Raw genomic sequence first — 115,297 nt, 5'->3', positions numbered from 1 at the left:
AGAGGGCCGAGGTCTGGGCTGGGCTCGGACGGGATCTGCCGGGACAGGGTGGAAGGAAAGTGGAGTCTCTCTCTCCGGACGCATGTCTGATCAGTCTCCAGATATCGTGTGCTCGCCTTCCTGTTATGGCTGCACGGGGGGAACCGGGAAGACAGTGCAGATTACAGGGACCCTCCCAAGCATGGTCAAAGCTTTCCTCCTTCCCCATTCAGTCCAGTGGTTACTCTGCCTCCGGCAGGCTGCAGAAGGGCCATTCTGAGCTGGCTGCTGGAGCTGCAATCGGAAGAAGGCCTTTCTCAGACATCCCTGCCCAAAGAGCCATCAGATGAGCAGGAAACAGAAAAGCACGGGACCCCACAACCAGGGGGTCAGGATGCATAGGAGCCCAGCGGGGAGCGCTTGAAATGGAACCGCCCAGCTAACATCTTCAACCATGCCCCCCCCCATCTCAATAGACCCCAGGGAACTTTTCACAAGCCTGTGGTGTAACTAATCCCATTGTCCTGCCTGGCTTCACTCTTTGTGTGACTATTACTGCTGCTGAGCTGAGATTCCCCCTCCAGTTTCACCTGGAGGATTTCTTCTTTACTGCCCTGCCTGCAAATCGCAGTGCGTCAGTGCTGTGCGGCTCCACCCCAGAAGTGGCTGCAGTTCAGTGGCTCAGGCTGGGCGACATGATTCCTTGGCATGCTGACGGGGAGACCAGCCATTGCTCTGCCTTCTCCTTCTCGTCCTGGCAGATGGAGCCGGCATCAGTGGAGATCTGGGTGAAGGAAGGGCCTAGAGGCAGCAGGGTTTTACAATGTTCAATGCAATCAAGATTTCAAGGGAGTATCCTGAGAGCCCCTTAGCGCCAGTAGGTTTGTTATGGAGTCATCCGTCCCAGATCACGTCTTATAAACTCTGAGCACCTGTCAGACGGTTACGTCTTTAGGTCTCCATTCATAATAGCCCAGGGCAGCAGCTGACCCAGGGATCTGGAGCTGAAAGGATCCACATCCCATGATCAGTGACTGACTCACACTTCACGGCCACTGAATATAAATCGTTATGTGAAAGGCTTGCAAAGGGAAATGACACTTGCCTGTGTCAAGTTCTCTGGCCCTGTGGTGTGCAGGAGGTCAGACTGGAAGACGATCAGCAAGGTTCCTTTTGGTCTTAACATCAACGAGTTTGCAAGGTTACATTTTTTTCCTCTTGCCGTGTCATAAACCCAGACAACACAGCCTGTTAGAGCTTGGGCCCCACACAGAACATGAAATTGGCCATATTGGATCAGACCAAAGGTCCATCCAGCCCAGCGTCCTGTCCGCCCACAGTGGCCAATGCCAGGGGATTCAGAGAGAGTGAATAGAACCGAGAATCATTAAGTGATCCCTCCCTTTCATCCATTCCCAGCTTCTGACAAACAGAGGCTAGGGACACCCTCCCTGCCCATCCTGGTTAATAGCCATCGATGGCACCTGTCCTTCATGAATTTATCTAGTTCTTTCTTAAACCCAGTTATAGTCTTGAACTTCACAGCATCCTCTGGCAAGGAGTTCCACTGGTTGACCGTGTGCTGTGTGAAGAAAAACTTCCTTTTGTTTGTTTTAAACCTGGTGACCCTGAGCTCTTGTGTTAGGAGGAGGAGTACATAGCACTTCCTTATTGACTTTCTCCATCCTGGTCATGAGTGTATAGACCTCTGTCATATCCCCTCCCCCCTTAGCCATCTCTGTTCCAAACTGAGAAGGGAGCTGAGCTCCCAGGGAAGACCTGTGGGGAATTGCTTCCGCGCTCCGAGACTCAGTTTCCCCACTGGGCACACCAGGAGGAGCTGCGTTCTCACAGGTCTGTACGTGCCCTGAGTTCACCAGAGGGTGAAACTGGAAGTGAAACTGACCGTGCAGCCCCGGGCTTCCCCTTCCCAGCAGAGCCTCATGGCAGGAGTGAGTGAAAGGAAAGTGTGTGGGGTTGGCTGGCGGCTGGCCCTGGCGTAGTGTGGTACAGCAGCGCTTTGCACAGCGCACCAGGACTGGCAGCGTGGGCAGATCCGTGCTGCATGGCCTGCGAGCGCCCTCCCCACAAGAGCCAACTTCCTTAGGAAAGCGACTAGAGAAGCCCACCCCAAAGGGGCCCGGGTGTTTGCTGGCCCAGCCGGTTCCCCGGCTCTCGCTGCGTCTCTCCCTGGCGTTCCAGATGCTGGAAACACCCTTTGGAATGAAACGTGACTTGAGAAATGTCGCCATGGCAACAACGAACCCCCCCCTCCTGCCCCTCCCTCCACCCAGGGGCTTATGGGCCCCAGCTGCCTCCTCTCCCAGCCATGAGAAAGAACCGTTCCCAGGGGTGAGGCCAGCTTCCCCTCCCGCCCCAGGAGCCAGAAACCGCACCGTCAGCAGCCACATCTGCTGCACCAGCGGGACAGGGCGGGGACTCGCCTCTCCACACAAGGGCCAGATGCCGGGGGCACGGGGGAGCAACCCAGCTGAGCCCCCATCTGTTTACCCAAGAGCCAGGCACCCATGAGACAGGGCACACACTCCACCCTTCCACCCGGGAGCCAGACACCAACGGGGCAGAGGCAAGGGCTGTGGACCCGTAGGGCTTTGCCATGTCAACGCTGCCTCAAAAGGATAGGGGGGGGCATAGAGCAGAAGGGGAAGATGGGTCCCCTCTGCTGCTGCCTCCTGTGGGTGGCGTCCTCCTCAGAGCCCAGGTAAGCCAGCCAGCTGGCTGGGGAACCGGAACAGCCTTCACTGCCCTGGGGCATCAGAAGGGTGGAGAGGCCGGATCAGGCAGGAGACATGGAGAGGTCAGCAGGGGACGGCCATGCAGAGAAAGGACCATACTGAGCACCCAGCATGGACCTAAGAGCACCCCACTTGCCCATGGTCAAAAGGTAAGGCCATGCCTCAGAGGGGCCTGTCTCCTGTGACCCGCGTGGGCATTCCCTGGATGCCCTCCGGGGGCACGCAGCCATGCCACCTGGGCTGGGGGAAGCCTTCCTCTCCGCTAGATGGGAGATGTCCAAGGGAAACTCTCCTGGTCTATTATCCCTTAGGGCATGGCCTGTACTGGTGTCCTAGCCTGGGTTCCAGGAGCCTGGTTCTAGTCCTAGCCCTGCCACCAACTCCCTGTGACAGTCACCCAGCTCAGCTACGAGAAGCCAGGACCCTCACGGATGCGGCCCTTCTCCTGTCTACCCCTGCTGCCCTCTGCGAAAGGCCCCGGGGGAGGTACCACCCTGCGCATTGCTCGGATTCCAAGAGGGCGATGCCAACGTCTGGCTAGTGGGGTGGCAGGGGAGGGGGAAGGGCTGCCGCCACCTTTCAGAGATGCAGCATTGAGATGCCTCAGAGACTTAACCACCCCTGAGCTCCAGGTCACTGGACTCCTGCCCTGGCGGCTGCTTTCTGCAGAGCTGGCCTGCAAAGAGCCACCGGGCTGCCACCCTGGGGCAGGAAACAGAAACCCCTGGAGCCAAGTGCTGTCTGCTCAAAGCGGCTCCCGGCGTCTTTACCTAGAAGCCCAGCGACCCAGCTTGTAGCCACGAGGGCAAATCTCCCCCCCCCCCCCGGCCGTCATCTGGGAGAGAGCCAGGGGCTTAGATCCTCTGTGGGGCTGATGGCAAGCAAGTCACGCCCATGGGTGTTGCAGGGGGACTGGCTGCTCCAGGGGAGACTACAGGCCTAGCAGGGTGGCCACAGTAGCATCTCTGCGGCACGGGGCGCCCAGGTGGAGGCAGGGGCGGGGGAGGGGGGATAACGCCCATCCCACCGAGGCACTTTGCTAGGCCAGCCTGAGGGCAGGAGGTTGCACGTGGCCTGCCGCCCCAGGGAACCGCTGCCCCGGCTCCCCAGCGCCCCAGGTGCGAGCGAGCAGCCGCCGCTAGCGCGCAGGAGGAGCAGATGGAGCCAGCGCGCTGGAGTTCGCAGGCCCCACCCCTGAGCGCGCACCCCCCAGCTTCCTGCTCCTCCCCCGCCCCTCCCCCCGGGAGGGGAGCTCTGCTAACGACCCACACCTGGGGGGGAAGGTGCCCCTCCTTGCACCCCCCCCATAAGGGCCGAGTTCATTGTCCCCAGCCGAGTTCCGCGGAGAAAGGCTCTGGGCCCAGCAGTGGGTGTGGGGGGAGGGGCAGGGTGTAGCCGTGGGGAGCCCCCCCCCCCCATGTCACTGAAAGGGGGCGAGCGAGGAGGAGCCGCTGCCGGGGTGTCGCCCAGCCCTGCAGCCCGGCTTGTGCACGGGAGGTAGGTGGAGTCAGGGAGGGAGCAGCGGCAGCTCCCCCACCCTCCTGAGGAATCGCCCCCTGCCGAGGCGAGCGGGCGGGCTGGGGGGCTCCTTTCCCCCCGGCTCGGGAGGGGCTGCGGGGCGCGCTGGGCACTGGCCGGGGGGCGGCCCCAGCCGCCCCGAGGGGAGCCCCAAGTTGTGCATTGCAGCTTTAAAGGGGCCGGTGATTGACAGGGCATGTAGCAGTGGATGGGGTGGAGCCGCTGGGTGGGGTCAGGCAGCTGGTGAGAGCGAAAAGCGAGACAGAGGGGGGGACCCACATTGCCCCCCACCCCCAGCCCCGCCAGCAGCGCGCCCGCGGCCAGGAAGAGGAGCCGGGGGAAGCGGAGCGAGGCTGGGTAGGAGCAAGGGCCCTTCCCCGGAGCCGCCCCCACCCACCTACCCCACCCTCCCCGCCCTGCAGCCGCGCAGCCCGGCCCGGGGGAGGCGGCGGGAGGCCCCCGGAGCAGGCGGCGATGCACTCCGAAGCGCGCAAAGTAAGTGCCCTTCCTCTCCTCCGCGCCCCCCCTGCGGCGCCGGGCGGCGGGGGCGGATCCACCCCGGGCAGCAGCCTCCGGCTCGCCCAGGCGCGGGGGAGGGCGGCGCCCGCCCCGCTGGGCCCGGCAGCCGGCGCTGCCCGTCGGGGCGCTGCGAAGGGGGCTCGGCTGGCGATGCGGTGGCCGCGGCCAGGGCTCCATCTTGCCTGGCCTCTTAAAGCGGCAGCGCCGCGCCGGGGCGGGGAGAGGCAGAAGTGGGCAGCGCTGGCGGGGCGGGGCGGGGTGGGGAGCGGGCACCCCCCGAGGGGCGGGGACATCGCTGGGCCTACACAGCAGGGTCCCCCTCTCCCCTCGGGGTCAGGGTGCACGGGGCGGGGCGCCCTGCCCTGCCCACGCCGGAGCGCAGTTGGAGAGAGCTGAGCCCTGCGCCCTGCCTGGTGTCAGTATTTCCTGAGCGTGCAGCAGGGGCTGGCTGCCGGGCACCCGTGGGCCTGGCTCTGGTTTGCTTTCCAAGTGCCCTGCAGCACGGGGGGCACCTGGAGGCCTGTGTCGGCCTGGCTAGGGTGCCTGGGCGCCGAACTTTGGGAAGGCCGGGCAGTTGCCCTCTGCCCGCTTGGCGTATGTGGCGGCTGCATGAATGCTGGAGCGCGGGCGTGCAGGCCTGGCCATGGCTAAGCCAGGTGCCCTGGGCTTGGAGATGGCGCCTGGATGATCCTAGGGTGTATGGTGCATATGGAACAGGTGCAGGTCTGTGGTCTGCCTTTGGGAGAGCCAGCTGCCTTCCTGACCTGACCTGAGGCCTGGAGGTAGCAGTTTCTGCTGGAAGATGCACGGCCCGGGAAAAATAAAACTGCCCTGCGTATGGGAATAAATACAGGCGCTAGACACGCCCCTCCTTGGCTAAACACTGATGAGGGGGGAGACTCCCAAGGGTCATGGTAGAGAACATTGGATTTCTGGGTGCTGCCGGGAAATGCCTGCTCCATATTCCAAAGCGTTTAAGTCCAGATTTTCAAAAGAGATGAGTGGTTTTTGAGTGACCGTGAGGCCTCTTAGTCATGAGACTCTTGAGAGAAGCTGAGCCACCTGCCTTCTGAAAAGCAGCCCTCTTCCAGCAGGGCACCCAAAATCACTAGCCACTTTCGGAAGCCACGTTTTATGGTTTGATGGATTCACCATTGCAGGTGCCACATCCTGGAACGTGCTCAGAAAACGAGGGACTTGTGCAGGTGTGTGTGTGCGTGTCCGTACTTGCGATGTTGTATCGTTCTGCAATTGGTGTCAACGCAAGTTCAGACCTTCTTCGCTGGAAGATCTAGGGTTCTCAGTCCAGCCACCTCCTGGTTCTGTTTCCAGTTCTGCCACTGACTCGCTGTGTCTGGTATCTCCTCTGTATCCCAGTTTCTCCATCCGTAAAACAGGGACTGTCATTACTTCCCTGCCAGGAGGCTAATTGGGCAACTTAACTTAATTAGAGTGTTAGAGGATGAGGGTGTTTTGTGTAAGCACAAAGTGCTGAAACTTCAGTTTTAGGCTTAAATTCTTCCATCACCTGGGTGGGGAATGGGAGTTTGTACGCAGACTTGGCTGGGATCAGAGGTGGGACACCGCCCTCCTCCTCCCGGTCTCGACCCTAGGGCCCGAAGGTGAGCATCGTTGTTCCACTGTGGTTCTGACCAGGTGTGGAAAGCCACGTCTGTCTGGGACCCTGCTGCAGCCTCCGGGATCTCGCAGGTTTGTGTTGCTCGGCATTGGAGCTATTTCTCAGCCTGTGATGTTAGAAGTGTTGAGGGTCTCCTGCTGCATCTCGCATGGAGGCGTTGCTAAAGCTCCGTTTTGGCTGAGAAGCTGGCCGCGTTTACAGAGCAATTGCATCACAAAGCATTGTAGAAAGGCGGGCAGGTATCATCCCCCTCCATTTCACAGAAGAGTAGATAGAGGAAGGTTCATCTGGTTAGAGTCCTGCACTGGGATTCTCAGGCCCATCCCCACCTCTGCCACACACTCTCTGTGTGGCCTTGGGCAAGTCACTTAGTTGACACGTGCCTCCGATCCCTGTGCTGAGGGTCACCTGTTGGTACTACTTGTGTCTGGATGCCTCACCCCGCTGAGGGCTGTAGAAGTAGGTGCAGGCACAGAGGTTGTGATTTCCCTCAGGCGGCTCAAGGATTCCGACTTCTGCTCTCCTTTGCTTCGCAGTGCTTCAGCGGGGACAGGCGGAGCTAGAGTAATCCGAACCAGAGCAGTCCTAATCGCCAGAGAGCACAAAACTGGAATCTGGGCCGAGGAGCCTGCTTGCCGGCCTATCCGAGACTTGAGGGCGTCTTTTTGCGAGCATTATGAATGAGTATCCTTGTCCACACCTGCCATCCCACCCTTTGTAATTCACACGTGCACCTCTGAAAACATCTCTCGGTCTCATCCTGGGATCCGACTGAGGGCCTTGCTGTTGGGGTGTTACCGGAGTTGATTTCAGTGACCTGGATTCCCAGGTTTGACTGGAACAGGCACATTTCTGTGTGTAGTTGGCTTTTGGTGTTTAGCTCGGCATCTCTTTGGCTCATTCAAAGGAGACTTGTAAAAGCTTGGGACAAAAATCAAATATTGGGATTGTGGCTTTTCTGGGTGTGTTGCTTTCTGCTGGTAGAAGAGGTCAGCAAGCTGTATGCATTTTAACCCTGCTCATTTTACTTATACTCTCAGACCAGGGGTGGGGAACCTAAGGCTTGGGGGCCAGATGTGGCCCCCGGGTTGTCTGGATCTGGCCCCCGAGGTGCAGTGCTTCCCCCAGCATTGGGGAGCCTGCCTTGGTTCTTCAGCCGCTCCGCCACCTCCCTGCAGCCCCTGGTCCCCGACTGACTTCTGTGGGTCAGCGGACCCCGACCCAAAAAAGCCCCCCCCCCCACTGTAGACCTATAATGAATGTGAAGTCTGGGTTTGCTGGAGGACTTTCTGCGGGGGCTCTAGTCCACCGTCATTGAACAAATTGGGGATGTTTCCTCTTTCTCACAAACTTTTTTTCTCGATCATGTTAATTGGTCATAGATGCTTAATGGGAGTCCCTGGTAACTAGAGTTGTAGGCCCTCTACTGATCCCCTCTGCTCAGTGACTTGCCTTTCACACTCACGGGAGATTCCCTGCACTGGTGAGGAATCCGCTCTAGGCAGCGACAAGTGACGGCAGCAAGCAGGTAGCTGTGCTAGGATGGTCACAGACCAGCTGCTCTCCAGTGGTGTTCTCTTCTGGACGTTTCTCAGCGGCACGGTCTTGTGCTTTCTTTAAAGATCCATGTACTCGTCTGCGCTGGCAGCGGGAGAGACTCCGAGCCTCGTACGCATTGGGAAGTGTGGCCGCAAGAGGATGTGGCTTGCTAATGAAATCCCCTCCGTAGGAATTTGATTCTAATCCCCGGAACGCCACTGGCAACCATGGCAGGACCGAGGCTTTTAAATGAGTCGTAAAACAAGAGCTCTACCCTGGTGGGGGGGTATTCGGGCAGTGCATGAGAGCGCCACCTGGGTTTTAGTCCCTACTCTGCTACTGATGTGCCATGTGACCTTGGTCAAGTCATCTTCCCTCTCTGTGCTTTTGGGGCCAAGTTGTCTGTGCCTGTACAGCAGGTAGGGTAGCAGTTAGGGGCTGCTCCGATACAAATGATGGGGGCCTCATTTAACAGGGCTGCCCAGTCATTTATTTGCCCTGTGACCGAACCCACAGGAAACCCTCTCAACTAATAGAAATCGAGCCAATTCCAGCTCCCTTGGGGTATTTTTTTTCCCAGAGTTTTCTTTGTAAGATTGATTGGGCACCTCCGAGGAAGCCCCAAAAGGGACAGTGCCTGACAGGCTTTGTCTGACCTTGTGCTTATTGAAGGACCTGAAAGTTTTTCCTTGGAGTGCGGGATATGGAAGTCAGAGGTGATGTGTGATCGTGGGCCAGGGTTGCATGGCAGCTCGGGAGGGGGCGACTGGGATGGGACCTGGGAAGCAGTGAGCAATGGGCCGGAGAAGAATGGACTTTTGGACTAACCGGATCAAGGGGTTTGCCTGGGAATCTTGAAGGGGGGGGGGTGAGAGAGAGCGCCCCTTCCCCCGGCAAGCTGTACCCCGAGAAAAGGCCTTGCTGCCATGAATCTGAGGGCCAAAGGGAAGATTCACGAGGCAGCTAAACCCATTCTGAGCTCGGCACCGCAGGGCAAAGGCCGGGGTGGGGTCTGCAGGCGGCAGGGGGTGACGCACGTGGGTTCTCCTGCTCCTTTTCCTCGAATGCTTTTACCTTGGGAAGAAACGTGCTTGGCTAGGCAGAGCTGTGTGGTCCCTTCCGACCAAGGGCGGTGATGATGGGCCAGGAACCTAGAGGGGCTGCCCTGGAGGGCCCATGTCGAGGGGACACCTGCAAGTGCCTTGAACCGCTATAGGCGTGTTCCTAGTCTCGAGACTGTCAAATCTCGGTTTGCCGGCTTTTCTGCAGGACTCCTGGCGGGGGAAGGGTTGGATGTCTCTTGAGTCCAGAGGAGCCGGCTTCTTCCAAATGTGGCAGGCGTTGGAGTTGCACAGGTAGTAAAAAGCCCCAAACACACAGATTTAAACGTGGCTCCATCTCGTCCTCTTGGTTGCTCTCCGTTGGCATTGCAGACTCATAAGAACAGCCAGACGGGGTCAGACCTAAGGTCCATCTAGCCCAGTGTCCTGTCTGCCACAGTGGCCAATGCCAGGTGCCCCAGAGGGAGTGAACCGAACAAGGAATGATCAAGCGATCGCTCTCCTGCCATCCATCTCCACCCTCTGACAGAGGCTAGGGACCCCATTCCTTACCCACCCTGGCTAACAGCCATTAATGGACCTAACCCCCATGAATTTGTCTAGTTCTTTGAGAGTCTCTTTCTCCAGCCGCGTGTGATGGCGGCGTCCTTGTGTGTCTCCGTCACCGTGTGGACAAGCCCTGAATGTCTAGCCCAGCGGTTCCCGAACTTTAGTTTTCCCCTCAGGACTCAGTTGAAGAAAATTGATCCCAAAATAATTTGACCGGAGTGTGGGCTCCGGGGTGGGGTTGAGGATGGGAGCCTTGGGGTGCAGGAGGGGGCTCCAGCTTTGGGAGGGGAAGGGCAAGTCTGGGGCAGGAGGGGCTTCCCTTGAGTGGCTCCTAGTCAGCGGTGCAATGAGCAGGGGGGCGGTGGGTGGCTAAGGCAGCTTCCTGCAGCTCCTGGCCCTGCAGACCAGGCCGCACCTGGAAGCAGCCAGCAGAAGTATGGAGCTAGTGCTTGGGGTGGGGGCAGTGTGCGGAGCCCTGTGTGCTTCTCCCCCACATCTAGGAGCCGGGCCTGCTGTCGGCTGCTTCTGGGGTGCAGCGCAGTCAACGGAGCCAGGATGGGCAGGGAGCTGCCTTAGCCCCCCACTGCTCACCGGATCCCTTTGCAGCCACGATTCCTAGCACCCAACTTCTCCCCCCAGCGTGGGCCGTGCCCCGTTGTTTAAAAGCCCCCGGCTTATCCATTGGATAAGCGTCGCTAAAAGATGCAAAACAGCAATATGAGCCCGATAGCCCCGGGTCTCTGCCCTGGAGTCGCACGCCCCGGCGGCGCCGCGGTGCCACAAGCAATGGCCCCGTCTCCGTGCTGCCAGGGAGGCCCCCGTGTCAAGGCCACGTGCATCGAGCAGAGGAGCCCTGGTACTGCTGGGTTCATGCCTGGCGAGCGTGAGCGCACGCGGGCGCCCTCGTGGGCGTAGAGTGAGGAGACCGTCCCCAGTGGGGTCCCCTCTCCAGGCAGGGCTGCCTGAGCACTCGATTGCCGGAGGCCGCCTCGAGTTAGGCAGGAGGGGCACGTGGGGATGAGATCCTGGGGGGGCTGCTGGCTGCTCTTCCCGAGGCCGGTACCTCCCCTCCAGCCTGATCTGTGGCTGCATGAACCGGAGCTGAGGTGCTGCAGCAGCTGGGCGGTAATTCTGCCGCTGCGCTGGCTTCTGGGGCCCGGCCAGCCTCCGCGGGAACTGAGACCCGAGCGGGCCTTTGCTTAACCCCTTCTCGGCCCGGCTGTGGGCGTTGGGATTGCTGTCCGCCGGGCCGGGGCGCCGGGAACGTCGCCGCGTCCTCCCGAAGCTGGTCATGCACGTTCTGCCCGAGAATCGCTGCGTGCGTCCTTCTAGGCACCCACGTCGGGTGTCCCAGGCAGGGGCACCCGGGAAAGGTGTACGTCTCGTGGCGGCCTGGGGACGTGTGCGGCCGCAGGGCGGGGGAAGCGCTCCGACCCAGCTGCTGACCCCGGGTGGGTGGATTCGGGGCCTCCATAGCTTGTTGAGGTCTCTGTTCCCTGCGTGCAGGTCTCAGCAGGACTATGCTGGGCTGACCCGGTGGCTCCTGGGAGTCGCTCCGTGCCGCGGGTTCGCTGAGCTTGCGCCGGGCTGACCACGCTACGGGTCTTTGCACCAGCGTCGCTGCTGAGCCCCCGTGAAAACGCTGCATTGGGGGGGTGTGGGTCTCGCGCTGGCGCGGCGCGCACAGATTTCAAATGGGTGTCTGAGGGTCTCGCGCTGGCGCGGCGCGCACAGATTTCAAATGGGTGTCTGAGGGTCTCGCGCTGGCGCGGCGCGCGCCGATTTCAAATGGGTGTCTGAGGGTCTCGCGCTGGCGCGGCGCGCGCCGATTTCAAATGGGTGTCGGATGCCCCCGTGCAGGCCGCCGGGAAGAGTCTGGCTGGGGTCCCGGGGCACGGCCCAAGGGAACAACCAGGAAGCTCGTGTGATGCTGGGTCCTACGTGACCATCCCTGGCAGGCTGGGGATTGGCCAGCGCCAGAGACCAGGAGATGTCCAGCTGTTTCTTCGAAGCATGTGGCTTCTCCCCTCCCCTCCCCTCCCCTGGGGTTCCTGCGGCCGCCCCCATTCCCTTTGCAGAGCTTCTTTGCCGTGGTCCCTCGGCCCTGCCCTCTGGCTCCCGCGTGTCCTTGCCGGCCTGGGCTGGGGCTTGTGACCCTAGGATCCCTTGCTGGCAGGCTGGGTGACAGGGGACATGCCGTCCCGGGAAATCCGATCTCTGCGCTAAGCCTGCTGCCCGGCCTGCCCGGCCCTTCTTTTTTTTTTTTTTTTTTTTTTTTTAAGGGAGCTGAAAGGCATTAGCTTCAGCCCCTGGACAAAGGGCTGTTGTTGAGAGGTACCAGCGTGTGCCCCTAGGGCCGGCTGCGAGCCCCCTGGGGCTGTTGGCTGGGCTGGAGATCAGCACGGGGGAAGGGTGCTCTGGGGGTGGATTTTCCCCTCTGTGCTGCCCTGTCTCCTCTCTGGGATTCCCTGCCCCTCCCTATTGGGCACATGTGCCCCCTTTATTTGAAATGTCCAATGCAGCTGCGCTCCCCCTCCCTCCACATCACAGGCCCGGCGTCCTGGCTGTGAGCTTCCTGCAAGCCAGCCGTAGGTGCAGGTGCTCTTCTGCTGTTCACCCCAAAATGCCCTCCCCCCCAAAAAGCTTGCTCCGGTTTGGAGACAGCCTGGTGTGTAACTTCGCCAATCCAGGATGGTCTCGGGTAAATCTCTGGTCTCCAGTTCTTCACCAGTCCAGGGTGATTCCCAGCTCCCCATGTTCTGCGTGGGGTTGTCCCTGTCTCCTGCTCTGTCCTGTCGTCTCCCATCCCCTTCTGGATAACTTCCTCCTCCGATACTGTGCTCATGGCTGGCCTGGCTGAGCAGCGGGCCTGTTGGCAGTGAGGCAGGCCACTAGGTTTGTACAGCACCAAGCACAATGAGATGCTGACGGGGGGGTGGACTCTCCTGTTGATCTGGGTTTCCTGTAGTGCCTAGGGGGCCTGGACCCAGAGCAAACGACAGTCCCTTCCCCCAAAGAGCTCAGGCCAGTAGTGTCAGCGTTGTACTGCAGGATGCTTGGGCTGGAGAGATGCAAGTCCCATGTGCTGTGCTGCCGAGGTTCGGTCGCCGTAGAGGTGAGAAGAGGCCCTGGGGGTCCTGCAGGGCTTGGGGGCTGTGATGTTACTGCTGGCGTGGCCCCTCATTCTTTCCTAGCAGCGTTGGAGGGCTACTTCTGGGGCCCTGGAACAGCTCTCCAGCCAGGGTGAGTTTTTCACGTAGGCGTGCGGTGCAGGCTGGTCTCTCGGGGATGCCTTCATGAGCACGGCCAGACTAGGTCAGACCGAAGGTCATTCAGCCCAGTGTCCTGTCTGCCCACAGTGACCACTGCCAGGGGCCCGAGAGGGAGTGAACAGAATGAGAAATCCTCACGTGATCCCTCCCTTGACGCCCACCTCCAGAAAAACAGAGGCTAGGGTCACCATTCCTACCGTCCTGGCTATAGCCATTGATGGACCACACCTCCATGAATGTATCTAGCTCTTTCCTGTTAAAGTCCTGGTCTTCACAACATCCTCTGGCAAGGAGTTCCGCAGGTTGGCTGTGGGCTGTATGAAGAAACCCATCCTTTTGTTTTAAATCTGCTACCAGTTTATTTCATTGGGTGATCCTTTGTTTTCTGAATTTACTTGTTCCCATAACAGATGAACCTCTGACCTAGAAGGGATGGGGGGGGCTCGAAGCGCCGGCTAGGGGAAAAACCGGACCCTGGTTCTAAACTGAGCTGAGCCCGGCCTCTTTCCAGCGAGGCCCTGGCGGAAAGCCCTGTGGTGCTCGTACAGGTCTCCCTGGAAGATGGCCAAGAGCTCCCACTGTTGACAGCCTTGAGAGTCGCTGCACAGACCACCCGCGGCCGTGCCCCCGGACTCCTGCGGCGGATGCGGTACATGGGGGTGCAGTGCTATAGAGGGGCTCCTGCTGACTCTGGGCTAGCCTGGCTGCTCAGACCAGCTGGGTTGTGTGCAGTGAAGACCTTCCATGGGGGATCGGGACGGTCTTAGTGGCCACGTGTTAGTCAGGGGGTGAGCTGGAACATGCATGTGGCCAGGTGCACATGCGTGACGCCTCCCATGCCTCTGTCTAGCCAAGGCGCGGCCGGGCGGTCACCATGGCCAAGCTGTCGCGTTTCAGAGACGCTGGGTGAACTCGGCTCAGCCTGCGCCTGCCGCGTAGGCGGCAGAATGGCCCCTTGGCCCCCGTTGCAGCCACTCGGGCGTGCGCTCGTGGGAGGCTTTGAAGAGAGGTGAGCATTAACCCCTGGCCTGGCCTGGCAGGTATTTCTTCCCGCCGCCCACTGCAAGGCACTTGATTCGGTAGCTGTCTAGCGCGGCGTGACAGCCCCTGCCCTCTGGACTGAGGCCCTGGGCAAAGGCCACCTGGCTCCAGTGGCTTGCTGGGGGTCCAGAGAGCTCCGCCCCATTGCTTTGTGCCCAGACTGAGCCCAATTCAAACCGAAAGGGGGAGAAACAACACTCATGAACTTCAGCTACTCTGCTTTCCCCTCCTGCGTTCCAGGATCCTTCAGCACCTTCCAGCACAGGCCTATCCCCCTGTTACAGAGGGGGGGAAACTGAGGCACAGCACGGGGGCAAATCTTATCCCAGTGCCCGGCAGAACACGGTCTCCTAACGTCCAAACCCAGGAAGCTTCAGGGTTCCGTGGGGTTTGTTTCTGCTGCTTGGGGTCTGGCTGGGCGTGGAAACGCTTCTGCTCTCAAGACGGCAGCTGCTGCAGCCTCGTTGCAGGCAGGCAGCAATGGAAAGAACATGAAACGATTTGCTTGCCTCAGTAGCTACCCCCACCCCCGCCATCCCCATGAAGCAAGAGCTGGGACAAGCCCGTGGGTGGGGGACGTGGGTTCTAATCCCAGTTCCACCGGCTGGGGGCCTTTAGGCAAGTAGCGTCATTGCTCCGGGCCTCGGTTTCCCCTGCTGTGCCGTCAGTTCGAGGTGTGGACGTCTCCGCCCCAAGCGGGTGCCGGGTTCTGCAGCGTGGGGCCCTGATGGTAGCCGGGAGCTCCGAGGCGCATCTGCGACGCGAGTAAATAACGATGATTAATGTCCCAGCCCGTGACGCCTCCCTGAAACCAGGCCAACCTCTGTCCCCGGTCCCGAGCGTGCATGATCCCTGTGCAGCAGCCGTGCCTCTCGCTGGGCGTGGCTGCAGCCGGCTCCTCCGCAGCCTTTGCCAGCCGCGGCCTGCGTGACATTGAGAACTTGCAGAAGGCCCAGGGAGCTCTCCCATGCCCTTGGCGAAGGGGAGTCCCCGGCGGGATGCAGAGGGGGGAGCCCAGTGCTAACCAAGCCTTTCACGCTGGGGGAGCGGTTCCTGCCGGCCAGCAGGGGGTGCTAGAGCCCCCAGCACTATGCGGGCTGGGTGGGGGGTATAATCGTGCTGACGGGGGCCTGGCTCTGGGGCAGATCTGCCCTGTGGGGCGCGTGTGGGAGCCTGAGTCCAGGGGCGCAGAATCCAGTCCCGGGGGCGGGAGGCCTTGGCCCAGTGTAGTGGTCTCCGTTGGTTTGCACTGGGGAGCAAAGGGCCTGGGCTTTTGAAGGGGGGAGGGGGGTCACGTCCAGGCTGAGCCCACCTCGCTGCTGGGGCGGGGGAGCCTTTGGGGGCCTCAGCCCAGCGGGCCTGGTGTTTGACCCCTTGCTGGCCCACGGGGCCAAGGAGCCAGGTCTTGCCGGGGGCGTGGGCACTGCCAGCCATGCCGTAGCGCCAGGCGGCATCTCCCAGGCTCTGCCCTGGGCCCCCTCTTCCGCGGGCGCCAGCTTGGCCTCCTCCCACCCCCAGGCTTCAGGGCCCGTGCTGCCGGGTCAGGAAGGCTTTGGTCCGGGCGGGGTGGGGGCTGCCCCTTCCTCCCGCCGGGGCCAGGGGAGCAGTGGGGTCAGCAAGGCAGCTGCTCTGATCCAATCGGCCAAGGCGGCTTAGCCCCCTGCCCCGGAGAGAGCAAAGGGGGGGCGTCCCCCAAGTTGCTTCCCGCTTGGCCCCGGGCCTTGTGCTTGGGGGGGGGGGAAGCTCCTGTCTAGATCGGGGCTTGGGTCTGTCAGGCCGATGCCATATGAGCTGCTGCTTCTCCTGCCAGGCCTGGGGCCGTGCCCGCTGAGCCATCCTCCCCGCCCCCAGCTGCTCCCCGCTAGCTTTTGGGGGCTGATCCCTCACTTGGACCAAACATTTACAAATAATTTTTTCCTGCGGCTCTGGAGCCGAAAGAAACCGCCCCGAGGAGAGCACCTGCCTGCCCCCCGGCGCCCGCCCCCTCTCCCAGCTGGGGATTAGCAGGGCTGGGCTGCAGCCGGGGGCTCGGCGGCTGGGCAGGGTGTGGGAATCTAACCCCAGCCCGCCTTGCACAACTGCCCAGTGCAGGAGGCGGGGCCGGTGCCGGGGATTAGGTGGCACAAACACACAGTGTGGCCCCCACCCACCGGCCCCTGCAACCAGGCTACGGGCTCTGGGCACGGCCACTGGGCAGGTTCTTGGCAGTCTGAATTCTTCTCCTCTCCTCCCCTCCCCTCTGCCTGAACTTTAGGGCCATGGGGGCGCCTTGTCCTACCCCCAGCTTGTGCCAAGCTGGCCCTTCCTGGTGCCACCCCAGCTGAACTGGTGCCGCTCAGCCAGCTGGCTTGATTCATGCCCCGGGGGAGCTGTGAGCTCTGCTGGCCCCTCTGTGCCTCGGACCTTGCCAGCCGGGTCTCTGGTTCTGCCGCTTGCTCGCTGTGGGAGTCACTTTCCTGCCCAGTGCCTCAGTTTACCTACCAGTGAAATGGGGTGGTGATGTTGGCCTGGGATTGCCACATGCTGGACAAGAGAGACGTTCACCCCTGCTCTGCAGTAACTTACATTTCTTACCGATGCTGTCACATGGCGACCCCCCAGGGGGTAGGGGTGGGAGTGCAGGGGCGGATGGACTCAGAGCAGTGGGATGAGGGGGGTGCCTGTAAGAAACGTGTGTGATATGGAGTGTGGAGGAACTCTGGGCAGGGGGTAGGGATGTGGGGGGGTTGGGAGGGCTCGGGGCAGGGGGTAGGCGGGGCAGGAGGTCAGGGGCAGGGGGGCTACTAGAAAACCAAGAGTGGAAGAGGGAAGGGTGGTGGATGGCGAAACCCCTGGTCTGGCATGTGCAAGATCTAATTTCAGATTCCCTGTGCAACCCTGGACAAGTCACTCATCTGTGCCTCAGTTTACCCATCTGTCAAATGGGGATGATATTTCCTTTGGCTTGTCAGCCTAGCTTGCAAACTTTCTGGGGTGGGGACTCACTCTACAGCGGGGCCCTGATCCGAACTGGTGACTTTTGTGATGCGATAAACAACTGAATTTGGAACCTTGGCCTTTTTACCAGGGTAACAACATGCTGGGTCGAGACTAGATTTTGGTAGTTGTGACGTTAACAGGTGTTAAATTAGTCTAGCCAGGTTTTTGGGAAGGAAAGGGTCAATGAGTGTTCTGTAAGCTGTTCTTCAGAGCCCGGCATTAGCCGTATTGGGTGTAGTATAATCACACGCTCGATTACAGGAATATTGTCCAGGCCTCCGTAACCTGCCCCCAATCTTAACTCTGAGCTGCAGGTTTCCAGCTGCTCCCTCTGAGAATGCATTCCCTGATATCTCCCTTGGTTCCTTTTGCTCCACCGTGGCCTGCATTCCTTTCCTCTTCCTCCTTCTCCCCTTAACTCTGCCCCACATCAGCCCTCATCCAGCCTCTTCTGCACTCCCTTGTCCTTAATGCCCCCTCTGCTTAACTGATCCTGCTCTGAATGGCTGCTGCTGAGGTGCAGCCTCTTTCGAGTACAGATCCCGCTCCCTTTTGCACAAAACCCCCCCTCTTGCACAAGAACCGTTCTTTCTGGAAAAAATGAGGCTATTCCACTCCGTGCTTCATTTGCATAAGCTTTTCCGGAAGAAAGCTCCAGTGTAGCCGTAGAGTACACGGGAAAGCACGTTCCCAACAACTGCAAAATGGTGGGGTCTAAATTAGCTGTTACAATCGAAGAGACAGCTCTCGAGTTGCAGGTCGTTCTCTGAAAACAGCCGCTCGACGCGCAGCCGCAGTCAAAAGACCCACAATGTTGGGAATCGTTAGGAAAGGGACAATGAGATTGAAACCATCATCGTTGCCTGTGTATAAATCTATGGTACGCTCAGATGTGGTTGCCCCGTCTTGAAAACAGTGGGGAAGGTTCAGAGGACAGCAGAAATTCCTAGGAGCATGGAACAGCTTCCGTATGAGGTAAGAGTAAAAAGACTGGGGCTTTTCAGCTTGGGAAAGAGACGACTAAGGGGGGATGTGACAGAGGTTTATAAAATCAGGAGGAGGGTTGGGAAGGTAAAGAAGGAAGGGCGGGTTGTTTACTCCTTCCAGTAACACAAGCGCTAGGGGTCACCAAATAAAATTAATAGGCAGCAGGTTAAATCGAGCAAAAGGAAGTATTTCTTCACCCCGCACGCAATCTACCTGTGGAACTCCTCGCCGGAAGATGTCCGTAACAGGGTTCAAAAAAAAGCTAGATACATTAATGGAGGACAGGTCCATCAATGCTATTAGCCAGGGTGGATAGGAATGGTGTCCCTGGCCTCTGTTTGTTTGGAGCTGGATGCCAGGGGAGGGAATCACATGATAATTCCCTGTTCTGTTCATTCCCTCTGGGGCATCTGGTATTGGCCACTGTCAGCAGACATTCAACCCCAGCAGGCCCTGCCTCGTACGACTCACGCTGGTGCCACCAATGTTCCCTCTAATCTTTTCCACACGCAGATTTGTTCCCTCCATGTGCGGAATAATTGTATGTGCACCAAGGCACGTGCCAATGTGCACCACCAGTAGAAACAAAGCCCCTGGCTGTGGGCGCTTTGCTAATCCGCCGGGCAGCACTGGACTCGCTCTTCATTGGCCACAAAAGCGCCCAGGTTATGGGGCACGCTGGTGCCAGCCCTGCTGGGCACGCCCTGCATTTCACCTCTGATTTCTCCCAGTCAGTTACTTTCCCCCCAGCCTCAGACCCTGCTGTGCCTGGGGTTGGATCTCCTCTTCCAGGGCTCCAGTCTCCTTGGCAGTGCCTGGCCCTGGGTTAATTCACCGCCACCCTGAATCTGGAGCGGGGAGAGCGGTTCCCCAGCACAGCCCTGCCAGGAGAGATGGGCTGGTGTCTCCCAGCGCCAGAGAAGGAGGGACGATTGCCCCCCCCCCCATTGTAGGTATTCTTGAGCAGGCGTCCTAAGGCCCTGGAGAGCCCAGCGCCCCCCTCGGACCTGGAGGGGGCTTCTGATGCTCCGGCCTGGGCCGGGTGGTGAGGTTTCACTTCCTGCACTGTGGGGAGGGAGGGGGGGGGAGTTCCTGCCTGGGGCCTAGGACTTGGGGGGAGGGGGGAGGTGCCGGGGGTGAGAGACGGCAGCTTGCGGTTTGCAGGCATGTGCGGCCGTGTTAACACGTGTGTTTGGTGGGGGAGGGAGCTTTCTCTTTGAATACTCAGCTGCCTCCCTGCCCCACCCCCAGCCTCAGGGACACCTGCCCCGGGGCGGGGGTGGGGGCGTGGCCCGGCACTCCTCAGCCCTACCCACGCTTTGCTCAAGGAAACCGGCTACAGGAAAGGCAGTGTGGTGCAGTGGTTAGCGCAGGCATCCAGAGACTTGGGTTCTAATTAGGGACATAAAATCCCAGTTCACTAGACAACTGGTTAACTGCTCTGTCGGCCCCCTCCTCTCCACGTGGATAGGAGCCGGTAGCCCAGCGCAGTCCCGTGCATGGGGGGAGGCAGGAACTAGCAGAGTCCTGTGTGGGAGGGAAGCTTCTACTCCTCTCCCCCTCCCCTCCAACCAGCCCTCCTCCCTTGGCAGGCTGCTCCCAGGTACCAAGTATCAGCTAATAACCGGTGACCCGGTGAGCATCACCCTAACTAGTTACCCGCTCACATCCCTCGTTCTCCTCCCAAGTTTGCATGTGACTTGGCACAGTCATTTCCCCTCTGCCTCAGTTTCTTCACCTCCCAAAGGGCCAACCCTTAAGGCCGGTGTGTGGACCTGCCCAACACCCGTCAGGTGCTCGTCATCTCTCGATAGAGGGTTTCCACGTCTTCCCACTGAGCACGGAGACGAGCGGCCGTGTGGGTTTCTGACGGGGACTGCGATGAGTTTCCCCCACCGCTCACCTGGGCCCACTTTCCCCTAGTACAGGCACTTAATGGAGTGGTGGTCTTGGGTGCCCCCTCATCCCGTCTTTCTCCCCGGGACACCGGAGCAAGGAATCGGGGCTCTCCGCAGGCCAAGGAACTGAAAACACTGGTCACTGGAATGTAGGAATCGACTCTGCACGTGGCGCGTTCCCGGTTGCCTTGGGGACGTGCCCGTCGATCGCGTGGCTGCGTGTTAGCCGACAGAGGTGTGGAGACACTTGGAGGCCTTCAGATGCGAGTTTTAGGGCATCCGGTTTTACCCCAAGGGAGTCCGCCCTGACTTTTACTGTGGATTGGTGCAGTACAGCCATGCGTCGGGACCCCTGAGGGCTGGTTGTAGCCACCGAGCTGGGAACCGTTTTCTGCACTGGTGGGAAGAGCTGGAAATGCCACGCGTGGCTCCCAGGGTGGCTGTGAAGCAGCCAGCCTCCTCCTGAGGCTTTTGGACAGGCAGGTCCAGTGATGGAATCTGTGGTGGAGAAAAGGGATTGGATCCCAGCCGGCGCTCGGGGGGGGGGGGGGGAAGGATGCCTCGCAGCGGGGAGATGGCTCGGAGGTGGGCGAACGCGTTAGTGCAAACAGGATGCATTTCCGCTGGGGAAATTCCGACTGGGGCTTGAGGGTGTGAATTGGAGGGCAGGGTGGAGAGAGCTGGGCCCAGCTCGGGTAATGGCCTCCGTGTGACGCTCCGTGCCTCAGTTTCCCCATTTTACAAAGAGGCGATACCCGCACCGTGGAGGGTCTGTGAGGATTTGCGGGTGCCTGTTGTCACAGTGTCTGGAGTGCCTCGCAGCTGTGTGTGCTGGCTTCCCGGCAGGCTGTCAGGAATGGGGTGGACACCTGCATATTTTCTACAATGGGATTTCTCTGTGCCAGTAACAGGGGAGCGCTTGGATCGCCTGTTAGTCATGGAGTCCCAGGCAGTCCCCTCTTCAATCGCTCTGGCCGCCTAGGCAAACTGAACTTTGTGAGCATGGTCCCTGACACCGCAACCCCCTCCCTCCCCAGGAGCCCCCTCATGTCCCCGGATCAGCCGGTACCCTGCCTCACACCCAAAGCGACGCTGCCGCCAAGTCTGTAGTAAACCCACAAAAGACTCATCAGCTAAGGAAAGGGGGTGAGTTATTGAGCGAGTGAAGCAGGTAAAATGTTCCTGCAGTGGGGAACGCCACACGGGCAGTGATGTCATAAATGCCAGTCCCCCCCAAATCTTTTGGGGTCCCCAGGCTGGCTGGAGAGCCGTGCTTTGCCTCGGTACCGTTCCCCTCCAGACAGCCGGCGATAAAGGGTCCGTCTTTGAATCCGAGTGTCATTTCTTCATTCGCAAAGCAAGCAACCGGCGCTTCTGCGTACCGGGGCTTTCCCCGCACGGCGAGTGAGAAATGCGCTTGGTCTCCGAACCTCCAGCCACCCGCCGGAACAGAACCCTGCTTTGAAAGTGGCATTTGCTGGTACAGTCTGGAAACTCTGCCTTTGCGTTTCACCAGACTCTTTGACGGGCTGTTTAGTGGGACCCCAGACACCGGCCCTTCCCCCTCATGGTTCCTGGGATGCCCCCTTTGCTCCCTTACTCCCCCAAGAGGTGGGGGGACGCAGGTTACCCAGCCCTGCCTCGTGGGGGTCCAACCCCAGACCGGTTCTCGTCAGCGACCAGACCAGCTGCTCGGCGCACGGCCCTGCCTGGGGCGAAGTGTCATGTGTAGGTGCCCCTGTTCCGGACCCAGGGGAAGGATCCAAGCTGTGGTGCTGGCCAGGGGGTCTAGGCAGCTCGGGGGGCGCCGTGATGAGCCTGCTGGAAAAGCCCAAGGAGTGTTAAGTAGGGGTTGGGGGGGGCCTATGGCCCCTCCGCTGGTGCCTCCCCCAGATCAATCCGTTTGCACTGGAGCTTTGTAATGTGGCCTGGGAGGCCTCCCTGCCTTGAGGCAGTCGGGGGCCGAGGGGGCCGGTGGGCAGCAGCCCCATGGCCGTGTGCGGTGGGTCGCGTTCTGTGGGGTGATTTGGCTGGGGGGGACAGAGCTGCATTGCTTTCCATTTCTGAAGCGCGCACGTTGGATCCGTGGACCAGAGCCGGAGCTCTCACACTCCTGCCCCCCAAACCTCTGCCCCAGGCCTGAGCCCCCTCCCACGCTCAGAACCCCTTAGCCCCACCCCCACCACAGGAATTTTGCTAGGTGCACCAATAAGGTGCCGTGTCGCACGTCTGCTCCGTGTCGCACGTCTGCACCATGTTGGTGAGCATAACATTTGTTCTACCCCGGGGTGGGGGGGAACCCTGGTTGTGCCCACTTTACAGAGGAGGCAACTGAGTCACCCTGGGAGTAAGTGACTTGCCCGAGGCCAAAGGAGTCGGTTGCAGGGAGGGAATTGGATCTCAGGCGTTCTGGCTCCCATGGCTCTGCATGGTTTTCTGGCCTGCTCCCTGCCACGTACCCCGGCTGGAAAAAGGCACAGCCGGGGGGTTCCCGGGACCGAGAGCTGCCCAGCCTTTCCAAGGGGCCATTTCCCTCTTGCGTTGGCAGGAGAGGGGAGCTGGCGCGCAGCCTCCAGTGCCCGGCTCTGTGCTGGGAACAGAAAGCTGCCCTGTCTCACTCGGAGGCTGCCAGCTGCCTGCTCCCCTGCCGGAGGCAGGTTGTCCAGGGCGGTCCTAGCTCAGTCCAGGGGAGGGGAACCCACCTGCAGCCCTGGCCTCCAAGAAACCGTCTCTTGGCTTCACCCAGGCTGGCTCAGGGGCGAACGATCCCCCCTAGGCCCCTTGCTCTCCCTTGGCTTTGCCCGAGCTCCTGCCTGGGAGGGGCTGAGCCTTGTGGGTGACTAGGGAGCGAGCCTCCCTCCTGGGTCTCTGGGCACTGGCCCATGCTGGGTCCTGGCTGTGGCAGCGGGTCCTTCATGGGAGCCCCAGGCCGGCTCTGCAAATCGGGGCCTCTCTGAATCCCACCAGGCGCGAGGACACGGGGGAGAAACCATTCTCCTGCGGCCTCCCAGCGAGCCCCGCCTGGCTGGGTCCCCGCTCGGCGTCCCCTCCTGCTCGAAAGATTTGGCTGCTTGCAGCCCGGAACGGCCCCAGCCCGCAGCCAGCCTGGGCCCGCTCCTCTGGGAACGCCCCACGTCAGCCGCGCCGGCCGGGGGCTCTCTTCCACCCGGCCGCTGCAGAAATTCTTGCTGGAGCTGGAGTCTGGGCTGTGCCGGCCTGGCAAGCTCCTTCCAGCCTGCATGGGGCCGGTGGGCAACCAGGCTGAGCTCCTTCGCCCATCGCTCGGCGTCCTCCCGCTGCGGGGACCTGGCGTGGCTGGAGGTGCCCGGTGCCCCGGGCGCCTGCTGATGTGCCTCAGCCCTTCCCTGGGGGGCCCAGGCGTGGGAGGACACGGGGGGGGCTGTGTTTGTAGATGCCTGCCCACTAAGGGCCGAGGGCTGGCTTCGAAGGCCTGACGTGCTGGGGAAGAGCTCCGAGCCCTCTCATCTCTCCCCGCCCCAACCTGCCTCCTTTGTGTAGCCAGTCCCCGAGCCCCATGTTCCTGCTGCCATTGAGTCGGGCACAGGCCACTCGACCAGTCTTAGCTGTCCGGCGTAGGACCTGCCGTGCACGGCCGGCACCCATGTGCTAGGCGCTGTACAGACCCAGCGTGGGCCCGGATCGCACGTTCCCCAGCCGTTGCAGCACATCCCAGCAGGCCTGCCCTGCCCCCCCATCAGCCACCTCCCCCCTCCCCAGCTGGCTCCCCTGGGTTAAGGAACTGGGGCCCTGTGCCTTTAAGAATAGGGTTAGTTTCCCCGTGGAGCCGGAGGCGGGCTCTTGTGACACGCCTGGAAGGTCACAGCTGTGAGCTGGGTGGATGGGGGGACCGAGGGGGGATCCCGGCTGCAGCGTCGCTGGGCTCCCGCCTGAGCCGGCCAGCCCGTCCAGGGCAGGGCAGGGATGGCTCCTCCCCGGCAGATGCTCAGGGTGGGCACGAATCCAGCTCGTCCAGTGCCAGGCGCGGCAGTGGGAGGCCGGCTCGCAGGGGCTGAGCCGGCAGAGGCGGCGGTCGCTGCTGGCCCTTTAAAACCCGCCTGCCGCCCAGGCACAGCTCTGCCACTGGGAAGCCTCTGTCTGGGCAGGTCTGGGTGGGGTGGGCCGGGAGAGGGGGGCTCTGGGTGGCCGGGTGAGCCCAGTGAGCGGGGGAGCCCCAAGTGGGCATGCTGGTTCCCGAAGAGATGCTGCTAAGCCCGTTTGCACACAGATCACAGGCACGTCGCTGGCAGCCTCCAGCCCAACCACTGGCCCCCCTTCCAAATGCCGCCTTAAAAATGGAGCCCTACCTATTGGCTGGCCAGTCCCCCGCACAGGGGAAACCGAGGCACGGAGGCGCAGCATGACTTGCCCAAGGCCGCCCGGAGAGTCAGTGCCGGAGCTGGGAATCGAAGCCAGGAATCCTGGCCCCGGGAGGGGGGGGCGGTTCATAGGATGCCTGGGTTCGGTTCCTTGCTTGCAGGGCGCCCAAGGAAGGGCAGGAACCCGGAGTCTGCTCCCAGCTCTGCCACGGGATCATGCAAGTCAGAACTTTCGAAAGTGGCTAATTCTGGGGGGCCCCCTCCAAGCCCCCGGCAGCCTGACTCTTCCCCAGGGCTGAGCATCTGCTATGGGATGCTTTCAGGTCCTGAAAATTGGTCCCTGATGCCTTCCCCCGGGGAGCGGGGGACTCTGTGCCTCAGTTTCCCCTTCTCGGTTGTGACCACTCCGCCCAGGACTTAGTGTGGTAAGGCCGTGACGGAGGCTAGAAAGGGGTGGCGTGTTAGGTTAATTTGAAAGGCAGGTCGCCCCGGGAGGGTTTGGGTTTTGGTAAATTCCCTTTCTCTGCCTTAAAAGGGACGCCCGAGGTGCCTCCCGCCCGGCGGGCAGTGCCCATCAGCAGCGCTGCGCGATCGGCCGGGGGGGATCTGGTCATGACAAGCCGAGCTGTCTGGTCCCTGCGGGCTGGCGGCCAGCCATGTTCTGTGCTTGGCCAGGGCGGATCCCTTGCAGGAGGGTGGGGCGCTGTGTTTGCAGGGGGGGGTGCATGGCGGGGGGCCATGTGGCTGTGCTAACCACGTGACCGAGGACTGTATTTCTAGCCGATCTCTTCCTCCGCTTGTCCCTGCAGGGAGTGGGGGGGGCCCTTTCGGCAGATGGAAACGCCATTCGCTAGCTGTGTGGGCGGGGCTGGGAGGGGCCACGTGCTGTTGTAGCCGGGGGGGGGGGGGGGGCTGACTAGTCCCGGTGAGCATGGGCTAGTGATCCGAGCAGGGGCCCCGGCTCAGGAGCCCCTCGTCCGTGCCAGTCGGGCGGTGGGTTAGGAGTTGGGAGAGCTCAGTTTGCCTCCGCCACTGACTTGCACAGTGGCCTTGACAGAGTCCCATGGCGTCTCAGTGCCTCAGTTTCCCTGCCGGTGCAGTGGCTGGTGGGGTGATTTGGGGCGGAGGGAGGGTGGGCCTGGTGGGGGTGGGCAGGGTTCTTTCTAGGAGCAAGATGTTTGCATCTCTTGAGCTGCGCTCTTCTCCGGCGTCATGTGCTCCAGGGCCCCCGGCCAAGGGTCTGGGCTGCTGGGCATGGCGGGGGCAGGGGGGCTCGGTGGAGCCCTGGAGGGGCATGTTAGGGCAGGCCGAGAGTTGGGTGTGGTTGGCAGGCACAGGAAGGGCTTGGCCTGGACTAGCCGTAGCGGCTGCAGGCCAGGAGAGAGGGGTTGGGCAGAGCTGGGAGCGGAGGGGGAACCCGCAGCTGGACCGTTGGGCGAGGCTGGCGGAGCTGCAGATCTGGGGAGAACAGCAGAGATTTGGGGGGGAAGCCTGGGGCTGGAGGAGCGCAGGGCCAAGGCTCCGATCGGCGTGTAGGCAGAATGCCCGGCAGACCTGGGGCCACACCCAGACGCGGGACAGGTTGCGCTTTCACGAGGGCTGATGTTTCCTGACGGCGTCTTGCCATGGCAGCCGGTAGCAAGGCCTGAGCCAGCCAGAGTAGAAAATCAAGTCTCTGCAGGCCGGGGGGCGGCACAGCGACCATGGGGGGCAGGAGCCGGCAGTGGGGGAAGCCCAGGGCTGGGATCGCAGGGCAGGTTCGGGTCGGGATCAGTGAGCGTCGGCAGAGCTGGTGGGGAAGCCGGCGCGGCACCGTTAGCTAGAGCCCTGCCAATCCCCGGGCATGTGCCTGGGATCCGCAGCTGGGGACTGGAGATCCGCGGCTGCAGACACGGATGGTGTATCTCCACCCTGCGCACGGGCGGGGACCCGGTTTCGGTGGGCGGGGAGCCGCATCTGCAGGGGTGGGGATCCGCCCATCACTTTTGCAGAGGGGGATACACATTTTGTATCTGCGCGGGGCTCTGCCTTTAGCGGCTTCATAGCAGGCGCGGGAACCGGTTTTGGGTCGGGGGCCACGGACCCCCAGCAAAACCGATCGGGGGCCGCACACGGGTGAGACGCAAAGAAACCCAAACCCAGCCCTCCCTGACATGGCCCCTGACTGAGAAGACCCCACACTCCCCTCGCACACCAGGCTAGTAGATGTCGGGTGCTCCAGCCCCGTGGTGGAGAGGCAGGGGAGCTGGGGCGCCAGCACAGGGAGCCCTAAGCCCCAGGGGCCAGATCCAGGCAAGCTGAGGGCCGCAGGTTCCTCACCCCTGCTTTATTGGGAGCTGCCTGTAGCTGGGACACCGATTTCCCCTAAACCTCCCTCCATCGCCAGCTGGGCCCCTTGGCACGGCAGCCACTTTACCCCCATGCTCGTCAGCCCTGGACCCCAGCCCGCTGGGAGGGGCAAGTGTGACGGGCCAGGCCCACGTTAGATTTGGGTGTTTCCTGCACCTGTCCTGCTGTGGGGCCCTTTGGGAGACCCTGGGGTTGTGGGGCCCAGTGGGGCAGCTTATTCCACCCTGTGGTAACAGTCGTGTCCCTGGGCAGGGTCCTGGCGTGGCCCTCCCGTGAGCGTCAGGGGCGCTCTGTGGCGGTGCGGAGGGAGCTGGATCCAGCAGCTTTGCGGTGGCGGGACAGGAAATCCATCCAGGCCTGCTCACCTCCCCCACTTCATCAGGGATGGGGCCCGAGCCATCGAGTCAGGACTTGGATCCATCCGGCCGCACCTTCCCCGCCCCCCACCGTCCAGGCCAGCAGCCAGAGAGGCTGCATGAACCTCCAGGGAAGAAAGCCCCTTTCTTGGCTGCCCTGGCCTCGGACCAACCCCCAGCGGCTGGCCTCGCAGGGTCAGCGTCGGTCACCCCATGCGCGTCAGTTACGGGGTGGGTGGGCGAAATGAGCGAGGGGAGGGGAAGAGAGACACGGAGCCCCGCTCTCCCTCCCTTTCCCACGCGTGGGGCGGGAACCGGGAGGAGTCAGTGGGCGGAAGCCCCCTTGCGGCTCCCCGGGCTGGCTGACGTGGACCGAGGCTGCTGGCCACGGAAGGCGGAGCAGCCTGGAGGTTGCTCCGAGTCCTGCTCTGCTCCCGCGGGAAGCAGGAAACAGCTGTAGTGCAGAGGCCTCCGGCCGGGCCGGACCCACGCTGAGTGGAGAGGCCACGTCCGCCAGGGCGTCTGTCTCTCCAGGCCGTTCCCGCCCTGCGTCGGCCCGAGTGGCACAGAGGGGCCCGGATCAGCCGCCCCGGGGCACAGGCCGGGGGAGGTGACCCCGGTGCTCAGTCTCGGGGGGGGGAGGGGTTCATCCTCAGGGCCGTTCGACGGCGAGAGGGACGCGCGAGGCCCAGCGATGCGGAGGGAGGGGCAGACGGCCCTGCCCAGCCCTCCCCTCCCGGGTTTCATCTGCCCCACCTCGGGAAGCCCCGTGTCTGGGCAGGCCTGTTCCCGGGGGCCCTCCTCCCTGCTGGAGCAGAAGCAGGTGCTGCTGGTGTCTGGGGCCCTGGCCGGTTTTGCTGCTGGGCTGGGAACCCCCAGTGGCATCGAATGGGGATGGGGGGGGGGGTCGTCTCTGTACAGCCCAGCTGGAAAATTCCCTCGGGAGGGGCACTTGCCTCTCCCTACCCCCCCGCCTGGCATCTCCTGGGGCTCCGCGACGTGGCAGCAGTGCCAGGCCTGGGGCAGAAATGGCTTTTTGACCCCTTCCTGTCCCCTCGGTCCCGTGGGCCGGGAGGGTCCATCTCTCTCGTCCTCGGGCGCCTGGCTCGGAAATCCGGGGTTGCTCCTCTTCCCCACATGCCCCCCCCCCCCCGCCAGTCAGTGGCATCTCCCTACTGGGAGGCCCCTGGGGGGAGGGGACGCTGTTGCCTGGGTTCCTGCGGCCTTCGTGCCTGGGCGTCGGCGTCCCTGTCGCAGCCCCAACCTCGCCGTGGAGCGGCCCGCCCCCTCGTTCGCCAGCCCCCTGCCTGTCCCTGGGCTAAGCCCTGCGGGGGGCATCCCTCGGGCCACTGCTATCCGCTACAGCACCCCGCCTGCCCTGGGAGGCCGCCGGCAGGGCCAGGGACGGTGCTGACCCCCGGTGTGGAGCAGCCCGTCCTAGCTCAGCAGCTCGAGGGAGCCCCGTCCCACAGGAACCCGCCACGCTCCGCCGAGGGTGTCCATCCCGCCCGCCCCTTGTCCTCTGTCCGGCCTGTGCCGCGGGCTGGTGAGTGCCTGGCGCTGAAGGCCTCCCCCCTCGCTCGCACTGGGGCAAAGGTGCGGTGGGGCCACAGATCAGTCACTGGTGCGGGACCGAACTGGGCTCTGCTTCCCGGGCCCAAATCAGGCCTCCCGTCGGAGGTGGCTGGACCACCCAGAGGGGCTGGCAGAGGCCTTGGGGTAGGGGGGCTTCCCCATGCCCATTTGCCAGCTGTGGGGGGCAGGCCCCCTGCCCTGGACTGTGCCCTGCTCAGCCCCAGCTCTGGAGCTGCCTGCTATGCGGCTGGAGGGGGGGATCCTTGAACTTTGCCCGGGGCGGCGTTGACACGGAGGGAGCCGGCTGGGCAAGGCGCCCGGGTTTCTGCTTCCCCGATCCCCTCTGCGGCCTCCCTTAACCCTTCCTGGGCCGGGAGGGGATGGAGCCAGAAGGACACGTGGAATCAGGCTCCTACCGGGGCTGCTGGGGGATGGTCATGTGATGAGCAGATCTGCTGGCAGCTGGCTCCTCCCACTTCGAGTTCTGGCTCCTCCCCTTTTGGGTTCTGGGTCATGTGCATCCTCCCCCCTCGCCCCCCATCCATTGCTGCTTTGTCTTGGTTCAAGGGCAGCTGGCCAGTAGTGGGGGTGGCTCCCTGAGTGGAGACCTCGGAGGACCAGGGGGGACAAGCCCCCTTCCCCCTCCACATCCCCCCTTCCCTGAGCCCGGGGCTGCCATGTGGTTACAATCAAGCAAGGCAGAGCCCCCCCCCTTCTTTCCCCCCCCCCCCCCGCCTGGCTGAGCATTCCAGAGAACCCCTCCCCAGCTGGCCCCGGAGCCGGCCCAGGCCTGGCCAGGGTAGAGCCGCCTGGCTCTGGTCTCGGGCAGGCCGGGAGCTAAGGCGGAAGGACGGATGCTGAGCTGGGGAGAAGGAAGGGGGCTGGGGGAAGGGGCTGGCGCCCCGGGGCGAGGGGGGCTGGGGCAATGCCTGGCTCAAACCCGCCATGGCCCATCTACCCCCGCGTTTCTCCAGATGACTGCATGGCCCTGGTCTCTGGGGACCCTCGGGGCTGCTTGGCCTCTGGCGACCCGGCATTGAAATTGGGCTCAGGTTGGGGGGGGGGCACCAGTTTTCTTGGAGGCGTTTGTGTCTCTTGGCAGACTGTCTGCATCACACGCTGCCTGGGCTGGCGGGGGGCTGTGGGGCAGGGGCGAGGGGCACAGGGAGCAGGCGATGCCAGCCCTGCCTGCTGGCCTCTCTGCCCCTCGGTTCCACTGGCACCCAGCCAGGGGGAGGAGAGGGAGGAACCAGAGCAGCCTGCCCCCCCCCCCATGGGGAGCTGGAGGGAGGCCAGCCCAGGGGGGATTTCAGCGTGAGCGCCCAGCAGCAGTAGTGGGGTCTAGTGGGGAGAGCCTGGGTAGCAGTGGGGTGGGGCAGTGTTAGCTCACAGGATAGAACAAAGGTCCTGGACTCTGTCCATTGCTCCGGGAGGGCATGTGGCCTAGTGGTTAGAGCCAGGAGAGCCTCCTCTGCTCTCTTTTCTGGAAGGGGTGTGTGTGCTAGCTGGAGGAGAGGGCCAGGAGTTGGGACCCTTGCAGCCTGTTCCCAACTCCGCCCCCCCGTGCCTCAGTTTCCCCGTCAGTCTCACGGGGACCATTCGAGGGCGGGATGAAAGGACCCCCGTGCCGGCTCGTCTGTGCAGCCGGGAACTTCCCCTGCCGCTCTGCTCCGCCCCGCCTGGGCTGTGCGGGAGCCAGGGTGCAGCTGGCAGCCTGAAACGGGCATGCCCGCTGGCTGACCCCTCGTGCCCCGCCCCCGCTCAGGCACTGACAGCTGCCTGTTGTGCGACCGCCGCCCCAGCGCCATGGTGACAGTTGCCACTGGGTTGCGGTGAAGCCCTGGAGCGGTGCCCGTCACCGCGCTGGGGGGCCGCCTGCGGGGCGTGCGCTGGTCGGAGAGCGGCTCCCGGGGCGTGGGGGGGGATCGCTGCCTCGGCACGGGGATGCCGGCGCTGAGCCTGGCGCTAGTGGCGCTAGCCCATCGGTTGGTCCAGGGCGTAACAAACCCCCTCCCCCACTCTCCCGCCGGCCTTGCTCCCCGGGGGCCAGGCAGGCACAGCGCTAAGGTCTATGGTGGAGACGCAGCCTGTGTCTCCTTCTCCCCCAAACCTGTCCTGGAGCACGGAGAGACGGCCCTGTGGGGGGATCTAGAGAGCACTTGGGGGTCGGTTTACCCTGGGCTCTGTTCCTCGCTCCGGGAGGGCATGTGGGCTAGTGGTTAGAGCCAGAGCCGGCATCTGCTCTCTTTTCTGGGCGGGGCTGCTCTGCTAGCTGCAGGAGAGGCCCAGGAGTTGGGACCCTTGCATTCTGTTCCCAACTCTGCCCCTGACTTGCCCCCCTCCGTGCCTCAGTTTCTCTCTCACGGGGATACCATACGAACCCCCGGGATACCGGCTGTTTGCTAGTAAAGCCCAAGAGGGTGGGGTACAAGGAGCCCTTGTGCCGGCTGTTCTGTGTGGCTGGGAGCTTGCCCTGCTGTTCTGCTCAGCCACGCCTGACATGTTACGGGTGGCACATCAGGGAACAGGAACTAAGAGGTACCTGCATGATGCCAGCTCCAGCGCCCTCCTTATCTGACTAGAGAGGGTCACTTAACCCTCCTTGGGTACCTCCGCCCCTTGGCTGAGGAACATGGTAAGATGTGGGTGGTAAGATTTTGGGGGGAAGGTAGAGGGAAACTTAGTGAACCTGCCCCTCATTTTGGGGGCAGGGAGCATAACTCTCGTTTTTTCCTCTTCCTTACCATGTCGAAAGAAGTCCTGGAAAGTTGCAGTAATTTTGGGGGGTTTTGGTTTTGCTTTTTTCCCCCTGCTCAGAACAGCCAGGAATATCAGTTATGGTCCTGCAGAGTTCTGGGGATGTTTTTTATTCCAATTCCCTTGCAGGGGCAGAGAGAGTGGATCTTTACCAAAGACTGCCTTTCTCCACCTTGTGCATTAGGCATTAGAGTTCAACCCAGGGTTTTGACCAGTCCAACCACCAGTCCTGTCTCCTCAGTTTGTCCTGGCTCTTGCAATGTGATCGCTTCACTAGATCGTCAAACCCCACCGGGTCAGGGGGAGGTAGGCAGAGCCAAAGTTCAAACAGGAATTTTTCAGGGCCCATCACCAAGGGTGGGTCTTTTGTGAGATGAGTGATCTGGAGCCTGTAAATCCTTCTGTGGGTTCAGAGGTCTCTCCCCCTTACCCCGACTCTTTCCTCTCTTTCCCTATTGATTGCCAGCACCCGCAGGCAGGCCGTGCCCCCACAGGCCACCGCGTGCCAGGCGTGACTCCTCCGCGAGGCCTGGCACGCAAAGGCCACCCTGGGAAGCACCCACAGCCTGCAGCGGCTGGTTGGCAAGCAGCAGTGTGGTGTTTTTCCACTGCTGGCAGCCTGGCATCCAGGGTTACGGAGAGGTTGCGAGGCGGGTGTGTCCGTAAGGCGGGGTAGCTCCACACCCCATGCTTGCATCTGGCCTGACTTTGCCTAATCTGCCTCTGCTTGCTTTCCCAGCCCCCTCCCCGGACATGAGCGCACCCCGCGGGGCCCGTGGCTGGCCGGCTGGCACATTGCGGGCAGACGGATGGCCAAGGGCCGGCTGGGGAGCATGTAGGTCTGGGTGCACTTTCTGGCTCCGCTGTGCCACTATCCCCGCTCCCTGCCTCAGTTTCCCCCTTGGAGGAACTGGGCCCGTATTGCTTGGCCATGGCACAGGGATTTGTAATACTGAATGAACACTTGTGCGGGGTGTGAATGCTGAGGGAGCGACCTCATTAACCCTCCCCACGCATGCACTCGCCCTCTGGGGACAGGGGAGCAGCCCTCGCAGCTGTGGTGGGGAGCAGGCTGGTACCTTGGTGTTGCTCTGACAGAGCTAAGCCCAGCAGGGGGCAGCGTGGACTCCCAGCCTGGCGTGGGCGGTGTCTGAGAGCAGGCTGGGAGGGAACCCCACACGCATAGTCTGGGACACGCCTCTCCCAGCATGCTCCTGGGGACCTTGCCCGTGAATCGTTACCTTGGGCGTGAAGCCTCTTGCACCCCAGGAGCTGGAGCCAGTGTTGGCTGTAAGCTGAGCGTTTGGGCGGCCACTCGGGAGAGATTCCAGCCCCGCCCGGCTGACTAGCAGAGCGCCCGCAGCCGGCAGCGTGTGTCCATGGGTGGTGCGCATCCACACATGCCTTGGTGCATGGAACAAAATGTATTCCGCACATGGATGGAAAAAATGGGGGGCACTTGTGACAGTAGCTGACCTGCCCAGCTGTGCTAGGACTATAGCTGCTGTTTGCCTCTCGTGGCCAGGGCGGAGCTCTCAGCCCTGCCTCAAGAGCCTCCCCCACTTTAATTCAATTGTTCCCTTCCACCCCCAGGCCCTCTGGCCCCATCTAACATGCAGTGCCCTGGCAGGGCGACCTTCCTGGCTGTGGCTGCTCCTTTGTCTCTGTGGACAGCTGCCCTAGGAGGGGCGAGGCCACCTCTCGGGGGGGGGGGGGGGATCCCTGAGCTCTGCTAACAGGGGGCCCCAGAGTGGAGCGTGGGTGAGTGTGGGCGCTTAGCAAGCCCTAAGCTGTAGGGGAAAATGACAGGCCTTTCCAGCCAAATGACCCCTCCCTGCTGGAAGGGCTGGCCCAGCTGCTGCGGGTGGGCGGTGGCTGGGTGGAGTGGCCTGTGCTCCATGGATGAAATCCTTCCCCGCCTCCTGCTGCCTCGCCTGCCGGCGGGAAGAGCCACAGACAGATTTAAAGTGACGCCGTCGCGATGCAGGCTGGAGAAAGGGCTTTAGAAGCCTCCACCGAGCCTGCTCCCCTCCTGCCGCAGCCCCCTAGCTAGCCCTGTGCTGGGGTGAGACTCCATAGCTGGGCTGGTCAGTTTCACTCGGGTTCTGGTCAGTTTCGCTCTCTTGCTCCCTGGACTGTAGGAGGACTTGCTGGCATGCAGGTTTCCGGCATTGTGGAGGCGTCTTCCCTCCCTCCCCTTTCCTGGCAGCTGGGTCTCAGTGCCACAGAAAGCCAGTGGGGCTGGGGTGATCAATGAGGGATTGGCAGGGGCATTTTCTTCCTGCATACAGGCCCCCCTTTGGGACTGGGGTCCTGTGGGTCTAGTCTGTGCTTGACCCGCACAGTCTGCATCACCCCCGAACATCCCTGGGCTGGAGCGGGGAAGGGTAAAATGCCTCTCCCCTTTGCCTGCCTGCTCCCGAGGCTTGGTCTGACTGCGGCGCCCAGGCCGGGGGAAGATGCTCGCTCCTGAGGGATTTCAGCCCCCTCTGGAGTTGCTGTCAGCAGAGGGGGTGGTGAACAAAGCCCTGTGGGCGGGTGGGCGGGCCTGGCCCCAGGAGAGGGGGGCTCCTTGTGGCAGGGTGAGCCCGGTGGGGTGATGCCTGAGACCAGGCTGCTGGCCCAGTGAAGTGTTGGAGCAGGTGGAGGGGCTGGGAAAGGCGAGGCCCCTGCCCACTCAGGATGGCTTTGTCCCTCCTGGGGTGGCCACGGTGCGGCTGATGGAGGAGGGGGTCTGGCTCTTGCAGTGGAGGCTGGTGCTGGGAGATGGAGAGGGGCCAGGGCTGGGCCTGACGGCCAGTGGCTCAGCTGGTGGTCCCGCAATGCACTTGCATAGCCAGGTGGGCAGCAAACTCTTCCTGACCTTGGTTTGCCCTCTGGTACTGCCTCTCCCCTCCCCCCCGGTCTTCGGGCACGTTCTCGGTCTCCCTGCAGCCTCCGTTAACCCTCTGTGCTGGGATCAGGCTCGCCTGGCGCTCTGTGGGATTTCATCTGATTGCCGGATTCCCTCGCTGGCCGGGCTGACAGGACAGAGCAGGCCTGGGCAGATCAGCTGCAGAGCTGCTTCCCGAGTTCAGTGGGAATTGATTGACTTAATGCTGCTCTGATCCTGGGGGCGGGGCGGGGTGGGGGGAAGCCCATTCCCAGCTGCTCTTCCATTTGCAAAGTGAACCTGGACTCCTTCAAATGGGAGCCCAGTGTCACTGACGCAGAGGCATCTGCCTGAGTCTGCCGAGAGCCTGGCACGGTTCCCATGATGCAAGGGGGAGAGCGTGGCTGACGCACTGGGCTGGTAGCACCAGGAAAGAAGCCATTAGTTCTCCCCCCAAGCAGGGTGGGCCCCCACTCCCTGCCATGGTCTGAGATTTAGCCTCCCAGTGTGATGGGGAGGTCCTTTGGAGAGGCCCTTCCCCACCTCCAGCCACATGGTCTCAGGACGCATGGGGCACGCTGCTCGCCAGCAGGATCCGGCCCATGGCTCTGTGTCTGCCAGCAGCAGGCCCGGCCCTCAGGGCCCTACACTGCCCGGCGGCTCACTTGCTGCCCTGTCTGGGAGCCGCCCAGCCACGTGGACCGCGTTGCAGCCAACCACAATGTGCCGCCTTGGGCCCCACAAAGTCTGGCTGGGCCTGCCCAGCACGCACCCCTGCCTGGCCTTGGAGAGCGGCCTAGGGGGCTGGTCCCCCCTGGCTCCCTGCCGGGGACCCTCCTATGGCCGGGAAGGCTGTTGTTTGGATTTGATTGCTACCATGGTTTATCCAAAGGTAACGGTTTCACGAGGGACTCGGTGCGGACAGGACGAGTCGCAGGAAGAAGCGTGGTAGCTGGTAGTGGCCAGCCCAGAGGATGGGGGCGGGGGCGAGGGGAGAGTATCACTAAGCCTCACTAATTAACATGCCATGCTGGTTTGGATTTTGACAGGGCTTAGCCGCCCCACTGTACAAGGTGCTGCACATCTGTCCTGTGCCCTAGGCAGCACGTGGATAAGTCGCTGGGGGTTGCTTGTCGCTCACATGACTGAGGTTTGCCGTTCCTGGCCAATGGGAGCTGGCCGGGGCCGCGTACTGAGTGGCTGTGCAAACACTCGGCCTCACAGAGGGGTTAGCTGTGTTCCCCGGCTGAGCTACACTCTGCTTGCTCAGGTTCAATCAACATTGCAGGAGCATTTTTCACTTCCTGCCGTGCAGAGTTTGCTGTAGGCTGTTGAACTGCTGCTACATCCTCCCTCTTGAGAGGTGGCTGCATTTCTGCCGTGGGTGAGCTGACTTCTTGATGGCAGGGGCGACCACCCGTCTTTTCTGGCGTATTTATGTGGCCTCCGGGACATGTTCAGTTTCTTGAAATCAAAAAAAAGTTTCTAGACGCTGAGGTTACAAATCGAACCTCCTGAGTGTGAACCCAAGTGTAAACTGATGACAGTGTCATTTGCAGGCAGCCTGAAGTGGTGACCTTGAAAGGAGACATCCCAGCTTCCAGTAACTGCAGTTGGGGTGTTGACTCTGGAACCTAATGACAAACCTAGGATCAGCAAGTGATGCTTGTGCCGGTCTGAATTGGACAGGATCCCGCGGAGGGAAGGGAATGGGAAATGGAGAGGGAAGAACCAAGGTTCTCAAAAGATGTGGAAGAGGGAGAGGAAATGAATACAGGGAAAGAAAAACAACTGGGTGTAAAACCAACTGTTCTCTTAAAAGGGGGCTGATTCTTACTGAGCGTCCTGACCGTGGCAATCCAGTGCGGAACAAATAAACCACAGGAAGCGCTAAAGGTTTGGGCACTGGCTTGATCTTTGAGCAAACCCGCCCCTCCTCCCCCCCGACACCTGGGGTTTTCCAGCAGAGGAAATGACCAGGCTACCTCTTCTGGCCTAGCTCCCGGTGGCGACAAACCAGTGGAGCCACAATCGTTTCTCTGCTTTGGAAGCGACGCTCGGAACTGGGGTTAATTCCAGACAGGCAGAGGTGGCTGGCTACAGCGTCTCACTAAATCGTGCCCTCTCGTGCTGCTCCACGGCCGGCCTCCAGCTGGCAGGCCGGGGGCCAGAGTCTCCGTGCTGTGTTATCCTGGCCCACGTATCACTGCTGGAAATGGGTGCAACGCTCCTGTACCAGTTACCTAGGCCCAGTGGGGGGGAGGGGTGCTGGGGGAGCTCTAGCTAATCTGCCACCCTTTGGCTCCCATCTCCTGCCCCCTGGCCCAGCCCCCTGGCACGGAAGAGGCCAGAGGCCCCCCCTGGGTGGGGAGCCGAGGGGGTTTGCTTGGGGAGGCGGGCGAGGCTGGGCTGGGAGGAAATTCCTGCAGAAGGTGTGGACGTGGAAGAGGCAGGGCGCGGCTCCTCTCCGCCGAGCACAGCCCGGCTCTCATGAAATCCGCCAGCGCTGCCCAGATATCTGCAGCTCCCAGCTGTGCCCGGGAAGAGAGGCGAGGCCCCACTGGAGCCGGGAGGGGCGTCGGATGGCTGCTTTCCCACGCTTCAGTCCCCTGTGCCGCAGCGGCGTGCGGCTGGCGCCCCCCCCTCCACACAGGGAGCCTTTGACTCTTTGGGGGGAGAGGGAGGGGCCCTCGCCGCAGGCCTTGGAGCGGCTTCGCTGCCTGATTTCTCCCCCCTCCGGGGAGGGGCTGGGCGGGGGTGGGGAGGGAGGAAGCCAGGGAGCGGCTCCGCAGAGCGGGCAGGGCGGTTCCAGCCCAGCAAGCCGATTACTAGACTGTAGCCAATTAATTCCTCGCCCCTTCCAGACAGTTTTACCCAGCGCCCCCCTCCACGCCGGTTAGATCTCGCCAGTTACTGGAGGTCGTTTGGCCTGGAGCAAATCAAGAGCCTCCCTCTAACCTGGAGGCTAATTGGGGGGGGGGGAGCCCCAGTGGCCCAGGCCTGAACCCAGGCATCCGACTGGCTCTCAAGGCTGCCATGGGAAGGGGGCCTTGCTCCCGGTGCCCCTTGGCCTGGCACTGCCCTGGGATCCGGCTCCAGCCCTCACTCCACGGCCCCGTGACTCAGCCGCCCATCCCACTGCCCCGCTCCCTGTGCCCTGGGGGTCTGGCCCCATGCCGCTCCCGCATGACCGCTCCGCTCCCTTTCTGAACCCCGGGGGCTGCTTGATGCCCAGGGCCGGCCTTTCCTGCCCCCCGGCTCCATCTCGTTTCACTGGAGTCACGGAAGTTTCTGTGCCCCCCCCCCGCCATAGAAGGGAGGTGGGGGCGTCCCCGGCAGGGAGCCAGGGGGACCAGCCCCCTAGGCCGCTCTCCAAGGCCGGGCAGGGGGGCGTGCTGGGCAGGCCCGGCCAGACTTTGTGGGGCCCAAGGCGGCACGTTGTGGTTGGCTGCACCGCGTCACGCGGTCCGCGTGGCTCCCAGCCAGGGCAGCGAGCGAGCCACCAGGCAGCACGGGGCCCTGGGGCCCGAGGCAGCCGCCTTGCTCGCCTGGCCGGGTGCTGGCAGACACAGAGCCGTGGGCCGGATCCTGCTGGCGAGCAGCGTGCCCCACCTGGGACCGTGTGGCTGGAGGGGGGAGGGCGGCCCAGGGGCCTCTCCCAAGGAGGATGTGGGGTGGGGGTTGCTGCGTGGGCAGGGTGAGGGCTGTTCTCCGAGGGGCCGGTGCCCGGGGCCTGGCAGGTCTTTCCGCCGGGGCCGAAGGGGCCTTTCTGCCCATGCCCAGGGTGGGGAGACGGGGCGGGCGGGTCTCTGAGCCTCCAGGGAAAAGGGAGAAACAGGCCGGCAGGAGCTTTTCGGAGTCAAGGCCCTGCTAGACCCCCGTCCTGGAGCCACACGCGCTACGGGGGGCGGGTCTGCAGGGCTGCCCTGTGCCTTGCGGGGGGGTGGCCCCCAGGCGGCCCCCCACTTGGGTCCCAGCAGTCCCTGACTCCAGGCGCCACCTCTGGCCCTGCCGCCCGCGTGCCGGGGAAGGTCCGGGCCCGTTGCCAGCCGCCCCGAGCGAAGAGCCTCCTTTGCCCCACTGCCCCCGGGCCGCGAACCCCGGGGCAGGCCGGGCCCAGCGAGTGGGGGGACGGATGGGGGGGCAAGCCAAAGAAAAGTGAGGGGACGGGGGGGCAGGCCAGGCCGAGCGCGGGGGGGACAGATGGGGGTGCAGGCCAGAGAGAAGTGGGGGGGCAGGCTGGGCCAGAGCAGAGTGGGGGGACGAGGGAGGGGGGCAGGCCGTAGCGGAGTGGGGGGATGGGAGGAGGGCAGGCCAGGCAGAGCGAAGTGGGAGGATGAGGGAGGCCAGGCCGAGCAGAGTGGGGGACGGGAGAGGGGCAGCCCGGAGCGGAGCGGGGGCATGGGGAAGGGGCAGGCCCAGAGAGAAGTGGGGGGACGGGAGGGAGGCAGGGTGGAGCGGAGTGAGGGTGGGGGGGGGCGTGCCGGGCCGAGCGGGGGGATGGGAGGGAGGAAGGGCGGGGCGGAGCGGGGGACGGGAGGGGGCAGGCCAGGCAGAGAGGAGTGGGGGGACGGGAGGGGGGCAGGGCGGAGCGGAGTGAGGGGACGGGAGGGGGCAGGCCGGACAGAGAGGAGTGGGGGGACGGGAGGGGGGCAGGGTGGAGCGGAGTGGGAGGACGGGAGGGGGGCAGGGCGGAGCGGGGGGACGGGAGGGGGCAGGCCGGGCAGAGAGGAGTGGGGGGACGGGAGGGGGGCAGGGCGGAGCGGAGCGGGGGGACGGGAGGGGGCCGGGCAGAGAGGAGCGGGGGGACGGGAGGGGGGCAGGGCGGAGTGGGGGGACGGGAGGGGGGCAGGCTGGGCAGAGAGGAGTGGGGGGACGGGAGGGGGCAGGGCGGAGCGGAGTGGGGGGAAGGGAGGGGGGCAGGGCGGAGTGGGGGGACGGGAGGGGGGCAGGCCGGGCAGAGAGGAGTGGGGGGACGGGAGGGGGCAGGGCGGAGCGGAGCGAGGGGACGGGAGGGGGCAGGCTGGGCAGAGCGGAGTGGGGGGACGGGAGGGGGGCAGGGTGGAGCGGAGTGGGAGGACGGGAGGGGGGCAGGGCGGAGCGGGGGGACGGGAGGGGGCAGGCCGGGCAGAGAGGAGTGGGGGGACGGGAGGGGGGCAGGGCGGAGCGGAGCGGGGGGACGGGAGGGGGCCGGGCAGAGAGGAGCGGGGGGACGGGAGGGGGGCAGGGCGGAGTGGGGGGACGGGAGGGGGGCAGGCTGGGCAGAGAGGAGTGGGGGGACGGGAGGGGGCAGGGCGGAGCGGAGTGGGGGGAAGGGAGGGGGGCAGGGCGGAGTGGGGGGACGGGAGGGGGGCAGGCCGGGCAGAGAGGAGTGGGGGGACGGGAGGGGGCAGGGCGGAGCGGAGCGAGGGGACGGGAGGGGGCAGGCTGGGCAGAGCGGAGTGGGGGGACGGGAGGGGGGCAGGGTGGAGCGGAGTGGGAGGACGGGAGGGGGGCAGGGCGGAGCGGGGGGACGGGAGGGGGCAGGCCGGGCAGAGAGGAGTGGGGGGACGGGAGGGGGGCAGGGCGGAGCGGAGCGGGGGGACGGGAGGGGGCCGGGCAGAGAGGAGCGGGGGGACGGGAGGGGGGCAGGGCGGAGTGGGGGGACGGGAGGGGGGCAGGCTGGGCAGAGAGGAGTGGGGGGACGGGAGGGGGCAGGGCGGAGCGGAGTGGGGGGAAGGGAGGGGGGCAGGGCGGAGTGGGGGGACGGGAGGGGGGCAGGCCGGGCAGAGAGGAGTGGGGGGACGGGAGGGGGCAGGGCGGAGCGGAGCGAGGGGACGGGAGGGGGCAGGCTGGGCAGAGCGGAGTGGGGGGACGGGAGGGGGGCAGGGTGGAGCGGAGTGGGAGGACGGGAGGGGGGCAGGGCGGAGCGGGGGGACGGGAGGGGGCAGGCCGGGCAGAGAGGAGTGGGGGGACGGGAGGGGGCAGGGCGGAGCGGAGCGGGGGGACGGGAGGGGGCCGGGCAGAGAGGAGCGGGGGGACGGGAGGGGGGCAGGGCGGAGTGGGGGGACGGGAGGGGGGCAGGCTGGGCAGAGAGGAGTGGGGGGACGGGAGGGGGCAGGGCGGAGCGGAGTGGGGGGAAGGGAGGGGGGCAGGGCGGAGTGGGGGGACGGGAGGGGGGCAGGCCGGGCAGAGAGGAGTGGGGGGAAGGGAGGGGGGCAGGGCGGAGTGGGGGGACGGGAGGGGGGCAGGCCGGGCAGAGAGGAGTGGGGGGAAGGGAGGGGGGCAGGGCGGAGGGGGGGGGCGGGCCGGGCTGGGCCGAGGGGGGGGGACGGGAGGGGGGCAGGGCGGAGCGGAGCGGGGGGACGGGAGGGGGCAGGGCGGAGCGGGCTAAGCCGGGCGCAGCGGGGTGCGGGCGGGGGCGCGGCGGACGGAGCCGGTCCCGGGGAAATGGCCCTTTGTTCGCCGCCCGCTCCCCGCGGGAGTCCCGGGAGCCGCCGCGCCGGCCGCAGGAGCCGGGGAAGTTCAGGCGGATTTCGGGCGCCCCGGGCCTGGCCCCCCAGCGGCAGGAGGCGCCCGGGGGCTCAGCTGGGCAGAGGCGGGGGCCGGCCAGCAGCTCCCCTCGTGCAGGCTGAAAAAACAACCGGGGGGGGGGGCTACTACCTGCCCGGCCCCGGGGGCTGCGCGCTCGGAGCCTCTGCTGGCCCAGCTGGGGAGGGGGCCAGTGGGCGCCCCCCTCCCCCTCCCCCTCCCCCTCCCCCGCTCAACCCCCGTCTCTCCCGCCCTGGGCTGGGCAGGGGGCGCAGAGCGGCCCCTGGCTCTGCCCCCAGCCCCGGGAGTCAATCCGGAGCGACTGCGCGGCTGGCCAGAGGTGTAAACCCCCCAGGAAATCCGCGTCTGGCCTCTGGGCTGGAGCGCAGGAGGCGGGTCTCCCCCTCCCCCCCCGCCCATCCTGCCTCCCGCTGTTAACCCTTTCTCTGCTCTCCGCACAATCCCCCCCCCCCCCCGGCTCTCTCCCACCATCCCTCGCGGGACCACCCCTGCCCCAGCCATTCAGTTCGGAGCTGCCAGCCCCCTGGGTAAACGCCTGAGCGGCCCCTCCCGCCAGGCCGGACAAAAATGCTGCCAGGTGGAGCCCAGCTGGAAATGCTGCGGCAGGGGGAGGGGGCCTAGGTCAGAGATAAAGCACCTGGGGGGGGGGGGGAGGGCAAGACGTGTGGGGGGGGGGGATTCCCTTGAGAATCCCCGGGTGGGGAAGGCTGTGGCCTGGGGGAGATGAAGAATAGTCTGGCTCCCTGGGAACAAGGAGCTACCACGGGAGGTTTCTCCGGACCCGGCTGATCCCGTGGTTGTGCGCACACACACACGCTCCAGCTGTGCGCCACACACACACGCTCCGGCTGTGCGCTACACAGGCACATGCACACTCTGCCTCACATACACTCCGGCTGTGCGCTACACATGCACACACTCCAGCTGTGTGGCACACACACACGCTCCGGCTGTGCACTACACACATGGTCTGTACACGCACATGCACACTCTGCCTCACACACACTCCGGCTGTGCGCTACACATGCACACCCTCCAGCTGTGTGGCACACACACACGCTCCGACTGTGCTACACACGCATGGTCTGGCTGTGTGCACACACGCACATGCACGCTCTCCCTCACACACACTCCGGCTGTGCACTACACATGCACATGCTCCAGCTGTGTGACACACACACACACGCTCCAGCTGTGCACTACACACATGCTCTGGCTGTGTGCCACACACGCACATGCGCACTCTGCCTCACACACGCTCCGGCTGTGCGCTACACATGCACATGCTCTGGATGTGCGCTACACATGCACACGCCCCGGCTGTGCACTACACATGCGCACGCTCCGGCTGTGCACTACACACGCACATGCGCTGGCTGTGGGCTACACACACAAGCACACATGTCTGGCTCTGTGTGTCACATACACTCTTGCTGTGCACTACACACGCGCATGCTCTGGCTGGGTGGCTTGTGCCCAGAGAGTCACAGCTCCCCGGAACAGCCTCTCCCAGCAAGGCAGGTTTGGCAGGCCAGGAGTAGGTCAGGCTCTTGTCTGGGAGCAGGAGTGCAGGGAAAAGGCCCCTTCTGGTACCACGTCTGTCCCTGGGGCCTGGAGGGTGTCGTGCTGATGTGTAAGTAGTTAGCTTGGTGTCACTCTGCAGATAAACCCTCATGCCAGCAAACTTCTGAGTGGTCAATGCCAGGTGCCCCCAGAGGGAACGAAGAAAACGGAATCATCAAGTGATCCCTCTCCTGTCACCCGTTCGCAGCTTCTGACACACAGAGGCTAAGGCCACCATCCCTGCCCATCCTGGCTAACAGCCTTTGATGCACCTAACCTCCATGAATTTACCCAGCTCTTTTTTCAATCCTGTTAAAGTCTTGGACTTCACAACATCCTCTGGCGAGGAGTTCCACAAGTCGACAGTAAAGTGAGTTGAGCCCAGCTGCTCCACAGTTGTCCTCCACTCTCAGCTCGGGGATGAGCAACATCCTTATTCATGAGCTTCCTTTTAACCTCCTAGGTTTTGAAAGTATTGGCCTTTGTCCTCCAAAGGCAAACCTAGAATATGCAAAATCCGTGGGAAAGTGCGCGGCGCAGGACAAACTGGAGTAAATTGTCTAAGGCTTTGGGATCTGTGATGCGCTGGCAATTGTGACACACACACACCTTCATTCTGGCCTCCTGCATTGGCCAGGTCCGATTCTTGGCAGCGTGCGGTAGCTAGTAGGAACCGTATCAGTCTGCTCAGGCCAGAGGTAAGCTTGTGTGAGAGGCCCCACTGATGCTGGCCCTGGACGGGGAAAGATGTTGCATGCTGAGTGCCCGGGGTAGGTTGCCCTAGCTTCCGGTGTAGCCGTAAGTCAGTGGAGGAATACGATCGTCTGTGTGAGCCCCTATCTCCAGGAGGCAGAAGGGAGCTCTCTGGGGCGTGGGGTGGACTTTGTGACTTTCCCTGGTCAGTTCCTAGCTGGGAAAGGTTTCCAGGGGTGGGGTTTGCCCTGAAGTTGCCCGGCCTGAGTTCTAGCAAAGTTTTGTGGAAGTTCAGAAAAGAGGACGACACAGCAAGACGCTGAAGAGTTGTGCTGGTGTCACGATTGCTTTGCCACGGGACAAGAGACCCCCCAACTGTGCCCCTCCGGAGGCACAGGCCCGGCAACTCGCCCTTCTGCCCGCACAGCGGATGTGGCCTGTCTGGTCCGCACAGGCTGGCTGTGGCTTTGTCCCCACTGGCAGTGGAGAGACTGAACAGTTGTTGCTCCCAGCTGCTTTAACCCCCTCCCCGACCGAGAGCGCTTTGCTGTGGCACGGCGGAGGAGAAAGAGCAGGCGCGCCCACCTGGCGACACCGCGAGCCCCGCTGGCAGGGGGTGGGAATAGTTGGTCGGCCAAAGTGATGACAAACGGCGTTGACGCTGCCCCACTTCTAGTGCCAGGGCCGTGTGGGGTGGACACAGCCTCAGGCAGCAAGGGGTCAGGGGCCAGACTTCAGCCTCGCGTCTGCTGGCGCAAATGCCCTGCCCCCCCGATATTGCACCTCTGCCCCCGTGGGAGGCGTGGGGCTGCTCTCTGCTGCACAGCGTCTGGCTAGACCCAGCCTTATTTCCATGGGCTGGCGTCAGTTTCACCTGCAGGCGGGTCGGGGCGCTGGCGTGATGCCTTGTTCCCAAGCTCGTGGGGCCTCGCTTCCAGCCCAACTGCCGGGGGGTTGGGGGCCAGGTAGTAACCTGCGGGGAACTCCCCAGAGCCGGTGCTCTCAGGCCCCCACATCGCCCCTCTTACGTCAGCCCTCTTGCACCGACACGAGGGGGGAAACGTGGGTATGAAAATGCTCCAGTGGCTGTTTGCCAGCTTATGTTGAGTTCCTCGCCCGTGAAGCTGAGCGCTCCCGGGGCCCTGCCCTCTCAGGGTGGGGCAGCCGATGGTGAGGCATCCTGCCTTGGGACCCGAAGGTCAGGCGATGCTTAAAACTCTCCCTCCCCTCTCCCCGGGAAGGAATGCTCCGGGAGGTGCTGTCCTGCAGCATCAGGGCCGTGCTCTTTGGGGTTGGCCCGTCTACATGCGAGGGGGAGCAGAGGCACCGTGGCCGCGCTGCTGTAGTCTCCGTAGTGTAGACGGACCCTGAGATCTGACGCCTCCCGCTGCTCTGGAGGAATGCGGGAGGGAGGCGGGCTGGATTGACCAAAGAGCCATGCTCCACACGGCTCCATCCCATCAGAAGGGCCTTTCCTGTTGGATACCTGGTGCCTGGGCAGACAGCAGAGCCTTTGACTGGCTGGAGGCACAGCAGAGCGGTTAGGGTCACCTCCTGTGCATGCCGATTTGCTGAGACAGGCCCCCGCGGCTGCTCCCCCCCTTTCTTTGATCCCTCATCTTTTGGGCTGGTGGCTCAGTGGCAATTGGCGAAGGCTGAGGACAGCGCTTGTTTGGGATGAGAAATCCGTCCGGCTGGGGCGCAGGGAGCCGGTCCAGGCTGAGTGAAAGCAGCAGGCAGCCCTGTTATATAACAGCCCAGCTGGCCTGGAACTGAGGACAGCAACAGGCGCTGTGGGCCCCGGCCCTTGTGTAAGGCTATCCCAGAGGGTGGGGCTGGTCGTGTTTTTCCTGTGGGCTGTTTTTTCCGTTGGGTACAGGATGCTGCTCTGAGGTGGCAGGGAGTGGCTGACAGGAGGGCGGGCAGTGATGCTCCCAGCTCGTTGGCTGAAACTTGTTCAGTGCCGTGTGTGTGTGGGGGGGGAGGAGGGGCTGGGAGGGATGGAAACAGAGGCAACAAAGGGAAACTGAGGCAAGCAACCCAGAGGAGGGTGCTGGGTGTGGAGGGGGGGCAGGGTGTGTCCGGCTGGATGGCACACTGCCGGCATTGCTCCCTGCGGCACGGCCAGTCTTGCACTGCCCATGTAGCGGTGGTCTCCTCCCCAGCTAGCTGGAGGGGGCTTAAAGGCCTGAGCAAAAGGGTGTGTTCCGGGGGGCGGGGTGTTCTCCAGTGCAGCCCGGCCTGCAGGTGGGGGGTGGATTAGTACCATGTGCGCTGATCTAGGGCGAGAGGGAGGGAGTCGGGTTTTAAACTCCGGATGCAGCCCGCACGTCTGGGCCTGAACTGGATCTAACATGGGAGTGGCCACGGAGCGGCCCACCGGCCGGATCTGGGCCGCCAGCTGCGTCTGAGCACCCCCCGAAACGGTTTTATTGCCACGGTTTCGTATTGTTCCCTCCGGAGCCTGAGCAGGACCGGGCCTTGGCCAAGCACTTTGGACCTTGACGCAAAGAATTGATCTAAACTCCCTTCTGGAGCGGGGGCCCTTGGATGCTATTTGGGCGGCGGGGAGGTATGGAGAGCTGTAGGCTCCCTTCGCGGAGGGGTCTGGCCCCTCCATAGACTCCCCATAGAGGGCACACAAAGTCAGCCCAGCATGAAGCTAACGAACCTCCTTCCAAGGAGGAATGTGCTTTCAGCGCTGTCCCCACCCCCGCCTGGGGGACAGGAGGGGGCTGGGCAAGGAGCCCATGGCTAGGGTGGGGGGGCAGGAAGTGGGTGTGCCCACAGCTGGGGGGGTGGGCAGGATGGGAATCGGCCTGTGACCTCAAGCAGAGGTGAGGGTGGGGAGCTTGAGCTGCCTGGGCCCCGCCCCCCCCACCCACTGGAGGGGCAAGAGAGCAGCGGGAACACGCCCTGCTCTCCGCAGCGGGAGCTGCCGCCCTGGGCAGGGGAGGATCGCTGCTTGGGCAGAGTCAGGATTTGAGTGTTCACACAAGCCTACGCCATGCCCCAGCCCTTGTCGGACGGGAAGTGGGAGCAACTGAGGACAGGCTCCAAGGGCCCTGGCCACGCCAGGATCTCCAAGCACTTTGCCAAGGAAGGGCCAGCGTCACTGACCCATTGTACAGATGGGAAAACTGAGGCACGGGGGAACAGGACCCCCCCCCCTCCCCAAATCCCAGCCCTCTGCTCTAAGCAGTAGGTGATTCTGCCTTTGTCTGGAGCCAAGTCCACCCCAGGGAGGCTCTTTGTATTGACTGACTCGCTTTCAGTCTCTGCCTCGGCGCAGGAGTATTTTCTTTCTCCGACTGATTTAAAGCGCGTCTCGCCGGGGCTCCCGGGGCAGGACTGGGCACGTTCGCCCGCCCAGCGGGATGCGCTGCCACTTGGGATTCGAGTGCAGCCCCCTGGAGCTGGGACAGCAGGGAAGGGGCAAGGATTGGAAGGGCAGGGGCAGGGATAGAGCTGCCTAAGGGTTAGGGCGAAGGTGGCAAGCGGGTTTACTGGGGGGATGGTTTGGGGGCACAGGCAGCTGCGACCTGGCAGAACGCGCTTTATGGGCCAAGACTGTCCGGCAGGACGGCGATTCGGCCCCGAGCCCTTCCTCGGATGTGGGCAGTTTGAGGGCCCCGGCGGCTGGGGGCTCAGTGTCTTTGTCTCAGCCTTCTCTGGTCTTGTGCCCCTGGCTTGCAGTTGTGGGGGACGGGTGTGTGGGAAGGGAGCCCCAGGGGCCGTGTCTGTTCCTGGGAGGGCGTGGCAGGGCGGGTAGGGAGTGGGAGCTCTGCCCTTTCTGGGGAGCAGAGAAACTGACTACACCCATTTTCTGGGGAAGAGGGTGGGGTGGGGCTGGGTGGGGGCCAGGATTCTTCATTAGCCTGGAGAGGCATAGAAGGGCTAAGTCCCTCCCCTCTGTGTCTCCGGGGAGTGGGATGGGCTCCCAGAAGGAAGCGGGCCCATCCCCGGCCGTGCTGGGGCGGAGCTGGCTTCTGGTAACTGCACCTGCCCTACCCGCAGCCAAGCCAGGACGAGGCCTTTTGTCTTTAGGAACCTGGTCGCTTATCTGCGACTGGCTTCGGGGAATGCGCAGACTAGCCGGACCCTGCCCACGCCAGCGCAGATCTGCTTTCTCTGCCTACGGGGGTTGCTAAAGGCCTCCCAAATGGGACACACAATGATGGGGCTCAGGTGTCTGTTCCCTTTTCAGAGCTCTCTGTGGCAGGTGGGCTTTGGGGCATGCGGATGAGAGCCCGGGGGCACGTAGACCCGCTCACGGCCTTGGCCATCGGGGCTGGAGGAGTGGGACCCCCTGGAGTGCAGGGTGCTGGGGTAGAATTTGGAGTGGGGAGTTTCACCCACCCTGCAGAAGCTTTGGGCTTCCTTGAGAGCCCAGCCTCGTGGATCCAAACCAGCGGCGAGGACAGAACATGGCCGTTGTGACGGGCGAGCGCCGCGCTGGCACGGGGGCAGGGGGTGCGCTTGGCGTTGATGATGTCGTCACTTGCCCGGTGCCTGGCCGCGTGGCCGCCTGTTGGGTCGCCTGCTCTCCAGTGTTTCTCTGCCAGGGCAGCGGGAGCGTCCGTCAGCCGGCTGGTGCCGGGGCGGGGTCTATGGCCATTACCACGTGGGCTTGTCAATTTCTGCAGGGACCGGGCTCAGCAGTGATCTGTCGGGGAGGTGGTGCCCGTGGCCTCCTTGGAGCTGTTGGATCCCTGGCACTCGGTGCCTCCTGCTCCTCCGCCCTGGACGGCTGGCCCTGCTCCCCGGCCACGAGGAGCACGCAGAGGTGTGTTGTGTGGCTTCGCTGCCCGGCTGCAGCCCCGCCCCCAGACTGCCCTGCCCACCCCACCTCTCACGTTAGCTGCTCCTTAGCCTGGGATTTAGTTCTTGTAGCTAGAGATGGGTCCTCACCCAAAACCTCTGCTTCCAGAGACCCCACGCTTCTCCGCTGGCCCCGTGCCCTCCAGCAGCCTGGCCTGGCTCGGGGGGCCAGACTGTCGCTGGGAGTGGCCTGGCCTGGCTCGGAGGAGAGGGGCGGGCAAGCAGTAGCTGGGCGCGGCCTGGCCTGGCTCAGGGAGGTGAGGCTATAGCTGGGAGGGGCCCTGGCCTGGTTTAGGAGGCCAGAGTGTAGATGGGCAGGGTGTTGCCTGGCGCGGGGGACCAGACTGTAGCCGTAGCTGGGCACGGCGTTGCCTGGCGTGGGGGGTCAGACTGTAGCTGGGCCCGGCGTTGCCCGGCGTGGGGGGCCAGACTGTAGCTAGGCATGGCGTTGCCTGGCGCGGGGGGTCAGACTGTAGCTGGGCATGGCGTTGCCCGGCGCAGGGGGTCAGACTGTAGCTGGGCACGGTGTTGCCTGGCGCGGGGGGCCAGACTGTAGCCGTAGCTGGGCACGGCGTTGCCTGGCGCGGGGGGCCAGACTGTAGCCGTAGCTGGGCACGGTGTTGCCTGGCGAGGGGGGTCAGACTGTAGCCGTAGCTGGGCACGGCGTTGCCTGGCACGGGGGGTCAGACTGTAGCCGTAGCTGGGCACGGTGTTGCCTGGCAAGGGAGGTCAGACTGTAGCCGTAGCTGGGCACGGCGTTGCCTGGCGCGGGGGACCAGACTGTAGCTGGGCACGGTGTTGCCTGGCACAGGGTGCCAGGCTGTAGCTGTAGCTGGGCACGGCGTTGCCTGGCGCGGGGGGTCAGGCTGTAGCCGTAGCTGGGCACGGCGTTGCCTGGCGCGGGGGACCAGACTGTAGCTGTAGCTGGGCACGGTGTTGCCTGGCACAGGGTGCCAGGCTGTAGCTGTAGCTGGGCACGGCGTTGCCTGGCGCGGGGGGTCAGGCTGTAGCCGTAGCTGGGCACGGCGTTGCCTGGCGCGGAGGGCCAGGCTGTAGCCGTAGCTGGGCACGGCGTTGCCTGGCGCGGGGGGTCAGGCTGTAGCCGTAACTGGGCACGGCGTTGCCTGGCGCGGGGGGTCAGGCTGTAGCCGTAGCTGGGCACGGCGTTGCCTGGCGCGGGGGGTTCAGGCTGTAGCCGTAGCTGGGCACGGCGTTGCCTGGCGCGGGGGGTCAGGCTGTAGCCGTAGCTGGGCACGGCGTTGCCTGGCGCGGGGGGTCAGCCTGTAGCCGTAGCTGGGCACGGCGTTGCCTGGCGCGAGGGGTCAGACTGTAGCTGTAGCTGGGCACGGTGTTGCCTGGCGTGGGGGGCCAGACTGTAGCTGTAGCTGGGCATGGCGTTGCCTGGCGCGGGGGGCCAGGCTGTAGCCGTAGCTGGGCACAGCGTTGCCTGGCGCGGGGGGCCAGACTGTAGCCGTAGCTGGGCACGGTGTTGCCTGGCGCGGGGGGCCAGGCTGTAGCTGTAGCTGGGCACGGTGTTGCCTGGCGCGGGGTGCCTGGCTGTAGCTGTAGCTGGGCACGGCGTTGCCTGGCGCGGGGTGCCTGGCTGTAGCTGTAGCTGGGCATGGCGTTGCCTGGCGCGGGGAGCCAGGCTGTAGCCGTAGCTGGGCATGGCGTTGCCTGGCGCGGGGGGTCAGGCTGTAGCCGTAGCTGGGCACGGCGTTGCCTGGCGCGGGGGGCCAGACTGTAGCTGTAGCTGGGCACGGTGTTGCCTGGCGCGGGGTGCCTGGCTGTAGCTGTAGCTGGGCATGGCGTTGCCTGGCGCGGGGTGCCTGGCTGTAGCTGTAGCTGGGCACGGTGTTGCCTGGTGCGGGGGGCCAGGCTGCACTGGTCCCGGCCTGGCCTGGCTGGGGAGGCGAGGCTCCGGCTGGCTCAGCCGGTGCCGGGGCCGCGCGGGAGCTCCGAGCCAGCGCCGCGGTGCCAGCTGTGGTGACGTGGGTGAAGCGCGGCTGGAGGAACAGGGCTCCTCTCTGTTCTGCCTTCCCCCACCCTGCCCAGCCGAGCTCCAGAGGGTTTTGTTTGTTCAGCTTGGGAGCCGGGAGGGTGGAGTCAGGGAGGCCTTTGGTTCCCCTGCCTCGCCCAGCCCAGAGCCAGGGCAGGGCGCCGCCCGAGCCAGCCTGGGCTGGAGAACTAGCCCCGCCAGGGCCCCCCAGCACAGTCTGGCTCCACACCTCTCAGCTGCTCAGCTAGGCCTGCCTGGCTTAACCCTTGCCTGCCACCCCGCAGCCGGGCGGGAGGGGCACATGCTACCTTGGGAGCCCAGTGGCGGAGCCGCCTCCGGCTAGGCTGGCACACAGGGGGTTAAGGCTGCAGCAGCAGCTCTGGAGCCTGGGAGAGTGGGGGTGGAGCAGGGTGTGGGTGTAATGGGGGGATGTGCTGTGGGAAGGGGGAGACTGTGCAGGTGCAGGGAGGGTCTGTGGAATGGAGGTGTAGTGGGGCGGTTCGGCGTTGTGTTGTAGGCGGGTGTCAGTGCGGCCGGGGGGGGGGGTTTGCAGGAAGGTTCAATTGGGTCCCTGGGGGGGTTCAGTGTTATACTGTTATGGGGGAGAGTGTCAGTGTGTGTGTGTGGGGGGGGGGGGGTTGCAGGAAGATGCAGCGGGATCCCTGGGCGGTTCAGCGTTATGCTGTTGTGGGGGCTGTCAGTGCAGGGGGGGTTGCAGGATGGTGTAATGGGATGTCTGGGGGTTCAGAGTCGTGCTGTTGTGGGGGGTGTCAGTGCAGTGGGGGGGTTGCAGGATGATGTAATGGGATGTCTGGGGGTTCAGAGTCGTGCTGTTGTGGGGGGTGTCAGTGCAATGGGGGGGTTGCAGGAAGGTGTAATGGGATGTCTGGGGGTTTGGAGTCGTGTTAGTGCAGTGGGGGGGTTGCAGGAAGGTGTAATGGGATGTCTGGGGGTTTGGAGTTGTGCTGTTGTGGGGGGTGTCAGTGCAGTGGGGGGGTTGCAGGAAGGTGTAATGGGATGTCTGGGGGTTCGGAGTTGTGCTGTTGTGGGGGGTGTTAGTGCAGTGGGGGGGTTGCAGCAAGGTGCAATGGGGTGTTGGGGTTTGGCGTTGTGCTGTTGTAGGGGGGTGTCAGTGCAGTGGGGGGTTTGAAGGAAGGTGTAATGGGGTCCGTGGGTGGTTAGGTGTTGTGCTGTTGTAGGGGGGTGTCAGTGTAGTGTCGGGGCGTTACAAGCAGAGACCCCTGTAAGCTGGCCGAAGAAATTCAGGAGAAATTCATATGCTACCCAGCTGATTAGCAGAGTGCCCACACCTGGCAGCTTGTGTTTTTCTTGGTGGTGCACATCTGCATGTGCTTTGGTGCAGAGAACAAACTTTATTCTGCACATGGGTGGAAAACATTAGAGGGAACAAAGAGGGGGAAGGGGGTGCCTGGGGGGTTGGGTGTGGTGCAAGGGGAAGTTGCAGATAGGTTCAGTGGGGTGGCTCAGAGGGGCGCACGCTGTCCCTTTGGGCTGAGGACAGAATCTCTAACGATACTTGTGCCACCATTTCGGCTCTTCCTCCTTCCCGCCCATGTCCGCGAGGCCCCTCAGAGCACATTGCGGGGCGGGGGGGGGGGGGTGCGCCAGGAGAGACTTTCCCAGCATGCCCTGCTGCCTGCACAGCTCAGCCATGGGTGCCAGGCCGAAGCGGCGCCGCTCGAGCGGTGTGAGTCGAGGTCGGGTTGGAGGAGCGTCGCCAGCTGGCTGCCGAAACCTGCTGAGCGTGGAGCGTGGACAGGCCCTGGGACCCAGCTGATTCGGGAGAGATGGGCCGCGTCGGGGGGGCTGTCTCTCGGCTGGGAGGCGGGCCGCGTGCCCAAAGGTCGGCACCATCTGTCCACTGAGGCAGGCAGCCCCGGCTGTTTGGTTTTCAGACGCTTGGCAGTCTTGCTCGTCACACGCTTCCTAGGTGCAAGGCCGGGCTGGGGAACCCTTTTCGGGCCGGGGGCCACTGAGCCACAGAAAAATCCGTCGGGGGCCGCACACCAGGGAGAAGCAAAACCAAAACCCCTCACTGATGTGGCCCCCAATGGAGGAGAAAGACCCTCTCCCCAGCCCCCTCGCACCCCAGAGCCTGGGGGGCCAGCCTAGCAGATGTTGGGTTCTCCAGCCCCGTGGTGGGGAGGCAGGGGGGCTGGAGCGCCAGCAGGGCCCCCAATGCTGGGGGGCAGCTCTGCGCCTGGGGGGGGGGGCGCATCCAGCCCCTGGGCCTTAGGCCCCCTAGCCCTGGGGGAAAGGGGGCTGATTAGGAGCTAGCTGCAGCTGAGCTCTCTCCCTGCCCCAGATTTCAGGGACCGGTTGGCGGGGGGAGGGGTTCCCCTTCCCAGCCCAGCCCACGCGGGAGCTCTGCTTTTCGGGGTCTTCCCGAGCGCGTGGCAGGGAGCGCGCGTGCCGATCTCTCCCGTGCACCGCTGCGGCCCGCTGCACGCGAAGGCAGGTTCGGGGGTGCCCCCTCCCCCCCCAGCACAAGCCCGGCGGGGACTCCCCGAGCCGGCCCTGCCTTTGCGCGGGAGCGGGAGGCTGGAGAGCCGCGGGGTCCCCCCCCCCCCCCCCGCGGGGAGCCGGTGGCCGATCCCTTTAAGGGGAGCGCGCCGTGACCTCCCCGTCCTTGCAGGCTGGCGCGCGCCGGGTTGCCATGGCGAGCATTGTCTCCCAGCCGCGCGGCCCGTGGCCGGGCGCTCGCCGGCGGGACGCCCCCCGCGGGGCCGGGGCGGGGCCGGGGCGGGGCCTGGCGGGCGGGCGGCCCCGCCCCGCGCCGCAGCCGCAGCCCGTCCCTTTTAAGGAGCTCCGCCCAGGGTCCGGCCCGGGTGGAGCCGCCCCGCTGTTCACACCTCCGGGCCGGCCGCAGCGGGCAGCGCGCTCTTCCCTCGCGGGCACGGGCCGCCGGCTGCTCCGCGGAGCCCCCCGACGTGCGCGGCAGCCGACGCCCCGGGCAAGCCCCCCGCCCCCGGGCTTTGCAGGGAGACCCCGCTGGCCCCGCGCTCCCGCCCCCTCGGCCCCGCCGCCAGGATCGGCTCCGTCGCGTGGGGGCAGCGGTCCGGAGCCCGGCTCGGGAGCATGATCCTCCCCGCGGACAGCATGAGCGCTCTGCCCTACCGCAGGAGCCCCCCGCGCGCCGGCTGGGCGGTAAGTGACCCGCGGGGGGGGCATGTGCCGCGCTCAAGCTGCAGGTGACCCGGGGGGGCGGATCGCCCCCAACCCACATTTCAGCCCAGCCCTCGCTGGGCACGTCCCGACCTGCCCGCCTCCTTTCGGACAGCTGCACAGTCCTGGGCAGGGTCCTGCTCTCTTCCCCCCCCCCCGGGAGGGGAGGGGGCGCCCGCTGGCTTTCGAGCCGGGGGTGGGGCAGCTCTGCCTTGCTCTGCCCCGGAGGGCTCTGAGCCTGTCCCCTTTGGACTCGGGAGGGCGGGTGTGTGCGGAGAGGGGGATGGGTGTGTGCACGTCTCCTCCCCCGAAGCTGGTCCATGCGAGGCCAAAGCGAAAGAGCTGGGGGGGGTTGCAAGGCCGGAGACAGTCGGGGGAGAGGGGCGCTGTCCCTTTAAGAGGGCTGGGAACGGGGACCTCTAAGGAGCAGAGGAGAGAGCCATTTGTGGCCAGTGCGCTGCTCCTTTAAGGAGGGGAGGGGAAGGTGAGCTGCGCCTACCCCCCCACCCGCTCCACCCTCCCCCCCACATGCCCTCAGCCGACACTGGGTGGCGGCAGCGACAGCGGGAGGGAGGCTGGGCAGGGAGCAGGAATGGGTGAGCTGGTTCCCAGGTTGCATTATGGTCCAGGAGATGCCCAGGCGCTCCCTGGCTGGGTGCCTGGGAGGTTTGCCCAGGGCCCTTGCGTGGGGATTGTCCCCGGCAGCGTGGGGACCGGTGGAAATCCGCTCCCCTCAGGGCATGGCCCCTGCCCCTTTGTCTCTGCCGTCCCCTCCCTCCTGTCAGCCTCTGGCCATTCGGTTCTCCCTGTGCCTGGTCCGCCCAGCTCCCCCCTCCCAGCCCGCCCCTTCCAGTTCCTGCAGCGGGGCACTGAATCCAGCACCCCGGGAGTTAGCGCTGCGGGTCGCCCCTCCTGGCTCTGGCAGCCCTCGTGCCTTCAGTTTGTGCTGGAGGCTGCTGGGTTTCGGCAGCCAGGAGGACTGGAACCCTACTTGACGGAAGTCCAGGATGCTGCACAGCCGGCCTGTCCCATGGGCCCTGCCAGTACATGGCCAGGCTGGCTCTGGCCTGCGGGCTAGAGAGCCAGGGCCCCCCCTGTGGCTGGCGGCCCTGGGGTGGAGGGGAGAGGAAGGTTCTGGGTTCCGAGTGATGCCCCTCACAGCTCCCCAAAAGCCCTTCTCAATGTGCGCACCCTCCCCCCCAGCTGTCTGGGACAGACCGGTCCCTGCTGGGCGGTTATGTCCTGTGTCTGGTAAGGACGAGGCTGGTGTGAGGGGGAGGAGCAGGGGTACCCTGTGGGACCGGCAGTGAATGAAGCCTCTTGACTTCAGATGGCCACCAGAGCCTTTCTGGGCTCCCTACGGAGGGGTTCCCAGCTCTGAGCCCTGCCCAGCTGCCAGGAGTCCCTAAGAAAGCGTCCTTGGCTCTGGTTTGGACTGGCCCTGGGGTCCCTCTCTCCGTGGGCGCTAGAGTGAGTCCTGCCCTGCTTAGGAGGGACAGATCCGTCCCCAGCCGGTGGCTCTCTGGGGCCGGGTGTACCCCAGAGGTAGTGGTGGGGACTCGGCTGGGCCTGCTTGACGGGAACCCTGAGCTGTCCCGTGGAGACCCGGCGGTCGAGAGGCTCCAGCGCTGCCCCTGCCAGCCTTTCCCTTCCTCGCCAGGCAAGCTGAGCCCGAATCCCCACCCCGGTGCCTTTTATGGGCTACTCCTAATGCCACCCCAGGTGCCTCCTGTGGTGTCGCCACCAGAACCCGCCCAGCGCCGGAGTGCGGGGAAGGGCACTGCCAGGACAGCGCCACGAGGCCAGGATGAAAATAAACTCGCCTTACAGCAGTGGCTGCAGCTGCTTGGATATAGCCCCCTCCCTTCTTCCCTCACCCCTTGTGTTCCGCTCTGCTCCCGGGGCCGGAGCTTTGCAGCAATTAGTAACCAAATCCCCCCTCCCTCCCCCCCCCCCGGTGGGCCTTCTGCTCCCATCTTCTCACCTCGCCACTGTCGAGGTCTGATCCCCACCGTGGGGGCTTCCCCCCTCCACTTTTGGAGTCCCCTGCAAATCTGGTCAAGGCTGAGGCCAGGAAAAAGCTCACAAAGCCATTGGCACCTGGGGCCTTCAGCTGATCCTGGGACCCCCAGGTGTCCCTGGTGGAGCATCAGGGCTTGCAGAGACGCTTCTTCTGTAGCTAATAGTCCTGCCCTTGAATTGATCATCCCCGGACCAACGGCGTTCCAAAGTAATTGAAGGAAATGGGGCGGCTCTCCGAGTAACGCCCGGCTCTGTGGACTTGGGGCGTGTCCACGCTTACGCCAGTGCTTAAATCGCTGTAGCCGCTGCCGGTGCCGGTGGGGGAGGTGCTCCCGTCAAAACTGCGTGCTGTCCACGCGGGAGTTTAGATCGGCTTTCTGACATTCTGTGGCGGGGTGGGTGTGTCACACCTGGGGGGGGAGGAGTGGCTTTGCTGCCCCCGTTCAATGGTGGAGCCCAGGCCTGCGTGAACTTGCTCCGAAGCAGGTGTACTCTGATTTTAAGGGTGCCCATGTGAGGCGGGTGCAGCGGCAAAGCTAAACCAGTTCAAACCCATTGATTCAGCAGAGCAGCCTTTGGCTATCCACGGGGGACTTGCATTGTAGTGCAAATTGCCAACTGATGCCCCGGATTTCCAGAGAGCCTGGCGTGGCCAGTCCAACCCGGCTTCCCCTACCCAGACTAACCCTAACGTCGAGGCTTTCATTCCGGTTTTGCTAACCACAGCTACGGACTCTTCCTCGGCAGCGTCACCTGGCTGTGGGCGCGTAGGGCGATTGCTAGGATCCTCTGGGTAGATCTCCTTTAATTCCCCGCCATTCCTGCGGCCTCGGCGCCCGTCGGTGTCCCCTGTTTTCTGCCCACTTTGGTTGAATCCTGGGTGTCAGGCTTGACGTGTGGATGCGGGATGCTGTTCATGACGTGTGATGTGCCATGGGACAGACTGGCTGACCTGACACGCTCTGTTCCACTGCTCCCTGTCCTGGGCTCTTGTGGAGTGTTGCTGTTGGACTGTGGCCACGTTGCACCCCAGAGGTGGCTGCATTGTATGAGTGTCTGGAAGGGCCCTGGGGGAGCCCTGTAGAAATGTACAGTTCTGTGGCTTGGCGCTTAATTCCTGCATCTCCGCTGAATGCCAGCAAGTGGGGCGGATGGGGATCCTACATCCAATTGGGACTTTTGGGGTGCACTCTGACTCTTCCCTCGGTGCTGTTCGTGGTGGGGGACAAAGGTGCCCCAGAAGCAGGCTGCAGAGACGGTTCCATTCCACCCGCCTCATCTCTTCCCTTAGGGGCTTTGCTGAGCGTGGGTGGGGGACAGCAGGTTTGGCTCGGTGGCAGGGCTGGTGGGGGTTTCTCTGCAGGCCGTGGCCCCGCCCCCTAGGAAACACTCCCCTGGGCTGAGCTCGGATACCCGGGCGGGATGCTGAGGTCGGGTGGGCGCGTCTGTGCCAGGCTTGTGAAATGCTGGAGTGGAGGCTGCTGGCCCTTCTGCGCAGAGGGCTTGACTTGCCGGTTCCAGTGGGGAGTGCAAGGTTAACCGGCGGGGCCCACTGTGGACAGGGGCATGCCTGGGGGGGCAAGCTGCTCCAGCCCGCTCCCCACCCATCCCCCTTTTAATCGGTTCACCAGGATTTTACATCCCTAAGCCCCATCTCGGCTGATCCCTGGAGTCTGAGCACGCTCCAGAAGTTTCCTGCCTGGGGGCCCCTTCTGAAGACAGCCCCGGCTGGGTTCCCATGACCCTTGCCCCTGGGAGGCAGGAGTCTGGGCTCTCCCTGCCGGGAGGCCCCGCTGCCCTTCTCGGCGCTAGGGATCGCCCCTGGTCAGGGCGTTGTAGCTGGTGCGCTTTGAAGGGCGCCCGGGCTTGCGAGCCGCCGGAGCACGGCCAGCGGAGTCCTGCAGGAAGGGTTTGCGGCCGGACCTCTCCGCTCCCACCAGCTTCCCCAAAGACAGCCAGGGCCGGAGCCCTAGTGGAACAGACACCTGCGCTTTCCCGGCTGCGGGTGCAGGCAGAGCCCTGGGGCTGGGTGATCTCCAGACCCGCTGCGTGCCCACGGAGTTCTGCTCGCTGGGCACGTGCCGGCCGGGCGGCCCTTTGCATCCTCCCCCCAGCTCCTTCAGGGATTGGTCTGAGGTCTGTTGCGGCTCATGCACAACCCTGATCAGACCTTAAAGCGGCTGCCCCTCTTGCTTCCTTGCTTGAGGGGCCTCGGGCTCCCCTTCATAGAGTCCCCATGGGGGGGCTGAGCCAGGTTGATAGGGGCTCCCTGAAGTCCCCTCCTTCAAAGGACTGGGCTGAGTGCCTGCCCTGCAGCTCAAGGACTAGAGTGAGCCCCTCAGCCTCCATTTCTGGGGATGCAGGGACATGCCTTACCCAGTGGCTGGCCGAGGACTCTCGCTAGAAGTCTGTTGTCTGGGAATTCATAGACCCACACGTTGTGACCAATTGGTGGAGGCTGTGGGGATAGATGCTCCGACCACACCAGCTGAGCTCAAGGGGAAACTCCTTTTGCGTTTAACAGTATAGGGACTATGACACACACTCAGGCAGTCCTGGCTGACTGAGAGGGATGCTCAAACACAGCCTAGCCAATGACCCTTGCACAATGGAGGGAGGTCTAGATGCCACCTGTCCATTTGGGTCAGTGAGCAGGGAAAAGTGTGCCTAAATCAGAGCCTCCCCCTCCCTCCCCCCCACCCCTCCCACACAGGGAGGGCTGCAGAAATCCTGAGCTGCTCTGAAGTCCCCTAGTGGTTAAAGGCTGATGGTCTCCGGTGCACACATCCCACTTGCTGGCTGAAAGCTTTGGTTCCTCGTAGCCCCTAGCAACTTCCTGTCTAGTCCCTCTCCTGCTGCACTGAGCCGCCGGGGTGTGTGTGTGTGTGTGTGTGCGGGGGGGGGGAGGGGGGATGATGCTTGTGGCTGAGGAAGCCTGATGGGATTGTGATTTCAGAGCTAGCTGGGATTGTGATTTCAGAGCTAGCTGACACAGGCTGCCGTTCCCCGCCCGGTTGGGCACGCACAGCCATTCTGGCTGGATTTTCGGGTGACTGCAAGGAAATGCCCGTCCAGCAGGCCTTGGTTTTTGCACCCCGCCTGATCCCCACGGGGGTCTGTGCTTTGCCTGAACTGGAGACCCCATGCTCATGTGGGACCCCATCAGGCCTCCTTTGTGCCCTGACTCCAGTGGGAGCCCCATTCCTCTCTTTTTGAAGAGATGGGCTCAGGATACGTACGGAAGGAAGAAAATCTGAACTCCTGCTTCAGAGCACAACCCTGGGGGCGGAGCAGAAATATTGTACAGGGACAGGTTCTCCCATAATTGTCTCCTGCAAGGAATCTTGCACCTTCCTCTGTAGCATCCTTTGTTGGTTACTGTCAGAGACCGGACCCCAGGCTGGACTTACTGTCTGGTCTCAGCCAGTCTGGAATGTCCTATGCTCTTAGTATCCCTGCTAACAGGTTAGATGACTTATAATGAAATAGCCTGAAACATGGATTTGCTTTTAATGGCCAAGGCTGCTGGCGTCAATTTCAACCCATCAAGCACTTTGGAACAGGGCTGGTCAGTTTCAGTGTCTACAGCCCAAAGCTTTGATATTTGGAATCCCAGCCAGGGAGTTTTTAATTGTGTTAAATTTGTAAAGGTTCAGAAAAGGGCAACAAAAATGATGAGGGGTTTGGAACAGGTCCCATATGAAGAGATTAAAAACTGGGATTTTTCAGCTTGGAAAAGAGGAGACTAAGGGGGGATAGCATAGAGCTCTATAAAATCATGAGTGGTGTGGAGAAAGTGAAGGAAAAGATATTGTGGGAATAAGTAAATATAAGAACTAGGGGTCACCAAATGAAATTAACAGGCAGCAGGTTTACAACAAACAAAAGGAAGCTTTTGTTCACGAAGGGTAGGTCTACACTACAGAGATTTGTCGGGAAAAACGGCTGATTTTTCCCCAACAACCTGAGTTACGTCCACACTGCAATCGCGTTTTTCCGAAAGATCTCTTTCAGAAACAGGCATGTGTGGTCAGCGAAGAGGGAGTTTTTGAAAAGAGGAAAAAGCACAGGTGCCCTGGTGTCCACTCCGTCCATTGTAATCACAGCTTTAATGCACGGTAGCGTCCATTCAGTATGGATGCTTTCTTGCTTTTTTGATGCGCATTTGTGTGGATGCTCTTTTGGAAGAAGTTTCTTCAGAAGATCTCTTCCAGAAAAAACTTCTTCTGAAAAGTTTGCAATCTAGACCTAGCCTCAGCGCACAGTCAACCTGTGGAACTCCTTGCCAGAGGATGTTGTGAAAGCCAGGACTTGCTCAGGGTTCAAAAAAGTGCAAGAGAGATTCATGGGAGGTTCGGTCCATCAAGGGCTGGGTAGGGATGGTGTGCCTGGCCTCTGTTTGTCTGGCAATGGATGACGGGAGGGATCATATGAGGATTACCTGATGTGATCCTGCCCTCCGGGGCATCTGGCATCGGCCACTCTCAGCAGAGAGGACGCTGAGCTGGATGGACCTTTGGTCTGACCCAGACTGGATGTTCTCCCCTGTTGTAGGGGGAAGAAATACCCTTAGAACTGAAACTTACAAACTCCTGTCCACATCTGTGTGTTAAAAGCTTCCTAAGTGTCAGCAGCTTGTGCACACTGGACCTTGAAAGCCTCTTCCCCTGCTAACTTCCCTTTGTGCAGGGTGGCTCAGTGCTTGGATTCTGCCCCTTCGCCCCAGACTGAGTCTATAACTCCTCCTCCTCCCTCCCCCCCCCCCCCTTCCTGCTCTTTGTATGTTTCACGCTGCTTCCTCCCGGCTCCAGAAGGAGATGGCCGGCCAGCTCGCATCTGCAGGCCCACATGCTCGCACCGGTTCAGGCGGGCGTCTCCTCGGGGGCAGCTCTGGGTCCTTTCAGCCGTGTCCCCTCGCTGCTCCCACAGCCGGTTGGCCTGCGTGGGCAGGATGCAGTCCCTGGGGGCCCGGAGCAGTAATGCCTGACGGACCACGGCAGCCTGCTTCCACGCTGGGGCCCGGCTTGTCTGTTCTCTCTGCTCAGAGACCAGCTGGTGGGGCAGAGCGCAGCTTGCCCAGTGATGCACGGGCAGGAAGGAGTTAAGGGGGGCCCGGGGACGGGCTCTGTGGGATCCGGCCCTGGTGTCTGGCTTGGAAGCAGGGTGTGAAGCGAAAGGCCTGGTGGATGGTTTTGTCAGGCACCTGCATCCTGGCCGCATGGGACTGACAGGAGAGGCAGGGCTGGCCCGGAGATAAAAGGCCTGGGGCGGGCCGGGGGCCGGATCAAAGGGAAATCTGGCTGCAGGGGCCTGGGTGTGTGGAGCAGATGGGAAGGGACCAGAGGGGTGGCTGACGGAGGCCATAAATCTCCAGGGAGTGGGCCGGGCTCTGGGGGCTGGATCAGCCAGGCTGCAGACTAGGGGGTGGGCGGCTCCAACCCAGGAGCCAAGCGGGGGGGGGGGGGGGGGGGCAGGCCTGCCGAGCGCAGCTAATCCCTGGTCTGTCTGGCGCCCGGAGCCGAGTGGCCAGGGGCTGCACGTGGCCGGTGGGGCTAACGTGCCTGCCAGAGGGCGGGGGAGGCAGGCTGCCGGGCGGGCTCTCAACAGGATCTCTGTGTGGGTGGCTCCGCACAGGCAGGGAGAGCCGGGCCCGCCCCAGCTTGCCTGCCAAGGGCAGGATTTGTTTTGTCACCAGGCCGGCTGCAGCGCCTTGGGCCGTGGCCAGGCCGCGTACCGGAGCCGCCCCGCACACTGCACCTCCAGGCCGGGGCCTCGCTCCCGGGGCTGGGGGAGGATGGGTCACGCAGGCCACACCCCAGGGCTGGGTCAGGGCTGAGTGACGGGAGGCTGTCCTCCCAGTGGGGGCCCCCCTCGTTGGGATCGGGGGGGGGCTCCCCTCCCGGCCATGCATGTGGCCCTTGCACAAGCGTGTGAGTGGCTGGTGTGCTTCCTGCTCCTCCCCCCACCTGGGCGGCAGCCGCCGGCGCTTCTGGGCGCCGGGCCAGGTGTGCCAGCTGCTGCTGCCACTGAGCCCTGCTGCTGCCCCGGGCTCCTGGCCGCAGCCCCCTCCATCCCTGGGACACGGCCGCCCCCTTGCGGGACGCGCTGTGCCCGAGGCCAGTGCCCCGCAGGCGTGCCCCGTTGCGCTGGGCAGTGGGTATCCCTGGTGCACAGTGCCCACTGCCCCTCCCCCCAGGCTGGTGGGGGAAGGGGTCTGGGTGCCCCCTAGCGAGCAGGGAGGGGATAGCTCCCCTGGGAGGGGATAGCTCCCCTGGGAGGGGCAAGCCGGGTGCCCCCTCCCAGGAGTGGTAGAGGGGCCTCGCCGGAGCGCTGGTCCCCCCTCGCTGCGGCGCCATGTGGCCAGACACGGGGAAGCGTCCCGCAGGCTCCATGCAGGGCGACCCAGAGCGCTCCCCCTCTGCCTCTGGGGTGCAGCCGACTGCGGGCGCCCACCAAGCCCTGGGCCGCTGCCCCATCAGAAGCGGGTGGCCCCCCCGGTCTGTCGGGGCTCGGGCCGTACAGCTGAGGCTGCTGTGCAAGCAGGCAGAATGGTCCCAGGAACCTCAGACTGGGGGGGCGCTGAGCTCGGAGCCCTAACTGCCTGCAACCCTCGGGGCTGCGTTCCTGGCACAGGGAGGGGGACCTGCCCACAGCCCATGGGGGAGCCCCAGGCCGGGGGCGTGGCAGGCTGGTATCTGCCCTGGTGATCTGCGGCCGTTTGCAGGGGGTGAACCGCGGCCCCGTGAGCTGGCGCGAGGCGCAGGCGGGTCTAGTTCTCATGGCAGCTCAGGCCCGTTCCAAGCCCTGGAGGGGCGCAGGGGCAAGGGGGGACTGTTCCTTCCCTCGATGCGCCCCCCCCCGCCCCCAGCAGAGGCATGGCAGGCAGGAGCTCCCCTGCGCCGGAGCACCATGCCCAGGGCTGGCAGAGCCGCTGAGGCTGGCTGGCTGCAGACCCCCAAAGGTGCCTGCCCAGCCCTGGCTTGGGGCTGCCCCACAGGGCTCCCGTCCTGCCGTGAAGCCCCGGGGTGGCCCTGTCCCTGACCCTGCCAAGCCACTCTGCAGGCTGGCCCAGCCCCCTGCTTGGGGCCCGGACTGCACCTACACCCATGGCCGGCTGGTCCAGCTCAAGCAGAGAGCAAGGTGTGGGGAGCGGGTGGTGGATGGGCAGCCATGTGGGGAGCCCGGGCAGGGGTGAGATGGGTGGGGCTGGAGGGGCAGGGGAGAGCGGGCGTGGGGGAGACGTGTCGGCCTGGGATAATAAGGGGGTGATGGCAGAGGCTCCTAAGAGATGCCCCTTTTCCTTGCCCAGGTGCTGGGGGATGCCGGGTGCCAGCCACGCTCATGGCACAGAAAGGCCCCGGCGAGGACCTGGCTGGGGCCCGGCTGGCACCGTCCTAGTCGCCAGGCTGGCTGGCTGCGGTCTGGCCCCTCGCAAGGGGGCAGCTGGGTTCTCTGGCTTGGAGACAGGGCCCAGGCGCCTGGGCAAGTGGAGAACACGACCCCCTGCCCTGCCAGGGCTGGTCCCGGGCTGTGCTCGGCCAGGGGGCATGGCCAGGCCTGGGGAGGGGGAGGGCCGCTCCTTCCGAAGCGAATGGGAAGGCCCATGGGGGGCAGCACTGGCGTCCGGAGCCCAGCGTGGGGACAGGCCAAGCCAGGCCGGCTCCTCCCTGATGCAGGCTGACGGCTCGGGCCGGGCACGGGGGCAGCTTTGGGCCGATTGTTTAATGCTCCGAGATCTTTCCTCTGGGGCATAAAATCCCAGGGCCGCTGGCAAGCTGCTGGGACACCCCCCCCCACCCCCAGCCCTGAGCTGTTCATGGCCCCTCCCAGGTTCTTCTGCTGCCATTCAGCCTGGCCCCAAGGGCGGGGGGAGGGGGAGGAGAGCTGCTGGAAGAGCCAGCAAGCAGGAGGGAGGGTTTTTTTTGGGGGGGGTGGTGGCGTCCATCTGTCTGTCCGTAGAGTGGATGTACTGAATGCCCCTCTGCCGACCCACTCGCTGAACAGGACTGGGCAGCAATGGGGCGGGGCCAGGAGTTGCTGCTCTGTGCCTCAGTTTCCCTGTGTGGAAAAGGCAGCTGGGGCGTGTCGGCGTTCGCCAGGGAGTGCCTATAGAAAGCTCCATCTTCCAGTGACAGGGCCAGGTTCTTGTCACCACGCAAGGACTCATGGAAGAAGATTGTGGGGAAGCCGGCCGACCTGCCTTTCCAGCCCAGGGCCTTGAGCGTTTCCCAAATATTCCTTAAACCTTGCGCCGCCTCCTGCCAAGGCCGTTGAGTGTCACCAGCCCTGTTTCACAGGTGGGGAAACTGAGGCATGGAGGGAGTCACCCCACAACTCAGGCAGGGATCAGACCCAGGAGCCTTGCCTCCAAGCCCCCCTGTACCAACCAGCGGGTAGCACCCACCTGCCTCTCCCATGCTGGTGGGAAGGGGAGCAGCGGGGCTCCTCGAGGTGGGGGGCTGGGTGCCGGAGCCCAGGCCTGTGGGGTGGCAGCTTGTTTGGGACACTGCGTGTGTGCCTGCTCTCCTGACAGGCTGCCCTGGCACCTTCGGGCTCTGCAGCCTGATCTGGGGGTGCTGTACTGGGGAAGGCAGGAAGCTGGAAGGGTGCCCCCTTGTGGCTCTTTGGCTGGCTGCAGCCATATGTACCTGCGGCCGTGGGGCAGGGTAGGGGGCGGCGTGTGGCCTCTTGCTGTAAGGGATCACTCCCGAGAAGCTCAGCGCGGATGGGCAGGGTTGGCAGCACACGGCCTATGATTTTACACCCTGTTTTCTATCTGGACAGAAAGCAGCAGGCCTGGGCGCCAGGCCAGTGGGGCTCAGGAGAGCCCCCTAGCATGAGATCCTCCACCCCCCCCGTCCTTGAAGGGAGCTGGAGTCCAACCCTCCCCCGCAGCAGCGGTTAGGATCTGCCGATCCTTCTCCGCACGTGGCCTGCCGCTGTGGCCCAGCTGGGGTGGGTGCAGAAATGCTCCGGCCAGACGTGGCATCTGGTTCCTGAGCCTCTCTGCTCCCCAGGTGTTCCCCCGTCGCTCCCTGGCCTCCCCGGGGGCTGCCTGTCCACGTGGCATGGCAGGAGAGGACCGTCTTGCCCCCCGGCCTGGGACCAGGCGCTCCTCTCTGGCGTGGGGCGAGCCGGGAGCAGCGCGGGGCGGGTCAGGCACAAGGCGGCCGAGAACGCAGGCCACGGCCCTGGCTTGCAGGCAAACGGGAATAGCAAGGAGCTTGTCGGCAGCAGAGCGGCTGCTGGCTGCCCTGCACGGCAGATCCCTGCTCCTGGGCAGGAGCCCACGGTGCGCTCGGCCGGTACACCTCGCGGGTCGCAGGGCGCGGCTTGCGGGGGAATAGAAAATCGCCCTTTTCCTGTCCCCTTTGTTAAATAGCTCAGCAGCCTCTTCTGCCTGCTCGTGGCACAAGACGTGCAGTGCCCATCCCAAGGGAACGCACTCCTGCCCTCTCTCCTCGCCTTGTGCTGCGTTCTTGTGGGCCACCACTCTCCACCCCAGAAGTGGCTGCATTTGTGGCGTGCGTACAGTGGGGCCCTGTGGGAGGAGAGGCGGTGACGCACATGGGAATTGCCTTGGCAAACCCTCGGTGGGTTCACTTTCAGTATCTGGGGGGCTGCTCTCAAGTGCAAAGGTTAACTTTGTTCTGGGCCCGGATGGTCCAAGGGTGCTGCTGACCTATGTGGCAGGCCCAAATGGCTTTTGGGGACCGTGTCTGTGTGAAGTGGCTTTTCCTGGGAAATCTCTCGGGCAGTGGGTCCCAAACTTCTCGGCATCACGCCCCCTTTTAGATTTTTGAAAAACTGTTCCTCTTCTCTCTCCCCTCCTCCCCCCAAATAGCAGCAAAACTTGTTGAGCAAAAAGGAACCAGGGGCAGCAAAACTTGATGGGGGGAAGGGCTGGGTGGTCTCGTGCCCCCCTGGAATTTCGGCACACCCCCAGTTTGGAAACCCATGCTCTAGGGGGACATGAATGCAGATCCCCAGCCTTTTGCTGCTCTGTGCGGCTAAGAGCCAAGAACAGACTGAACTTGCCGGTTCTATGCGCGGCCTCTGACGAACGGGTAACGACCAGAAACGGCCTGGGGGGGGGGGGGTGACTCCTCCCAGAGGGGGGAGCTCTGGTGAGCAGGCGGGTGTCTCCTTTCGCTCTTGGTGACCCCTGGCCGTGGGATGTTTTCACCGCGAGAATAACTGCGCTTGCTTAGGGACCTCGTGGCTGCTCTTGGCAGGGAGCGCAGCACGGCCGCTGGCCTGTTCAGGCAGCCTGGCTGAAAACCCAGCGAGGGGCAGGTCTGTGCCCCACGGGGAGGGCCAAGGAGCCTGCGGTGGCAGTCTCCTGCTGGACCCTAGGGAGCCTGCCCCGTGCCCGGCAGCAGCAGGGAGTCAGGCTGCACTGGGGGGCGGGGACTCTGGGGGGGCAGGGCTCTGTCTCATCCCTCCCCACTGCTCCTTGCTCTACCCGCCCCAGGAAGCTTGGTAAAGTGGCACCTGGGGGAGGTTGTTGGGGACTTGAGCAAGCCCCCCCCCGGCTCTGAAGCAGCGGGAGAGGATCACAGAGTCAGGGCATGAGCCTCTCAGCCCGCCGGCGGCTCTGTGTGGCTGCTCCAGCCGCGGGGCTCCAGGTCCCCGTGCTCCAAACGGCTCCTCCCATGACCCAAATTCCTTCCCCCACCCTCTTCCTGGCATGCGCAGATCCCATGCCCTGGCTGAGGTGACTCCAGACAGGCAGGTTCCTGCTAACTTTTTCCACCCATGTGCAGAATAAATTTTATGTACCCCAAGGCGTGTGGAGATGTGCACCACCCGTAGAAACCACACTGCCGGCTCTGGGCACTCTGTTAGTCAGCTGGGAAGCATTTGAATCCCTCCCGGGTGCCTGCCCGAGTGGCGGGGACGCTGGTGGCCGGGTCCATGGAACTGGCGAGGGGCGAGTCTTTCCTGTTAAACAATCAACCGCAGGGAGCGTTAGTGCCCGAATCGGGATTTCTCAGGCTTTCCCCCATGAGCGCCGCTGTGTCCCTTGCCGCCTTTCCGAGGCAGTCACATACGCTGTGGGTGGCGGGTGCTGCTAACCTGCGGGGCACGCCAGGGTTAATGCGCCGCCTGACACGGTGAACAGCTCCGGTATCTGCATCCCGTATGGCACTGAGCGGTGGGATGCCCACAGCCTGCTTTGAGCACAGGGCTGGGATCCCAGCTTTGCCAGGGCATCACTCTGACCTGTGGGGAGGGACTTGTGCCTCGGTTTCCCTGTCACTGAGATGCTAGCGAAGTGACTTGGATCCAGCTACCTCAGCGTCCCCTCACGCTCGTGGGTGTGTCACTGGCTAGCAGTGGAGCTGGGATGCATTTCTTGGCCCTGCTCTGCGGGGCTGGGCGGCGTGGCCTAATGGGTGGAGCAGTGGCCTGGGGCTCTGGGTTCAGTTCCTAGATCTGCTGAGTGAGGCCGTTTCCCCACGTGTGCAGTAGGGGGCAGTGGAATGTCCTTCCCTTGCTGCAGCGCCCCCCAGTGGAGGGCTTGGGACGTGCCGTACGCGGGCTGGGTCCGCGCCCCAGTTCCCTCACGGTTGCCCCTCGTGTGTCTCCCAGGCTGCCGGCTCTGTACCGAGTAAGGTGCTGCCCAAGATGGCCTCCTCGCTGCTGGAGGACAGCTCCATCGAGCCCCCGGTGCTGCTGAGCGACATCAAGACGGAGCCCCCCGAGGAGCTGCTGGCCAGCGACTGCAACCAGCCCCAGGCGGAGCCCGTGGACCTGTCGCTGAACAAGGCCAAGGCCTCGCTGCAGCCCTCCGCCCTCCTGCCCTCCGTCGTGCGGTCCTCGCCCATGCTGGTGGCCCCGCCCATCCAGGCCCCCGCCGTCTCCATGTCGCCCACCGGGCTGGGCTCCTCCTCCGCCATCCCCGCCGTGCTCTCCCCCGGCTCCATCCTGGCCTCCACGCAGGGCAGCGGGGGCCAGCAGATCCTGCACGTCATCCACACCATCCCCTCGGTCAACCTGCCCAGCAAGATGGGCAACCTGCAGACCATCCCCGTGGTGGTGCAGTCCCTGCCCGTGGTCTACACCGCCATGCCCACGGACGGGGTCACCGCCGCCATCACCGTGCCCCTCATTGGGGGCGACGGCAAGAACGCCGGATCCGGTAAGGGCTCGCTTCCCCGGGGCCGGCGGCTTGGGGGAGCCGGGGGTCGGGATCGGAGGGGCGGGCGCAGGGACGCGTGGGGAGGGCAGCCACTGGGTTCCTGCTAATGGTTTTTTCCCCACTGGTGTGCGGAATAAATGTGGTGTGTGGATGTGCACCACCTAGGAACACAGGCTGCAGGGGCCCTGCTAATCAGCTGGGCAGCGTTCGAGCCTCGCCTGGGAGGCCAGGTGCTCTGCTTACAGGGGGCGCTGGCCAGGGGCCGACTTGCAGGTTGAAGCTGGGATCTGAGGAGCATTAGCTGAGCTCTGGAGGGACCCCAGAACTGCTCATGGAGACTGGGCTCCTGGAGGTGGGGCCCTTCCTGTCGGGGGATGGGGGGGGGGGTTTCCCTGCCCCCCTGCTGACACCGTTCTGTGGCAGAGCTGTCTGTCCATCGGGTACCGTTCTCCAAGGCTGGTGCCCTCAGCCAGGGCTTCGGCGGTCCCGTTGGCTCCGCTCCCGGAGCGTGCTGGAGCCCGTCTGTCTGGGCGTGGGAGGCGGCCGGCGTGCCAGCCCTGCTGCAGCGGGCAGGCGTCCGGTGGGCCCATGTCGCCCACGGGGGCCTGATGCTGCCCTGACCCCGGGGCCGGCTGGAGTAGCGTCTGGCTGGCCGTCCCTTCCCCCCGGGCTCCCAGGTCAGATCCGACAAGCGAGGGGGGCCTGTGGCTCTCCGCCCCTGCCTGGGTGTCCCGCCCGGCGCTCAGTCACCCCCCAGGAAGTGCCACGTGTGCTGGGGGGGCTGGGCAGAGCGCTGAGTGGTGGGAGGGGGCGGGAGGCCCAGCTGCAGGAGCGGGGCGGGTTTGCAGTCCCCCTCCCAGGTGGCCCTGACTCTGGTAGCCTCAGTGTTTGGGGGCCCCCAGCGTCTCCAGCTGGGCCCTGGGAGCCCAGACGCGGCATTCAGGGCCACTGGGCGGGGCTGAGTCTGGTGGGGGCAGGGGATGGCTCTCCTGGGGGGAGGGGAAGGGTTCCAGCTGGAGCTGGAGGAAGGGAGTTTCCCAGCTCTGTGGGGCTGGACGGGGTCCCAGCTCTGTGCGTGCTGGGGTGGGACTGGGCGGGGTGCTGGGTCCCTCCCAGTTCTCGGTGCTGGGGGAGGGGCTGGGCTGGGTGAGTTCCTAGCTCTCCGTGTGCTGGGGGGGGGGGGGGGCACAGCTGTGTGCGTGTGCGTGTGCGCGCGCGCAGGGGCCAGCTCTGTGTGTGTGCCGGGAGGGTGGGGGAAGCCCGGGGGGGGGGGGGGGGGGCCCAGCTCTGTGTGCTGGAGGAGTTTGAGTCCTCGCAGAGGCTGGGGAGCGGTGGGACTGACAGAGCCCCCCCCCTTTGGGCTAGTTGTAGGGGTTGATTCCCAGCTGGCTGCTCAGCACTGGTAGGCGCTGGGTGGTTTCTAGGTGCAGGGGAGGGGGGGTCCAGGCCCCCCAACTGCCTGGCCGGCCCCTCCTCCTCCACCCCATATGTTCAGTTCTTGTTGCACCCCACCCCTCGGCTCAGCCTCTCTTTGCCACCCCGCCCAGGGGGCAGGGCAGGGCCGGGAGTCCTGGCTGGGGGGCAGGGCCGGGAGCCGCTTGGCTCTGCGGTCAGTGGCTGGGGAGGGGCCTGTCTGTCTGCCCTCCACCCTAGGGAGCGGGGGTGGGGCTGGCAGGCTGCCTTCCCCCTCGCTGCAGGGCGGGGTCTTGACCTCCCCTCCCAGCTGGCCCCAGGGCTGCTCTGGTTCCAGTTAGACTGGCTCCTCCACTCCCAGCGCTTCCTGCCTCCATCCGGCCAGCGGAGAACTCCCAGGCACTTCCTGCCGGAGGCCTGGCTGGTTCCCTCTGGCCAGGGCCACGTGTGGACGCGGGGGCGGGGGGGTTGCTGAAGTGAGCCAGGAGCGGGGGCGGGGAGCTTTCTGGTGGCCTCACCGACACCCAGTGCCTCTGGCCACCTCCCCACCGTGCCAGGTGCTGCTGGCGCATCTCCTACAGCTGGCCTGGGGCGGGAGAGCTGGGCTCAGGGCTCCGGTGCAGGGGGGCAGAGGGGGCCAGTGCTGTGGCAGCTCTGGGTGGGGGGAGGTGAGCCGTCCTTGCAGCCCAAGGGCTGGGCCTTGTGGGCTGGCGGGGGGAGCAGGGGCTTTGATCCCTGGCAGAGCTAGGGGACAGGACTCTGGATCTGTCTCGGTTCTCTAATCCAACGTGTCTCTTTCCGCCCCAGTAAAAATTGACCCCAGCTCCATGTACCCCCTGGAGATGAACAGCGACAGCGAGGACAGCGTCACAGAGAGCAGCTCCGCGCCCTTCCAGGACCTGCAGAGGGAGTGAGTGCTGCTGCCGGCTGCCTGGGCGTGGCTGGAATGGGGCTACTTCCTGGTGGCAGCGGTGGGATTGGTGCCTGCAAAGCACAGGCCTGGGGACCAGAGGGAGTTTGCCTGTTGGCCCGGCCCTTCCTCTGCCAGGACCCTGCGGCAGCAGCGACTGGGGTTCCCCTGGGGTCGCAGCCATTGTAATGCCACGTCTGCCCTTGGTGACACCAGGCACCGCTCTCCCCTCCCCCACACCGAGGCTGCACAGAGCTGCTTCATAAATGACCCTGGGCCCGTGGCATGGGGCAGCCCATGGCAGGGGTGGGGTCTGGCCAGCCGTGGGGTTGCTGTGGGGCGGGCCTAGCCTGTCCAAGGCTCTAGGCCAGGCCAGGGGGGCAGGTGGGTCCCTCAGGAGCCCAGCAGGGTCTGACGCTGCGTCCCCCTCACGCAGGTCGCCGGTGGCCCGGGTGCCGCGGGCCGAGTCCCCCGACTTGAAGAAGAGGCGGATTCACCAGTGTGACTTCGAGGGCTGCAACAAGGTGTACACGAAGAGCTCCCACCTCAAAGCCCACCGGAGGATACATACAGGTAGGGCCGGGCCCCAGGGCTGTCCCGCCACTCTGCTGGGGGCCTCCCCAGAGGTCAGTCGTCTCCTCCCAGGGGATCCATCTCTTCTCCCCCCAGGTCCATCACTTCCCATGGCCTTTCTTGCCCTGCCCGGCCTGCCCTGAGTCGGCTGCCGGCTAGCCGTGAGTGGCAGTGTCCGGCAGGCTGGGGTTCCCTGCCCCCAGAGCAGGCAGGGGGCCGTGCCTTCAGGCCAGCTTAGACGTACAACTCCAATGGCTAGTGAGCACTTGGGAGCAAGGCTGTCTCCGTTGAAAGCCAGCAGCCCTGCTTGGTGTGCCAGCGCTCCAGCTGCAGGCCCTGCACAGCTGAGACCCCTCAGCTCTCCCAGAGATGCCCAGGGGCGGGCGCTGTTCCCGGGCCCTGGCAGGGGTGCCTGGGAACCCCTCTCCACTGTGGCTTCCAGCCTCCCCACAAGCCTGGCTCAGTGGGGGCAGGGCCATCCCCTGCCCCGGAAAAGCCCGAATGCCCCAGCAGCTTGGGAAGCCGTGAGCCTTGTGCGGTCTCCTCCCTGCTGCGCCGGGGGTAGCTAGCTGCCAGCGTCGGGGTTAATGGCGCGCTCGGCTTGCGTGGTGTCATTCTTGGAAGCACCACCAGGGGGCAGGCGTCTCCCCGGTGGCTTGCAGATGCCTTCAGTTGGGTTGAATGTGGCCAGCAGAGCCGGGGGCCTGCAGAGCGGATCCGTGTGCCCTGGGGGCAGGAGGAGTCTGTGCGGGTACCAGGGCTCCCCACGGAGCTGCTGCACTCAGCTAGCTGGGACACCCGGCATCTCGCACCGCAGGGATTGATTTGTGCTGATTGTGAGCAACTCTCCCATGCTGGTCCCTGCTCTGCTTCATGGGGTGCGTTTGTCCCCCCCCCACGTGCACACCCCCACGTGTGCACACATCTGCATAGAACCCCTTCCCCCCCCACACACACGTGGTGTGCACTGAAAAGGATGCAGCGCTGTCCCTCCTGGCTGCCCGGCGAGGCCGTAATGCACAGGGCTGGGGTCAGTGCTGCCGGTGGTGTTGTGCTTTCTCCCTCCCCTCTGTGGCGGGATGGGCCTGGGATGAAGGCGTTCACTACACTTCTCGCTGGCTTGCAGAAATCAGGGGGGCTGGTCCTCCTCGCCTGGATCTCAGCGCAGCACCCCCCAAGCCCAGCAGCTGAGCCCAGCCCACAGGAAAGCCCAGGCACCCTTCTCCCTCCTCCCCCGCCGCATAAGGTGTACAGTAGGATCAGGGGGTCCCCAGACTCTGAATGGGGTTTTGGGGGTGTAGCTGAGGCCAGGAGCAGGCCCAGGGTCTGGTAATCCTGGAGGCTCAGGGATGGAAGACCCTTTCCTGTAGCCAGCCATCGGGAAGTACAGTACGCAGTTGGCCACTAGGTGGTGCTGTTACTCCATGCAAATCAGGTGAAGCTGCCAAAGGTTCGAAACTCGCCCCATCCCGTCTGTCAGGCTGAGGCTGGGTTTGCCCCCCTCCATCCTGTCTGGTTTGGGTTTTCCCTGATCCCAATCCACGCAGCCTCTGACCAGCTCCCCATCTGTTCAGCCCTCGAGTGCGGCAGGGCAGGGCCGTACTCCCCTTTGCACAGATTGGGGGAACTGAGGCATGGGGCAGCTAAGTGACTTGCCCATGGACTTGCAGGAAGTCAGTAGCAGAGCAGGGAATTGAAACTGAGTGCCACATCCCTAGCCTAGTGCTGGACTTTCTCCATCTTTTAATGAGACTTCTGCAAGCATCCAGTGCTAGCCATGATGGGACTGGACCCACGGGGGGGGGCGACTGTAGCGCTCCTACAGCCGGCAGGGGGAGCTGTGGCGTAGAGGAAGGAGAGCGAGCAGGGGTTCTGATGCCTGTCGATCGCTTTCTCACACAGCGTGCTTTGACCTGCTCGGGGCGAGCCAAAAGCCTGCCTTGGGACTCTTTCTTTGTCATCCCCCTCCCCCCCCGCCTGGGAGCAGCTTTGCCCCAATAGCACAAGCCTGGCGGGGGGGGGAGAAAACAAACGTGCCCCCTAAAACCATCGGCAATCGCCACTTCTCTGCACCTGCTCCCGAACCCCGGGAGAGGGGCTGGGAACGCGCCAAGGCCCAGAACCGCTTGTGCAGCCTGCGCGTAATCCTGCCGCTGAGACGCATTTAACTGACACCCCATTGCTCCCATCTCGGCCCCCCCCCCCCCCCGCCTCGCAGCATCCCAGCAACCCCACCCACGCAGGTATCCTAGCAACCCAGGCCAGGAGCCTAGCAGCCCCTGCCGCATCCTAGCAACTCCTCTAGCCCTCGCCCTGTCTCGCTGAAGCTCCGCCCCCTCTCTGTAATGCCAGCCATCTTCAGGCCAAAGATTGCCCAAGTCCTTACCGAACCCCCGGCACCCCAGAAACCTCTTCCAGCTTAGACTCCAGCTGGCAAAGGGACAGCAGGAGGTGCTGGCAACACTGGCCCAGGGGCATTCCCGAGGGGCAGTGCTGCTCTTGCTGGTGGAAGCTCTTTGGGGAGGTGGGTTTCCCCCTCGTATCACGCCTACTTAACACGCCGGAGAAGGGAAGTTCTGGTGAAAGGTCTGTCCCTTATGCACACAGCAGGCTTGGGGGCTTGTACTGCCCTGCTCCAGGAGAGAGCAGCCTAGCCTGGTGTGTCTTGGGGGGAGAAGAGGCCAGATCTGGGTCCTCACCAGTTGACCGTGCAAGGATGGGGCCTTGAGCGGGGTAAATGCTGGTGGGTGCTACCATAATGCACCTAATAATTAACTGAGATCTGGCATTATCGCTTCTTATGAGCATTATGGTAACCCCAAACGGCCTTAGTATCTGATCTTGGCTAAGGCTTGTAGGTGCCGCTCTGATGCCTGGTCTTCGCGGTACCGTAATGCACCTAAGAGAGGCTGCCTGGTTTTGGCCGAGGGCGGGGGGCTGCACCAGACGGAGCAGGTGGATGTGTGCCCGGCACTGAGCTGTCCCCTTGCTCCCCGTGCAGGAGAGAAGCCCTACAAATGCACCTGGGAAGGCTGCACCTGGAAATTCGCCCGCTCCGACGAGCTCACCCGGCATTTCCGCAAGCACACGGGCATCAAGCCCTTTCGATGCTCAGACTGCGACCGCAGCTTCTCCCGCTCGGACCACCTGGCCCTGCACCGCCGGCGGCACATCATGATGTGAGGGGGGGAGGGGCGGCCGCCGGCTCCGCCCCGCGCTGTTGGCCACGGCAGAGACGGGAGGCCCCCGTCCCCAGCTTGATTCAGCCTGGCCGCAGGCTGGACGCTCGCTCGGCACCTGTGGCTGCCCACACCTGAGAACGCAGCCCCCACCCACGCACACGAGGGCTGGAACGCGAGGCCCTGCTCCCTCCCGCCGCCCCCCCTTCCTGGACCGCCCCCGGAGTCCTCCACGTGGAACCCAGCTCCTCCCCGGCTTTGGGCTTTTTGCACATCGCCTCCCCGCCGGGCTCAGGTGACCCAGCGCCGGCCTGGCCCCGGAGAGCGACTCAGCCTGGCCAGGCGGCTTCGCTGCTGCCGCCGAGAGCAGGATTGGGGGCCGGCCGGGCCTCCCGACGGGGTGCTGCAATATGTTCTGGAGACGCTGGCACCGCCCCTCCTGTTTACGGGCACGTCCACCGCGGCTGGTCCCGGAGCCTCCCCCTGAGGCCCGGCTGGCAGCGGAGAGCCTGCCCGGCCCGGCGGGAGCGCGCCCTTTCGTGGGCGGGCAGGCGGCCTCGTTCGGTGAAGACCCGGTCGCTTGAGGGGGGCGGGCCTGCGGACAAAGAAAAGGGAAAATTTTGCGGAACACGGAACTGTGATTTTATCTGATTTTGGGGGGGTGGGCTGGGGACCCTGCATTATGCCAGTGCTGCAGGGCCGTAGGACAGTCGAAGCATTTCTAATTTAAACCTTGCAGCCTGGACACGGACTCTAGGAGCATCGTCCGTTGCGCGTCAGGTCAGCAGTGGCCGGGCCCTGCCCTGCCTGGACTCATGGGGCTCTGTACCGGGCCGTTCTGGACTTGATGGGGGGGGGGGAGGTGCGATGGGGTGACCATGGGGCTGGAAATACACACGTCCGTGCACAGGGGTTCTTTGGGTTTCAAGAATTGGTTTCCCCCATCCTTTCTGCAGGGGCGGGGCTAAGAACCGGCCACGTTTCCCGATGCTCCTTTTTGTGTCTGCGCCTTCCTCCCTGGGGGATTTGAGGTGGGGAGAGGCTGGGATGACGTGTGCCTGCCCCCCAGTTCTGTGCGTGTGCGGAAAGGGAGAGACACTGGCTAGTCCCGTTTGGCGCTGCTCAGGCCTAGGACGGTTTCCCCTTCGTCTCCCAGGCCAGCCCAGTTAGCGCCTGCCCCACAGCGGTGGTTTTGGGGGAGGTTCGAGAGCTGGAGTTCGAAATTCCAGTTTAATCACTGGGCAGCTGGCCGCCCCATGGGGAAGCCAACATTTCAGCCGCACGCCAGTGCTCCCCCTACCTGGGGCACCAATCTGCCTGGACTACCCCAGCCCCCGCGCCCCTTTTTAACTCGGCGTGGCCACCGCTTGCCGTATTGGGGTTTTCCTTAAAGCTGCGGAGCCTGGCGCGGGTGGGAACCTGGCCTTTCATTGAAAAGCAAAGTTTCTCACCTGCCCGGTTGTGGCGCAAACCTGGGACATGGCTGCTCCCAGGGAAAAATGCTCCCTGCAGCATTGCGTTTTGTGTAAATCTCATATTTTTTTAAATCGGTCTCATGAATTTTGAGGGAGAAAGGGGGGTTTCTCTTGATTGCTGAAGGCGTGGGGTTGGCAATACTCAGACGACACCTGAGAAGCAGACAGGTTGTGTGTGTTGGTTTTAATTTCTCAATTTGCTGTTTCCGGAGCATCGATGCAAAACACACAGGCGCACACGCGTGTAACCTTGCACGGTAAGGCAGCGAGGCAGGCAGGAGCCGTCACTCGGAACTTTTGCTCTCCTCTGTCTGAGCAGGGCAGGCGCTGTGTGGGGGTTTTTACCGTGACATTTTAAAATCTGGAGCTGTGAGATATTTGTACAAAACTGTTTGACGTTTTTCTACATGGGAATAATATGGAAAGTAGATGCATTTTGTTGGTGTGTCTTGCTTTTAAAAAGAGGGTTTTTGTCTTTTGGTTGCTGGGAGGGGAGGGAAAAAAAGACCATCGCAAATCCAGTAAAACAAATCCTTGGCTCTCGGCATGATCTTCCCTTGATGGCGAAGTTCTCCGCCACAGTGTTGGATCCAAATTTCAGCCTCTCTTCCCCCTACTCCCCCAATAGAAAAAGGCTTTTTACAAAACTTAAGAGCAATAGAAGGGGTTTTAGCAATACAATTCTAATGAAAATAGCATTTCTATTTGAAATTTGGAAGTAGGCATTTGAAAATAGAGCCAGAAGTGAAACCGACCACAAGCAGAAGTGAAACTGACCTCCTGGGTTGGCAAGGTGGAGACAGAGAGAAGTGTGCAGGTTCAAACAATTGAGGAAAAAATGGGACACTTCAAATTGCCTTGGCTACTTAACCCCATCTCCGAGCATGGGACGGAAAGGCAATGTCATTACCACAGCTGATTGTGTCAGTGTTGGAACAGTTCTTTTTGCCAGGCTCAATGAACCTCGTCCTTACCCTTGCCCCTTGATTTTTTTTTTTTCTTTTTCCACAAACACATTTCTCTCCCCCCCCCCCCCCTTTTTTTACTGAAAACTGCTGGTGGGGAGCTGGAGATGGGGGACAAAAGAAGGAAAAATGTGAAAAGAAAAATGATTCCTTTCCATTAAAACATTAACGAACATTTTCCAGAACAGTTTGGACATGCAAAAAATTGGGGGATACAAAAAAAATTGCGAGCAGCTCTAATGTGTGGCTGGAAAGAAGGAATCCTAGAACACTAGAACTGGAAGGGACTGTGAGAGGTCATGAAGTCCAGGCCCCTCCCCTCACGGCAGGACCCAGCACTGTCTAGACCATCTCTGATAGATCATTGATGCCCGAGTCGGCTCTGTTCCACCCTCCTCTCCTTAAACGACTAACCAGCTGGATTCCGTGGCGAGCAGCCTGCCAGGACAAACGGCCAGAGGTCTCGCTGCCTCGTCTACACTATGACAACTGAAATACTCTGAAAATCAGGTTCCTGGTTATCCCCAGGTCCACCCCACTGCTCCCATTGACTTCAGTTGCGTTGGGCGTGCTCAGAATCTCAGACAATTGGTGCCAACAGCCCAGGGCCTGACATCCTCTACTGTCTTTAGGTGCTTTACTTCTATAAAATCAATGGGTGTTAGGCACCTAAATACCTTGGACATTCTGGGCCCAGCTTCGCAGCTAGACACTGGGCATGGTTCAATGGATGTCAGTAGGTCACTGACCATTTTACACCAGCCTGGGTTTTGGCCCTGTGGGGGTGTCTGCACTGTCATTTGAACCTGTGGCCCCAGAGTCCACCCCCCTCGTGGGGTCTCTGCAGCCCTTGTGCCTAGGCTGACCTCCACGAGCCCAAGCCAGCTGTGGGGCTTGGATTGCTGTGTAGACACTCGTGGTGGGTTTAAACCAGTGTTTCTTAAACCGTGTTCCGTGGCACACCGGCGTGTGGCAAACAGAATTCAAAATGGCTGCCCTTAAGGGGGCAGGTGACTTTTTTCCCTCTAACTTCCCCCTGATGCTTTTTCCCCACCAACTTTTTTTGCTGCTCAGCAAAAAATCCTTGGTGTTCCTCATTTAAAAAAAAAAAGGGTGTTCCTTGGTCTTATGTTTAAGAAACACTGGTTTAGACTGTTGTGCAATTGGTTTCAAGTCAGGCGACTTTTTGGGGGGGTCCTCTTTATGCTGGGGTACAGGGAGAGGAGTTAAGGCCCCATGGTTTTTATCTAGTCCAGTGGTGGGCAGCCTGCCTGCGACCTGTCGGGTCTAAGCATGTTCCTCGAGACATTCTGCTACCATTGTCTTTGTGCAGGGTTGACCGATTCCGCCGGTTTCTGACCGCGTCGATTGTTCCTACCCGTGTCACTAAAGTGACACACACGTAAAGCCAGGCTACGGGCAGCGAGGAGCGTGCAGATTGAGTGAGCCGTGTGCTCCCAGTGCCTCCAGTCCCAGCGCTGCCATGGGTCAGTCGGTAACAGCCTGCAAATTCCAGGTACGCAAGCGCGGGAGCAAAAACAGCCCTATCCCAGGAGACTGGCTTGCTTGCCGCGATCCTGTGGCCCACTGAGACGGAAGAGGGTCAGTCCTGGGGCCCACTGGCTAGCCTGGGCTGCCCCAGATATGTACCAGGATTAGAACAGTTCTTAGCCCTGATTGTAACCGAAGCGTTTTCCTGTTCCATGGGACAGAAATACTGCGGTCGAGCTTTTCAACAGTTGGATCCCTCCGTGTTTAGGTGACCAACTTCCAGCTCCTCTTCAGGGCCCGGTTTCTGCAGCGTGGGTTTGGAGCCCTTCTGGGCCCCTTGACGGTGTTTTTCCTTGCCCCCCAATCACGCTGTTTCTAACACATTTGGGTCCGAATCAGGCTTCCGAAGTGTGTTTTGAAACTTGGTTCTGTCTCTGTAGACAGGACACGCAGGCGCCCGGCTGCTCCCAGGCCCTGTAGACAGGTGCGGTGTAGGGCGAGAGCTTCACCACGAGCCCCTACATCTTCTGATCCAACGTCGTGTCCCCGAGAGACGAGCGCCTGCTGAGGTGTCCGCTCCCCTGCCCGCCCCTCGTTCAGTGTCAGCAGCCTTGAAAACTGTCCTGCGGCTCAAGTCCCCAGCAGGGACCGCCCAGACAGTGGGACTGCAGGTGCAGTCTGAATAAAGCTTCTGCCCCTTTCGTCCTGGGCTGGTCCCACCCTGGAAGTGGAGTGAGGCTGGAGGTCTTGGGGGGATGTCCCATCATGGGACAGTGGCCAGAATGGGGGCAGATCCTTTTTTCAGACGTGAGTCTTTGGGCCCAGAGCCTCCAAGGCATTTCAGGGAGGTAGGTGCCTAAACACCTGTGAGGCTCTGGGCCTTTCACTTGGGAAGACAGTGCTCTCTAGTGGTTAGAGCAGAAATGTAGGGCTCAGGACTTGTGGTTCTGCTCCCAGCTCTGCCACTGACTTGCGCTGTGACTGGGCAAGACCCTCTCCCCCTCCGTGCCTCAGTTTTGCCATCTGTCAAATGGGGATAACAATACTTAATCTACCTCACGGGGGTTGTGAGGCTTCCTTTGATGTTTGCAGAATGCTTGAAGCTCCTCGGATGAGAGGGGCTGCAGAGCAAAGTATTACGATTTTCTTTTGTACCGTTAACTAACTTATCGGGCCGTGGGCTGCAGACAATGCGAAGGCTGCTGTGATGGATGCTTAGGGCAAGGGGCATGGGATGCCTTTCGAAACCCTCTCGCCCTTCCAGCGGGCAGCGGGCCAGCGTCCCGCCTCGGGAGCTCAGACCTGATCTTTTAACACCCCCCCTGCCCTCTTCCCAGCCCTGCCTGCTCCCTGTGGCATACCCCCCCCCCCCCCCCATGCTTCATGTAAATCTGGCCCTTTGTGGTTCTCTGCCAAGGATCCTTCTGCGTCTGTTGTTGAGGTCCGGGGCAGGGGGGTGGGTGTAAATCTGATGCCCAAATCTCTGGCTTCACTTCTTTTCTGATCCAGCCCAAACTGCTCTTTCCTTGCCTCCAACTGGCCTGTGTTCCTGGCCCTGCCCGGAAGATCCGGTTGGTCCTACGGAAGCAGCATTCAATCACGGGAGAGATGCTGGGAACGGTGCTTGGCCGGGTCGGTGTTGTGGTGACTCGAGCTGAGTTTTCTGTCCATGGCTGGTTCTTCCCCTGCTCTCTGGGGCTTTCTTTTAGCTGCTCTCCGGTGCTGCGTCCCGTCTGCGGCTGCTCCTTCTCTGTGCCTGGGCCCGTAGTTTCAGCAACGGGGAACCCAGCCCCACCCTGCCAGTGGTCCATTGCGGAGAGACTGAGCCCAAGACCGACGGCTTGAAAAAGCCAAAACCCGCGGTAGGGTGGCAGGACAGAGCAAGCGCTCCCCCCTCCGCCCCCAGCCCTCTCCCGGGGCCCTTGGCGCGGCTCGCCTCGCCGGCTTGGGGCTCTCGGCCGTAGCCCCGAGCCGATGCGGTGGTTTGGATGGGACGGTGGTTGTGACCCTGTGTCTGGAGTGATCTGACCCAGTTTGTGGCTGTAACTGTTTGTTTCTTTTTTTATTAATAAAATGGTATTTTAAAGTTGGGAAGGGTGTTTTTCTTTTTCCCTTCCAGTAGGATCGTGGCCCTGTTCTGCCCCCACCCGCTGGCCTATGCTGATATGGAAGTCCTGGGCCCTCCCTGGGCTGGGCCACATGGATCCCAAGTGAGCATCCACCCTGTAGGGACTCGCTGCCGCAGGCCTGTCCTACCAGCACAAACCTGGGGAAAGAGGCCGGGGGCTGGCTCCCTCCCCCAGGGCAGCCAGCTGCAGGGCGGGCGGTTCATTTCCAAAGGCTGGTTTGCCTTCAGCCCGTGAGGCGGAGAAGTGCAGAAGGCCCGTCAGCTATTACACCAGGGCAGTTGTGGGGGTTGAACATATGCCTGGCGCGTGGGTCCCTGCTCCAGGGGGCTTACAGGCTACTAGGCAAGCTGGGCAGGTGAGGAAGGGAAACTGAGGCACGGGTCAGAGAAGCAGGTCAGAGTTGAAGACACAAGGATATCTGTTCTCTGAGGTGCACCGGGGCTGACCGCTGGTAACTCCCTGGGTCGGCTGCGGGGGTGCAGCCTGAGCAGAGAATCAGGAATTTGGCTGCCAGACCCGACTGCCGCCTCAGGTTTTGCACAACTGCCTGTGAGTCCCCCTCCCCTGCTCCCGCCGGGGCATTCAGGCAGCAATGGGGGGTGCCAGGTCTCCCCAGCTCCTTGTCAGGCACCCGGGGCCTCAGCTGCCTTTCAGCCTGGCCCCCTTTTTCTCCTCTGGCCTGCAAGGCAGGTGCCACATGGCCTGGCACTGGGGCAGCAGGCTTGCAGAAAGGTTGGTGGTGCCCAGAGCCCCCACCCCTCCCCCACTCAGACTGTTCTTCTCTTCCCCTGCCCTCTTCTCCTCCCCCCCCCCCCCCCACCTCAAGGCTCTGAGGGGGTGCTTGGGTGGGGGAAGGGTTGGGCTGGGGGGGGTTGGGTGCTGGGAGCAGGTGCTGGTCTGGAGCTGGGGATTGGGGGAAGAGGGGGGCAGGCTCTGGGAGGGAGTTGGGGGCAGAGGTGGGACTTTGGGGGGGGTGCAGGATCTGGCTGACCTGGGGCAGGAGATGGGGGCCTGGGTGTAGGCTTGGAGGGAGTTTGGGGATGGACCAGGGAGTGGGGGGAGCAGGTGTGGGCTCTGGGGGAGTGGGGTGCATAAAGTGATGTGGGGACAGCGGATGGGGGTGCCACACTTACCAGGGGAACCCCTCTCTGGCCATGGCTCCTCAGGGGTCTCCGGAAGTGGGTTTCCGCTGGCCTGGCAGGGCGCTGCTTCCCCACCCACAAGGGCTCGCTCTGCTGCTTGGGAAGCCGGCGGCTGCTTCCCTCAGGCTTTGGGGCCACCCGCCGAACCTTCCTCACCAGCTGGGCGGCCCTGGATGGGCGCAGGGAGCAAGTGAGAGGCTGGGGTCAAGGCAGCCCCTCTGAAGGGGCTTTTCCCCTCCCTCACGCCAGGCAGCGGAGTGCAGCTGGGGTGTTTGTGGAGCCGCTCCCTTGGTAAAGGCAACGGTGACCCCTTCCTCAGAGCTAGCGGGGCTGGTCCCACTGGTGCTGACCCAGCAGACAGACTGGGGAGACTCCTCTCCCAGTGGGCAGAAGTCCAGGGCATCCTTTTGGGGGTCTGTCCCGCTGTTCCCTGTAAGCTGTGGGACTGCTCAGGGACGATTGCCATGCCCCCTAGCTGATTTGTTCTATGGGTGGTGCACATGCACACATACCTCAGTGCATGTAAAATTATTCCGCATGTGGAAACGATCTGCACGTGGAAGGAGAAGATTAGAGGGAACATTGGTCAGTTCCCCTAGAAACGGGTTTTTCGGGCCTAGCAGTGCCACTTGTTGACGTCATGAAACAGAATTGGTCTAGTTTCCTACCCATGCAGACAGGGCTGGGGCAGCCCAGGCCGAACCCCCTGACTCTCTCCTTAGTGTCTCTCCTGGGCCAGCTTTTCCAGCGTGTCCCTCAAAGCCCTTTGCCGGCTGCACAGAGGAGTGTGAGCAGGACACCACGAGCAGCGCCCCAAAACCGAGGGCACGTCATGCACCCCACAGACGTGTGAGCAGCGTTACATGCTCTGCACCAGCAGATGGCGCTCTTTACACGAGCCAGCCCTTTGGGTTAGGAGGGTCCTTTTTGCTGCCTGGGCTGGAGCTGGTTGGGCAAATAGTGTTTGTGAAAAACGTATTTTTTCCCCTATTTCATCTGAACTCTTCATTTCCAAGGAAAATATTTGGAATGAATTTGCCCCAACTTTCCCTCCCTTATTTACACCCCCCCCCCCCCCACACATGGGGCAAAAGAGGCCTCTAGACCATTGTTTTATAAAAATGACCCGGGTTTGTTGGTTTCTTCCTTCCCCTCCACCCATTTTTTTTCCCTGAAAACGTTCAAAATTCTTCCTTTAGAAACAAAAAATGTGCCCCCCACACAGGAAACTTTTCAGGAAAATGTTCCCTTTGCTCTGAAAAGCGTTGGCTATCACACACAGTGTGCGGAGGGACAATTTCTTCCATAGGGAACGCTCGTGGTAATACGGCTCTTTCCTTCCTTCCCTCCTTTGCTTCGTTTCGCACTGGTTCTGCCACTAGTGGAGAGGATGGACTAAGACACACAGCTCTCTGGTCGCAGCTCTGGGGGCAGTGAAAGCCTTCTGTGGTTGCCAGTGACTTTCCTGTGCTGTTCCCCCTGCCCAGAACCACCCATTCCCTTGCCACCAGGCCCTTAGCCACAGTAGTTTGCCCTGCCTGATAAGTGGCCTGGGTTTGTTCTTCAGCTGCCCCCAGAATGGCTGGAATGAAATACAAAACTAAAGCACAATCAGGCAAAGTGCCAGGGTGAAACGCAGCTCCCCAGTGCTGCTGGGTGGGTTGCTCCGCACAGCGATGGCAGCTCGACCAGGGAAGGAGTTAATGGCCGGGTGCAATATGTCAGAGCCATGGCAGCCCGGGATGGTTATTAAAGGGGGTAAATTGATGTTGTGCTCTCAACACAAGGGCTGCTGCGGCGGTGGCTACATCTGTGCCTAGTGGGTAAAGCTCCACCACGCAGCACTGTTCTCTCTAATTTTTCTGCCCATGCATGGAATAAATTTTGTTCTGTGCACCAAGGCATGTGGGGATGTGCACCACCAGTAGAAACACGCTGCTGGCTAGCGGCATTCTGCTAATCCACTGGGTGGCGTTTGAATCTCTCCTGGGTGCCCCCTCCCCAAGCGCTCTGCTTATGGGGAGCACAGGCACTGTATTCAGCTTTTCCTCTTGGTTTGCTCAGGCCCAATTCCGCCAGGTCCTTAAGCACGTGCCTGCCTTTAAACACAGCAGCTGGGCCCAGTGACTCCAAATGGATTGCTCATGTCCTCAATGTTAGCTATAAGTGCTGATCTAGGAGAGGTGCTGGCGTAGAGGAGGTCTAGTAACCCCGAGCAACTGCCCCTGTCATATCGCCAGTCGCTTCCCGCAAAGGAACTGGCCCACGAACTGGCTGAGCTGAAGGAAAAGGGGAGAAAAACTTGCCAACTTTTTTCCATTGGCCTGCAGAAAAAAAAGCGACCGGCTGATCGCTGATTGGAAAACGGGACGGATGTGCGTAGGCGTGTCTGTCTGTCTGGAGGGACAATGCAAGCGATCGCCGTCAGAGCGGGGGCAGGTCGGAATGGGCAGGGACGCATAGGAAGCGTTTCAAAGGGCGTTCCAAGCTGCCCTTCGGTCGTACTCTGTGGCTGATGTACTTGGAGGCATTGTCAGGAGCTGGGAACGCCTGCCCTGGAATCGAGCTGGTGAATTTGCCGGCTGGATCCGTGTTGATTGCAACACCCAACGTGCACCTTTCCAACGTCCTAGGAGCACATCAGCCGGCCCTCCCTTCCCGCCACCTGAGCGCAGTTCTCACACACACACGGCCCCCCCGTCCCCCGGAGCTGGGAGGCACTTCAAGGCCTGCCAGACCAAAGGGAAGTGGCCTTGAAGGGGGCACAGCTGATCTCAGTGAATTTCGCGTAGGGCCGACCCAACAGCCATGAGAGGGAGCTGCCTGGCAGTCACGGCTGCCCTGTGACTTAGGGCTGGCAAGGGCATCACCTGCTCTCCCCACTGGATGGGAGGCAAACCCCCCTCCCCAAGACCCTGCCGGTCCCCCCCCATCTTTTGCAGTTACGTACTTTTTGCGGACATGTGCCTGGCAGCATGCCAACCAATGGGATTGAATGGCTGTGAATAATTAATCACCATTTGTCTCAAGGGCCTTGCTGGGGCTCAGGGCGCTGCACCACGGTCGCGAATTCCCTTCGCCCCTCCCAGGAGGTGAACCCAGATGTCCTGGTGTACGAGAAGCAACCTCACGCTCTGCACCTGGGGGTGAGTCACTCCTTGCCAAGGGGGCAGCCCCAGAGCCGTCTCGGGGTGCGGGGCAGGAGAGAGCTCTTGGGCAGAGTACTGGCCGGAAGCAGGCGTGGAGCCGCACGGGACGTGCCGCTTCCGGCGGTGTTCGAGCAGCCAGAACGGTCCACGCTCCTTGTGAATCAGGAGGGCCCCCGAGCCACACCGGGGTCCGTCCCCCACTTCTCCCCCCAGAGACTGGCAACCAGCTGACTGCGTGGGCCTCACCAGGTAACTCTTGGGGGTGCTGGGAGCTGTTCAGACGGCAGCAGCTCAGGATGGCCCCTAAAGGAGGCATCTTCTGGCCCCCAAGAGGACTGGCTTGAGCAACAGGGACCCCCCCCCCCCGGGCAATTTTCCTCCCCAAGGCCAGAGGTGGTTTTGCTTCTGTGTCCGCAGGCCCCTTGGGGGTGGCGCTAGCACCTCCCCCGGCCCCGCCCTGCAATAGCGTTTCCAGTCTCTTGGCCTTTTCTTCCGCCTTCTCCGCTTGACGGAACTTAAGGCTACGTACGAGATTGTCAGGGCAACTGGAAAACAGCTGGAGGGACGGGGAGTGGGCAAGGTGCTTATGTGCTCCGGAAAACTGGCATGGGGGCGGCGACCCAAGGCAGGTCCAGGTACCTCAGTCCAAGGGAGTCTCCCCAGTTGAATAATCAATATAGGGCACAGGAAACACAGCGCCTGCTTTAAACAGAAAGGACCGTCTGGTTTTTAGCCTTGTCGGGAGGCTGGGGTAGTTCAGATACTGGACTGAGACCTAGAGATCTGCATTCAGGTCTTGTGTCTGTCGCTCCCTGGGGGACTTGGGCACGTCCCTTAATCTCTGCGTTCTTCGGATCTTCATGTGTGCAACGGAGAGAAAAATACCCCAGCCTGTCCGTCTTTGCCTCGGCTTTGGTCAGGCCCTTGGTCCGCCTGTGATATCTGGGTGCAGGTCTGGGGCTGAGCCTACCTGTGGGGCTTGTAGGAGAGTTAAGACTCAGCTGTGGCATTCAGATGCAGATCCAGATTCGAACCTTTCCAGGGCTGCTGCGGTCCAGGTTTGGGGGGTGGGCCCGTGTGGAAACACCCTGCACGTCATGCCTTTAGCGGCAATGTGTCCGATAGACTCCGTTACGTGAGATCCTGCATGGAGATGGAGTCAGCAGAAATGTACGCCGCTCTTTAAAAAGCGAATGCGTCCGACGCGTGGGTCGGAGTGGTGTGTTCTCCGCAACCACACCGCGTGGCTGGAGATCCAGGCAGAAACGAGGCCCTGCTGTGGTAGCGATGGGTCCTTCCATACCTTGCAAGCAGTGAGCAGACTATTGCTTGCTTTTGCTGGATCCGGCGCTTTAAATCCCCGTAACCGATCCTGCCACGATCAATTAAGGCGTAATGACAATGGGGTTCGGGTGCTTGATCGCAGTCCCTGAGCGCCTCCAGTCTAGGGAAGGAGTCCCCCGAGCCAGAGGCTGGAAACAGACACCAGATGTGCCGAGGCTGCTCTACGGTTTGTTTTCACCCGCAAGGGAGCTAATTGCTGGGCTGGGTCCCGGCCTGCATTCTGGTGGAGGTCAGACCGAGGAACCCGTGAGGCCAGGGCCGAGGTGCTGCAAGGAGGCGGCCCCGCGCACGCTCCAGGGGGGGCGAGTACAGCCCCACGTGCGCGCACGCACGGGAACAAGAACAGCCGCAGGGCTTGCCTGTGTCACGTCAGGTTTTTCCACTAGCACCCGGCACGCCCTGTGTTTGAGCACCTGTCGGCCTACCACAGCAGCATCGGCTCGCCTGCCTTGCGTTCCGTGGCCCCCCGTGGCCTGTAAATCCAGCCTCCCTCGGGATGTGGGGGTGGGGCGGCTGCCAACCCTTCTCCTGGGCCTCGGGGACCTCTCCATCCCAGCCAGTCAGCATGGCCCCACGTCGCAACGGGGAGGAGGGGGGCGCCGTTCTGCCCAGCCCGCGTGCCAATGGGTGACAAAAGGGGAGTGGGACTGTACAGGCTAGGGGGGGATGGGTAGCGCTTGTGGGGGTGGGGTAAGACAGCCCCAGGCCTGGGGACTGGGAAGGGACAAATGAGCAACTCCGGCTGGACGGCGCCGTGGGCAGGTTGCAGCAGGGGCTGAAAAGGCCAGGCTGGCTCAGTTACCTGTGGGGGATGCTCTGACCCACAGGTGCTGTCAGGGATACATGGCCGGTGGGCTCCGGTGGGTATCTGTCTTGCACCGTGCAAAGCAACAAACCAGCCCCTGGCTGGGGGACCAGTGGGCACCAGCACGAGGGGTGGAGCCTGAAAGGGGAAACTGAGGCGACGATCCTGGTCCTATTGTGCCCAACCGCCGGGGGTGGGGGAGCTGAGAGACAAGAGGCAATGGCGACACAGCGAGTGTCCAGTCTCGGGGTCCCAGTCCCTGCGCCCAGGACGAAATGCCCGGCTGCTCTCCAAAGCCCCTTCTAGCCTGGCACTTGGTTCCCCAAGGAACGCAGGGAGCAGGCAGCGGCGGGGTTGGGGAAAGGGAGTCCCCTCCTGGAGGCTGCAGCATGCGCCCCGGGGAGCAGTGTGGCGCCAAGCGGGAGCGGGGGAGTGCTAAGGTGCCTGATAGCCACACCCGGACCTGTGCTGGGAGTTCTGTGGCCAGCCTGGGGCTGGGGCCCTGGATGGACGTGGACAGTAGAAAAACCCACAAGGGTTTAATGGGGGCTGGGTGAAGGCCGAGATGCTGAGGGCCAAGTCTAGGGTCCTGGCTCCCCTGCAGAAATCCGTTGCTGTACTGTGTTGGGAAAAGCAGGTGTCGTTGGCACGGAGACGGAGTCTGCAGCCGCCCTGCGCCGGCAGCCACGGGGACTGTGCCTCGCCACGGCCACTCCAAAGTGTGTGCATGGGGGAGGCACCTCTTTTTGGGGTGCGCCGCCAGTCCTGCATTGCCCTGATCACGCCCCACGCAGAGAGCCAGCATGAAGCGCAGACAGCCTTTCCTCTGCGGGGGGATGGAACTGGGGAAAGGGGGCAGGTTTCCGGAGGGACCTACAGTGGCGGGTACCAGAGGCTCACGCCTCTCCGCTGAGCTCTGCTGTGATTAGTCAAACAGACCCTCAGCGTTTGCCCCGGCCTCTCCCCTCGTTGTGTCGAGATCTATCTCCTACAACCCTGTCCTTGGGTGTGCTGGATAGCACATCTGGTCGGGACCCTGTGTGTTCATGTAGCCCCAAGAAGCCATCTGGGGATGCGTTTACACAGCGCCCTAAACTCGAAATAAGAGACGCAATTTGCGCTGCACAAATTATGTTTCTTCTTTCGAATCTGTTTCAGAATGGCTTATTCTGAAATTTGGCGAGTCTGCATGGCACCAAATTTCAAAATAACACGCTATTCTGAGCCATCCCTCAACCCTCGTGCAACGAGCTTTACCGGGATGGCGAAATAGCACGCCTGTTATTTTGAAAAATATTTTGAAATAACAGGCGGCCTGTGTAGATGCGGGGTAGCTATTTCAGGATACTGGAGCCATGCGGAGGGACAGCAGAGGGTCTGGAACAACAGCAGGCTGCTCATGTGCTCCACGAAATAAAATCCACAGACCAGACAGCCTGGCAGCCTGGCTTCCTGCTTTGAAAATCAACCCTAGCTGCACTCCGCCTGTGTAGTACCTCCGCAGGCCCGTTGTGCTTCATTAGCAAGGAGTCTAGTTGGAGGAGCAAGGCCCAGGTGTCCAGCATGGTCACAAGCAGATTCTGCTGGTATCGAATCTATAGTGTAATTATACTAGCTCATAACAAATGCAAATAGTGACATGTCAATATCTGGACAGTTTGTGCTATACAGCCCGTCCTCACTATAAGTCCAAGATACACTCCAAAAACCTTGGACTTATAGTGAAAAACTTAAAGGGAGGGACCTTTTTTCCCACAGCTGACTTCCATTTGTGCAAATTGGTTTGTTTTTTGCGTGGCTTAAGAGCAGGGAATGGGAGGACGTATAGCACATCAGTTCCTACCAGCGTCAACAACTTTAGTGCAGAACAGATAAACACCGGGGCGACTTATAGCAAGGATGCCCTGTAATCTATATATAAACAGCAGAGAGCAACTTACATGGGTGAAAAAACATACTGATCTATCACAAACCTAATCAAACAGTCAGGGTACGTCTATACAACAACAATGTTTTGAAATAACGTAGTCCACATTTACACAGCAGGCAGTTATTTCGAAATAATGTCGAAATACTGTCGAGCTGGAGGACTTCTTACTCCGACTCCTGGAACCTTCATTGTAAGAGGAGTGAGGGAAGACGGAGGAAGAGCGCTCCAGCTTGAAAGAAGTGTTGTGTAAATGCCCCCTATTTCAAAATAAGCTAGGGTAGGTCTACGCTTGCACCCTATTTCGAAATAGGGATGCAAATGCAGCAATTCGAAATTGCAAATGAAGCTGGGATTTAACTATCCCACGCTTCATTTGCATAATCACGTTATGGCGCTATTTCGAGTTGGCACTATTTTGAATGAACAGACGCTGCGTAGACGTGGTATTTCGAGAGAAAACCCTTCTCTCGAAATAACCCTTATTCCTCGTACAATGAGGTTTTACAGTTATTTCGGAAGAAGGGTTTTCTCTCAAAATAACCGCCTCTACACAGCGTCTGTTAATTCGAAATAGCGCTAACTCGAAATAGCGCCATAACACGATAATGCAAATGAAGCCTGGGCTATTTAAATCCCAGCTTCATTTGCAATTTCAAATTGCTGCATTTGCATCCCTATTTCAAAATACGGTGCTAGTGTAGACATACCCCTACACAATTGATGTAGCTCAATTTGCATAGTTTATTTCGAGGGAAGCCCTGCTATGTAGACGCCCCCTCAGTGTTAAATCTCGCAAGCTGCTGTGCGGACCTGTCAGAAAACTGGCTGGAAACTGAGAGGGGTGGGGGCTCTGTAGAAATCTTGTTGTTAAAAGATCAACCTGCCTCCCCCCCCTCCCGAAAAAAATCTTTAAAAATTTAAAATTGCTTTTTGGAAAACCTATTTATTCATTTATTGCAGAGGCGGAAATCAAATTCTTGATTTTTTTTTGTTTGGATTCAGTTGCCTAAAGCTTGTCCAAAACCAGATGAAATTCCAGCCAAAATTTTTAAAAAATTAGATTAAACGTTTTAGGTTTTTTAAAATGTAATTTTGTTGAAGAAAGCAGTTTCTGCAACTAATAATAATACTGTAGTTGAAAAAGCCGGCGTGCTAAAGAGAGCTATTTGGAGAGAAAACGAGGGACATGCTTCTTAGGGGCTGAAATTAAAGACGAGTGTGAACCAGCTCCGAGGATTCAGACTCCTTCCTGATCCCAGCTAGTGAGCAGTCGATACCCTGAAGCATGCGGGTTGTCTGAACTGTATAGAAAACGCCAAACCAAACTGTTTGGACTTGTCTGCATTTTTGGTTCATCCCTTTCTCCCCTGGCAAAGCCGTTCTCCAAACGCCACCTGAATTCTCACGCATGCAAGTAGTTTTGGTGCCCGGGAAAAATGCAGAGGGGGAAAAAAATCACCCAGCTCTAGTGTGGACACACTGCAACAGGATGCATCTATCAGGCGCACCACGGTGCTGGTGATTCCAGTCTCACACCCTATTCAGTATCCAAGCCTAGAAAGAGAGAGACATTTGGGGGTGTGCTTCATTCCTCTCCATTTATTGTCCTCTCCCTTCAAGCACTGCCTGTGAACGTACAGTTCCGAGTCCCTCGGCAGGATCTTTACACATGGCCATGCTATAATGCCCCAGGTTGGGAAGCTATCTATTGCAACAAGCGGCTGCCGTTCCTTTCTGAGGCTCTAGCCACCGTGCGGTGTAGACAGTATGCCAAGACCTTGGATCACACGGACAATTTGGAGAAATCCATTCTTCTCCAGCACAGATTTCGCTACAGGCAGAGTTGCAGCAGCTAAATACAAGAGCCCTGGTTTGTTTTCAGGGTGGGGCTGGGAGGTGGATTTAGTGGGACAAAGGCAGCGGAGGACTGTGATTGCAAAATACAGCCCAGCTCCCTTGCATTGGCAACGGGGTGTTTGTGTTAATTTCGGGGGCAGAGAGGGACCAGGAATCTACGTGTTAACGTGACCCGGTTGCTGTCGGCATGAAACACTCTTACACGAGCCTCGGGGTGTGGGATACAGGCAGCTTAACCCACAAACACACCTTGGAAGTACCTTTGAAAGCTTTTGTTAAGGATACCAAACTCCCAAGAAGGAACATTGTTAAAATTAAGGCCTGAGCACGCTACACCGGTGGCACCTCTCTAGTCCGGCATCCCTGGTCCAGCAACATCCGTGGTCCGGCGTGATGTTAGTTAGCTGGGTGTCCACTTACCATGGATGTGGCCACGTTTCCTGCGGTCCCATAACGTTTGTTTACAGCCACCAGGGCTCTGGGCTGTTCTTAGCTCTAATCGATCCCTACACGACTTCTAAGAGCCCAGGACGCAGTGGCCATATTGGTGATGCTGCCAGACAGTATTGACCTCTGGCAAATTCTCTGGTTCGACGCCGGCTAGGTCCCAAGGGTGCCGGACTAGGGAGGTTTGACCTATAGTTCACCCCAACCTACCTCCCGTGGGCACCAGGAAGGGCATCTGAAGAAAGGGGCAGTAAAGGGGCTAAGGATAATTGATCTGCCTCTCAGAGCGACCGTTACTGGTTGCAAAGTCCTCCCAGAGCTGTGGGTGCTGGCAAAGGGCCAAGTGCCATTTAGTAACTAATTTATCTATTAATTAACTAGAGATCAAAATAGGTTTTTTTCTTCCCCTTGGAGGCTGGTGCCTAGCCGGAAAGCCCAGGGTGCTGAAATCCTTGCTGTTCAATGGGTCAGGGGCTAATGGCTTCACAGAGCAGGCTCACACAGTGTCCCGCTGGTGTTACACGTGTCCATGGATGTGCAACGCACTCTTTACACGCAGCGGGAGGAGGGTGAGGAAGTTGGTTGGGGTGAATCTGGCTCCAGTAGCAGAGCAGCGGGGGAGGGAAAGATGCCACACACACACCCACACCTGAAAGCTTTCAGGACTCTCGCATGATGAACACAGCTTTAGCAAGCTGTTCCTGTACGTGCCTCTGCCCGCCCATTGCCTTGGTGAGTCGCACGGTGCACACAGAATGATCGCTGGGAAAACACAATTCCACCAACAAGTGACTCAGCCTGTTTGCAAAGATTAAAGCTGGGAGTAAATAAATGGGTGTTGGAAGAACGATGCAGTGTGTGAAGAGTCACATAGCCACCGAAGCAATCGCATGCGGCTACACGACAACAAATGCACAAGTGTGGGCGCATGCACACGCTCATGCAAGTACACACGCTCGTGCATAGACATTCTCTCAGACACATCCAGATACCGGCATGCACGTACGGCCACACACTCGCCCAACGGCACTCATGCACACACCCACAGACACACACACACACGGGCAGGTGTGCACGTAAAACCACACACATGCACCAGCACACACATTCATTCCCACGTGCGCGTTCAAAAATAGACCTGGAGCGGGGCCAGGCAGCTACTGAGAACAAGGAAATAACGATGTTTTGCAACCCTTGGCTGCCGCTCCAGTGCGGTTTGCGTGCATGGCGTGTCCTCCGCAGCCAGAGTCGGCCTGACACAAGAACTCAGGTCAGGACTCATGAAAAGCAAAGAGAATCAGAAAGGAGGTAACTAGGGATGGGCCTGAAAAGAAGCATTTCGGGCAGAATCATGAATCCTTTGGTGGCACCTGCAGAAATGGTGCAGCTCTGCGTCCTCTGCCACGGGGCGGTGGCTCTATAGCCCTCATCCCGCTCTTCCTGGGGAACGTCGCTGCACAGTGGTGGTTCTAATGTGCAAGAGACGAATGACATGGGCTGCCCTGCATTCAACCTGTCTGTGCAGCCGCCAAGTCCTGAGGCCGTACCGCCCCCGGCGCCGGCTGGGCTAGGCCACTGCTTGCTTCATACTCTGAATTCCCCAGCCAGGACTCGGGGGAACAGCGTGTCCAGCCGGCGCGCGTGAGTTTCCGAGAACCCAGACTGCTGTTGTCGTCGCCCGCTGCGCTTCACCCTAGCACTAACAGTCTGAGGTCACCGTGGCTGGGAGGAGGCATCTACCCGTATACACCCTGCTCCCCAGGGAAATGGCACTGGGAACCAAGTTTACCCCTGGCGTAACTCCCTTCTATGGCTCTGATTCTTGGCTGGTGCAAATCAGCGGAGGAGTCAGGCTAGAGTTGACTGTGTGCAGCCGCGGGGTTTGGTTAACCACTGACAGGCTTTGAGCGGAAAACTCAGCGCAGCCACGGGGAAGGTGCCACGCTAAGGAAAAACCCAGGAGGAGGGCAGTGGATGGGGCTTGCACCTGATGCCTGAAGCAGGCTCGACAGTGGTTTGTTGTCTGTGTGTGTTTTTGGCTGCTTAGCAATCTAGGGAACATCCAGTCTCCTCTTCTCTCTGGAGTGGGAGTTTTTTTCAGCCCTCCGTGTGTGTGTTGGAATCTGTCAGGGAGGAATGTTTTCTCCCAAGTGTTTGGCGTGAACAAAGAGAATTTGAAGCCGATGCCAGAAATCGCTTTTTGGCTCACTTCCCATGCCTCGGTAGTGTGATGTCCTAATCCAATCAGAGCAGGGGCAAAGCTCCGCATTTCCCTGTTGTATAAACAAAAGGAAACTGGCAACCCTCCTTCTCCATCGTAGCGAGACAAAGAACGACCAGGCAGCGACTCGTATTGTCCCCTCTGAAGGTCACTGGAACTGGTGGCGTGTTAGGTCCTGGGGGTCCAAGGTATTTAGGAACCCACAGGAGTTGAAGGTGTCTGAATTCCCAAATCACGTCTGCTTCTAGACCAGTAGGGGAGTTAAACAGGTTGACACAGGCAGGCCCGCCCAAGCCTCCGGCACTTGCAGGCTGTTCCGAAAGGTGTTGATGTTTGATAACATCATGGCTTCAGTGACATGGTGACAGCCTGGGCTAAGAATAGCAGTTGTCCTTAGCTAACAGGGGCAGGGCTTGAAGAGTGATTGATGGAGCCGGTCCAGACAGACTTTTTCCCCGTGAAAAGGTCAGAGGGAAGGCAAATGGTTTGTGGATGTCCATGGTTTTGTTTTAAAACTCTTCCACTTTCGGCAATTGTAGCTTCCGCCGTCCTGGGGTTTGTGTATTAAAAAAAAAGCAAAATGAAGTTTTCAACACAAACTCCCCCCCACACCCCAAAATGGCCATTCTGTCCAACAGCCGTGGGAAAGTATCAGCTGTGTCTAGCGCCTTAGGGCTGCCTTCAGCTTTAGATCCCAACCCAAGATAGCCAGGCCAGAACCCGCAGCTGCCTAGCAGGTACCAATTTGCAACCCCCCTTTGACTCCACTTCTGCAGGCTCATGTCTAAGTGAGCTCAGCCGGCCAATAAATCAAAGCAGCAACCCAGCCCCAAAGCACCTGCCTTCGAACCCCCCCGAACCCGGGGCTAGCCAATGGCACAACATAACACGCGTGGGTAGCTGGACGAGCGTGGGTGACTCATTCGACGCAGGGCGCCAGGTGAGCGAGGAGGCCAGCAGCTGTACCACGTCTCTGCCGCGTTAATCCCCCTCTCTGTGGATCGGGGAGCGGCTATGGACCGAGGGGGGAGGAGAGGGCCTCTTCGTGGAATTGCTCTGGTCGAATACGCCTTGTCGTTGCGGTGGCCGTGACGCTGGATGGGGAGATGCTCTGGCACTTGGGGGCCTGTTTCCGTCCCTCCCTTCAAGCACACGTCCCGGGTTGCATCTGCTGGCTCCGTAAGGAGCAGTGGGGGCTTTCGGGGGGGTCTCTGTGACCCTCACTCCTGTCCCGTTTTCTCGGTAGCTCCTCCCCTCCGCTGGGGGAGGAGCCTTTAGAGGCCCGCCCACCTCCCAGAAACCAATAGGTGCTTCAGCCAAGGTCTGTCCTTCCACCCGGGAGGTTTCAGCGCCCGTGCAGTCATGGCTGACCCTGCCTCACTAGCTCTGTGGCCATGCTCTGACCCTTCCGGCCTGGCAAGAGCAGCAAACAGGGACTCCGGGGGAGCCCCTCCCCCGCTCCAGCCCGTTTATGCTGGATACCAGGGCTGGAGTGACACCACGGGGTCCCAAAAGCCCCCCTGCCAGCTGGGGGCAGGGGATACGCAGGCGTCGGGGGAGGGCTGGCCGGGGCGAGGGTGGGGATAGAAGAGGGTGGGAATGTTCTGGGAAGCCCTGCAGCCAGTGGGGCAACCCGGGAAGTCTGGTACCAAGGCCTGTATATCCCACCGGTGCTCACCAGCGCCTGGCCTCAAGCCACCGCCCGGGCCTGCCCCGGAGCTGTGATTTCGGAGTGGTACCTCCAAGGGGAGCGGCACAGAATCTTCCTCCGGGACGCCTGGGTTCTAGTGCTTGGTTTGCCACTTGTTTGCTGATGTGCCCTTGGGGAAAGTCACTGACCAGCTGCAGGCTCAGTTTTCTCGTCTGTAAAATGGGCGCAAGGAATCTTTCCCTTCCTTTCCGGGGCTGGGGAGGTTTAATCGGGTAATGTCAGATGTGCCCTCCGGTGGGTTTGAAGACAGGTTCTGGCAGATTCCCCAGGAGTAACTAGCCAATACAATTACCCATGAGAAGCAGAGAAAGGTTGTGTCTCCTTAGCATAAACTCCTCCGCCAGCCATGTCATTCTGCCCCGGATAGAACCGCGTTGCCATTTGGCAGCCGTGTCCCCCCATTGCCCAGCGTGGCGCTAACCACTAGCCCTCCGGTGACTGGCTCAGTGTTCCTGTGCCCTTTGCTCTAGTCACCCGAACCCCGGCCGCTGCCAGCTTGTTTGCTAATCGCGTGGGCGGGGCAGGAAGCCGTTTGAAATCGTGGAGCCATGTGCGGTGAGTTCCCGGAAGCCGGTGAGATGTGCTGTCTGGGGAGACAAGCGAGACCTTGGTTCCCTGTGCCCCCAGGCTATCTGCTTCCTCCCACTGGCTCTTGTATGTGGAGCAGGACTCTTGGGGCAGGGACGGTCTCTTTGCTTCAGGAGTGTACAGCGCCTAGCATCCCAGGTGATGAGACAGGCTCTTCCGCTCCCCTGCCGCTCGCATCCCAGCCAGCAGATTCCCCCTGCGTGCCAAGTCCCCGGTAGGGGCTTGAACTTGTGCGACACGATGGTGCACGGGGGCAGCAAAGTGCAAAGGGTGGATGTTTATACCTCAGGATGGACAGGACTTGAATTTCCTAACTCTCCAGGCATCAGGGGATGGAGAACGTGCTCTTTGGGAAATGATTTACATTACGGGGTACCCAGGCACACTCAGTCCCAAGTAAGCACCTGGCTGTTGTCGAAATTGGCTGCCAGCGGTCGCAGATCAGCGGGACGGGTGGTGGGGGGGTCTGGGCCTGGGATGGGGCAGAGGTTAAGCACCCTTGGGGCATTAGAAAGTGGGTGCCTCTGTTCCATCCTGCTGTTGGGGAGGCAAATCTCTTCTCTTGGGGCTGGGCAGTTCTGCAAAAGGCACCCACCGGAAGTGCATGCAAACTGGGGCAGGCTGGCCCTGTGCCCAGAGGTGGGCACGCCCCGAACGGCTCTCCCTTTGGGAGCTTAGCCTGCCTCGGGCAGGACGCCGGGTTCCAAGCGGGCATCCGAGCCCTCCCCCCGCAAGGGGGCCGCTGCGATTGGCTGGCGGTGAGCTCATGCCCGTATCTGGGATCTTCAGTAAATACCTGAAGCTGGCAAGTTTCCTTCATTGTGCTGTGTGGTAATCCCTGAAGGGCCTTTAGCCTCACACCTGGCGGCTGTACCTGGCCGGAGTGGGCGGGGCCGGCACACGGAGCCCCTGCCTCTTTGAACCCTGAGCCGGGGAGGAGCTGTGGAGCTTTGCCTGGGTCCGATCCTGCAGTCCTCTCCCAGGCACCACTCCCAGCCCGGTCTACTGCCTGGCCCTGAAACCGTTCGGGCCAGCGGGGTTCGGTTCAGCCTGGCATTCACGCAGGGTTAGAAACCTGCCTGCCAGCCCACGGCCCTTCCTCGTGGCTGGCAACCACGACCCGCAGCAGGTCCGTCACCTGATCCCGAGTCACCGCTCTGCACCCCTGGAGCTCTGTGGCCGTCGGGATCCGCCCCCGGCTGTGATCTCTGCGGGGCAATGCCGGAGCCAGCCCCTTGGCGTGTGCCGTCTCCGGTGCCCATCGCCGCCTCTTTATGTGGGCTGCTCAGTTTCACCGACAGACCCCAGGGCCTGATCCGGCCTGTACTGCAATTGAGGGGTGCACCTGAGTCAGGATCAGGCCCGTGGGAGGGCTTGGGGTCTGATCCGAGCATACTGAGGGCAGGGCTAGTGCCGGCGAGTTAATTCCTAAAAATCCCGGCCTAGCTACCGCACGAGGGAGCGGCCGGCAATGGGAATCCCGCCCTCCGCCTCGTCCCTTCAGCTTTTAGTTGTGTGCTGCCGCCTCTCTTCTCACCGGGGCCGTAGAAAAGCCCACGGTAGCCAGAGCAGCAGCCCTTGGTCAGTGGCTCCCATGATTAATCTGAGTTCTCTGCTGTCTCTGCCAAGGACTTCCTGGCCGACCTTGGGTGAGTCCCTTAATCTACCCGGTCTTTGCACAATGGGGACATGTGTACGCCCAGTCTGTTTCATGCATAAACTTTCCAGGGCAGGAGCTATCTCTTGCGGCGCATCCGCATGCCACCGAGCACAGTGCTCTTTGGCATCTCGAAGCACCCCTGTCCTACAGATTATAATCAACCGCTTTTTTTATATGCTGCTCTAAAGAAAACCCAAAAAGGCGGGGAGAGAAAACCAGCCGTGCCACCGCTGGCTGCTCGGGAAGAACGCATCCCCTGGCGTCATCAGAGCAAGTGGCTAGTGACGGCTCCAGGCAGCAATCCACACCCCAGGTCTCCCCTGGGCCGACTGGGCCACTAACACTAATGATTATGAAACTAAAGATCAGTACCAGGCCCTAAATTATTTACAGAGGGAAGAATAATCAATTTCTTCTCATTAGCTCCAAGGTGCCCGGCAGCTGCTGAGGCTCTGGGCCTATCAAACCCACCCATGGTCAGCGTGGCATCAATTTTCTTCGCCCATGTCCCTTCAGTTTTCTAGCCTCCCCTCCCGCTGTCCAAGTGGCTCTGGGCAGCTCCCCACATCCCTCCGTGGTCGCTGTTGCAGGACTTTGCACACGAGTGGGCAGTAATGTGGCGAGGGAAGGCACAGCCTGGAAGGATCGGACTGGGGATGGGCGGGGCTTGGTTCCAGGGGCGGGGCCTCAGTCAGAAGGGGCGTGGTTGGGGCTTGCCTTCTCCAGCTGGGCCTTCTCCAGCTGAGCCTATGATTTTGTATTTTAGCGGGTAAAGGACCCTTCTTTTGAGGTGGGAGCTCTCAGGGACTGTCTCGGGTGGAGGTGTTACCAGGGGAGGCTAAATCAGAGAGTAAGGAGTCACCGGGCCAGATGGCATTCAGCCAAGCGTTCTGAAGGAACTCGGCTATGAAAGTGCAGGGCTACCAACTGCGCTATGCAGCCTATTGCTGAAAGCGGCTTCTGTGCCGGATGGCTGGTGACAGGCGAACATAACGCCATCTCTCAGAAAGGGCTCCGGGGGATCCCGGCAATTTCAGCCTGACTTCCACCCCACACAAAGGGGCCGGACCTATAGTAAAGACCGGAATGGTCAGACTGCTAGAGGAACACGATTTGTAGGGGCAGAGTCAGCATGGCGTTTGTAAAGGGGAATCTATTAGACTTCTTGGCAAGGGCCAATAAGGATGTGGCCCAGGGTTATCCCATACGGACGGTATACTTGGAATGCGCTAGAGGCCTATAAAATCTTCACGCGTACAGAGAAAGGGACTAAGGAAGAATTATTGACTCCTCATAACACAAAAACCAGGCGTCCTCCAGTGACTTTACTAGGCAGCAGGTTTAAAACAAACAAAAGGACGTGTTTCTTCACACAGCCCACAGTCAACCTGTGGAACTCCTTGCCAGAGGATGTTGTGAAGACCAGGACTTGAACAGGGTTCAAAAAAGAACTAGATACATTCATGGAGGAGAGGTCCATCAATACTTACTAGGCAGGATGGATAGGAATGGTGTCCCTGGCCTCTGTTTGTCTGAAGTTGGGAATGGATGATACCGGATGGATCACATGTTGGTTCCCTGTTCTGTTCACTGCCTTTGGGACACCTGGCATTGGCCACTGTCGGCAGACAGGACACTGGGCTGGATGGGCCTTTGGTCTGACCCACTCTGGCCGTTCTTATGTAAGGGGGATGCTCAAGGAACTGGAGCCATGTTCCAGAGTTGCACCAGGTTGTGTATTTATTTCCCCCACCTCCTCTCTTCCAAGTTGACTTCCATGGTGCCCTGCCAATGTAGCCCCCATGGAGATGGCACTGTGTGAGCATTGGGCTGGGCCATGACGTGACCGTTGCCCCGGTGCCAAGGACGACGCGTCCTGGCCGATCGCGTGCTACACATTGAACGTGGCTCGCTCTTTGCCTCGGTCTGGCTGCATGCGGGTCTGTGCTCCTCTTCGGTGAGCGTATTGCGCTGCCAAAGCCACCGCCCCAGGAAGGCTTGTCCAGCCGCTACCCTGGACCGGATCAGTCTCCTCTGGCCAGCGCCAGCCCTCCAGCCGCCAGAGAATTTCCTCTCTGGCACAACATCCAGGAGCTGGAGCAGGAGGACTGGCGAGGCTGCGCCGTGCGTGTCTTCAGGAGGGCTCTGCAGGCGGGGGAGCCTCACTCACCAGCTACGCTTGGCGGCTCTCCCGACACATTCAGCTCCTTGGGGAATAATAGGGGACTTGAAAAGCAAAGTCCCTCGGAAAGCGAAGTCTCTGATGCTCTGCTCTGCTGTTCATGTAGGTTGAAAGCATCAGCTCCCCGCGAGCTCTTGGCCTTCCCCCCAGGCCTTGAATGTGCTAGGAGGCCCTCGGTGCCCTCTGGCAAAGGCGTGAGCCCCGCTGGCCCGTCTCAGCTGGCAGCCAGACACGGCAGCGTGAGGCTGTTGGCAGCGCGGCGGCAGGTGAATGATTCAAAGGGCAGTGAAGGCCACTGGATTTAAAGGGCACCGGTCCCGTTCGCTGGGCACTGCGCTGTGCTGCTGCCAAGGTTAGAACCTGCCAGAGGAAAACGTGCTGTAGTGTTGGGGGGGGGGATTTCTTGGGTCGGGGGCTGCTGACCCACGGAAAAGGCAGTTGGGGGCTGCCCACAAGTGAGAAGCAAAACAATCCCCCTCACTGGCGTAGCCCCCGACACAAGGAGAAAGACGCTCCCCACGTTCCCCTCGCATCCCAGAGCCTCGGGGGCCCAGCTAGTAGATTCCGTGTGCTCCAGCCTCACCGGGAGATGGGGACGGGGGACGGAGTGTCAGCACTGATACCCCCAATGCTGGGGGGAGCCCTGAGGCTTGGGGGCCAGATCCAGGCAAGCTGGGGGCCACATCTGGCCCCTGGGCCGTAGGTTCCCCACCCGTCTTAGATCCGCGGCTGATATAAATGGGGGAGATGGGTTCCGAGAGAGTTTGTCATCAGGGTCTGCCCACAAGCTCCTGCTTCCTGTTGGCCGTGACTGCTTCCTCACGGAACAATGCAATAGCTACAAGCGAGAGGCGTGCTCTATTTTTGTAGGGCCTACCAAAACCAGAGGCAGAAGCGTCCCACCTTGCCTGGGAGAGCAGTCGTTTGCTAACAATCTAAATTCCCATGGGGTGGGGCATTTGGCCATAATCCGGGGCCGTGCCGCCTGGCGAGCCGCTGGTTCCTGTGGGCCTCTGGAAGAGGCAGGGAATTGTCCCTGGCCCTTCATCCCCGCCCCTGCCATGGCGCACTGTGTCCGGACGTGGCGCTCACATAACCACGGCCGGGCAGAAACGGCCTTCAGCTGCTGCACATGCCGGGAAAGCGGCTTGTTGGGGCAAGCCGAGAGGCTCCGGTTTCCCTCGGTTGCTGTCGGCAGGGCTCTTTGGCCTGGATCGCCACCGCATCTGGGGGGTCCTGGTTCCGGACGGGGCGTCTGGGGCTGAATGCAGACCTGACTGCCCCCCAGAGAAGGACATTGTGAGGTGGCCCAGGGCCATGTGATGGGCCGTGCGCTGTGTTACTTCCCTGGGCGGTATGTGTGTGCTACTGCCTGGGGGTAGGGTGCACGTGTGATTTTGCACGGGGAGGTGTGTGTGCCGTGGCAGGCTGTGGCACACCTATGCACACTCGAAGGCATGGAATAGTCCACGCTTTCACTCACATCAGAGGTCCCGTTTTGGATGCACCACGGCAGCGAGAATTTAAATTTGCCGGGCCAGGGTTTCGCGGGACCCTGTGGCTCTGCTTGGCGCTGCCAGCTGGGCCATTGGACGTGCGGTAGGTGGTGGACGTGGCATGGCTCCCGGAAACAGCTGTCAAGTCCCCAGGGGCCAGAGATGCAAGGGGAGGCTCTGTGTGTTGCCCCCACCCTGAGTGCCGGCTCCACAGCTCCCATTGGCTGGGAATCCTGGCCAATGGGAGCTCTGGGCGTGGCATCTGTGAGCTCAAGGATAGCACATGGAGCCGCACTGGCTGCCCGTCTGCTCAGGAGCCGCAGGGACCTGGCAGCCGCTTCCTAGGAGCTGCGGTAAGTGTGACTCGGATCCCGCCCCTCAAATCTCCTCCCACATTTCAGTCCTGTCCCTACCCAGAGTTCCCTCCCACCCCTCAACCTCCTGCCCCCGCCCAGTGGAAGTGAATGCGGGTGGGGGGATGGAGCGTGAGGGGCAGGGTCTCCGAGATGGGGCGGGACTTTGGAGAAGTGGGGAGGCAGGTGTGTTTTGTGCGATTAGCAAGTCGACCGCCCTGGGTGGGTTGCACGTCCAGGCTTCGGGCGGAAAAATGCAGAATCTGTCCCGCGGGTGCATGACCCGGCAGGGCCCGCGGACCATTGCCTGCAGCTGGACAGCGACATCACACCGAGCTCTTTCGAAACAAGACGTGGGCCTGTCATGTCCTGCCTCATTTCAGGCACTTTCAAAGGGCTGGCCTTCCCATCAGGCCTCGAGGACTTGGGGTCTGCTTGGCAGAGGCTGCAAAAAGGAAGAGGGCAGGAAAATGGAGCTAAATCCAGATCCTCTGCGGGTGTAAACAGGTGGCACTCCACTTACATCAATCCTGATTTACAACAGCTGTGAATTTGTCCCAAAGGCACAGGGTGACAACGCTTCCTAGAAGATAGACCCTGCGGATACACTATCCTTTACAGAGCCTGGTGCGAGCTGATACACCCGGTCTCTTTTACTATCCTTAATTCACAGCTCATCCTTTCTATCCTGGGGGGGGGGGGGGACTTTAGCTTTGGTTGTTTCAAGGAATCACTGTGGAAGATCCGTGCGGATTTCAATGGCAGGGAAGGAAGTCTGAAATTGACTAGTTCTGCAAACCCGCAAGAGAGCGCCGTTTTGGTTTGCATAACGGCCCCTTCCATGCAGCTCGATCAAGCGGCTCCGAGTCATTAACCGTCTCATTCCAGTGTTGCCTTCGTATAGAGTTTGCAGAGGGTTTCATTTGTGCCAGGGACAAGTCTGAAATCCAGTGCAGGGTGGGACCCGGCTTGTAAGTTATCGGTATGAGCCCTGCCAATGCCACTTTATAAATGGAGGTTTGTAAAATCACGGGGGGTCCCTGCCTCCGTGTCCCAAGCTCTGCCAATGCCCCTCACTCCTGCCCCGCAGGCCCCTCTTACAGCCCTCCCAGCACCCCCGTAATTCCAGCCTGTTCCCTGCAGGGTTGTGCTGGGCCGGGGTGCCTTGAGATTTCTGAGTCCCGCCATAAGGGCATGCAGACCAGACCGGCTGTGAATAGCCTCCAGCTGCCTTCACTGTCCTCTGGGGTTTTTTCATTCCTGTTTTCCGTTCCTCCTTCCACCTGCCTTTGTTGCAGCTTTTGTCTCTCCCCACTTCCTTCCCTGGGGGGCCACTCTGCCCCCCATCCCAGAATGACCTCGCTCCGGTTGTTTTCTTGGCCCTGCTCCTGCCGAGCGAGGGATACCCCGGATACCTTCAAACTTCCCATGTGACCATGATCTTGCGCCATCCCTGCCTGGGAGAGGAGCAGGCAATCAGGGCATGGCAACTGGCCCTAAATATTTACCATAGCAACGGGGGAGGGAGCGGGCTGGCGTGTTTCTACAGGCAGTGCGAAGAGCCGGTGTTGGTGTCCTCGCCAGCTCCAAGACGCCTCCAGGCCCCCCCCTCCCTTGTGCAAACAGGGTGCTCCAGGGGTAGGAGCCAAAGCCCAGTGCGATTGGCTGGAGTCTTGATAGGCCTTTTGGCCCGGTGCACAGAGCCCCGGGTCTCAGTGTGCCCATCTATAAAATGGGGCTAATGACTGTTGTGAAGTGCTTTGAGCTCTGTGGATGAAAAGGGCCCCTTTTGTTCCTGACTCAGGCCCTGGATTCAGACCAGCCCCCAGGTAGCCTCAGCATCATGGGTCCCTGTTGCTCACCCTGCACTTCCCGGCTCTGCCCCTCCCCACTCCACTCTGAGCTCTGGGGAAGTCCCATATCGCTCTGTCCTCCATCAGGAACCCTAATTTAGAGCCCGTCTCTTTTGTGTGTGCAGCCGGGATTATATTTTCCCATCTGCATGGCTTTGTACTGATCAACACTGAGTTCCCGCTGTCCTGGCGTTGCCCCGTCACCCCGCTGGGAGAGATCCCTTGGTAACGCTTAGCAGCTTCAGACCTGACTATTTTGAATAATTTTGCATCTGAAAAATGTGTCACCTGGCTGTCTCCTGTATTCAGGATCCTGTGTGAATACCTGGAGCAGCAGCGTCCCGAAACCGACTTATCCCTCCCTTTTGGTCTCTAACCTTCAGTCACTTGAAGGACAAGCCCTTTGTTAGCTTAATCACCCTGCGTCCCTCCGGTTAGAAACAAACTCCCTGGCCCCAGGCAAAGCTGGGAGCAGCCCACCCTCGGGAGTGTCTAGAGCCCATGCCCTCGCCCCGACCCTGCGCTTAAGCTGACCTCCGGCATGGAAATCAGAGGTTCAGATTTTGGGGCGGGGGGCTCCTAGTGCCACCCCAGATGGCCCTGCGTGCTTCTAAACCCCCAGCCTCTGAACAAAGAACAAAGCAAAGGGCCGATCCCGCATCCCAAGCATGGGCCCCCACAATCCCTGGGGGTGCAGGCCGCTGGGCACCCCCAGATCTGCTTTGCACCGGCCCCATAGCCTTTCCCGGTGCTTTTGGAGGAAGAGGCCTCGTGTTCTTTCCCCACCGTGGCTGGGACCTTCGTGCCGTCAGTGGCTCTGGACAGCCACAGCTGTGCCCACAGTCAACCTTTGTCCTACGGCCCCCAGGGTTTCTCCTGGCACCCGAGGGGCGGCTTGTGGGCACACTCGGGCAGCGGGGCTGTGTGCGTTTCGGTGTGTGTGTGGGGTGGGGGAGATGCCTGCTGCCGGGTCGGGTGAAAGCCAGTCCTCCCAGCTCTTTGTGTGGCTCCCACTGGGCTTTGTGTAGCTGCTCTGCCCTCGGTGCGTGTGAGTCACCGGTTACCACATCCCCACGGCTTAGGCTGCATTTCGCTTGGCTGCGTCAATTGCGCTCGCACCACGAAAGGCTCTGCAGCAGATGCCTCCTGCGGTGGGACCCTGTTTTCCTCAGGGGTGGGCCCCAGGCTGGCAACCGGCCCTGGACTCTCAGCCCTGGATGCCTCAGGCCCTGCTGACCTGCTGTCAAAGCAACTGCAGCCCCCGCCCCAGCCCCCCGCCAGTGAGTCTCAGCTCCGACCTGGAGGAACCTCTCCGGCTGGGGCAGATTCCTGCTGGCCCTCGGCCTGTCTGCGGTGGCTGCCGCGGGTACGAACATTAGCGCCGGTTCCCGGGATGGGGCCGCCCGCCGCCTTGCGGTGCTGCTCGGAGTTGGACCAGGGCTGCTGCTTCCCCAACAATTAGACCTACCCCCAAATCTGGATTTAACCCCCGGCCTTTGATCCACGCCCTGCTGGCCCATTTCTGTCGACGTCTTAGGCCCCAACCCTCCAAAGTAGTTAGCAGAGGGGTGGGCAGGACAGTGTCCACGGGCCAGATGGGACCGCCAAGCCGGTGGATCCAGCCCGTCGCCGCCCCGCCCAATTGAGATCAGCGCACGAGGGAGCACACGAAGTCTCCTCCCCCCGCCAGAGGTGCGAGGCGCCAGAGGGAACCGCTGGCTGTTCAAAACACCCGGGGGTTCTCTCTAGACGCTGCACGCCCCTGGCAGGGCTGGGGGGCAAGGACTTCATGTGCTCCCCCACCTCCAGACCAATCAGGGGTTGTGGGTGGGTGAGCATGGGAAGTATCCTGGCCCCGCCCCTTCTGCCTGAGGCCCCGCCCCTTCTGCCTGAGGCTCCACCCCCTTCTAGGGTGGCCCACAACCACTTCCAAAATTTGTGGAGTGGCCCCTCCCTTCAAAAATTATTGCCCACCCCTGAGTTAGCACCTAGCTCCCATTGATATCAGGTCAGTTAGGAGCATAATTGCCTTTGAGCACCCTCCTGGCCCTTGGTCATGACTGATGTGAGGGGGCTTTGGGTGCAGATTCTCAAAAGAGCTCAGCATGCGATTCACAGAGTTCGTTTGGGAATCAACGAAACGCCTCTGAGCATTCTCCAGAGCCACCGGGGGTCCGTGCGACACGGAGCTCTTCTAACTGGCTCTGAGCACCGAGCATGCAGATGAAATCAACCCAGCATGTGGCTGGCTTGGGAGGCATTTCGGAATTGCGTTTCCAGGGGATCCCCCGATGAGGTCCCCTGAGATCCGGCTGCACTGAGAATTTTTTTTCCATCGGAAAATTGGCCGCAGGAAAGGCTGGCTTTGACGGCTCCCCAATGCAAAAGAGTTTTGGGGGAAAAAACCAAGTGTTGAAATTCTCAAAATGGGACGGTGTGACATTTTTTCCCCCAAATGAAAAGCTTCATTTTCATTTGAAACGACTTTGCGTTTTGAAACGTTGGTGCATTAGGGGGCACCCAATGAAATGAATAGGCAGCAGGTGTAAAACCAAAGGAAGTTTTTCTTCATGCGGCGCACAGTCAACCTGTGGAACTCCTCGCCAGAGGAGGTTGTGAAGGCCAGGACTTGAACAGGGTTCAAAAAAGTGCTCGATAAATTCATTGGAGGACGGGTCCATTAACCAGGATGGGTAGGAATGGTGTCGCTAGCCATTCTTAATTTATTCTGTGATAAAAATAGCTGAAATAGAAATCATAGAGGTGTCCGGGGCCGTCCCATGTGCTCTGTGGGGCAGGCACGCTCCGTTTCTTCTCTTTGTGTACACCTCCTAGCACAAGAAGGCTCTGGTCCAAGAGGTGTTCCCATAATTATCAACTAATAGGCAGGCACTTTGAACCTCTCCCCTGCAGGAGTCTGTCACTTGATGGCAGGTTTTGAATTTGACACGGTTCAAGGGTGACTAGCCGGGTGTCATTATTCAGGGAAAGTAAACACACCAGGGCTAGTGTAAACACCTACCCTCTTGAGCCTGGATCATAATCCTCAATGCTTCTAGCAGAGCCCTGTAGGGGGAACTTCTGTGTGATTGATTAGCTCGTAAAACCCTCATTAAGGGGCGCAAAGTCAGTTCCAGAGATTCCACTGCAGGCTCTGCGGGTTTGGGAAATTAGTTCATGCAGGGAGCAGGCCTGGGATGTATGGAACAGAGATCAGCTCCCATCCTGCCCAGCTTCCCCTGCACACACCCACCGCCACTCCAAAGCACCACAAGGGAAATTGAAAGACAAGTGTCTAGTGCTCAAAATCTGATGTCATTGTTTGCACAGTCCTTGACGCATTCAGGTCAGAGCCAAAGCTTATGAATGAAGGAACCGGATTAAGAAAAACCCTAATTGACTTCTCACTATTCACACTGGTCCTTTGTGGATTATTGCTCCCTTTCGACACTGACTCAAACCTGATCAGTTTCATGTTTGATAATAGTCTGTTTCACTTTCCGGCTCTCCGGTGCTGGCTCAGTGCTGGAGGGTTAGGGAGAAACCACCGTTGGAGGGGAAGCCAAACCAAAAACTAGCTTCCCTGGACCAAGAATGATGTTTCTAGGTTCCGCATTTCTCAGACCCTGCCCTGTGGGCCCAAATCAATCTGACGTTATCCCACGCACGGCAAGCCCATGTTGCTGGTTCAAAGAGCTGGATGATCCTTTTTCAGCAAATACTTTCTTTGCCCCAAAATGCATCCCAAACTATTCCCGAATGCGGGTCACCTTTGATGATCAGTTCTGGCTGAATAAAAAGGGACGGGAGGGGAAGTGCATTTTGAAAAACCCGAAACATGCTGACTTTTTGATTTTGCAACAATATTTCACTGGTTTCAAACTGGAGCGGGGTTTAGCGGCCCTGCCCCACAAAAGTGAACAAACCCATCCACCGCCAAGCCATTTTGTGGCGGGCCACGTGAAATGTTTTGTGCGACCGGAAGTTTTTTCCGGTTTTCATTTTGCTGAGAAAAAGCTGGAATGATTTCCATTTCCGGGTCTTGGTGGCCGGGGTGGGGGAGATTTCGATGTTTTCGGTGTGCTCCCAGGACCAAAAATGCTGCTTACCCACGGGCGCAGGGCACTGATGTGATGCTCATACTAGCAGGGACAGGGGATGGAGGGGGAAGGGGATGAGGATTTTTGTATTTCAAGAGCTGATTTTGGTTGAGTCGCGGACCCTGACTTCCCTAGTAGCTGGAACCCGATTGTAACCGCAGCCTAGGAGAGGCCTTTGATAAACCAGGCTGGCTTCATGTCTCCCTGCTCTGTTATTTATTCCCCCCACTGATCTCAGTACTCCACTGGCAAGGACAGGGTTACACGGAGGAGGAGGAGGAGGTAGCCAGGTCGCTGGAACAGGAGGTTACAAGCAATACTACCTGCCAGGAGAGCAACAGGAGACTTTCTCCCTAGGAAAACAAACCTGGTGCAGCTGGGAGCTCCGATGTGTAGCAGGGAAATTTGAGACCAATGAGTCTTACTGGTGGACTGACGAGCTGCAGGATGGACTGGCCTTTACACCCCCGCCTGCGGGCAGTACTCAGGGTTTGCAGCCAAATGGTCACGCAGATCTGGGCAAAGTTTGCTGTCTCCATACAGCTGATGCACCCCACAAGCCAGCAGCCCCCGGGAGAGAACTAAAAAGATTGTGCCTGATTCCTGGCTTGCTCCAGGGCGCAGGGCCATGGCTCCGTGGTGAAAAGCGCTGCCTTTTGAGGCGGCCTCGTCGGCTGCTTTGTTATTACCGCTGTGTGGCACGTCCCCCATGTGCTAGGCGCTGTACAGACATCAGGTCCCTGGCTGAAGGATCTCTGCTGGTGTTAGGCCTCGAAATATCTGGCAAGACCTGGACCTCCCAGCCTTAGTGGTAATAGCACTATTGCAGAATTGAAGCGGAGCTCCTGCACAGCCGCGTTTTACTGAATCCGTGGAAGGGGGGCTAGAGCTGGAGGGAGAGGAGGAGAGACGGGGGAAATGGGGGCCCCTAGGAGCAGGGAGCAGGGCTGCATTGTGCTAGGAGGTGGCTGTGCAGCCGTCCCTGCCGTTTAGAATGTAATTGTCTCACCCGAAGGGGTGCAAGTATTTCCTTGGCTCTTCTAAGATGCCATCCTGCTAACCTTTACTCTGCCCCTCAAACAGGGGCTGCCTATTTGGCACCCCTGCTGATCCCTGGACAACTGCTGCCCCCTCTCCCTGTTCCCTGTAAGATGAGCCCTTGGGTGGCTGCCCAGGAGAGATTCACATGCCTCCCAGCTGATTGGCAGAGTGCCTACAGCCTCTGGCAGCATGTGTTTTGCTAGGTGGTGCACATCTGCATGTGCCTTGGTGCACATCACAAAATTTATTCCACACATGGATGAGGGAAAAATTAGAGGGAACATTGCTCCCTACCTACTTCTGCTGGAGGGTAGGGTGCTAATTAGGAGGCGGGGGCAGGCACCCATCCTCCTTTCCCTTTCCCAATGTATTTGATATGTACCTTGCGTCCCTGCTATGGAAAAGTTGCAAGAGCCCAGATAAGCAACTCCGTTGGCATCTAGCTGGGCCTGAGGTCGGTAGCCAACGACGGGCTTGTAAAGACCACAGGCTGCTTGGGTGGGTCTGACACACACCGGACACCACAAGAGCCAAACGGAAGGGATGGGCGGCTGGAAAATGGCTTGGTCAGACAGCAGCACGTTGGCCGTCTGTGCGGCGACCTGGGGAGCAGGCCATGGGCGGCTGCAGGATTCCACTTGGCTTTTATGACCTGTCCACCTCCCCGGGTCGTACGACTGGCCTCTTGCACCAGGGAGCAGGGCAGCGGGACCCACAACGGACAGGCCTCATGGGCAATCAGCCCCAATAGGCCCGAGTGGGCAGAGCAAAAGGACTGCGGGAGGAAGCCAGTTTTCTTTAGTGTCCATGCAGCAGGCCGGGGGGTTCAAGCTGGGGGATTTCCACAGCGGCAGAGCAAAAGAACCAGCTGTTTGTGGTCGGGCTTACAGACAAAGGGACTCCTAGGGCATGAGAGAGGAACCGAAAAGGCAAGCTTTCGTAGCAGAGGGGACTCTTCTGACTGCAGGACCAGCCAAGGCCATAAAAGGCATGGGGGGGCGGGCGGGACTCACTCAGTGATATGGAGGGGAAAGCTATGAAAGAAGGACCCTGGAGGCTCTAGAGGACTTTGCCCTAAGGCAGAGAAGGCGCCGGTGCGGTGAGGAAACTGAGGCAGGAATTGGTACAGGGCGTGTGTATGTTTAGAGCGACCATGTATCTATAGTGAGGGGGATGGGGGTTTAGGACCCTTTGGAAAGCCAGTGCCTCGCTGTGCGTTCCCTTTCGCAGGTCCCTGAAAAGTTCACGAGGCGCTCACGAGGGTAGTGCTTTGAAAAGGGTGTGCTTGCACAACTGAGGCGTGGGGGGGGGGGAGTTAGATTTGGTCCTGGGGGGCTAGGGCAGCAGGGGCATAGGGCCCATGTCCATGGAACAGAGCGCTCCAGAGAGACCCAGCACGGTGCCCTACTGAGGCCAAGGGCCGGGAAGAGCCCCACGGACCCAAAGACAGCGGTGCGGTGACCAGGCTGCGCCCGGCCCAATGCTGAGCCCTGTGTATGGGCTCTCTTGGAAGGGCTCGTCCAGTCCCTGTCCGGGAGAACATCCCAGAGTGCCGGAGGGCCTGGTGCTGTCTAAGTGGCAATTTGTTCTCTGTACAGGCGTAAATCATGCTTCCTTATTTCCTGTCCGCACCAGCCATGGTTTTACAGACCTCTGTCATCTCCCCCCTTAGCTGCTCTCTTTTCCGAGCGGAACAAGCCCAGCCCCATTCCTCTCTCCAAAAGCTTTTCCATATCCCTCTTCATTTTGGTGCCCAACTCCAATGCCAAGCTGTCCTTTCTGGGCTACGTCTGCGTGCACTGTTCTAGGTGGGGGACTCCCAACGGTTCAGGTGCAGGCAAGCGGCTATTTTCTGTCTTGTTCTCCAGCCTTTTCGTAACGACGCCCAACATTCGGGTAGCCGTATTGCAGAGAACTGCCCGCAAGGACTCGGGGCTCCGAGTCCCGACCGGCTCTGCCCCAGCGTAAGTGGTGTATTGAGGTGTCGCCAGGCAAACATCCAAAGGCCTCTGGCTGCACAGGAAAAGAAAGTGAGTAAAAGGCAAAGACCGAGCTACGTCATCTGCAGTAGCAATTTCTGACGCGCTCGTCACTTTGGAATCTGAGTCCTGTCCCGGTCCCGGGTCTCTGCCAGGGGAGTTCGCAGCTGTAGGATCCTGAAACCAGGCCCGTTTTTATCATCGCCCTCGTGTTTAGCGTGGGGCGGGCAATGCTGAGGGTGCTGGTCAATTTCAGTTCTCGTCCCCCCGCCCCTCTGCTATGGTCGCTGATCTTCCTCGCAAACTAGGGGAGGGGCAGCAAAAGGTTTTTGGGTGGTGATGACACAGGGAAGGAATTGACAAGTTCTTGCATCCTGGGGCACTTTGCCAGATCATCATTAGACAATTTTACCCCTTGCCCGGGCTGGGGGGCGGGGAGGGGGCGGGGGCGGGCAGCCTTCATTCTAGTTCTGTTCCAAGTTCTGCGGCAGACTTGCTGGCTCGCCTGGGGCAAGGGGCGTCCCTGCCTGGTGCCTCAGTTTCCCTCTTTGTGAAGTGAAGGTGGCGAGGCTTTGGCAGGGTGCCAGAGAGTGCCTTGCGAAGCCCACGCACGGCTTCAAGTGCAACCGGAGAAGCAAGGGCTGAGCTCCCTTCCCGCTCCGTGCAGGGCTGGCAGGGAAGGTCACGCGGGGTGGGGGAGGGGGGGAGCGTTGGGTTGGTTAACATGGCATCAAAGCAAACTGTGAATAGGTAACCGGTTAACCTGTGCCTGGGGGCAGCCCCCTGCCCACGGCCTGCTGCGGGCGGAGGGCTGCCCCAGTGGGGCCGGGAGCCGGCAGCAGCCCCCTGGCGTTGGGGCAGGGGCCTCCTGCTGCTGGCAGAAGTTGCCACAGGGCAAGCAGGGAGCCTGCTTAGTCGGTTAACCCTGAGGTCACATTTCACTCGACAGCTGATTAATCAGACGAGTTTGCAAACGGGGGACAGGCAGCGTCCTCGCTGGGAGGGATCGGCTGGGCTCCGAATCCGAACGCGTGTGTTCTTCCTACGGAGAAGCCTCGAAAGGAGTCCGAGGCAGGCTCCCTTCATGCGGACGCGCTACCTCGGACTTGGAGCCCCAGGAAGCACTGGGGAGTAATTAGTTCGAATGACTCTGGGGAGTCGTTATTTCGAAGTAGCGGCACCGGCGCAGCCACACTGCCGTTATTTCAAAATAAAATCAGCGTTCTTCCTCAAGGAAAGCAGGAGCACACATTTTGAAATAAGCGGCCCATTATTTCGGAATAGCAGACTCGGTTGTGTGCATGCTCTGCTTATAACCCTAAAGGGGGGTATTTTGAAATAACTCCCTAGTGTAGACCACGGCTTTGGGACTAACAAAAAATATAGTGATTGTATCATGAGCTTTTGTGGGCAAAACCCACGTACTCAGAGGAGCTTGAGTTACGGTTGCCAGGTGCCTGGTTTTCGCCCGGACAGTCTGGTATTTGTAAAAAACCCAGAAAATACCAGACATGTTAAATGTCCGGTAATTTCTGTGTGTCTTGGACGGAAGGCCAGAGGGGACATTCTTCCCCTCCTGTGGGGGCGGGAGGGAGCGTGGAGATTTAAAGGCGCAGAGACCTTTTTTTTTTTTTTTTGCTGAACAACTTTGGCCCCCGGGTTTTGTTTTGCTCAACCAATTTTTTTCCCTGTCATGTTTGGGATGTTTTGTGAAATTATCTGGCAACCGTAGCTTGAGTGGGGGGAAAAAATACATTCTGTATTCTTTCTAGCCCCTGTTCTGTGGTCTCCTGAAGGGAATTGGAAGAATGTGGCTAACCCTTCATAAGAGGGGAAGAGCTTCGTACCGGAGGGGATGCTTCTGCTTTCTGCTGCTGATCAGAGGTGGGGAGTGTTTCTGGAGGGGGCTTTTGCTGCTAGCCACGGAGGGCCTTACTCAGGTGGCTCATTTCCGAAATGGTTTCTTGGGCCGCCGTCGGGTGGCTGAGAAGATGGGCGGATTCTGCTGTGCTCCGGGGCTGTCAGGAGGGACTCGGTCGAGGCTGTGTGCTTCCCTCCGTCTGTCTGGCAGCCGGCAGGGAGGTCGGAAGAAACGCCTCTGTTTCGAGTGGACCAGAATTGTGGTGATTAATGTGGCAACAGTGGCATCCCATCCATGCACGCCTGGAACGTTTCAGAGCACCCCTGGGTCTACACAGGGCTGTCATGGTGCTCCTGGTTCGAGTGCTCTACAGCTTACAGTCCCGTGCTGTGCATGCAGGGGCCAAGCACACCGGCCCTGGGTCAAATTTTCAAAAAGCGACCTAGGGATCCTAAATCACTCATTGCCATTTCCCCCAAAATGGTTTAGGGCCTGATTTTTAGAGGTACAGTATTTAGGTGTTACCTGAACGAGAGGTAGGCACCTAAATACCTTAGGGGTTCTGAGTCTTAGCCTACTAAGGCACTTTTGAAAATTTGACCCACGATCCCCACTTTCCAGGTGGGGAAACTGAGGCATGGTACAAGACAGTGGTTGGGCAAAGGCCAGTAAGGTGTGGTTTTGCATGCGTTCAGATAACCTCCTCACACCGAGATGTCTACGGAGGAAGCCCAAGGCTCAAAAAAAAAAAAAGTTTCCTTCCCAGGAGATGGCAGACGTATGTTTGCTGACTCCTATGGCTTGGCATCTGTGCCCCTTGTGCGTCACCCCGTGAACGGCCTGTTTATTTATAGCACCTTTTGTGAGTCATTCCTCACTTGGCATGTTCTTGGGAAAGGACTTAGCCCCTTTTACGCTAACCCACAGCGGGCGGGAAACCACTGTCGATTGCACATTCGTTCTATCCCAGCTCGGTTGATTGCTCTGGGACGGACCGGAAATGCATCATGAGGGACATTCAGGTTTCTTGTTCTTAGGCTTTATCTGCATGGGGGTGGGGAGGTAGACTGGCTTAAGTATTCTGCGATAGCTTTTCTGGAAGAACTGCCCCCATGGATTCTCGGCGCTGGAATGGAAACGATTTTATTCCAGAACCAAGTCCACTTTCATTTCAGAATAGTTTCTGCACAGGGAGATATTCTGGAATACTTAGAGGGCTAAAGTCAAACTAAGATTTGCAACGCCAGCTACGTGACTAGTGTAGCTGGAGTCGTCATCTCTTAGATCATGTTACTGCCGTGTCTCTGTTACGGGAGGGGGGGAGGGATTGATGGGAGAAACTCCCCCGTCAACTTCCCTTATTCTCACAAACCGGTGGAGTACCGGAGTCGACAGGAGCGCAATCGGCAGTCGATGTAGCAGGTCTTTACTAGACCCGCTAAATCGATCCCTGGGAGATTGATCTCCACAGCGTCGCTCTCCCAGTAAGTGTAGACAAGGCCTTATTCTGGGATAACGATGCTGGCCAATTTCTCCTGCAGTAACCAACCCAAAGATTGACACTCCCACAAGCTGTCGTTGGGCAGTCAGCCTGTCGGGTGGCTTCCAGTCATGGGGTCAGACAGGACCATCTCCAAGCCCGGTCGTGGTTTGGAGGCACGAAATATGACAGTCGGAATGAGCGGACCACACAGACAAAGCCACCGCCCAGCTCCTTAGCCGGGGGGGAGGGGACCCTTGGGCGCCCAGCAACACGGAGGATCTATTTTACATCCAGAACGTACAGTCCTCCGCGCTGGCACGTTTCACACGTAGAGCGAGTGATGCTCTGGGCCATTGTGTGACTGATACAGTTCGCTTGTTAGCGCCTCTAACCTGCGTGGAGGTGACACGTTGCATGTGCTCGTGTGGTTGAGGTGTGTGTCGTACATGTGCTTTTGATTGTTGTGATTGTCTGTTGTCTGTATATTGCTTCATAGAGACTTTAACGCCAGACTTCAACGAGAAGCTTCAGAATTGTCATTCATGCTTAAATTTGACACTTTATGTATGGGTTTAAACAAAGACTCTAATTATCTCACCCATTACAAAGATAGCTTCCCCAATTATCACCCCTAATGTCGTTACCTCACAGAAACGTCCCCTATTACCGCCCCTATGTCATTACCTTACAGACACTAACCTTCCCCCCTCACCCCCACTCTGTTCTAAAATTTGATGTGTCAATTTCACATGCATTCATTTTTTTGATTGTATCGGTTTGGTATATATGGTTGTGCCGATTTTCTTCCACATATTGATCTGAGGAAGTGGGTCTGGCCCACGAAAGCTCATCCCCTAATAAACTGTCTTGTTAGTCTTTAAAGTGCTACATAGTTCTGTCTTTTGTCCTATATGCAAAAGGACACTCTTAAGGAATTCCAGCTGTTCTTATAGGTTCACCTAGCGTGGATCTCTTCTGTTGCCATCAAGAAGCTATGCAACAAGCAGGAGTGAAGAGAAATAGGTTTAATTGGCTGGAAAAATGGGGGTCCAACCCTCCCTTTATCCACAAACACCCTCTCCCCAGCTCTCCCAGCCTGGCCTCCCTTCCTGCTCAGGCTTCTCACAAAGCTCGCGTCCAGAGTGAGGGCAGGACAGAAACTGGGCCAAGAACATGTGGCAATTTTTTCCACCAAAATGTTTTTTCACTGAAACGTTTCCGGAATTTGCGGTGATTTTGCCATGTTGTTTGGTTGGGGGGGAAAAAGCCCTAAAAAAAGCAAAATACAAAATGGAAACGTTTTGATTTTCCAATATGAGACAATGGTATTACAATGAAAGTTAATTTGGAAACATAAAGTAAAAAAAAAAATCTTGAAATTAAAAGAACTCCCTTTTCAACTCTTCTCAATTCTCTAAATAGGTTGAAATATTTCCTTTTTTGTGCAACCCACTACCCATTCCTGCACCCCCTCCCCTCCGCTCAGGCCCACTTTCGCTTGGAATTAAATTCTAGCAACTTGGAAAAAAAAATCTCTTCTCTGCCCAGTTCTATCCAGGCGTGTCCGAGCGATTTCTCACGTCCAGCCATGGGCCTTTGAGTGGTTTCCCAAGGGAACATGGGGGTGTAGCTGCAACATCTGGCAGCACCACTGGGGCTCTTTAGCAGAGGCCAGGACTGGGAGGCCGGGGAGCTGGTGTTTGTGTACAAAGGGTCAGTTAGCAGCTCTCAACCAGTTTAATCAGCCTCTTGAAACCCGAGCACAGGAAACCCGCTGCATCCCGTATATGGCCAGCTCTTGGGCGTGGTAGTGATACATCCTGTAAGCTTGTCTCTCTCCCAACAGAAGCGGCCCAATAAAGGAGATTAGCTCCCCTCCTTTAGTCTATCTAATGTCTTGGCACAACAGGGTTACACCCCTTGTGCAAACACCACTGTGTGGTGTGACACTGGCAGCTTTGCCCCGGATGTAATTAGCGTGAGATCCCCTGCCTGGCCTGGGCGAACTGGCCAAGAAGTCCAGCTCGCCTGGTTCCCAGTCTTTGGCTCTGTGGCCAGACCTAGCTGTGCTGCTTCCCATGCGTGGGACTAGGCATAAGACTCCGCGGTGTGCGAAGAGGTTTCTCTGAACAAACCCAGCCTGCAAACGTGCAACCAACACCCCATTGTCAACAGCCTTTAAATGAATCCGGCTTCTTTTCTCCTGCGGGCTGGAGAGAGAGAGCGGGAGAGAGGTTGTCATTGGTCTGTTTGAATTCTTGGGAGCAACTCCGACGCTGGGTTGTCTTTGTGCACGTCAACACCTCACTGGAGCGGGTTGAGAGCGTCTGATTCGTCATAGCCTGCAGCAGTCCAGCGCGTAGACCAGTGCCCGGGACTGATGTCCCCTCTATGCTGCCTCTGTGGAAATCTCTCTGCCGGGTGCGTGCGGCACAGGAAGGAGAGATCAAGCTCCCAGACTCTAGGCATGATGGGAGTATGGGGGGCAGGAGAAGGGCCGTGGGGCTGGGCCCCTAGGCAAACTAGGGAGGGGAGGAGGCAGCTCTGTGCTCCCAGGAGGGGTGTGGCCTTTGGCAGAAGGGGTGGGGCAGCCAGTCCTCAGATCCGCCCGGAGCGCGCCACGCCGCCCCCTCCTCCCCGGCAGTCCTCAGATCCGCCCGGAGCGCGCCACGCCGCCCCCTCCTCCCCGGCAGTCCTCAGTGCCACCCAGAGCGCGCCACGCCTCCCCCTCCTCCCCGGCAGTCCTCAGATCCGCCCGGAGCGCGCCACGCCTCCCCCTCCTCCCCGGCAGTCCTCAGTGCCACCCAGAGCGCGCCACGCCTCCCCCTCCTCCCCGGCAGTCCTCAGATCCGCCCGGAGCGCGCCACGCCTCCCCCTCCTCCCCGGCAGTCCTCAGATCCGCCCGGAGCGCGCCACGCCGCCCCCTCCTCCCCGGCAGTCCTCAGATCCGCCCGGAGCGCGCCACGCCGCCCCCTCCTCCCCGGCAGTCCTCAGATCCGCCCGGAGCGCACCATGTG

General features: G+C 61.0%; 1 protein-coding gene and 1 long non-coding RNA gene across 3 annotated transcripts; both read left to right on the top strand.

Annotated features, from left to right (window-relative positions):
- Positions 1 to 4,347: 4,347 nt before the first annotated feature.
- Positions 4,348 to 79,039, top strand: KLF8 (KLF transcription factor 8). Of its 2 annotated transcripts, none has more exons than XM_075896668.1 (5): positions 4,348 to 4,748; positions 66,394 to 66,943; positions 69,164 to 69,266; positions 69,703 to 69,839; positions 72,841 to 79,039. In XM_075896668.1, the coding sequence occupies exons 1-5, from the start codon at positions 4,728 to 4,730 to the stop codon at positions 73,020 to 73,022; spliced, it is 993 nt and encodes a 330-aa protein (XP_075752783.1). In that variant the 5' UTR covers positions 4,348 to 4,727; the 3' UTR covers positions 73,023 to 79,039. The 2 variants fall into 2 exon arrangements, with proteins under 2 accessions (XP_075752783.1, XP_075752782.1); XM_075896667.1 differs by lacking the exon at positions 4,348 to 4,748 and adding an exon at positions 52,309 to 52,758.
- A 28,934-nt stretch (positions 79,040 to 107,973) lies between these two features.
- Positions 107,974 to 115,024, top strand: LOC106731630 (uncharacterized). Its single transcript, XR_001367880.3, has 3 exons — positions 107,974 to 108,056; positions 108,826 to 108,987; positions 110,709 to 115,024. It is a non-coding gene; the product is annotated as an uncharacterized LOC106731630 (long non-coding RNA).
- The last annotated feature ends 273 nt before the right edge of the window (positions 115,025 to 115,297 follow it).

The sequence above is a fragment of the Pelodiscus sinensis genome, chromosome 13 (genome assembly GCF_049634645.1).
Source record: "Pelodiscus sinensis isolate JC-2024 chromosome 13, ASM4963464v1, whole genome shotgun sequence".
NCBI classification, from domain to species: domain Eukaryota; kingdom Metazoa; phylum Chordata; order Testudines; family Trionychidae; genus Pelodiscus; species Pelodiscus sinensis.
This window is presented reverse-complemented; position numbering and strand designations above follow the sequence as displayed.

Bases quoted from the DNA above. Each gene is read 5' to 3' on its own strand.
- KLF8 (XM_075896667.1), top strand. From the start codon at position 52,690: ATGATCCTCCCCGCGGACAGCATGAGCGCTCTGCCCTACCGCAGGAGC. The intron at 52,759-66,393 runs GTAAGTGACCCG...TGTGTCTCCCAG, and splicing joins CCCCGCGCGCCGGCTGGGCG to GCTGCCGGCTCTGTACCGAG. The intron at 69,840-72,840 runs GTAGGGCCGGGC...CTCCCCGTGCAG, and splicing joins CCACCGGAGGATACATACAG to GAGAGAAGCCCTACAAATGC.